Below are 144,179 nucleotides of genomic sequence, written 5' to 3' on the forward strand. Positions count from 1 at the left end.
GCTCACTGCCCCCTGACAATTTTTTTTTGCTGGGGAGGAAGGAAGTCGGGTCGGGGGCACGGCCACAGCAGCTTCCAACTAACAGTAGGCAGAGGCTGCCTCGGAGGGAAGGGGGGGAGGCGAGCATGTGCAGTGTTTCTGATTTTACCACCATTAACACTTCAAATCACTGAAGTGGTCATGGTGGTTAGAGTGTTCCTTTAATATCTCTCAGAATAAGTAAACCTCTGTATACTGATTCCATTTAATTTGATCATCCTCTAGTTGTGTTAAGTTAGTGCGGGGGGCGCGGCGGCGCGGGAAGGGCGCTGCAGCATTTTATTACTTATATACCTTAACTATAGTATATATTTTATATGCGGCCTGAGAAAATTTGTCTACACTCAATGTGGCCCAGAGAAGCCAAAAGGTTGGACACCCATGATGTAAAACCTTTATACCAAAAGGAAAAGAAAAACTGTTTACACGAGTGCCCTCATTGGAATCGGCTTCCCATAGTGGCACTGGACAGAAGGGAGACTCCGGGAGTGTCAGCGGGGGACCCGAAAAGAGAAGTTTCGTAGCCGCTCTTGTTCATGATTTATTTATAAATTTTTTTTATTTACCATTACAATCACTTTAAGACAGGAAGGTTGCTACTGGCCAGATCAGCAGATGAAGAGGATAAAAAGGCCTAAAAAGAAAAATAATTCAGCCACCACTTTTAAGAATTTGTAAGCTCAATATGTATTTATTTATTTTTTTGTTTTGGGTTTAATGCCACTTTGCTATGACAACACTGAGGAAGTCTTGTCTTTTCTTGCTCATAAGATTGGTCTCCTTGGGCTGATCATAGGAGTATAGCAGACACACCTTCCCATCTAGAACCAAAGAAGTATGAGATGACTGGAATGCATGTTTTAGTTTCAACATATCAGCACAACATAAGATATGTAGCACTATCCTCTTGAGGGTTGCTTGTAAGTGTATGTTCTTCTGTGCTGCTTTGACCCTGTGAACCGTCCAGCCCTCCTGGCACTCTAGGTTCAGACATGTGGCATATACCTTTAAGTACTGGCACAATATAAATGAGTTTTAACTTTACTCAAAAGAAGAACTTCCAAAGATAAATCAGTCAACTAGACCCTGGATAAACAGCCAGGGTTCAGTTGAACTGACATCAAAAAGACAGTGAGAAACAGGTTTTGATAACACAAATAATACCAATAAACACAGTCTCTTGAAATATGTATATGGATCTCTCAGGAAACTATATATTATTACTGTAAAGCACTCTAGCTAAAGGGGAACCCTGGGCCGGCCTATACCACCTGTATCCTGATGAGAGATGAGATAATCTAGATACCAGGAACGTGCCCCCTTTAAGAAGCAATAATATGATGTGTTCTGCTTGCAAGGCATTGCTAAAATCTTCACCGGCAGTTGGAGCTCATGAAATGAACGGTTCCCAGTGTGACTCAGTGTATAGCAAGCAACGCAGAGTAGTTGATTATAATCCTAAAAGATCTGGTAGCTGATTCAATTGCAAAGTGTCTGTGTTCAGTGTAACAAGAACTTTAATAAATGCGGTATGAACTCTGAGCAGGTGCCCTCTCACCAAATGCCGATTTCTATCAATGAGGGTCCCGGAAGAACAGGGGATGGCAATCCTCCACGCTATGTGATCTTAAGATGGCTGTGCTCTGCTGTCTCTGTGAGCCCTGCCGACTCCACCCAATCAGCGATCCTGCAAGAATGTCTGCGATGCAGCAATGAACATCCGTCCCGCCAGGGAAGAGTCTGCAGGCATATGGGTGGTGTGCAGTAGGCCGCAGTCTGCTATCTCTCTCTCTCAGATAATGGTAGTCCGGGCTACCTACAGACACAATGTTAAAACCATCGCAATGTATTTAACTAAACTGAAGAGTTTTTCCCTCAACCCAATCTGAGTTTTTCATTAAAGTGGTAGTAAACTCAGATTATTGTACCATAAATTATACATGTAGCACCCTCCTAGGTAGGTGCTAGGAAAAAGCAACTATTGCTCTTTCTGCTTATCAGGGGAGCCTGATCTGTTAGGTTGCCTGTTGCATGTCTCCAGGTGTGATTCACTGGGTCTGAGGGAGTGTCCCCACTGTATCCAATGAGGGAGCTTGTTGGACAGTGGAGGAAACCCAGCCAGTGACACATTGGCTTTTGTGGGAGTCTCAGTAGGAGGGCATTCTATTGTGATGTTGTTGCTATGGGTAACCCAGAGGAATCCGTAACCAGCAGCTCCCAAGGGAGTAGTGCCACATACAGTACATAAGAAATTAGATGTTGTTGTTTTTGTGAACCCATGTACCGCATACAGAAGGCAATGAGAACGTTCTTTTGTGATAAAATCAACTTTTTCGGAAAGCTCCTGCTTGTTTGCAGCCACTGCCATTGTAACTCCTGTCTTCCAAGTCTAAATAGTGCTTCCGCTCTCACTCGCTAAACAGGGCCATAGTCCTGTGCATGTAGCGTAGTTGCCAAGCCAAGCCTCGTTTTCATTCCTGTTTTACCATGGCAAACTAGTTCAGCAAATAGGAGCCAATGCTCCGTTCGCCATCTCCACAACCCCTGTGACATAGCAAAACACATGGGGTTAAGGCTCAGCTTCAGAATGGGGAAGTATCGCGGGATCATGGGGCTGATGCCGACTAAGGAAATGTTGTAGCCCTGGCATGTAAACTATATTTTTCTGGCACAAAGAGCTTGCTAGAAAAATGTGACCAATAGCACATGTGCAGGTGATGTCATTGCACACAAAACCAAGGATTACCATGAGAGCAAGAAGGTAGGAAGCCATGCATACAGAGCACACAGTTCAGTAGCTTTTAATGATTTATATGACAGAAATGTAATAGAAGTGGTTTACTACCACTTTAAAGTGATATTAAAGCTTCCAGTTTTTTTAAATTAAAATAACAAACATGTTTTACTTACCTGCTCTGTGTAATTGTTTTGCAGCCCTGATCCCCCACTTCTTGGGTCCCCTGCCAGCACTCTTGGCTTCTCTCCTTGCCGAGTGCCCCCATAGAAAATGCTTTCTATGGGGGCATTTGTGTGGGCTCACTTCCAAGCCGCCCTATCTGCATCTATTGACCCAGACATCAGGAATAGACCCCGCCCCCTGCTCCCTTATCACTAGCTTTAACTAACAGAAGTAGGTGTCAATGGCTCCTAACAATCTGCCCATTGAGAAGTGACAGAGCCAGGAGAGCTGCTGCTCTTGTGCACAACCTGGATGGAGATCAAGCTCAGGTAAGTGGGGTGGGGGGATGCTCTGCAACAGTAGTTTTTTTTTACCTCAATGCATAGAATGCAATAAAATAGAAAACCCTACGGCTTTAGAACCACTTTAAAGTGGACCTATCCTCCAATGTAATTGTTCATGTTAAATGCATGCATGCATGCTAATTAATATGTGTGTTGCATCCTCCTCTAGTTAGGCTGCTAGGTAAAAATCCAATATTTTTGTCTGGTCACAGTTTTCCTAGCTGGGTGTTTGATTTATTTCACCTGCTTCTGGGAGCAGCTTCCAGAATATTGGGCAGGGAGAGTCCAAAACCCAATACAAATATTTATCTTGCCCCAGCCAATCCCTGAAAGCTGATGTCCAGAAGCTGGCTGGGGAGGTGAAAAATGTTTGGGAAGCCTTTCCAGAGTGTTCTTTCCTTTGCTTGGAAGGTTCCAGTTCTCCTGGGCAGCTATACTGTGTAAAGGATGGCAGTCTGAGCCTCAGCAGGAGCTGGGCTGAGGGCCTGGGGAATACTGCCGATCAATTATTTCAGGAAGCCGTTGTTTTGAAATCCTGGTTTGGAGAAGGATCTTTTTATCCCACTGAGGATCTGCTTGTGGAGGCTTGATGGCAGACAGCTCTTGGGACATTGTGAGTAGGACTTTAATGTATGCCTGCTCCTGTAAGGATTTTCTACTGAGAGGGTTGTACTCTTATTGATTGCTATTATATTTTTGGAGTATCCTGAAACCCCTGAACCCCTCTCCTCTTTTAAGTTACTCAACTATAAATGATAAAAAGTCATCCCCTAGACTGACCTTGTTTTGTCGGTGTGCATGGAACTGTGCTTGTGACTGGCAGCCTGTGTACTACTTTGGGAGAACCTGTTTATTCTCAGCAGCCCCTCTGGGGGGAGAGCATTACATGTGTAAGTGTAAATCTTACAGATATGATAAAGTGACCTACGTATTCACTGTGTATAATTCTCTGTGTATATGTTCTTATATACAGTATAGAAGTTTTATCCTTCTTAGTCTGCAGTGTGTGTAGAATCTATAATGACTCTGAAAAACTTTCTCATACCCTGGCACAATCATTAAATGAAAAAGCCAAGCAGGCCAGCTATTACCATTGGCATGTGGGATTATTGTTTGTATTAATTACCTCGAGTTATTTATTATTGACCCATGCCCTCCGACTGACGTTGGTAATACATACCACAGCGGGAAACAAGAGAGTGATTTATTTTTTTCTGATTTTTGCAGCTATTGTTAAATTCTGCCTCTCCACGCCATCAACGCAGGGCACCATTTAACAGCATGCGCTTAAATAGAGCCACTTTATTATATTTCAACCTGCAAAGAACATATCTTTCAGAATGCCATTGTTTTGTTTCTCAGGACAGTTAACAGGTAGGCTGCTTCATTTGGAAATGGCATTCGGGGGAACACAGAACATTTTTGGCAGCGTATAATCACCGTGGGTGGCTCTGAGAGTTTACCCCTGCCACTGATCACTTGCGCGATTGTGTTGATTTAATAACTACATATTAGCGGGTATTATTGTGGCTCTCCATTAAATGGGCTGCTAATTTTGTCCTTAGGGTGCACTATTGTGTACAAGAAATTTAATGACAGATTTTACAGCACATATTTTGATCTGCAAAGGGTGGTTGTCATAAGGGAACTTTTGTAATAGCCTGTTAGAATTTAATTTTCTTTTCTTTTTTTCTCTCTGTGTATCTGTTCTACCTATTCTGATATCCATTCTGTCATGCAGACTTCTAAATTTAAAGACATATGCCATTTTTTTAAAAATACATTTTTAAATAAATCATATTAATAATATTACTTCCTTATTAAAATTAATAAATTTATAAAATAAAAAATACATATTTAAAAAAAGATAAAATGTACATTTAATATGTTTTTGCACTTAGGGCTGCAAAGCTTTGCAGCTACAATCAGTGGATTGCAGGTGCAATGCACAGGCTTTTGCAGGCTATTTCTCCATCCCCAGGTTTGTACCTCACTACACACCTCCATTTATGGAGCTGGAAGAAGTATCTATTAACGGATTACAAATTTAGTGATTGTCAATGAGGTAGACAATAATACATACATCAGCTAGATGTGTAGAATGCATTTATTCATAGGTAATTAAATAAGTAATCCTGGAGGGGTTACCTGTAATGACGAGGTCACCTTTAGGTCCTTACATTACTTGCATTAAAAAATAAATATATTGACTAATTATTGATTATATAGCTGTAGCAATTTGATTCTTTTATTTGCCTAGAATTCAGCTCTAAATTGAATTCCAAATATTATACAAAAAACACAGTTCCCTCACCCAATTCCCCCCACATTGCAGGGCCAGGGGTTAAATGGTTAATAAGTGCAGAGGTAGAGGAATAGGCTGTAATACCCTGTTCCTCACTCTTGCAGGCTTGGGGCACTTTCCTCTTATCTCTGAGCCCTAGTCAATGCTCACATACAATGTGGGGCTACTGGTCCAACACTGTACAGGATGATGTTAGAGTGATGGGAATAATGAGCATTTTATTCTTTCAGTGTGTGTGTAACTGCAAGGGTGGTTTTAGTGTAATTTCCTGGAGTTTAGCAAATGATATTGGCTATGGTTTTGGTCTACTTTAAGCCTTCCATTGAATCTCCACTCAAACTGGGTTCGACTAGTGCCTGCAGTTGGGACCCAGTCTTGTTCCTGAGATCTTGAATTCTGTCTTGGTAACTGGTATGGCTCTCTTATCTATTTGCATGTGTGACTTTGTCCCTGGAAACCCACTGACTCAGCTCTGCTTTTGGATTTGGTTGTTTATAGGCTTTGCCTCTACTTGCCGGTGAGTTTAGCATTTGTGTGTTTGGTTATAGGTTCATCTCAACTTATTTTTTTATAAGGCCTCAATCATGCTGGTGGTGGATTTTTTTAGTTTGCATTGCAAAACTGTTCTGCAACCATGTGCCAAATGGTTGGCACAAGGTTATGAAGACCAGTCCTGCATTTGGCAAGAAGTGCCACCTGCTAAATGTGACATACCACGTTAAATTTGCCACAATGCAAAGCATTGTGGCCACAGCAAAGTGTGCAGACCTGAGTGGTCACCATGTTATTTTGTAGGTAAGCAGTCTGGAAGGCAGTTGCAAAAACACAGATCCACCACCTGGTTTACGGTTCCTTTGCTGCCCTGTGAAAGCAGCCTGAAAGTCATGCTTGGCACTGTTCTTCCCATTGAGTCTCCCTATTGACAAGCCAATTCTCCAGTGGCAATAAAGGGCCAATTGGTCCTCAAGGGATGAGAAGGGACTGTCCCAGCTTGATTTTGATAAGTAAAATCTAGGATTAAATATAATTTAAGTTCTAGTTATCATTTTCTAAAATGGGGATTTTGGCTGAAGACAATCTCTGTTTTTCATCATATGGTCAGTTTGTATATCCCAGCTTTGTTTGCTTTAAAGTGGTTGTAAACCCTTCCATATACCCAGTAAAGTGACTGGCCTCAGGTGATACACAGAGATAAAGCAAATCCTCCTACATAAGTTGTAGCTGCTTATCTGCAGCCATCTGTCTTCCATAGCCATTCAAAATGCAGAATTTAGACATGATCTCTCAGCTCTGAAAATCAGGGGGTGGGCATCTGAAGTTACACACTGCAGAGTTCAGTGAGAGCTAATTGGAGGGAAGGAACAACCCCCCTCCCCCCATTCACACAGCACACAGAAACAGAGCTGAGGCTGACAATCAGCCAGAGCTCCCTCCCCTGTTACCTTTTTTCTCTTGGTGTCAGGAAAATGTGTGAGAACTAACTCCTGCTGATAGCAGAGGAATGAGGGAGCAGAGAGAAATCACACTTGGTGCTCTGAATTGAGACAAGTACACACTATAGAGTGATATGCTTTGTTCATATTTCATGCGTCAGGTTAACAACCCCTTTAAATCTGTTCTCCAGGAAGCTATCAAAGACAAAAACTAATAAAGATCTGCACTTATTTATTCATCATTGCATGTATTTATTTCAAATGCAAGCAGTGCAAGTATATACATTTGAACTGGTATCTGAACACAGTTCAAGAGAGAGAAGCTGCACAAAAAATAGTAAATTGTGCTGCAGTGCTTATGTTCTAACAAAGGGACATGCTGATAGAATGGGAGTGCAGAGGGACAGAAGGATGAGCTCATCAGTCTGCTGCTTCTCATCTGACTGCCAGTCGCGTTCCAGGATGGAGGGGGACAAGTGTTGCTAATGTTAAATAGAAAAATAGATTTTCCTGCTCTGCCATACATGGCTGTGCTGTATGGCAGAGCTGTATAAATCTCAGAATTGGATGACCAAAAATCCATATCTTTTGGCATCTAAAACATCTGTCATATAAATATTCTACTTGTGTATTTAGCTGTTTGCCTGGAGTTAGGCTTTACAGGCCTGCACTATTCCTGGTCCATGCAATACATAGACCAAGAAGGGACTCTGAGACTTCCTATACCAGCTTCCATCTTTTGGATAAATTTTGATCCAGAACGAAGCCCCGATTCTCTGTGACATTTCCCAGCTAAGTGTGAAACCACCTGGCTGATGTGGCGTATATCACAGCATGTGCCATGTGAAATGCAATGACAGCTCGGGGACTCCAAGTCACATTTTGTTTAATCAGCCGAAGCACTGAGGCATGCTGATTGCACTTTTATAATTATAATACATGTTAATTAGGTTACATATATAATATAATCTGAAGATCTGTGCCGCCATCATGATTAAGGCTCAAAGCCACACGTAGAAAGTATAAATGGAAAGATAAAAAGGAGACACGTGTCTTATTTTCTTAGAGACACTTTGTTACTCCCAATCTTACAGTCAACTGAGCAGAAATATTGTAAACTGATGAGCTGATACATTTCAATGCGGTGGCTGCTTTTGCTTACAGAAGGATGTGTTACTGTCACAATAATGATATGTGTTCACTACCAGCAGATGAGAGATGAGATCAGCTGCGCAGTAATGCGCTTCATGTATATGAACCTAAAGGAAAACACATTTTGTTTGTCTTCGTAATCGAATGCCTATATACTGTACATTACATTTCCCCTTCCCCTGCTCCCTTCCCTGCCCCTTCCTTCCCTCTTTCTATCTAGTTCTTCCTTCTCTCTTTTATTTTCTCAATATTAATAAGAGAATATATCTCAAAGTCTTTTAGTACATTTGTCTTATGCAATATTTACGTCGATTTTTGAATTTACATTTGCATTAGGTGCCGTTTTTAAGAATTTCTGTAATAAACATGTGTTTTTTTTAGCAGCATTCCACTCCTTTATTTTTGGATTTTTCATTGGAGAGTGGTAATAGTGAGTGTATAAAGGGAGATTTTTTTTTTTTTTTTTTTATAACGCACGTTTATTAAAATAGTTGTAAACCTCTGAAAAAGGAGGAGCAAGCATATCCTTCTATAGCAGGCATCACTAAATGGCGGACCGCGGTCTGGATCCGGACCCAGTTAAGGTCTCATCCGGACCCCTGCGGTCCCACCCTTTAGAGTCGTTCTGCCCACAGCCATCACCACTGTCAGTCTCACAGAGCCAACAGCTGAAGGCAGAACAGCTATAGACAGAGGGCAGGGGGCTACCCAAGTTAACAAGCAGGTGATTGGTTGCGAGGATACAGGGCGGTCATTCGCACAAATATGCGATTCGGACCTCTGCTGGAAGACTATTTTTCTGACTGGATCTTTGTAAATTTTAATTCAATACCCCTGTTCTATAGTGTTTACTTGCCTTAAAGCGTTTGTTAACCTACAAAAAAAAATGTATCCTGCGCCTTTAAAGCATATTATATAGCACAGTGCTTGTGCTGTGTAATTTGCCCCCCCCCCCCGTATCCCCTGAAATACCTGGCTGATCCTGCCTAGCTATACCCTCCCGCCTGTAAACTGACAACAGTATATAATGGCTGCTGAGCCCTGACACTGTGGTCAGGTTACATGCCTTTGTCATCTGCAGCTCTCCTCTCTGTCTCCTGTGTCCTCCTCCCCCTCCCCCTCCCCTCCCTGCCTGTTAGCTCTTACCAATCCTGCCCTCCCTCCTTCCTGCTGCTGGAATACCCTTATAAATGAATCCCCTCTGTTATAAAGCATCCTATGCTGCAGTGTATGTTCTTTGTAAAAAAGATGCCTATTTCTACCTGAATTCACGGCGCCGATCGGCGGTCGTGTGACTCCTCGAGGCTCCCCTCCTCCCCGGCTGACATCTCAGCTCTCTCCTCCTCTCCTTCCCTCCTCCCGACTGACATCAGCGGGGGGAATCTAGGCCGCTCCTGCTCCAGCTGTCGGATCGGGAGAAGGAGCCAATCGGTCAGTGAATATAGGTAGAAATAGGCATCTTTTTACAAAGAACATACACTGCAGCATAGGAGGCTTTATAACAGAGGGGGTTGTATGTAGTTTATAAAGTGGCTTAGCAACCACTTTAATCCAAAGCACCTAGTGTGGTTTCTGTCTGCTCTCTCATTCCTAGTTCTCGTCCCCCTCAAATACACAGCAGGCAATTGAAAGCCTCAACTGTGCATGTTTCTCTATGACACTTTGTAGAGGGTGTGTGTGTCTATTTCCTCCACTCTGGTCTCAGATTACACTCAGCTCTTTGCTAGGTGCTGTGCAGTGTGTGACATCAGATCCATGCTCCTTTCCTTTGGAAACTGAGAAATAATGTCTAAAGTCCTAACTTTGAACAGATTTAGAGGAGAGAGGGCTGCAGATAAGCAGGCACACCTTATGTAAGAGGATATGTTTCCCCTCTGTAAATCATCAGAGGCTAGTCACTTCAGTGGGTACACTGTATGTAAGGGTTTACAACCACTTTAATGATATTGTGTGAAGTGTAACTGTATATATACTGAATAAAATTATAAATGCAACACTTGTTTTTGCCCCCATTTTTCATGAGCTGTACTCAAAGATCTAAGAAAACCAGGATTCATCTGTGAAGATAACACCTCTCCAAAGTGCCAGATGCCCTCGAATGTGAGCATTTGCCCACTCAAGTCAGTTACGATGATGAACTGCAGTCAAGTCGAGATCCCGATGAGGACGATGAGCATGCAGATGAGCTTCCCTGAGACGGTTTCTGACAGTTTGTGCAGAAATTCATTGGTTTTGCAAACCGATTGTTGCAGCAGCTGTCCGGGTGGCTGGTCTCAGACGATCTTGGGGGTGAAGATGCTGGATGTGGAGGTCCTGGACTGGTGTGGTTACACGCGGTCTGAGGTTGTGAGGCCGGTTGGATGTACTGCCAAATCATCTGAAACGCCTTTGGAGACGGCTTATGGTAGAGAAATTAACATTTAATTCACAGGCAACAGCTCTGGTGGACATTCCTGCAGTCAGCATGCCAATTGCACGCTCCCTCAAAACTTGTGACATCTGTGGCATTGTGCTGTGTGATAAAACTGCACATTTTAGAGTGGCCTTTTATTGTGGCCAACCTAAGACATACCTGTGCAATAATCATGCTTTCTAATCAGCATCTTGATATGCCACACCTTTGAGGTGGATGGATTATCTCGGCCAAGGAGAAGTGCTCACTAACACAGATTTAGACAGATTTGTGAACAATATTTGAGAGAAATAGGCCTTTTGTGTATATAGAAAGTCTTAGATCTTTGAGTCCAGCTCATGAAAAATGGGGGCAAAAACAAAAGTGTTGTGTTTATAATTATGTTCAGTGTATGTATCCCTGTAAAGCTGAGCGCCAGGTATGATCTTTGTTGCACACTTACATTGGTCCAGTTTGACAGAATGTAAGTATGCATATATCATACCTGATGGACTTCTGGGGTAGCTGACAGTCACTGTAGTAGTTGGTGTTACTACAGTCAGAGCCGCAACCTTCCAGGTCCTGTGTCTAGTGGCTTCCCCTCTGCACACTGACCCCAGGGAGTCAAATGCTTGGCATTGCCACCATTTATACAATTTTATTTTTCAATGAATACAAGTCTTTCTCTGTTTAGAGGAGGTGGAGATTGTGACATCTCCACTCCTCCTTTACACTTTGTCCAATCAGAGAATGCCTTGTATTCATGGAAAAACATGAAAATTCAAGGCTTTCTGTGAATGGCGGCCATGTCAATCAGTCGCCCCACTATGCAGTATGCAATGGGGCAGCAGCTCGGCACAGGACCTGGAAGATTGTGGCTATCACTGTAGTAATGCAGACTATGACAGTGATTGTCAGCTTCCCCAGTGGCCCTTCAGATATAATATATATGTACATACTTTCATTGTGCCAAACTAGACCAGTGTAAGTATGCAATTAAGATCATATCTAAATTTCAGCTGTAAACATTGTTATGGGTTTTCAGCTGTAAACATTGTTTTCTATGAGTATATATATACATATACAGTATATATATATATATACTAGTTCTATAGGTATATATTTACCTTGTCCCTCAAACCCCTCTTCATCATTACGATAAAGTCCAGTGTTGCAGATGGGAGATGGGATCAACTTTCCAGTAATGCTCTTTGTGTATTTGCACTTAAAGGCATTGTATGCCTTTTAAATGTTTTTGTTGTTTTACCTAGGTATTAGTGTAGTTATATTCCCTGTGTTGTTTGTCTTACCTTGTAATGATGGGCTCACATGTTGTGGCTGCAGTTTGTAATGTCATAACTGATCACTTCTACTATATTTAGGTATTCATTCACCTAGTTTTTGGTTAATTGTCAAAGGGACAAGACAACCACTTGTCCTGGGTCACACGATGTCCAGTGCATTTGTTTCCATCTGCTATGTGTTGCATCACAAATGTGGGAGTGCTAATGTATTTTAAAAAAAAACTTCCTGCTGCATGGTGAGCTCTCTGTGTGTCTGTGAACTCTGCCTGTTTGTGTCTGTGTCAGATCTAATTACTGTTTAGCTTTTACCTGCACCAGTGCTAGACTGAAAAACCCAGGGATTGTGGGAAATGTAGTTTCTTCTCAGGAAGTGTCAGTCCTCAGACTACAAACAGAGGTTATGCATTTTCCTGTGTAGTGCCATGCCGCATGCCTCATGTTTCTCCCTAAATAGAAATTTCTGACACTGGAACGTGAAGATTTATCTACTATAGGCTGTATGTACAAAACAACAAATGGCACCTTGAACCTTTATGATTAATGCACATCTTATGCAGGTGAAAAGCACAAGGTGTGGGTAGGAAGGTTTAGATTGCCTTTACAATGCCTATTCAGTGTGAAATAATTTTAATATGAGATTCTGGAAAATTGCATACATTCAGATGTTTTCTTGTAGATCTTTATTTTGTAATTGACAGCTCATATCATTTTTAGCATTGGGAAGTTGATTTAAATAGGCGCTAAAGGTTTTCACTTCTGACAATTGTTACAGTACTGTTAACAATATTATATCACTGATATTGTTTTTATCACTATAGTTACATAAGCTGAAAAAAAGACACATGTCCTTCAAATTCAACTAAAGGGCAAACATAAATAAATTGAAAAGCTGGATTCTAGGAACCTGAAAACTGCAGGTATTCCAGAGGAATGTGAAAAAACCTTTAGAAACAAGGAGGTCCAATTTGTTTTAACAAGGAAAAACATTTCATCCTTAAGACAACTGGATATTCTCTAGATTAGCTATTCTCAGCCAAGAATCTGTAGAGTCCTGGGATTCCTCCAAAGGTTGCTAGGGGTTCTTTGAGCAATAAGAAACTTTTGCCTTTCAGATATGTAACCAATAACCAATGATCTTTTTTGTTTAGCTATCTTTAGGGAGGATTTCTTCCCTGTGACCACAAATATCAGGAGCATTCTTCCCAGTGACCTTCACACTAATGTACTTTGAGCTGTAGATATAGAATTAATAGCAGGGGTTCCCTGAGCCTGGAAAGTTGTTTCAAGAGTTTCTCCATGTTAAAAAGAAAGACTGCTCTAGATCTACAAGCTACAGTGTTGTTGGTTATAAAAAAAATCAAGCTGGTTATATTTTATGTATTTAGAAACATTTCCAGTATTTTTTTTAACCAATTTACAGAGTTGGCCAGAACTAGATCCTGTGGAAGTTTAATCCAAAATTTTAAAGCTCTTACTGAATAAATAGTCTTTCTGTATGTGGAAGTTAATGCTCTTTTCTGCCAGGCACAATGTGCTCCATGTGTCATTTGTAATGGTCCTAAAGCAGAATCCAAGCCAAAAATATCAACATAACAATGAATAGCCCATTGAAATCTAAAATAACAAAACCAGCTTTAGCTACAGTATTCAGCTTCAAGCTAACAATTTCCCTCGCAGTACATTTTTCTGTTCAGTTTGATGGCCGGCATTACCTAACCCACTTCCTCTGAGCTCAGGTTGTCCTTGACCCACCCCAGCCTGTGACTGGACAGTGAAAGGAGAAGCAGCACGGAGATGGTCTCATCTCTCTGTCACTCTCTACTTATCAAAATGATTCTTGTTAGCTCATGAATTGATTGGCTCCTTGTACTGCATCTTCCTCTCACACTCCAGCCCTGCTGTATAGGGACAGCAAGATGCTGATCTCAGGTTAGATTTAGGTATTAAAAAGTACAGCTCTGCATTCATTTTATATTCAGTCAGCTTTCAAGGATAAGTTCACCTTTTGTAACATGTTAGACCCATATTCTGGGTATACTATGTAACATGTTACAGAGGCACCATCCCTTGTTCTGACAGCTAGCTGTCACACTATGCAAAAAACGCGGCCGTGCGGGGCTCCACCTGCCTGGCTGTGGTATGCGTTCACAGTGTTCTGTAAATGGGGAAACTAATAGGTCCAAGCTGTCGGCTGATTGTTCTCAACAAACTACTATGGCGTTGTTGAGCACTGTGGTAGTTCAATAGGTCTTCCTGTCACAGTGTACCTGCCTGGCTGTATCAGAGGTATGGCCAGACATATGTACAGACAGTCTGCAGGACCGTGGCATTACACCCATGATCTGCTGACCGTGGGTGCAATGCTTTACAGGTCCATTACAAAAAAAAATAATAAATGTGCATTTATTATTATTTTTTTTGTAAAGGGGAACTTATCCTTTAAAGTAAACATCTTTGTACCAAATTAAAGTGTAACGAAACTCCTATTAAACAGGTAATTAAACATGTTATACTAACCTGCTCTGTGCAATGTTATTGCACAGAGTGGCCCTGATCCTCCTCTTCTCGGGTCCCCTGCCAGCGATCTTGGCTCCTCTTCTTCTTCATGTGTCTCCATCGCTAGTTTTTTTGCTAGGGGGGCACATGGTGTCTGCCCGCTCCCAAGCTATGTGTCCTTGAAGCCGTGCTCCATAGTTACACATAGCGATACTTGGTCCCAACCCCACTTCCTCCTCACTGCATTTCATTGACTGCAGTCGGAGTCCCTGTGTTAAGAGGAAGAGAGGGGAGAGGAGATGCAGCCGTGCACAGCGCTGGGTCTCTTCTCCCCCCTCTTCCCCTTCACACAGGAAAGGGGGAGGACAGAGAAATATAAAAAGTTTTTTACCTAAATACAAGGAATGCATTAAGGTAAAAAATTTTTTTAGCTTTAGCATTACTTTAACTATATGGACCATTTAAAAATGTATGCAGGGTGATTATATTGTTTCTTAAAGTCCATCAACGCTGCAAGGGATATTTGTTTTTTTTTTTTGGAGTTGGGCTTTAATCTCTTTTTTTTCAAGGGAGAAAAAATTCAGTTCAGTTCCTTACAGAAAAGTCCTGTGCCCCATATTAATTTTCATTCTTTCCCTCTGCATGGTATAAAAATAGTAACATTTATAATGCGGGTTAAATGTATTTCACTTGCAGTTTAGACTGCAATCACACCTGAGCGACATGGAAACATTGGCAGAAATGCACATTTCTGCCCGCGTTTCCAGAAACGTTCAAAAAATCGCTAAAATGGGTCAAATTTTGAATGAATTTTCTTTCAAAAACCTTATCTAAGAATTTTAGTTTGAATTTCGCACCACTAGTGGGCCGCAGCAATGGCTGATTTTCGTACCGTTATTGAATTCGAGTGAGCGGACATGTTGGAAATATTTTGAAAAACAGAACGATTTTCTAATCAATGATGGGAGAATTGCGTAAGAAATAAAATGAAAAAGGAAATGCGCATTAGTGCAAGAAAAGAAAACTCCCAGAAAGAAAGGAAGATTCCTAGGCACAAAAATTATTTTCTGTAGCAATATGAGGAGAAATTGAAGGCTTGGTTGGTCTAATTTCAAAATCATTGGTGACACCATCGAGTCACAAAACACACAAAATTTCTGATTTTTGAAAGAAAATTCTTTCGAAATTCGAACCGTGTATGGCCAGCCTTAGGTCCACTCAGTCTTTTAGTCTTACTTGTGAAACCAAGACAGTCAGCTGTCTTGGCCATGATAAAAATTCTGCCAAAGAAAAACAAGTGTTGCAAATACTTTTCCAGGTACTTCACAGATGAAAGAACCTCAGTTATACCACTGACATAACTATAATTATAAAAAAAAGTCGTTATACTCACTATTTAATATTTTTACTACACATTTTATTATTAATTTAGAGTAACATAGTTTCGTTTTTGAGCATTTATAAGGAAGAACTATAGATTTAAGCTTGAAAGACTGAAGGTTTGTGTTGAATGTAACTTCAGCACCAAAGAGAGCACCATCTTACTTAGGGGTTGATTTACTAAAACTGGAGGGTGCAAAATCTGGTGCAGCTGTGCATAGTAGCCAATCAGCTTCTACCTTCAGCTTGTTCAATTAAGCTTTGCCAAAATAACCTGGTTTCTATGTAGAGCTGCACCAGATTTTGCACTCTCCAGTTTTAGTAAAACAACCCCCTAGTCTCACTATCACATTGGGGGGATTTACAAAAACTGGTGCAGGCAAAGTTTGGTGCAGCTCTGCATAGTAACCAATAAGCTTGTAACTTCAGTTTGTTAAATTAAGATTAGACAATAAAGCCTAGAAGCTGATTGGTTACTATGCACAGCTGTACCAGATTCTGTGTGAACCAGTTTAAGTAAATTTCCCCCATTGGGTCTATTCTTTATAGTGATAACTGCCTTGCTTTTGTTGTAGTAGTAACAATCCAAACATAAGTTCAAGTTTCAGACTGGCGGACACAATCAGCCTATTTGAATTTCCAGCATTAAATAAACATAGGCAGAATTTCAAGCATCAAACTGCATTTCCACAAGAGAAAAAATATAAAATAGATCCAAGCCTGTCTGGCATTTTCTAATAAGTGCAACTCCCTCTTAACCAAGGGATGGACCTTGTGTCTAGCACCACAAAACAATAGACTTGATTTATAGATGATGCCATCACTCATTCTCCCTCCACAGACAAATATATAAGGTGGCCTCACTTATGTATAATCAGCTAGCTCCAACTAGGCTGGACGACCACACCTTTATTATAGTTAGGCCTAATTAGGCCAGTTTTGAATTAAATGCATTGTTTTACCATTCAACTTTTTTATTTTGAGTTTGAACACACCTATGAGAAACACTTAATACGTATCAGTGCTTCTCTGACAAAAATAAATTAAATTATTTTAATAACATTCTTTTTTATTGGCCTTATGATAATTTTCCCATGCAAGTGTTTAATTTACAAATATAAATACTGCATAGGTCTGGAATCCCCAATCCAACCTAAAGCCCCGTACACACGTAGCGATTGTCGGCCGAACGATCAGCCGTCTTTTGTCCAGTGCTGTCCTGTCGGTTGAAAAGTGCTAAAGACTGCACACGAATTTTGTCGGCCAACAACAGCCGACTGCAGAAGTGATGTCATGTAATGGTTAACTTTCCGTGTGTTTTTTCTTCTCTGAGCATGCCCAGTCTTGCTCGTCTGCTGTTTGTCGGCCAAATTCTGTATTCTCTTCTGGGTTCTGGCAGCTGATCCCCTGATGACATGCATGCACCACACCGTGTCATCATGGGACCAGCTGCAAGTCAACTCCCTGATGAAGCAACATGGCACATGCATAGTAGCATACCCCGGGATGTGTGCTGGGGCATGGGCAAGTGACACATCTTTTCTTGCCTAGGCAAGAACCAAGGAAATGTAGGGAGAAGTCTTGAAAAAGATAATTAAAAATAAAGTTAAAACGATTTGTGATTTTGAGAGAGGAGGGGACTAGAGATGAAATGGCTGGAGAGGGTGAAGGTCCACTTTAACGTTAAAAAAAAAAAACTTATTAAAAGCCTCAGTAATTTCAGAAAACGCAATATTTTATATTCACCTCAAATGGCTCCTTCTGCTCTCCTCGGGAGACATCTCATAAAACCTCATAATTATCTATAGACCGAAACCAGGGATTTTTATTGGATATTTTAACTCAAGAACAAAAATGTAATATACTGCGGCTTATAAGCCCTTAGTCATTTTCAGGTTTTATTTTTACAAATTTTTACTTGCTGGTAAAACTTTCTTGCTCAGAACAACATAAAGTGGTACTGGGAACTTGCATGTGTAGTCAGATAAAGAAAACTTCAAATAAGCTCAATAGCTCTGGTGACGTGGCTCCCACACAGGAAGGTTTCCTCGATGGGCATCCAACAGTAGCTAGAATCAGTGGAGCCCATTGCTGCTCAGCAACTGATGTCAAGTTGTTATTGCATGTATAGAGTTCAGTAAAGGGTGTATTATTATTTCCTATGATCACTGTATTAGTGTCACTGGTGATGTCAGTGTCAGTCAGAGAATTCCCACAAAGTGTCAGATTGCGTACTGCACTATCACAGTCCCATTAAAAGTCCCTGATAAATGCCCTTACTAGTATAAAAAAAAAAAAAAATTCCAGTACATATACCATCGTTTGTAGACGCTATAACTTTTTCACAAACCAATTATTATACAATTATTAGGATTTTGTTTTACCAAAGACATGTAGCAGAATACATTTTGGCTTACATTTATAAAAAAATTAGATTTTTTAAAATTTTTTATTGGATATTTTTTAGCAGAAAGTAAAAAATATATATTTTTTTTAACATTTCAGCCTTTTTCCTTTATATAATAAAAAACAAAAAAACCCAGTGGTGATCAAATACCACCAAATGAAAGCTCTATTTGTGTGAAAAAATATATACCGGTAAATTTTAATTTGGGTACAGCATTACATGACCGCGCAATTACCGGATAAAGTAGTTCAGTGCTTAATAGCAAAAAATGCCCTGGTCATGAATGGGGTAAAACCTTCCAGAGCTTAAGTGGTTAAAATGATCTTGAACTCTTTCTTGTGGTTTTTTCTGGCACTTCTGTCTGTATTTCTATAGTCTAAGGGCTGAATTTCTGGCAGGATCAATCAGTATCAATAGGTTTTTGCACTCATCCAACAGTTTTTCAATAATATATTCAACAGACCAAAAAAGAGCAAATACTAGAAGTCGATAGTTAGGGTTTTCATCAGTGGTGGCTGGAATATATAGGGCGCAGGGGCACCGCCCCCCATCCATGTGTCCAGCCCCCTAATCTACATGTGGTGCATGGAGTTCAATGGGGCTTTTTTGTTTTTTTTTAACCATGTGACTAGAGCAAGAGGCTCTCACAGGCAAAACAAAAGGGGAGCCCACCCAGTTGTGCGACAATAGCGAATGAAAATTCGCTATTTTTACACGGATCCTCCTCCTAGCCAATCAGGAAGCAGGTTTTGAGACCTGTTTCCCGATTGCCCAAAAGGAGAAGCCATGCTATTGGGCATGGAGGAGGAGGGAGGAGACGGAGAAGACGGGGAAGAAGCCGAAGCCACTGCCGCCTGCTGCATCCAGGCAGGGTGATTGAGGGGGGGGGGGTCCTGTCTATTGAATCCAAACTGAAAAAAGACCGCTCCAGGTGAGGTAATATCAGGTGCTGGTCGGAGCCGTAATCCAGAGACTGCTAGTTCAAAAGGAAAATGACCGCACTCCGAAATAAATCAAACAGGAGTGTATTTATTCCACATCAAAAATAGGCATCAAACTACAAACTGTGAGTCCCAGGACAAAAGGTAGACGCGTTTCACGACTAGAAATGTCGCTTACTCATTACTTACTCATTATTTGGTAATTTACTGTTTGATTTATTTCGGAGTGTGGTCATATTCCTTTTGAACGAGGGGTCCTGTCTCCCCTGTCCTTTCTCCTGTCTCCCCTGTCCTTTCTCCTGTCTCCCCTGTCCTTTCTCCTGTCTCCCCTGTCCTTTCTCCTGTCTCCCCTGTCCTGTCTCCTGTCCCCTCTCTCTCCTGTCTCGCTGTGGTCCGGGGGCGGGGGGTATGGTGTGTGGCCTGGTGTGGTCCGGGGGGGGGGGGTATGGTGCGGTCCGTCTGCCGCCCCCCTGTCCCATGGAGCACCAGCTGCCACTGGTTTCCATACACTTTAAGAAATGGTAACCAGTCTGATAATCTTTGTGAATTATTTTTTGCACACATAAGTATGGCAACAGGTGTTATACCCGACTTCCTGAAATAGCACAAGAAGTGCTGCATAGGATATTTGCAGTATTATTGTAAAGTAATTCCTCCTATGAAACAGGCAAAGTGATATCTCTGTACAGTTGATGAAGTACATTATGCAGTAAAGCACAATAGGTACATTGTGTTCATAATTAAATACTATGTCTGTGTTTTCCACTTCAAAGTAGAAGCACTGCTTTGTAAATCTGCAACATTAAAATAAAAGATTACTTTGCAATGCAGAGGTCTGAAATACATGTGATGTCTGCTGTCCTTGGGGACTAGTCTGCTAAACACTTCATATAATATTACCTTTGTTTATCAATGCTTTTAGATTATTATTATTCTTGTTGTTGATGTTGTCTTAACTATTACATTTACCATAGTTTACCTGAAAGCTGAACTCTAGGGGGCGCTACCATTTTTCTACACCCAGATCAGTTACGCTCCTCATGCTCAAGTAAAACCATGGTGAAATACTTAAAATTGAGCCCATAGCTGCACACATAATTGCTCATCTGAAAAGTGATCCATGGTGGATTGCTTTTCAGAAGCATTTGATAGACAGTGTGTAGGCTGTTTTAACTTTTAAAATGTTTCACCACCATGCTGCAACCATATGCCCTATACACAGTTGCAGGGTGTTTGCAAGGCAGCTCCATTCACTTGAATTTTATTTTTTTTGGGCATTAGATAGGGTTGTTGTTCAGTCGTTTAGTTGTGTCCAACTCTTCGTGACCTCATGGACCATAGCGCACCAGGCTTTTCTGTCCTCCATTGCCTCCCAGAGCTTGCTTAACTTCATGTACATTTTTTCAATGATGCTATCTATCCATCTTGTTTTCTGTTGTCCTCTTCTCCTTTTTCCTTCCATGTTTCCCAGCATCAGGGTCTTTTCCAATGAGTCCTCACTTCGCATTAGGTGGCCAAAGTATTTGAGTTTCAGCTTCAGAATCTGTCCTTCCACTGAACATTCAGGGTTGATTTCCTTTCAAGATTGACTGGTTTGATCTTCTTGTCATCCAAGGGACTTTCAGGAATTTTCTCCAACACCATATTTCAAAAGCATCAATTCCTCTGCGTTCAGCCTTCCTTATGGTCCAGCTTTCACAGCCATAGGTTACTACTGGGAATACCATAGCTTTGACTATACGTCACGTTTGTCGGTTGGGGTATGTCTCTGCTTTTTATAATGTTGCCTAGGTTTGCCATTGCTTTCCTCCCAAGAAGCAAGCGTTTCTTAATCACATGGCTACAGTCACCATCTGCCGTGATCTTGAAGCCTAGGAAGATAAAATCTGTCACTGTTTCCATTTCTTCTCCTTCTATTTTCCAAGGAGTGATGGGACCGATTGCCAGGGCCGTTTGAAGGAATTTGGGGGCCCCAAGCAAAATGGACATGGAGGCCCCCCCCCCGCACACACGCAAAGCCTCCAGCTTTATTTCTCACAGAGGAGAGAAAGAAACATGTGTTCCTTCTTCTCCTTTGTGCAATGCCAACCCAACCTGTTGGAATGGGAGAGCCCAGGAAAACAGGTGCAAGTGGCAGCTGAACCCAACCATGGGGATCATTTTTGCTACACAAAAAGCATCATGGCCACATCATATAGTATCCATCCTCTGCTGTTTTGCAGTATGGGGGTGAATGTTTGGGGGTGGTAAAAAAAAAAAAAAAAAAAAATTCCACACCCTAAACACAAGTGTAAGGGGCTCATTCACATGAAGCAAGTGTAGGTTGTCTCTCCTGTGCAGAGCTGTATTTTACCAGCATGGGGATGCACAAAGTATTGTGGGCGTCCACGTGCCAGCTTCCCATTCATTTCTATTTGGACCTGCACCCACACCTACCTGCATGTTAGAATAGGATCCAGTGGTTGTACCCATGCAACTGCGTTTCCCAGTAGAAATGAATAGGACACTGGCAGGCGAGGCGGATGCGCACACAACACTTTGTGCATCCCCATGCTGGTAAAAGATGGCCCTGCACAGGAGACACATATCTGCAACGCCAAGTGTCCAGGTGTCCCTAAAAGGGCCCTAAATGAGGCCTAAGAATGCTTTTCACTGTCCGTCCTGTGATCATCATCATTATCATCATGATAATAATCACACAATACAGATGCTGTGGTTCAATGCAACTGCACTGTGATTAACATGATGATAATGATCACATTTAGCTGCTGTATCATCAATCATGTGCAACAGAGGCATGGCATAGGTGAAGAAAGAAGCTGTTTTTTTTAGTGACAATGGCAATACCTTATTTAAGCAACATTCACTGCAGACTTGCTGGTCCAGGTCCCCACTTTCCTCATACTGTCTGTCCCTCTGTGCTTTGATGGCTTTTGGTTGCTGCTGATTTCCCCTCAGCCTGCCCTCTCCTCAGCTTAGCACTTCCTTGTTGAAGGAGACACGAGAGACAGTCAGTGAAGAAGCTACTGTCTGCTGACAGCCTCTGCTCCCTGTGTGACACAGATATCACTCCACCAGGACTGGAACTTGGGGCCCAGGATATATGGTCATTGGTCAGTCAGCAGGGAACTCGGTAAACAGGCAGAACTTCAGAAGCAAAAAAAAGTGCCTGCACGTACACTTTGGATGCTCTGTGAAACACAGCTGCCGGCCGGGCCCCCTACAGGAGGTAATGGGAACTGCGTTCCTGCTATGGAAAGAGTGCAGAAACGTCATCGTTCCCATACGTTCCCGCAGCCGGACTCGAGCCCTGGATGATAATGTCAGTCTGTGTCTGGTCTTGGGGACCCAGGCCAGCTCGGGGCCCCAAGCAATTGCTTGGTTTGCCTGCCTTGACGCGACGGCCCTGCCGATTGCCATGATCTTAGTTTTCTTAATGTTCAATTTCAGGCCAGCTTTTGCACTCTCCTCTTTCACCTTCATTAATAGACTATTTCGTTTTTCTTCACTGTCTGCCATTAGTGTGGTATCATCTGCATATCTCAGCTTGTTGATATTTCTCCCGGCGTTCCTAATTCCGGCTTGTGATTTGTCGATACTGGCATTTCCCATGATGTAATCTGCATATAAGTTATAAGTATGGTGACAATATACATCCTTTCTACACTCCTTTCTGAACCAGTCAGTTGTTCCATGACCTGTTTTACCTGACGCTTCTTGATTTGCATACAGGTTTTCCCTTCACTTCCTGTCTAGAAGACTTAACAGGAAGTCAGAGGAAATCTCCCAAAAGTAAGGGCATATTCTCATCTTAGATAGATATCAGTGAAACTTTTGTCTCCATTGGGAGATTTTTTTTCTTACCTTTGTGGCAACCCTAAAATATTAGATAGATCCTTATTCTATGTCTCAGTGACAATGGTCACCAGGTCAAACAGATAGGTAGATCTCAAAGACTGCAATAAAAAATTGTCAGAGGGGCTAACACTCTCTATTCACGACTAAAAAAACTTGCCTCACATGCACTTTGAAAGGGAACTTCACCGCCCCCCCACATATGATTTACCTTTTAACCCCACCCACCCCCCACCTTGCCTTTTGTGCAACATTGTCTTTGATTCACCTGCCCAACTGATCCAGCATTGTCCTGCTGTGATCTACTACTCAATTTGGGTCCAGGCTGCCATGTTGGTACTCCTCAGTAAACATGAGCTGACTGCCTCTTCCTGGTTCAGTTAGCCAGTTAGAGTTGCCGTCTTTTCTTCAAGTCAAACCCAAAGACTTTTGCAGCGCCTGGCAATTTTCTTTTTTTTTGTACACAAAATAAATTAAAAACAAAATGTAGTACAAATAGAGGGAACACCCGTAAACCTTTTTAAAAATTGTGTTGCACCAAAGCACATGGTATTATGTTACTATACATTCTGCCATGGGGGAATGAGCACAAAAACAAGGTGTGTGGTTGTGCCATTAAGACTTAAAGGCACCACTGCACACCTGCTCTGTGTTTTTGTGCATTGCGGGAATGCACAGAATTGTGCACACATTCCTACAACACATAAATGTTTACCTAGGGCAGGGGGTAGTGAATTCAAATTTAAGAATGTCCAGTTGATAAAATTTCCTTTGAGCCGAGGTCCGATTAGGTTTCTATTAAAACATAAAATTAGGCCAATCACATCCATATTTCAAGAAAAAAAAATAACCTTACATAATTGTGTCCACATTAGAATACTCCCCTAGACCAGTTGCCCCATCAGAGTACCCCCTTACATCTGATGTTCACATCATGGTGCCTCCTTACATCAGGTGTCCCCATCAGAGTACCCCATTAGATTAGTGGCCCTCATCAGAGTGCCTGCTTACATGTGGTGTTCACATCAGAGTACCACTTAGAACAGTTGTCCCTATCAGAGTACCCCCTTACATCTGGTGTCCACATCTGAGTTCCCCCTTACATCTGGTATCCACATCAGAGTGCTCCCTTGCATCTGGTGCCCACATCCGAGTGCCCCTTTATATCTGGTGTCCCCAGTAGTGTGCCCCCTTACATTAGGTACCCCAAGTAGAGTGTCTCCTTACATCAGGTCTCCACATCAGAGTAACCCCCTAGATCAGTTGCCCCCATCAGAGTGTCCACAAAATAGTGCTCCCTTACATTTGGCACCTCCACTTGAGTACCCCCTTAGATTAGTTGCCCCGGCAGAGTGCCCTCTTACATCAGTTGTCCACATCAGAGTCCCCCCTTACATCAGGTGTCCCTTGTAGAGTGCCCCCTTAGATTAGTTGCCCCATCAGAGCCCCTCCTACATCTGGTGTCCACATAAGAGTCCCCCCTTACATCAGGTGCCCTCAGTAGAGTTCCCCCTTACATCAGGTGCCCCCATCAGAATCCCCCTTACACCAGGTGTCCCTCCCCACATCAGAGTTTTTGCCTTCCCCCTACTCACAGATCACAAACACTGAAAAGAAGGCAGCCCATTCTTCCTCTCTCCAGCCATGTGATAAGTGACATGACAAGGGGAGAAAAGAAGGACAGTCTGTCTTCATTCCTTGGCAGTGCAGTGCTGAGACTGAGGTGAGTTCTCAGTCTCAGTGCCGGCTCTCTCTATCGCCGCTTGCAGGCTGGAGGGAGACAAACGCCTAATCCTTTCTCCAGCTATCTTAGGGAGCTGCCGTCTGGTTGAAATTATGTGTCCAGTTTTCAGGTGGACTGAAAACTGGACACATGATTCAAAACCCAGGCTGTCTGGGTAAATCCTGGGGAGTGGCAACCCTACAGCTGGCTCATGATGATGTGCACCAACTCTGCCTACTGGCTGCTATGAGTCTCTACTTCTGCAGCCTCCTGAGATGTGTGATGGGGTTATTCCAGTGGTTGCAGGAGCAGGGACAGGTCATTCTTACCTAGGCAAGAGTGATTGTCTGTACTGGATTGGCACAATATATGTATAAAAAGGAAAAGGAGTAAAAAAAAAATCAAAACAGTAATGCTCTTGAACACTTACAGTATGTATCTATTATTGTTGCATTGGATTTCATTATGTATCTATGTATCTATTACTATCTTGCTGCTGACATCTAGTGGCAATTCAGTGTAACTATAACTTGTATACTACAACTTGTTATGTTTATCAGTGGTATAATCCAACTTCCCTGTATGTTGGAGCCAGTTAGTTTACTCCTTAGATAGATCCCTTCTTTCTTCTTCATGTTCTCTGATTAGCCTAGTAGCCTATATTGGATTAAACTGCCATGTTTTATTGGGGAGTTAAGCTGTCTGTGGTGCTTATTCAGCAGGGGACCATACTGGCCAGATGGACCAAAGTGTAAATGAGGTATGTCAATGAATATGGTTGTGCTTGAAACAGAACAATTAAACATTTTAAACTGTTAAATGGTTGAGTGGGGGGATTCAAGGGAGTGAAGGCCCAATTTATGTTTCAATGATTTGTATTGAAGTTTTCAAGGCAGAAAAACATTTAAGAGATTTAACTGTATTGCATAGAGCTGCATCATTACACAATAAACATTTCGGAAACAGTATTTTTCCATCATCTAGCCAAGTGATGGCGAACCTTGGCACCCCAAATGTTTTGGAACTACATTTCTTATGATGCTCAACTACACTGCAGAGTGCATGCGCATCATGGGAAATGTAGTTCCAAAACCTCTGGGGTGCCAAGACTTGCAATCACTGCTCTAGCCTGCACTTCCATTACTGCACTTTACTCAATGAACCATGTCAAGTAAGAGGAAAATGCACCAAATACCATTCCTGTAACATATAAGTGGCCTAAGAGAGCTGTCGGTGTCTCCGAAGGCCCACTTTAAATAATACAAACAGTCCTTGTCCCTCCTCCATTCTCTGATTAGACAGTGAAAGGAAAAGTAGCAGATGGAATTAGATCACTTCTCTGTCACTCTGCTCTCTCCTCCTGTCAGCTGATGCTTATTTTTAGCACATGAGCACAGGAACACTGAAGCACACTTCACTCTTCCAGTATGATCTGTGCTGTATAGGGGGTTGCTAGAGGCCAATACCTAGTAGAATTCAGAAACAGTACTTGCACTATTTGTTTTTAAAAATAACTATAATGATGAACACAGCTGCTTGCATTTATAAATTTGTAAAGCTCATCTATCTGTCACTCTGATCTCTTCTCCTATCAGCATGTTCCTGGCACTGCAACACCAGATTGGCACTGCTTCACCCTCTCCTTTCTGAGCTCTGCAGGTACCTACACAGCTTACACAAAAAAATAATACATTTAAGTACGCGTTGATTGCAGAACTGCATTCATTTGTGTCATTCATATCTGCTTAGAGTTCAGCTTTAAATTGTTTAGTTCAACAATCTTATGCCGAAAGGAAGGTCAGTTTCAGCTGTTAAACTTTTATATGGGTTCTGCTCGGAGAGATATGACCAGTCAAAGGGTAAGAGAAGCCTGTTATCACAAACCTCCGTTCACTATCTATTGTGCCAAACACCATCTGCTATATTCTGTGTGCTTTCCCAACCTAGACATTCTGCCTCTTAGTAATTCTAATGAGCCTGTTTCCTTTTTTCCACATTCCGCTCATTATACATGGATTTGTTTTGCCATAATGCAATGACGTTGTCCGTAACGATTCCTCCAGTGTTTTGTACACATTTCCTTCTGTGCTAGGCACACTTGTATCTGTACTATGCTATGTGTCTGGAAAACATAATGAACATAAGACTCAGGAAATTCCACTACTGCTGCATTTGCATTTGATATAAGACATAATGCATTTATAGATGTACTTCCTTTCCACTCACAAGGCATGTACGCTGGGAAAGACCTCATTACATTAAGCACATTTCTATTACAGGATCTTATAATAAAAAATCCTTGAGCAATGGCTATGAAACAGAAGGAATACCTCTGTTAGTTACATGATTCATTCTCTTCTTCTCGCTTTGCAGTATTCTGCATGGAAAGGTGGGCTGCTTATTTCTTTTAATTGCTTGTAAACACAAACCCCCAATTAACACATATATGTAATTGTCATGTAATTAAAAATAAACTCCAGGTATGGAAATTTTTACTCAGTTAAATCCAGATATATGAGCATTACGTGTCAGCAAAAACCCCCCCCCTCCCCAAGAAAAAATGATTAAGCACTAATCTGCATGCCTACCCCCTAAAGACCCGTACACACGCGTCAATAATTGGCCGTGAATTTTCGGCCAACGTCCGATCGGCCGATTTTCGGCTTGTTAGTATGATGCTTCCGACAACCGACTCCGACTTTTCGGCCGAAAAAAATCTGGTGTGCAGACTATAAAATTTTTGTTGGCCGTCAACACAACGGCCGATTTTCCGTCAGTCAGTACAGATTTCGGCAGACAAAAATCTGATGAGCAAGACTGGGCATGCTCAGTGAAAAAAAAACACACGGAAAGTAAACCAGCACATGACATCACTTCTGAAGTAGATTTTTGTTGGCCGAGAAAATTCGTGTGCAGTCTAGGCACATTCCAACCAACAAAACACCACTCTGGACAAAAGTCAGATGATCGGTCGGCCGATAATCGTTGCGTGTGTACGAGGCATAAGAATAAATTCCCCCTCATCCCAGGAAGAGTCTGCCCCCCCTGCTGAAATCTCTCCTCCCAGCACAAATCTTTGGTCCCCCATCTCCCCTCCCAGCTCAAATCCTCTCCCCAAGTCTCCTCAGCAGACATCCTCCCCCCCAAACAAAATCACTCCTCATAGCACAAATCCTCTACTTCTCAAATTTCACATCCTCTCCCCACTCCAAGCACAAATTCCCCTCCTAGCACAGAACCCCTACTGGCACAAATTCCCCCCCCCAAAAAAAAATGCCCTCCTAGCAGAGCTGCACGATTCTGGATACAATGAGAATCTCAATTTTTTTGCCTAGAATAAAGATCACAGTTCTCTCATGATTCTTGGCGTAACATCATTTTTCACATTATAAAAAAATTGAGCTAACTTTACTGTTTATTTTTTTTCTAATTCATTAAGCAGCTCTGGACCGGAAGGATTTGCCCCCTTATTGTCCAGTCTATTTTTTTTGCGATTTGGCACTGCATTACTTTAACAGAAAATTTTGCGGTCATGGGACACCGTACCGAAATACTGAAATAAAATTGATGTCATTTTTTCCCCACAAATAGAGCTTTCTTTTGGTGGTATTTGATCACCTGTGCGATTTTTATTTTATGCGCTACAAACGAAAAAACTTTTCATCCTATTAGGCCAATTTGTATTCTTCTACATATATTTGGTAATAAAAAAAAATCCCAATAGGCGTATTTTGATTGGTTTGCACAAAAGTTATCACGTCTACAAACTAGGGGAAGGATTTACGTCATTTTTATTTATTATTTTTTTACTAGTAATGGCGGCGATCAGCAATTTTTAGCGGGACTGTGACATTGTGGCGGACAGATTGGACCCCTAACTGACATTTTTGTCACTTTTGGGGGGGCCAGTGACATTACTACAGTAATCAGTGCTACAAAATGCGCACTGTTACTGTAATAATGACACTGAGAAACTCAGAGAGAACAACCGTTAACTTGTAAGCAACAAGTGTCATAAAAAGGCTTAGTCTTTAAGTGGTTAAACTGACCTCATTTACAAATGGAATTTCATCCCTTTGAACTAAAAGAACCAAATGATACAATGTAAAACATGTTTATAGTTCTCTCCCAGGGCTAAGCAATGTTGATAAACATTTGACAGCTGTGAGTGAGCAGAGAACAGCTCTGCACTGTATGAATTATGGAAATACCGAAGTAAGATTCTAAGGGGGGTTGAATCGAGATTCTTCTAGCACAAACACCCCAAATCCCCCTTCCTAGCACAAATCCTCTTCCCCCATCCCCCACCCAACACAAATCCCCCAAAATCACATTTCCTATCACCCCCCCCCCCCAAATTTCCTCTCCTAGAACAATTCCTACCTACTGCCACCCCCCAAATTCCCCTACCCAACACAAATCCACTCCGCCCAATCTCCTTGTGGCGCCCCCCCTCCCCATCTCACATGAAACCACAGAGCCCAGTGCAGCCACCCCCCCCCCCCCGCCCTCCCTTTGTCGCTGGCCTGGTTACATTTTTTGCAGCTCAGACAATAGTAACTATGTATATTTTTACATGGTTACATTTTTTCAGCTTGGACCATGGAAACTATGTACAGTATCTCACTAAAATTAGTACACCCCTCACATTTTTGTAAATATTTTATTATATCTTTTCATGTGACAACGCTGAAGAAATGACACTTGCTACAATGTAAAGTAGTGAGTGTACAGCTTGTATAACAGTGTAAATTTGCTGTCCCCTCAAAATAACTAGACACACAGCCATTAATGTCTAAACTGCTGGCAACAAAAGTGAGCACACCCCTAAGTTAAAATGTCCAAATTGGGCCCAATTAGCTATTTTCCTTCCCCGGTGTCATGTGACTCGTTAGTGTCTCAGAGGTAATTGGGGAGCAGGTGTGTTAGATTTGGTGTTATCACTCTCACTTTCTCATACTAGTCACTGGAAGTTCAACATGGCACCTCATGGCAAAGAACTCTCTGAGAATCTGAAAAAAAGAATTGTTGCTCTACATAAAGATGGCCTAGGCTATAAGAAGGTTGCCAAGACCCTGAAACTGAGCTGCGGTGTGATGGCCACAAGAATGCGAGGGGTGTACTCATTTTTGTGAGATATTGTATATACTACACCCAGCCCATTCCAGTGCAAGCTGGAAATCACTGTAGTAGGCACAACTACCGGTATTCCAGGGATCTCCACTAGCGTCAGGGTTCTGTGCCAAGGAGCTCCCCTGCTGCTTACCTAACAAAGGGGGTTAGGCACCATTCAGAGAATATGATGTCTCTGCCCCACCTCTTTACCTCATCCAGTCCGAAAACCTTTGCAATCATTAAGAAAATGTAAAGTGTTCTCTAAATGGTGCCCGTACTGAGCGAGTGAGTTCCTGTGTTCACAATGTCGTTTGGCACAGAACCAAGCCCCCTAGAGCTTCAAGATGCAGAATAGGTAATGCCCACCATGGGCTTTAGAATGGGTAACTGTTTGTCACCAAAACTGTGGCAAAAAGCCTTGACCCTGAAATAAAATTGGAAATACATCGGTCATGGACCTTTCCATGAGGCAAATCACAAAACAAAACATGGTTGGTACGTATGATTGCAAGTTTTATTGTTCAATAGATTGAAATAATGAAAATCTTTCTACACATAATTACAGGGTAAATTTTTCAATATATAGATACAATAAAATTCCAACTAAAAAAAGATAATAATAAGATGATTATTAAAACTTAGAACTTGTAACTCAGTAATTTCATAGCTGATCATTTATATACATGATTATACGGCATATTAAGATCAGAAAACGCATTGCATTCCAGAACTTGATGCGTTTCGGGGATCACTGTCCACTTCCTCAAGAATAGATACAAAAAAAAAAAGTCTATAAAAATAAATATATAACAAAATGATAATATCATATAATTAGGTAGATAGCTCCCAAAAAGAAATTGGTGGGTAGCTTTAATACTTACAAATCAGCTCAAAATAAGGCCCAGAAACTTTAGGGGCAGAAGATGCTAGAGAAAGTCTAACCCGGGAACAGTGGCAGATAACCCAAAGGGACAAATCGAGGGCAGACCGAGTTTTCTTGAAATAGAGGTCCATAAAGTGCAAAGGTTCATAATGAAACCAGCAACGAATGCCAACACTTACAGTATCTGCAAAATATATTAGAATATACAGAATAGGAAATGCATCTGTATCCATGTCCATAGGATGTGATGTAATTAAAAATAAATTCCAGGTATGGTTATTTTTACATGGTTACATTTTTAAAAACTTGAACCATGGAAACTATGTATATACACCACACCCGGCCCATTCCAGTGGAAGCTGGAAAACACTGTAATAGGCACAACTACTCCAGTGATCTTCACTAGCATCTGGGTTCTGTGTGTGAGGGACTTCCCTGCTGCTTACTTAACACAGGAGGTTGCTTACTCTGTATGGTTACCTTGTGATGTCACTGCATCACCTCCATACCTTATCCAGTCAGAGAGCCTTTGCATTCGTTAAGAAAATGTAAAGTTTTCTCTATATGGTGCCTGTACTAAGCAAGTGACTTTCTTTTTATACTATGCAGCAGCACAGTCATTTGGCACAGAACCCGGCACCCTAGAGCTTCAAGATGCAGAATAGGTAATGCCCACCATGGGCTTTAGATTGGTGAACTGTTTGTCACTAAAACTGGGGAAAAACACCTTGACCCAGAAACCTTTACAGTGGGCATCACTAAATGGTTGCCCGCGGCCCACATCCGGCCCGAGCTGCTGCTCTATCAGGACCACCACGATCAGGCCATTTGGCTGCTGCTTTTCTTTCCTGCTTCTGCCGCTGTAATTAGCAGAGCAGGGCGGATGGCCGGAGGCGGGACGGTTCTGGACTGGGGGCTGTTGGGGGGATATGTGAGAGGGAAAGTGCTGTTGGGGGGATATTTGAAAGGTACAGTGCTGTTGTTGGGGGGATATGTGAGAGGGACAGTGCTGTTGGGGAGATATGTGAGAGGGACAGTGCTGTGGGGGGATATGACTGGGGCAGTGCTGCAGACGTGATATGTGAAGGGAGGCAGTGCTGTGTGTGTGTGGAGGGGAGGAAGGGTGGTGATGTGAAAGGGGCAGTGCTGTGGTGGGTGATATGTGAAGGGGACAGCTGTGTGTGTGTGTGTGGGGGGGGGGGTGGTGATGTGAAGGGGGACAGTGCTGTGTGTGAGGGGGTGGTGATGTGAAGGGGGACAGTGCTGTGTGTGGTGGGTGGTGATGTGAAGGGAATAAGCAGCTGCACAGAAAACGTGCAGGGGTACCATTGACTCTTAAACGCAATAAAAAACAAGGTGTGGTTTCCCCACATGGAAATTGCATGGTGCAAACGCACCATGCAGTTTCCATGTGACTGCATTTTTAAAAAGGTGCCAGGGCTTTTTCACAGCAGAAAATGCAGACACAGAAGCCCATTCAAATGAATCCGAGTCATCACACAAAAAATGCAATCTGGACCTGTGCTGGCAGAAAATTTCACTAATCGGATCTCCATGAATTTTAATTCAATACCCCTGCTTTAGAGGATATGTGGAGGCCATGAGTGGAAAAAACACACTTAATAATTAGAGGGAGAAAAAAAGACCTTGCCACTTGTACTCTAGGCTCCTTCCACTTGGAATGACAAATGTTCAATCTCAGCAGCATCTCTGCCTCCAGTTCACCCAAAGGAAGTTTCCTGGGACCGTAGACAGAACCAATCAGAAGAAAAAACATATATCTAATATATAAATAAGAAACATAAATAAAAGAGACCAGACTTAGAATATGGCTTGAAAATTGGCCACGGCCCTTTATTGATATAACCATTAAAATTTGTATATATATATTATACATAAATATATATATAATTTATAACATATATAACATATAATAAACCATATTTATATTAACTCAGCATTAATTGCTCAAGTTAATTAACATAAACTTACAATATCCACCAGCCAGGCTCAAACAACAAGAGCCTGGCACCCCACCAATTTAACCGTGGCCATTTCAATACCATTCTGAAGCCTCAAATTAAAAATATCCAACGCAATATTCGATAAATGAACATCGTCTGGACGATAGAAACCAGGTAAGTAACCCTCCAAGTCAATGTGTCTGTACGAAAAACCATTAATCGAACGCAAAAATTTTTCCAAAGATCTATTAATACGTTTACGGATATTTTTACAAAATTTTAGCTCAGGAATTAAATGCCAACTGAGTCTGGGGACAATTTCCGAAAAAATTAAAACCGAATGTGGAAATAAAGAATGCAGCCTCAAAAATTGCAATCTAAGGGCAGAAATGATATCCAAAGTCGTACGAGACCCAATATCATTACCGCCTAGATGCAAAATAATAACAGAAGGGGATGGCCAATGAGACATTAAAAATGGCAAAGAATCATTCAAATCCACACACAACATGCCCCACCTACCCAACCACCAAACTTGAAATTCATCCATATCAAGACCAAGGTTCGAACCATAGCATCTCAGAGCTGCCCTACGAGAGGCCCAGAATATGAAGGAATGACCGAGAATCCAAATATGTTTCCGACAACCTGCAAGTTAAATGACAAAATTAGGCCTCACATAACTCAGAAAACAGTTCAATCCCACCTCCCAATACGTTTAATAACTGGAGCAGGGAAACCTAATAATGCAGCTTCGGTGGCAGCACCGATACGAAAGGAGTGAGATGTAATGCGAAGATGTTGAAGATTCGCATGTGCCAAACAACGTTTCAAAACCAAATTAAATTGATAAATGGTAAGAGGAAGACCCGACATATGAAGCAGCAACAAAGAGCCAGCAGGGCGTACTTTTAAATACTCGGACAGAAGAGAAACAATGCAAACCAAAGAACCATGCAAAGGACGAAGCGTGATCCAGCGGCCACGTCCAATTTGATCTGTCTTGCTGCGTTTTAAATAAATCTGTATAAAATCAGGACCAATTTTTAAGTCCGTGAACATTATACCATAAATACAAGAAGAATTTTTTGGCAATACTTCAGAAATTCAAAAAGCGCCAAAAAAAACAAAGGCTAAATGCCACTTTAAATAGCAAAGCCTCAAATGGCGAAAAGCAAACAGAATCTGTAGCCTTGCAAATGGTCAACAATATGGAAGAAGATATGGGAAACCTAGAATCCGGTTTAACAAATTCTCTTCTGTATCCTTTCAACGCCTGTTGGACCGGAAAGAAGGACATACATGAAGGCATACCCGATAATTTAAAGAAAAAAGAAACACCACTAAGCATTTTCTGTATATGTGAATAAGAATATTCCTTAGACATCAAAAAATTAAGAAATTCTAGAACGAGGTCTTCCAAAGAAATCTCCGGATTATTTCCCAGAGAATTTATATAACCGTCCCACATATGTCACGCGGCTAAATAGTGTGCCCACGTGGAGGGTACCAATGAATTACGAACTGCTTGATGCACCGGAGTCAAAGCAGATCCCACAAATGCTGAGGGCATAAATTGCCGCGAACGTCTGCATATGGAACTAATTCCCGAAACCGGTCTAGCTGTAGGCGAGAGAGAGAGTCAGTGATTAAATTCGACTTACCCGGTATATATTTCGCCTTAATCAAAACATTCAGTTCTAAACACATAAAAACCAAGTGACGCAATACAGCTAATACGGGCAAAGATTTTGAAGTCAAACAATTAATGGCATAGACAACACCCATATTATCTGAATGAAACAACAAATTACGATTACGGAAATTAGAACCCCACAACTCCAAGGAAACCAATAATGGAAAAATTTCCAAGAAAACTATATTCTTAGTTAAACCGGACAACTTTCAAGGTTCAGGCCATAAGCCTACCGACCAGTGGCCTTGCCAGAAAGCCCCATACCCAATGGAACCTGAAGCATCAGTATACAAATCCAAGGCCGACAAGGCGCAAAAAGGCTGTCTCCATAAACAACACCCATTATAATTTTTTAAAATTTTTTTCCATACAAGCAAATCATCACGTAAGCTGCGGGTGAGACAAACAAAATGAAAGGGGGATGAAACACCAGCAATAGCTTTATACAAACGTCTCAAAAAAAATTCTACCAATGGGAATAACCCGAGACGCGAAGGCCAACAAACCCAAAACTGACTGCAAAGTCCTCAAAGTGACTTTCTTTTTTGACAAGACAAAATCAATTAGAGTATATAGCCTACAAATCTTATCAGGAGGCAAACGAAACTCCATTGCAGCGGTGTCAATAGTAATGCCCAGAAATTCCAAACACCTAGTAGGAAAAACCGATTTTTCGTGAGCTAAGGGAACTCCAAATTGGCGACATACAACAACAAATTCCGAAAAAAGAGATAAACAGTCCGAAGTGCCGGCCTTTCCTACAAAGAGGAAGTCGTCCAAATAATGAACATTCCAAGAATGAAGAAAACATCTCAAAATATTTGCAGGATAAAGAACAGCTCATTGGGAGGCATTTGTCGTAGAAATAAAAACCATCGAATCTAAAACCCAACGAATTGTATGCACTAGGGTGAATGGGAAGTAGCCTAAACGCTGATTTAACATCAGCTTTAGCCAATAGGACTGAGTCACCAACATTGCGAATTATGCGCAAGGCATCGTCAAAAGAAGCATAGGAAACAGCACAAATGTCATGATCCAACTCGTCATTCAACGATAAGCCTTTAGGAAATGACAAGTGGTGTATAACACGAAAAGAGCCTTGTTCTTTCTTTGGAATAATTCCCAATGGTGAAACCCGAAAATCAACAAACGGAGGCGCAACAAAAGGGCCTGCAATTCTGCCATCACGAAGCTCTTTTAAAATTTTTTCAGCAACTATAGCTTCATTTCTGGACACCGACTTCAAATTATCATGCACTACACATCCTGAACCTGCAAAGGAAGGCAGTAGAAAACCCACAGAGAAACCATCAAATAGGATGCGAGCTATCAGTCGGTTTGGCCATAATTGAAGCCACGGTTGCATTTCTGCTACCCTCACAGGTGTGACCACTTTTACGAAAAATATCAGGCTGAGGATTGGAAGACTGAGAAGCCAGCTTCTTAAAACATCTCGAGGCCGAATGAGCGCCCGCGCAGAAAGAACACTCATGTTTATATCTACATGTGCCCGGCCACTTGCATTGGCCTTCATTGAAGCTAAAGCACAAACCTTTTTTAAAAGGAGCAGGCGGGGTAACAGACATTGGCTTTGCAAAAGTACGCTGAGGTAAAAGAAGGTTCAGCCAAAGCCCAACATCTTTTGTCCCCCAACGCATAGATTTATGTATAGCAAGTTTTTGACGAAAAGATTCGTCATAAAAAAACCAGGCTAGCCCATTAAAATTTTTATAGGCTTCTAGAACTATTTCAACATGTTGAAACAAACCACTACAACATTCAGGATGTTTTTCCCCCATCACACTGGCATATATACAGAAACCTTGAAGCCAATTATTAAAAGATCTGGCTGGTGTTCTGCGCTCATCAGATTTCTCATTATCTTTTTTATCAAAACGGTTATCTTTAGAAGAAGGGGGTAAAGACAATATATCCACAAATTCTCCTTTCCAGATCTTTTCTTTTAATACTAAATTCAAATGGTAGCCTAACGGCGAAAGTTCGCACGTCATAGCCTCCTTGTAACAGGTTTCAGGTATAGAAGAAGAGGATACCGGAAGAGACACTTGTAAAGTGGAGACAGGTACAGAAGTAGATAAAGGCAAATCAGAAACAGCACCGACATGATCAATCCAAACAGGTGCAACAGTATTAGCAGGTGATTTTTGTACATTAACAACCTGATTTACCAATACATTAAATGACCTTGCCAAATCTAATAACATTTGCAAATTATCAGACTCACCACTTGTCACAGGAGCTGACACATTTTCTGGCAAATCTTGGGCATGTAGTACCTCATTTACACCAGAAGGTGGCTCCCAAGCAGCATCCTGTAAAGGATCAGAAGAAATAGGGGAGGGGGAGACATAAACCTCAGGAGGAGGACAAACAACATGCACATTTTTAATAACATGACGTCTGTCCACAGAACGCCCGCTCCTGCCCTTTTTGGAAGCGGCGGAGCTGCGAGGTGGCGATGGGGAACCGAATCTCTTAGGCCTTCTTATAGGCCTGTTGTCCCGGCCGGAGCTGTGTGCTGCGCAGTCGCCGGGTGGGGGGGGGGGCGGCAAAGGTGCAGGCAAAGGACGATCATCTTGAGAGGCAGAAGGTGGAGACCGGGAGGGGCGGGCAGAGGAAGGAAGGTGGCGACTCGCAACTCGATTCCCAGGAAGGGAAGGAAGTCCAGCACGGGGCCCAGCAGAGGAGGAGGGGGCCGCAAACATCCCAGCGTCTTCACCTGAAGGGACAGGGCAGTCCGGCATGGCGAGACAGCGGCGGATCCAGGCTTCACCTTCGGCGGAGCTCGCCCTCTCCAGGACCGATTGGAGCAGGGACTGCATCTTGTAAAGGTCGGTAACCGGGTGAAGTGCAGGCAGAGGCAGGGGGGGTCACAGGCAGTGAATCATCAGCTGCACGGAGCTCCGTTCAGGCACAGAGGATGGAACAGCAAGGCTCTATAATGCAGGGAGAAATAGACAGGACAACCTTCCTCTTCTGTCCCCGCCGTTAGATTAACTGCTGACGCAGTTATTACTTAGATAAGTTCAAACAAAATGCAATAACCGTTATTACAGTTGATTTTAAGCGGACCAATCAAATTTAAATATGCAAATGAGCATATAATACCAACTTGTTCTGTATTGATTGGTCTGTCACAATCCCATAGGTGTTGGTGGAGCAATGAATGCCCCCCCAAACCTTCATTCTATTGGTTGGATGTGGTCTGGATGTAGAGTCTATCTTTCAACCTCTACTTTCCTCTTGTTTTTCAAAATGGCCCCAGTACTGTTGCTCCAATCTTTAGCTCCACTCATGTTAGGTTCCCTCAGCAGACCATCATCCAACCCCACAGTCTAGGGTTTAGGTTCTATTCCTTTTTGACAGGACTCACTTTACTAAATGTATGAGTGCTTTCTGAGCTTTGACTGCCGAAAACGTTTTTCAGATCTGCAAGGCTGCCACCTAGGCTACTTTCCTTAGTAAACAGTTGGGTGCTGTCTGTAGTGCCCTTTTTGTTTTCAGGGTGGGATTTCGGGGTGTGCATCCCTCAAGGATGGGGTGCACCCCAGGGACTTAAAATGAAGAAATGTCATCAGCTCACCAAAGATTCCTCGAAAGGGTCCAAAGCTTTATTCCGTAGTCATATGATAAATATACAGCTGTCCCCAGGGACTTGTCCTGGGGATTTAGATGTTGGTGGGGATGGGGAAGCTATCAGGGATGGTGCCCAATTTCTTCTCTACCAGGTGGACATTCAGCCTCATCTGGGCAGGCTCTCTGAGCTGCAGGCAGTTCACAGCTTTGCTGTATTCATTGCATCATGAGCCTGTGGATGTTTATTTGCCTATCCCACATTGGGATCGCTTTCACCAGCCTTAGGTTAAGTACTCCCTCAAGACATCCAGATCGATGATAGCACACTTTCAAACAGTTGTTTAGGTAGCCAGAACAGCTATACCTAGTTCCCTATAAACTAATATGGGTCCCATCGCCTTGCGGATCCTAAAGTTAATTCATAAAGCCCACTGCTATGTAACTGGGCTGCAGCTACCAGAAGTTATTGCTGCATATTTGATCAGCAGCATCTGAACATCGTGGGCACCTTACACAGCCATGCCAACCAACACAATAGGCAGGAGAGCAAATCAGGTCTTTTCATGGTGCTTTCCTTCAGCGCTACCGATGGTCTCAGTAGTCTTCACTACTGCTGACTTTGGGAGGAAAGTGGTAGCTTACTCATTTTCTAATAAAATAGGATTTCTTCAAGTTTCCCACCCTGCTAGCTAGTTGTTGGTCTACCACATGTGTGCTGCCATGTTGGCACCCGGAAAATGGAAAATTGTATCAAATACTTACTGTAATTTTCCTTTCCTGGCGCCAATCCATGATAGCATGCTAAACAACCCAGTTTGTTCCTAGGGATGTATAAGGAATTGGCTGTTCTGTGGGTGCCAACTCTTTATAGCTATGCACTGGTCCTGTGGTTGGAAGTAGGTGGTGATACTATCACATGAACCACATGTATGCTGCCATGGCATTGGGAAGGGAAAATTATGGTAAGTTTTGATACAACTTACCATTTTGCCTTAAAGCGGTACTCCAGCCCCCACAGAAAAATTTAAAGTCAGCAGCTACACATACTGTCCTGGAATCCAGAAATGTCGGCATCCCAGCCAATGTTTCCAACACCTCTTGGGTGTTGCCGCCACCATTGCCTGTAAGGGAAAGTGGCAGCTTCACAGTCGAATCCCTACTGCGCATGTGCGAAGTGCATCACATTTTCTGAATGACCCGGCCGGAGAAGGAGGAGGTGGGTCGAACTTCTGACATACCTCGCTGCGGCGAGGTTCGGTGGAGGTGGGACAGGTAACTGTCAAAAACAGGTACCCACTCCCCCCGAAAGGTGCCAAATGTGGCACAGAAGGAGGGGGGAGGAGTCAGATAAGTGGAGCTTCCACTTGTGGGTGGAACACCACTTTAAGTTATACTGTAAGTGTATGTAAGCCCCAAATTTGTTTTTCAGTATGTTGGCAAGGCAGCAGCTTAGTGCTGTCAGCCTGCAACAGGACAGACTATTACTGGTAGAAGTTCCAGGTAAGAAACTTTGCAGAGAAAACTGTTTGCTTAAGAAAAATATAAACAGTGCGGCATCATGCCAAGCATACTAAAAAGTAGATTTAGGGTTTAAGTACAATTTAGAAGACATTTAGCTCTTTGTTACACTTAGAATTCATTTTTAATGAGATGAAATAAAGGCCTGAAACATTCTTACTTTGAGTGAAAGAGAATTCTAATTTGGCAGAAGAATCGCTCGATGTCTTGGTTGTCATAGCAATATAAAAGGAACATTTTAATTTGGTCTAAAATATTTTGCGGTGCATGCCAGGAAACATTTTTTTTTTTTCAGATGTTTTACAGAGTTCATATAAATGCTCCGCGGTTTTGCAGATTAGAAGCCATTCATGAAACTAGTTTCAGAAAAAAAAAGCTCCAGGCTGCTGATTTCCGGCTGATGCTCTTTCACTTTCTGCAAACCTGTAGCTACGCAGACAATATGTTATCAGGCTGCCATTATGTTGTTGTATAGTTTTCTATACAGCAACCATGCTGTTTAATGAGTGTCTACACACATTTTCTTAAAAACATTTTGATAAAATGAGTTTGGAAATCTCAGTTTAAGTGTTTCCTATGTGCATTTTTTAGAGAGAAAGATTTAAAGGTCAAAAAAGGCACTTTTGCATTTAAAGTCCAATCAAAGTCACAGAAATTCATATTTAGTCAGATAGATTCTGTAATATCAGACTTCATGGTAAAAGTTTCATCTCCACTTTCCTGTTATAGTGGCTGTGCTGTGCGTTTACACTGTAACTAAAGGCAAAACTTTTTTTTCCATTCTGGATAGTGTAAGGGAGGATTATACAGTAAACCCCCTCTCTGTCTGTTCAGTTTTTGCGGTCCCGGTATATTGCATCGTGGTTCAGTTTTTGCGGTCCCGGTATATTGCAGTTTTTTTTGTATTGTTATTTTACTATATAAATCATTAAAAATGAAATATTTTTGTGTTTTCCATAGCTCTTGCTATTTCTCTCAGTGTCTTATATGTGTTTAAATGAGTTTCTATTGTTTTAAAAGTGTGTTTAAAGACCTTAAAATGCTTTTACACGTACAGTGACAGTAAAAAAAACATGCCTACAATGCATTTTAATAGGGTTTTTCTATTTCGCGGATTTTCACTTTTCGCGGCTGGGTCCGGAACGTAACCCCCGCAATGGAGGGGGGTTTACTGTAATCCTTATTAGGGATGATCGAACTTTTGAAAAGTTCGGTTCGGCCAGAACATCCGAACTTCCCGAAAGTTCGGCCCGGATTTCAGAACTCCATTGAAATCAATGGGACCCGAACTTCGGTAATCAAAAAACACAATTTTTAAGCCCTAAAACCCAATAAATGCCCCTAAAAAGTGCCTAGGGTTCTGGGTCATGCCCCATTCACTATTAATCACACAAAAAAAAGTTCTTAAAAATTGTCATTTTTGATAAAAAAGCCAATTATTGAAAAAAAAAAAAAGAGATTTTTTGATCTGGGGGGGTCTAAAAAGTGTACATGTGAAGTTTCAGCTCTGTAGCATGTCCAGAACCATAAAAAAAAGATTGTTTGTATTAGAAAACTTTCAGCTCAGGGGGTTGGCTTCGCTGCTGTAACACCTTGCCGGTTTAATAGAAGGCATTTTTTTGGGTTCTTTGCAGTCAGGAAAAACATCTGAACTTGTGTATAGTGGTACTGTGCACAAGTTCTGATGTTTTGCCTGCCTCCAAAAACCCCCAAAAAATGCCAGCAAAAACACACCTGGGCATTTTTTTTTGACGCTAGCGTTTTTTTGGCATTTTTTGGGGGGTTTTGGAGTCAGGCAAAACATCTGAACTTGTGTATAGTGGAGTAAAAACACACATCCATATATTTATATACACACCTAGACATATATAGGTGTGATAGTAGCAGAAATATATGCTTGCGCTAATGAAATCATTTACAGTAATATATTTCTGCTACTATCACACCTATATATGGCTAGGTGTCTATATACATATAATTATGTGTGTATATATACCACTATACACAAGTTCAGATGTTTTGCCTGCCTCCAAAACCCCCCAAAAAATGCCAAAAAAACGCTAGCGTCAAAAAAAAAATGCCCAGGTGTGTTTTTGCTGGCATTTTTTGGGGGTTTTTGGAGGCAGGCAAAACATCAGAACTTATGCACAGTACCCCTATACACAAGTTCAGATGTTTTTCCTGACTGCAAAGAACCCAAAAAAATGCCTTCTATTAAACCGGCAAGGTGTTACAGCAGCGAAGCCAACCCCCTGAGCTGAAAGTTTTCTAATACAAACGATCTTTTTTTTATGGTTCTGGACATGCTACAGAGCTGAAACTTCACATGTACACTTTTTAGACCCCCCAGATCTGAAATCCAAAAATCTCTTTTTTTTTTTTCAATAATTGGCTTTTTTATCAAAAATTACATTTTTTTAAGAACTTTTTTTGTGTGATTTTGTGTCTGGGGGGGGGTCTAAAAGGTGTACCTGTGAAGTTTTAGCTCTGTAGCATGTCCAGAACCAGAAAAAAAAAGGATTGTATGTATTAGAAAACTTTCAGCTCAGGGGGTTAGCTTCTCTCCTCAGTTTTCACACCATGCCGGTTTCAAAGCAGGCATTTTTTTGGGTTCTTTGCAGTCAGGAAAAACATCTGAACTTGTGTATAGTGGTACTGTGCACAAGTTCAGATGTTTTGCCTGCCTCCAAAACCCCCCAAAAAATGCCAGCAAAAACACACCTGGGCATTTTTTTTTTTTGACGCTAGCGTTTTTTTGGCATTTTTTTGGGTTCTTTTGAGGCAGGCAAAACATCTGAACTTGTGTATAGTGGTATATATACACAAATAATTATATGTATATAGACACCTAGACATATATAGGTGTGACAGTAGCAGAAATATATGCTTGCGCTAATGAAATCATTTACAGTAATATATTTCTGCTACTATCACACATATATATGGCTAGGTGTCTATATACATATAATTATTTGTGTATATAAATATATGGATGTGTGTATATACACCACTATACACAAGTTCAGATGTTTTGCCTGCCTCCAAAACCCCCCAAAAAATGCCAGCAAAAACACACCTGGGCATTTCTTTTTTGACGCTAGCGTTTTTTTGGCATTTTTTTGGGTTCTTTTGAGGCAGGCAAAACATCTGAACTTGTGTATAGTGGTATATATACACACATAATTATATGTATATAGACACCTAGCCATATATAGGTGTGATAATTATTTGTATATATGTATATATGTCTAGGGGTATATATACAGACATATATGTGTATATATACCCCCTATACACATGTTCAGATGTCATGTCTGACATCAAACATGTCCTCAAAAAAGCACTGGCAGTGGCAGCCCCTGCAGCATAAAAAATGCTTGGCTGGTGAGAAGCCATATGGGTGTGCCGAAGCAATTCAGAGAAATTGTCATTTCTCTATAGCGGTCACCCTGCTATGGAAGGGTTTTGTCACCCTGCCATAGCAGTCACTGCCAGTTAACCCTACACTACACTACGGTCCCCTTACACCTAACACTTTCCCTACAGAAACTAAATTTTTGAAGCTAACTTAAGTGTAAAGGAGCACTCTAACTACACTAGATATCCCTTTCCTCACACTAATAAATAGCTAAATGACACTTTTAAAGTAAAATTAACAGAACTGCTTCCACTCTCTTCCATGTCTAGTATAACAATGCTAGGAATATGGCGGGGGCGATCTTATATACTGGGGGGCGTATTCACTAATGATTGGTCTAGGGACCCCCTAGTCACTCCAATCACATTCCTAGCATTCTCCTGCCCCCTCAATTGGCTTTTGCTAATGGTTCTGGTCCAATCACGGGCTTTTAAAGCCCATTTCCTGAAGCATTGCATTTTGGGCGGTTCTGGTTGCCGAATTCCGAACTTTTTGGGCAAAAAGTTCTAAATTCGGCCGAACTTCGAACACCCAATGTCCGGGCCGAACCGATGGTCGACCCGAACCGTTCGATCATCCCTAATCCTTATCAGTTTTTATCATTTGTATACCATTGGGGAGATTTCCCTTCAATTTCTGTCCTATATCCAAAACAGATAAGTGAGGAAATCTGGGTATATCACCATAATTAGTGTCCCCATTGGAAGATTTCTCCTCTATTAGTGTTTTGATGTCAATCGACATTTGGGCTTTTCTTTTACCTTCACTCCTGGTATTAATGGTTAACAGGACAAATAGAAATAATTGTGAAATAATTGTGAATCTTCCTAAGATGACAGGTGTTCTAATTCCTCTTCCCTCTATCCAAAACTAAAAAAAATATGTTTTTGTTTTTGGTTGCATTAAAGTATAACTAAAGGCACATTTTTTTTTTTAGTTTTGGACAGAGTGGAGAAGGATTAGGACCCTTGTCAGGTTTTTTATTGCGGTCTCTGTCCCTTTTATGGAGATTCATCCTCTCTGTTTGTCCTGTTTACCATTATCATTGAAAGTGAAAGAAAATCCCAAAATGTGGGTTGTCCTCAGAACAGGAGTAATAGGGATATCTCCAATGGGGATGCTATTTCTGATGACCCTGCTGACAACCAGGGATTCCCTCACTTTTGAAGGATAGAGGGGTTTCCTCACACTTCCTGTTTTGGCTATGGGACAGAAAGCGAAGGGAAATTTCCCCAATGGGACACAGATGGCATAAATAAACCTTATAACTCTCCCTTAAGCCTAGTACACACACAACGATTATCGGCCGACCGATCGTCCGTCTTTTGTACAGAGTGGTGTTTTTTTGGTTGGAATGTGCCTAGACTGCACACGAATTTTCTCACCCGACAAAATTCTACTTCAGAAGTGATGTCATGTGTTGGTTTGCTTTCTTTGTGTTCTTTCTTCTCTGAGCATGCCCAGACTTGCTCATTAGATTTTTCCCTGTCGAAATCTGTACTGACTGCATGAAAATCAGACGTGTTTTGACGGCGGACAAAAATTTTATAGCCTGCGCACCAGATTTTTTTCGGCCGAAAAGTCGGAGTCGGTTGTCGGAAGCATCATACTAACAAGCCGAAAATCGGCAGATTGGTCGTCGGACGAAAATTCCCTGCCGAATTTCGACGCGTGTGTACGAGGCTTTAGTCTATCAAAAAAAAAAACCTTTAGTTCTACCTTAAATGTGACTAGCTACTCCTATAGGCACCATTTCATGCAAATATACTCACAAGCATCTCAGGATAACAAAAGCTCACAGACACCACGCTGCAGTAAACCAGCGGGTGTGATGACGTTAGGGCTGCAACTAACGATTATTTTCATAATCGATTAGTTGGCCGATAATTTTTTTCGATTAATCGACTAATCGGATAAAACCCTAAAAAAAAAAAAAGTTGGTGTGTAATTTAGTTAATATTCTTTAATATCTATATGCAGTGGTAAATATAAATATCCAGCTATATAGTTGAAAATGTAATCCACTCTGAGACCAATATATGTATTATTAGAGATTTAAATGTGGTACATATCAGACTCTGAGATCAATATTTTTAAAAGACCTAAAACACTGTTTTGCAAATTTTCAGACCGGATTGGTATATAATATTCATAACAGACTCCCTTATTAATAGGCAGGTAGCTTGATACAAGCTCCCAGCGCCTGCTGTCACTTATGCTGGCCATACACAAACTAAATTTTTTTTAGAACATTTTTAAAAACATTCATCCGATTTTTCTAACCATTAGTGGGGTCTATTTGGTGTTCGTTGTCAACCACAGTGACAGGAAAATTTGAAGGAGCGGAATAGAAAACTTCTCAATAAAACAAATCTTCAAATAGTGTATGTGGTTTTGCTCAGAAGTTATATTCATTTTAAAATTGAATGTTAAAAGCAAGTGGAATTTTCCAACAACACTCGTCCATTCAACAAATATACAAATCATTTTTGTACAAATATAGATGCAAATACATGTATGGGCAGCAGAAGACATTTAGTAGCAGCAGCATGCTTTTTTTTTATCACCTGTCATGATGGGGTTTAAAAAAAATAGCCCTTTATAGTAAAAAACCAGCAGATATCGCTACTGTAATATAATTATAATTTCTACTGTGAAACAGTGAAAGTATTTATATCTTGTATCATGATGTGTATGTGTATAAGTGTATATGAAAAAATATGCCCAGAAGTCGGATATGCAGGATATTTTAACTAGGAGTCAGACATGAAGCCATATGAAGGGTGGAGGGGGCATAATAACATTTTTATATTAAAGTAGTACTAAAAGCTGAGACTTTTTTTTTTTCCATGGATATAATAATTTTAAATATAATGCACAATACTAGTAAACTTTTACTCTAAATGTAATTGTAATGCCTTATATCACCTCTAGTCTATCGGCCTCTACCTTCTCTGGGTTCAGATGCTCATCTTTCCTGCACAGAGCCCTTAAAGTGATTGTAAACGTTGGATTTTTTCTTTTAACAACAATCTTGTCTTACTTATCCTCTCTGTGTAATGATTTTTCACAGAGCAGCACTCATTCTCCTCTTCTGCCCCCCCCCCCCCACTGCCCTTCTGGCCCCTCCTGCCTTCAAAGTGCCCCTATAGGAGTACTGTATAGAGTGTCCCTATAGCAAGGCAAAAAACTCTGCCTTTTAGAATCACTTGATTCCTTCTCTTGCCCAGGACTACATTTCCCATGAGGCATTGCTCCTCACACATTCACAAGTTCTCTGCCATCTACATACATGTATGGATGGTGTACTGAGCTGTATGTGCGTTGCACTATATTTTCTGATATGTAAACAAATAATGCATTCTGTATGCAGGACAACTAATCGGCTGGCCGATTAATCAATTACGAAAATAGTTGACAACTATTTTCATAATTGATTAGTTGTCGATTAATCAATTCGTTGTTTCAGCCCTAGAGGACGTCATAGGCTGCTAGCCCCTCTTGGCCTATGATGTCATCACACCCACTGGGGTACTGCAGCGTGGTGTCTGTGAGCTTTGTTTACCCTGATATGCTTGTGGTCTCTTATAATCTGGAGATCCTGGTTATCCAGTAAGGAAAAGCATATATCTATGACTGAGGTGGTTGGGACTAAAACACGTGGAACTGTGGTATTTAATTTTCACACAAGATTCTATACTGGCCCCCTAAAGGAGCCCTGAAATATTATTTTGGGAGTGGACTTTCATTTTCACACAAGATTGTTTATATTGACCCCCTAGTGGACTTTCATTTGTATTATATCATTGCTTGACTTATATTGAATAATCTTCTCAGCCTTATACTTGATATAAAGGCTGGTTACTTACTGAGGAAATATGGAGAAGAAAAGAGGAGTTCATCTCAGGCCTAGAACAACTTGCCCCAACATACAGGGAATCTGGGATTATACCATTTACAGACATATAAATAACAAGCTGTAGATACAAAGAATTTCTGCTAGATGCCAGCATCAAAATGTATACATAATGAAATCCAGTGCAACGGTAATGAATAAGGGGTCCAAAACACCTACCACTGATTTACTAACTAGCCAGGAACCAACCACAAACAATTGTGGTTGGGACCCCTGCCCTGCTGTGTGCTCCCTCCTAAACAAGTTGGAAGTGACCATAATTTTATTTTGACAGGTTCCCCCTAAAGGCTTCCTGGCATGTCTACCATTATTGCTATACATCTACAAAATGACAAGTTCTCTTTAACATTTCACACCACTAAGGAGCCTATGTGATATCTGTAATCAGAGCATGTCTTTTCATCTACAGCAGAAAACCAACACAATACAGTGGAAAGCTGTATAAATGACCTCAATAATTCCTTCTGTTGGTGGACGGTATAAACATGTAGTCCGTTGATTACAATTTAATTTTGCGATGGCCCTGATGTCACATCCCATTACATCCCGTGTGACTATCGCTGTCACTCCTCTAACAAGAACGATGATTACTGACATATCTCTAATTGCTGGAGAAAAGCCATTTTTGGTGCATAATAAAACAATTATTGAAGAAAAATAATCAACACAGCAGACATGGAATTGCTTTGTTGGTGGTAATCTATTTGTTGCATTGATTTACAGTTTACACATGCACAGTCACTGCTAGCTCCATTGCCTGCATAATGTATGGAAGTTTGAAGATAGCCAGACTATGCCTTTCTACACAACATTTAATAATAATCCACATAGATTAAATTTAAGCTTCCTGATAAAGTGCCATGAATAGCAAAAAAACTCATACACAAAAAACCCCCAAAAAACAAAAACATAATTACATATCTTTAATAGCAGATGACTAGTTTCAAAAACAATCCAAGAAAAGCAATTAAAGAGGAAATTCAACTTTTAACTCCTTACCTGTTTTTGCTGTGTTATGCTCAATTAACAAATTCACACAGCCAGCAAGTCCAGCTTTGTCCTGCTGTGATCCGCTGCTGCACACTGGGTTAAGAGAATTGAGAGAGAGCTACATATATATTGTGTGTGTGTGTATATATATAGATATATATATATATATATATATATATATATATATATATATATATATATATATATATATATATATATATATATATATATATATATATATATATATCTCTCTCTATATATATATATATATATATATATAAACTCACTTGCTTGGTAACACAAATTGCTAATCAGCCAATCCCATGGCAGTAACTCAAACCATTCATTTAGGTATCTAGACGTAGCAAAGACGACTTTCTGTATTTCAAACCAAGCATCAGAATGGGGATGAATGGGGATTTAGGTGACTTTGAACGTGGCATGGTTGTTGGTGTCAGACGGGCTGGTCTGAGTAAAAAACTGCTCATCTACTGGTATTTTCTAGGCACAACCATCTCTAGGGTTTACAGAGAATGATCTGAAAAAGAGAAAATGCCTTGTTGATGTCAGAGGAAGATGGGCATACTTTGAGGTTTTAGATGATAGAAAGGCAAGAGTAACTGAAATAACTACTCATTACAACCAAGGTATGCAGAATACCATCTCTGAATGCACAACACATTGAACTTTGAAGTAACTGGGCTACAGCAACAGAAGACCACTCCGGGTGCCACTTCTGTCATCTAAGAACAGGAAACTGAGGCTACAGTTCGCACAGGCTCATAAAAAGTGGACAATAGAAGATTGGAAAAATATTGCCTGGTCTGATGAGCAGGGCCTCCATCAGGGTGGTACAGCCAGTACTCCTGTATGGGGCCCGGGCACATAGGGGGGCCCAGGCAGCAGGAGGATTGGTGGGGAGAGGGATCAGTGACAGAGCGATGCACTGTCTGCCTCTTCCTCCACCGGCTGAAAGCCGGTTTCTCTTCCTCGCGCCAGCTTTTAGCTGTTTGTCCCCGCCCACACTCAGAGCTGGGACACGGGGACGGCAGTCTGGAGAAGTGTTGGTGTCGTTGAGAGGTAAGACCTGGGAGGAGGTGCGCTGTGTGGTCCTCTGTGGGCTCTCCCCTCCTGTCTAAACAACACTCATCCATGCAGCATAAGAGACAGGATCGCTCTTACATTGCATCGCACTGTACACACACACAGTTTGATTACCACCCCCCACCTCCTCCATGGGCTGCTCATCTTCCGACAGCAGGACATGTGGGTAGGGGGTGGTAATCAAACTGTGTGTGTGAGTGTACAGTCCGTTGCAATGTAAGAGCGATCCTGTCTCTTATTCTGCATGGATGAGTGTTGTTCAGACAGGAGGGGAAAGCACAACACAGTGCACCCCCTCCTGGCTTAGAAGTGGTTTCTCTCTGTCGGTTTGGGGGGGCTTACATAAATAATAATGGGAAAATAATTTATGCTTGGGATGTTTGAGGGATTGGTAGCTCTCTTTGCTAGAAAGTGTAACGGGGATTTGGGGGGGGGGGGATTTGGTAGAAGGAGGAATGGGGGGGGGGGGTATGCGCTTGTAGGAGGGTTTGGGGGATTTGAGCCAGAAGGGGGGATTGGGGGGAAAGTTTGTGCTAGGAGTGGGGCTGGGGGATTTGTGCTAGGAGGGGGGAATTTGTGCTGGGGGGATGGGGTTGTGAATTTGTGGAGGGATTTGGGGGGTTGTGCTGGGAGGGGTGACTGGGAGGGATTTGTGCTAGGAAGAGAGATGGGGGGGGGGGTGATATCATTTTGATATTTTCACTGGAAGTGGGGGGGGGGGCCTGTCAGGTAGGCTGTATGGGGCCCTGGGATTTCTAGCGACAGCCCTGCTGATGAGTTTCAATTTCAGATAGTAGGGTCAGAATATATGAATATATATATATATATATATATATATACATAAATAGATATACATACAGTGGATATAAAAAGTCTAAGCAGCCCTGTTAAAATGTCAGGTTTCTGTGATGAAAAAAAATGAGACGAAGGTAAATCATTTCAGAACCTTTTCCAACTTTAATGTGACCTATAAACTGTACAACTCAGTTAAACACCAAACAAATCTTTTAGGTGGAGGGAAGTAAAAATGAAAAACTAAAGTAATCTGGTTGCATAAGTGTACACACCCTTGAACTAATATTTGTTGAAGCACCTTAGCATATGAGTCTATCAGCATGGCACATCTTGGCTTGGCAATATTTGCCCACTCTTCTTTGCAAAAACACTCCAAATCTGTCAGATTGCAAGGGCATCTCCTGTGCACAACCCTCTTCAGATCACCCCACAGGTTTTCAATCATATTGAGGTCTGGGCTCTGGCTGGGCCATTCCAAAACTTGAATCTTCTTCTGGTAAAGCCAGTCCTTTGTTAATTTGGATGTGTAGTTTGGGTCGTTGTCATGCTGAAAAATGAAGTTCCCCTTCATGTTCAGCTTTCTAGCAGAAGCCTGAAGGTTTTGTGCCAATATTGACTGGAATTTGGAACTGTTCATAATTCCCTCTACCTTGACTAAGGCCCATGTTCCAGCTGAAGAAAAACATCCCCAAAGCATGATGCTGCCACCACTTCAGTTTGGATATGGTATTCTTTTGGTGATGTGTAGGTTTGTTTTTGCGCCAAACATATCTTTTAGAATTATATGAAAAAAGTTCAACCTTGGTTTCATCAGACCAAAACACGTTTTCCCACATGCTTTTGGGAGACTTCAGATGTGTTTTTGCAAAATTTAGCCGGGCTTGGATGTTTTTCTTTGTAAGAAAAGACTTCCTTTTGTTCAACCATCACTACAAGCATGGTCAGATATATCGCACTCAGTCTCAATCAGCTTGCACCACCCCATTCCTGCTGCTAGACACCCGCTGTCACGTACCTGATCCGAGGCCGAGATGCAGAGAGGGCTCCCCTTGCGGCTGAGTGCGGCACACCCCTGGGGTTGAGACAGAGGGTGTAGCGCCCACAGAAGCACTGGTTGCCGGCAGAGTCCAGATGGTAGACAGGCGGTCTCTAGCAGAGTGCTGGGCAGGAAAACACTGGACAGTCCAAGGAGGAACCAGGAACAACCAGGCAGTAGGTGTAAGACCGGCCGGGGGTCAAACACAGGAAGCTGCAACAGGTGCAAGCCAAACGTATAGTAGGAAAGCCAGAAGCAGACAAGTCCGTGGAGAAGCCAAGATCAGGTACTGGAGGGCAGGTAGACAGGAAGCAAGTCCGTGAGCCAAGCCGAGATCAGATAACGGGAGAGCCAAACTGGAGCAGGGATGGTCAGACGGAGCCGAGGGTCAAAGCCAGGAGAGAGAGCAGACAGGTCAGGAACAAGCCGGGTCAAACTGGAATCCAGGAAGTAGCAATGCACAGGAAACAGGAAGAGCTGAAGACAATCCAGCAATCTGATGGGCTGAGCAGAAGTACTGGCAAAGTTGCCAGTTTGCAGCACAGCCATTTCACTGACAATGAGTCTATGGCCTGAGTCCATTGCGGCCATTAGAAGTACTGGCAGAGTCGCCAGTTGCAGCATGGCTGTTTCTCTGACAGTGCCCCCCCCCAAGGGGCAGCCTCCGGATGTCCAACCGGGCCACGCTTCCCGGGAATCTCCTGTGGAATTCCTGTACCAGCCTGGGGGCATGCAGGTTACTAGCGGGTTCCCAGGAATTGTCTTCAGGGGGGTAACCTTTCCATTTAATAAGATACTGAGTTTGTCTCCCTTTCTTTCGGCAATCCAGTATGGACTCAACTTCAAATTCCGTCTCCCCTTCGATCAAGACAGGAGGTGGAGGTAGCTCGTCTCTCCCAGGAAATGGACTGGGGACAACTGGTTTGAGTAAGGAGATATGGAAAACTGGGTGTACCTTAAAGGAGTCGGGAAGTGCCAGCTCAAAAGCCACAGGATTGATCACCCTCTTGACTTCAAACGGACCAATGAACCTTGGCCCGAGCTTCCTGGATGGGCAAGAGAGTTTAAGGTTCAAGGCTGACAGCCAGACTTTGTCTCCAATCTTGAGATTCGGACCCTTCTTTCTTTTACAGTCATGAAACCGTTTATAGTCCTCCTGGGCTTTACGCATGGCTTCCTGTAGGGTTTGATAGTTGGTTTGAATGAAGCTGATCCGATCTTGGACAGCAGGAACTGACGCTTCCGGAAGGGTGTTAGGCAGAAAGGAGGGATGAAATCCATAATTTGCCCAGAAAGGGGACTGGTTGGTGGATGCATGAAGAGAATTGTTGTAAGCAAATTCCGCACAGGGGAGGAGCGAGACCCAGTCGTCTTGGGAACAGGTGCAAAAGCATCGTAAGTATTGTTCTAAAGTTTGATTAGTCCTCTCTGTTTGCCCATTGCTCTGGGGATGGTATGCAGAAGAAAGAGAAACTTCAATGGACAGGGATTTACAGAGATCCCTCCAGAACCTGGAGGTAAATTGCACTCCTCTATCTGAGATAATGTTGTCTGGAAGGCCATGTAGCCTGACTATCTCCCTTATGAATATGTTGGCTGTGTCCAGGGCTGAAGGTGTGCCAACCATGGGTAGAAAATGGGCCATTTTGGAAAGGCGATCCACTACCACCAAGATGGTGGAAAATCCTTCTGAAGGGGGTAGTTCAACAATAAAGTCCATAGATATCTTTTTCCATGGTTGCTCAGGAATGGGAAGTGGTCTTAGCAAACCCCAAGTCTTGGTACTTGACCCCTTGTTACGTTGGCAGATGGTACAAGAGCCGATGTAATCCTTGCAATCCTGCCCAAGGTTGGGCCACCAAAAAGAGCGTTGGATAAGCTCCGAGGTCTTCCGCACCCCAAAATGCCCAGCAAGTTTACTGTCATGAAATATTTTAAGAACTTGAGGTCTTACTTGGGGAGGGACAAAGATTTTATCCTGATGCCACAGCAACCCTTCCTGTTTTTTCAGGGAGGGTACTTCAGGATCCAAGCGAAGGGCTGAGGCCTGTCGGATTGCCGTCATCAGGTCAGGCTGGATAAGGAGAAAATTATGGGCAGAAAGGATGGTATCAGGTTCTGCTGTTTCTGGGGTATCCGGAAACATCCGGGAGAGAGCATCTGCTTTTCCATTCTTGGAGCCAGGTCGATAAGAAATATGAAAGTTAAACCTGGAGAAAAACAGCGCCCATCGGGCTTGTCTGGGTCTCAACCGTTTGGCAGTCCTGAGGTACTCCAAGTTTTTGTGGTCCGTGAAGATCATAATAGGATGAGTGGCTCCTTCCAATAGATATCTCCACTCTTCTAGTGCAAATTTAATGGCCAACAGTTCTCGGTCGCCAACGTCATAATTCTTCTCCGGAGGTGACATTTTCCTAGAAAAGAAGGCCACAGGATGGAGAAGAGATTTGGGCCCTTGACGTTGCGACAGGATTGCTCCGGTGGCCACTTCCGAGGCATCAACCTCCAACACATAGGGCAGAGCCGGATCAGGGTGTTGTAGGACGGGTGCAGAAATAAACAGCTGTTTAAGTTTGTCAAATGCCAATTGGGCCTCCTGAGACCACAGAAATCGGGACTGATGGCGGGTTAACTGGGTGATGGGGGAGATGATGGAAGAAAAATTTTTCACAAAACGCCTGTAAAAATTAGCAAAGCCCACGAATCTCTGAACGCCTTTCTTGTCACAAGGAGCAGGCCAATCTAGGATCGCTTTCACTTTTTGTGGGTCCATAGCGATCCCATCGGTGGAAATAATGAGTCCCAAAAACTGGATGGACCCCTTTTCAAAGTCACACTTCTCCGCCTTGGCATAGAGTCCGTGTTTTCTCAAGGTAGAAAGGACTTTTTTAACGTGAACCCGATGGAGTTCCAGTGAGGCAGAAAAAATGAGGATATCGTCAAGGTATACGATGACGAAGTGGTCAAGAAACTCCCGAAAGATATCATTTACCAGGTGCTGGAATGTGGCTGGGGCATTACACAGGCCGAAGGGCATGACTAGGTATTCATAATGTCCAAAACGAGTTCTGAATGCGGTCTTCCACTCGTCTCCCTCCCGTATCCGGACAAGGTTATAAGCTCCCCGCAGGTCTAACTTGGTAAAGAGTTGGGCGGTCCGGAACCTCTGGAAGAGTTCGGGGACAAGGGGGAGCGGATACCGGTTTTTGATAGTGACCTTATTCAGCTCTCTATAGTCCACACAGGGTCTCAAGGTGCCATCTTTCTTTTCCACAAAGAATATACCAGCACCTGCAGGAGAAGAAGATGGGCGAATAAACCCCTTTTTCAAATTTTCATCGATATAGACCCGTAGGGCCTCCAGTTCCTTTTCAGAAAGGGGGAATATCCTTCCAAATGGGATCTCGGCTCCGGGAAGCATTTCTATAGGGCAATCGTAAGGCCGATGGGGAGGAAGGACCTCGGCTTTTTTCTTGTCAAAGACGTCCCTGAAGTCCTGGTAAGCAGGTGGGATATCCAGGAGTGGCTCAGGTGTTGGTTGAACAGACAAGCAACTAGCAGGCCCACTAGGTCTTTGAGGGAAGCAATGCTGCTGACAGTAGGCAGAAGAAAAGTTGAGTTCCTTCTTGGCCCAATCGATTTGGGGGTTATGGGCTTGCAGCCAAGGAAGTCCCAGTATGATGGGAAACATGGGGGAACAAAGGGCATCAAAACAGATGAACTCCTGATGACTGGAGTCTGCTGTGGTGAGGATGGGTCCAGTCTCTAGGATAACTGGTCCGGAACTGGGTAGGGACCCATCGGCGAGATGGACCTCGAGCCTTTGTGTCTTAGGGAAAAGAGGAATATGGAGTCTCTTGGCCAAAGAAATGTCCAGAAAACAGCTGCAGGCCCCGGAGTCAACGATGGCTCGAAGTTGGACCTCCCCTTCTGCCACCTGTAAGGAGACCGGGAGAATAAGGTGAGAGAGCGAAAGCTCAGAAACTCGGCAGTTAAATGGGGGCTGAGAGTAAGGCTTACTGGGTCTCACGGGGCAGTTCCGAAGAAAATGTCCAGCCCCGCCGCAGTAGAGGCATAGGTTGGCCTGCCGACGTCGTAGTCTCTCATCAGGAGTCAGGGAGGAACGGACCAGGCCCAGCTGCATAGGTTCCCCTTCAGATGCTGCCATGGGGGAAGAGACCGGAGGTGCAGGTGAAGCAGAAGAGATCTTGGGAAGCATCCAGGTAGGCCGGAATGTTTGGAGACGCTCCGAGCGTCGCTCCCGCAGACGTCTATCAAGTTGAATGGCGAGTTGTATGAGACCCTCAAGGGTAGCGGGGGTCTCCACTCGAGCCAGCTCATCTTTTAATGTCTCAGAAAGTCCTTGGCGAAACTGATACTTGAGAGCAGCCTCATTCCAATTAGTGTCAGCAGACCATTTACGGAATTCAACCGTGTAGTCCTCCACTGGGCGCTTGCCCTGCAGCAGGGAGTTTAGGGCGACCTCTGCGGTGGCCGTGCGCTGGGGGTCGTCGTAAAGCTGAGCCATAGCCTCAAAGAATGTGTCCACAGAGTCCAGAACAGGGCTCTTCTGTTCCATTAAGTTATGAGCCCAGGTTTGGGGTTCTTCAGACAGCAAAGAGATGATGAACCCCACTTTCACAGAGTCCAGAGAAAAGGTCCGGGGTTGCAAGGCCAAGTATAGCAAGCAGGCGTTCTTAAAGGCCCTGAACTTCTTTCTATATCCAGAAAATCGCTCAGGCGTGGGTACTCGTGGTTCAGGAGGCGGGACTAGCATGGAGTGGGCGGAGCTAGCGTGTACTTGTGGTAACGGGGATGAAGAGGTGCTGGCAGGCGATTGATTGGAGTCTGTAGGAGGCGAAACGGCCAGGTGTTGCAGGCGACCTTCCAACTGGAAATAACCCTCCTGGAGTCTTTGCACTGCCTGAGTGAGGGCGGTGACTTGCTGGCACAAAGCCTCAATTGGGGAAGCACCTCTGTCGGCCTCTGACATGGCTGGATTGTACTGTCACGTACCTGATCCGAGGCCGAGATGCAGAGAGGGCTCCCCTTGCGGCTGAGTGCGGCACACCCCTGGGGTTGAGACAGAGGGTGTAGCGCCCACAGAAGCACTGGTTGCCGGCAGAGTCCAGATGGTAGACAGGCGGTCTCTAGCAGAGTGCTGGGCAGGAAAACACCGGACAGTCCAAGGAGGAACCAGGAACAACCAGGCAGTAGGTGTAAGACCGGCCGGGGGTCAAACACAGGAAGCTGCAACAGGTGCAAGCCAAACGTATAGTAGGAAAGCCAGAAGCAGACAAGTCCGTGGAGAAGCCAAGATCAGGTACTGGAGGGCAGGTAGACAGGAAGCAAGTCCGTGAGCCAAGCCGAGATCAGATAACGGGAGAGCCAAACTGGAGCAGGGATGGTCAGACGGAGCCGAGGGTCAAAGCCAGGAGAGAGAGCAGACAGGTCAGGAACAAGCCGGGTCAAACTGGAATCCAGGAAGTAGCAATGCACAGGAAACAGGAAGAGCTGAAGACAATCCAGCAATCTGATGGGCTGAGCAGAGCCCTTTTATAGGCCAGTGAATTAGTCTATGGCCTGAGTCCATTGCGGCCATGGGAAGTACTGGCAAAGTTGCCAGTTTGCAGCACAGCCATTTCACTGACAATGAGTCTATGGCCTGAGTCCATTGCGGCCATTAGAAGTACTGGCAGAGTCGCCAGTTGCAGCATGGCTGTTTCTCTGACACCCGCCTTCTCAAGTATCTCCCTCTCCTTCACCCACAGCAACTACAGTCACAGCCCAGTATATCCTGGTACCAACTATATGTCAGTACCCTGTTTCCACTCGCTGCACCTACTCTGCCTTTAAAACATTGTAGATGACCTTTTCTTTTCCATTGCCTGTGGCAACTCCTCAGAAATCCTCCTTAGGAACTGCTTCCTCTTTTTCACCATCCCTCAGTTCTTTTTATCCATCAGCTGCACCCCCTGTTCACAGCCCTGCAATCACATGCAGAAATTCAGTGGCTAAAACAAAAAAGAAACTAAACTTTTTTTCCAACTCTCACAGTTCTGCCACTATCCATTCCTGCCTTCATGCAAGTTGATTTGTTCCAGTCTGTCTCCATGCCAATTGATCTGCTCTAGTCTGCCTCCATGCCAGCCGATCTGCTCCAGTCTGCCTCCACGCCAGCCTATCTGCTCCAGTCTGCCTTCATGCCAGCCCATCTGCTCCAGTCTGCCTCCACGCCAGCCCATCTGCTCCAGTCTGCCTCCATGCCAGCTGATCTGCTTCAGTTTGCCTCCACGCCAGCCAATCTGCATCCATCCCTTTGACAGCCTGTTTCAGCCAGGTGGGGCCCTTGTCTTTTTCTCCAAGCCACCCTGCATCTAGCCTTTGATTAGCGTCCCAGCTTAACTTCAATGATATGTCACCTGCTATCCAGCCCAGGGTTACTGGTTCTCTTCCCACTGTCTAGTTTGGCTCCATAGACTCATTGCTTACTGATCCCCCGACTATTGCCCAGCCTGATGGTCTGCTGCCTACTGATGGGGTCCAGTCTTCATCCATGCTGCCTATTGATGGGGTCCAGTCTTATACAATGCTGCCTGCTGATGGGGTCAAGCCTGCCTCCATGATTGCCGATAGGATTAAGCCTGCTGCTTGTGCCCTACTGTCCACTGCCAAGCTTGCTGCTGGTGCCCTGCTGTCCACTGCCGAGCTTGCGTTTGATGCTCCTGTTTCTGATGCCCAGCCTGGTGGTCCTGCTCCTTATGCCCAGCCTGGTGGTCTTGCTCCTGATGCCTAGCCTTGTGGTCCCATTCCTGATGCCCAGCAGAAGGGTCCGGTTGTTGATGCCCAGCAGGAGGGTCCCGTTTCTGATGCCCAGCTGGGGGGTTCTGCTCCTGATGACCCGCCTGCCTATGGCTATCTGGTGCCAGATGTCCAGCCTGATGGTCTCATGCTTGATGTCCAGCCTGCCTCTGATGATTCTCTGACTGATGACCAGCCTGATCCTAATTATAGTCTACCTACCCCCCAGCTATTCTGAGTCTTCATGTACCTTGTATGGGTTACCTGTTTGGCCTGAGATTTTTTTACAGTCACCTTGTTTGGGTCCCTCTTGCAGTGGTCCAGACACGCCCTTCATAACTGGCAGCTATGTTTGCTTTCACAACCTTGGTAGTGGTGAGCTCCAGGGGAGTGGAAGAGTACCATTTGTGCCTTGTCATGGCCTGGATGCCACAACTCCAGGTGCACTAGGGGAACCGGGTCAGGTAACCAGTTACAGTAAACCAGGCAAGCTACGCAGTTTAGTCATTATGACTTTGTCCAATCAAGGCTCTGACAGTGCTCTTGTGCCCTGATTGGGCAAAGCCTTGCACCTGGCCAGCACTCAGGTGCATTGCTTCAGCCAATTAGGGCCCTAGAATACACTGTGTGTAGCAAATTTGGGTGTTGGTCGAACGGGCGATGTTCGAGCCAAACTTTTGTTCAGCTCAAACTGTTTGCCCAACTCTAATTTTTAGCATATATTATACAGTATATTAACTTTATATCATTAAATAGGAATTTGTCAGTGTTACATTTACAATATTACATTTTTAACAGTTTCAACAGTTGCAATGTTTTATTGTAGAAGGTGTTCAGATTTGATTATATTTCATCTTTCCTTTCCTCTACCTGTAGACTCCGGCCTCTAAGACTTTAGAGTAGTAAAACGGGATTTATAGATTATATCAGCCATTTAATTAAATGCCTTTATTACCGTCAGTTAATTTACTTATAATCCATTCATTTTATGTTGCATTGCTACAAAACACGTAGAAAATACACAGTAATTACTGACCCATTATTCTGTCTTTTATGAAGGTTAGTTGCTTTGTTTGCTGTGACTAAAACTAATACTAACTATTCAACTAATAGCATGCTGTCCTTCTCTGTTCTTTATCAGACTTTTTTATAGTTTAAATTCAATTAGCAGTAAATGGTGGGGGTCGATAATAAAAAAAAAAAAGAAATAGAACATGTACTTCAAGAGTCAATTTCTATTAAAAATGGCAAACTGAAAATTCTGATAGACCAACTAATTATTTCTATCCTAGATACCTTTATACTGAAGAGAGAGATTACCTGGGCAGTGGTACACAGGGCCTAATTCACTTAGAATAAGGAGAAGAAATAGTCATTCTACATTTAATTACTCCCAATTAAAACTATTATGCAAGTCTAATTGTACTCAGCACATTGGCTTAGTGGTCTGCGCTCATAAGCAAAAAGCTCTTAGGTCATGAGTTCAAATCTCAACCATACAAATAACCTGTGTGTTCACAAGTGTTTGATTATTTTATTTCCACACAATAATATTTTTGCTAAATAACATACCGTTGCATGCAATTGAGCATGCAAATTATGGCAACAACCATTCTGATGTGGCAGTGGCAGTGGCAATTAGGTGTTTGCCTATTTTCAGCATACTCTGCTGTTTAAAATGTAAGCAGGTGATACATGCTTGGGATTTGAACCCATGGTCTGAGTCTTGCTAGGTAGGAGTGCTACCCACTAAGCAATTGAGATAAGCATAGTTATATTTAGAATATACAGTAGTACCATGATTAACGAATGAAAATAAATCAAGAAAATCTATAATACCCTAAAATACAAATACTTAATCGTCAAAAATTTGTAGATGTGACTTGTTTTACTTATTTTGCTGATATTTATATTATTATCTTTGATGTAAGAGTTATATCTCTATTCTATATATGTCAGACTTTTTCATGTCTAATTCGTATTTTATGAAAATGTTTTCTACTTAATTAAATCGGAGTTCCGGCCACAAAATCGACATAGTCGATTTTGGGCCATTCGCTTGCTTTTGGTCACCTGAAAAATAAATGGATAGTTACGATTTTTTTTTGTTTACTTACCTTGTTATTGAAGAAAAATATACTCAACTTTCTTCCACTTCCTCCCTCTGCGGCCGCTGTCCGCGCCGTCACTTCCTCTTTGCATTGATTCCTGGGAGCTGAACGTCATCGCTCCCAGGAATCAATGCACCTGCACTGGCCCTGCTCGTCAGTTCCAGAAGTGACTAGCGGGGCCGGTGCAGGCGCATTCTGGAAGAAGAGGACACGGAAGAGGACACAGAAGAGGACGCGCTGGCTTCAGCTGCCCACATCCGAGATGGCAACGCTGGAGAAGAAATTTTCAAGGTAAGTATTTCTTCTAAAAGGTAAGTGCGACCCGGGACAGTACAGAGGCTATCCATTGTGGAATGTACTAGCCCTGACTGTCCCGGGGGTATTTTTATTGAAAAAAAAATTTAGTGGCCGGAACTCCGCTTTAAGGTTCATTCAGTAATCATGGTACTTCTTTACATTCTAGGTATAATTGTATTTAGCACAGTGGCTTAATATTTAGCACTCTTAGCTAGCAGCACTTAGGTCACTAGTACAAATCCCACCCATGCTACCACCTCCCAAGAATTGCAAAGGCAAATGCATATGTGCTTTGGCGAAAGCATAAGGGTCATCAGCTAGCGATAGTTGTATCATGCTGATAACAAATATGCTTTTGCCTACGCACATATCCATTCACCATTGACACTTTAGGGAGTTGATAGGTAGGAGTTGAACCCATTACCTGATTCTTGCTAAATCAGAGCACCAACCATTAAGCCACTGTGATGATCAGATTAATACCTAGAATATAACAATTATTTATCATATAATAGAGACCTAAGAGCCTGGTTTGGATATAGGGGACCCCCACACTGATTTTTTTTTCTGATCAAATTTGTGTTGTTACACCCACTCGTGGCAGGCAGCACAACTCCACACCACAAAGCTACGTAGAGTTCCCTGGACACAATTAGGAGCTAGCCCTAACTTTCTAAATGTTACTCAAGTGGATTTGTGTTTTGAAAATGTTGTTGCAAAGAAAACAAGGATTAGAAGTAGTTAGCAACTAGTTCATTTGAGGTGGCTAAAGGTGGCCATACACTATACAATCTCATTGTACAAGCTCTGTACAATCTCCTTTAGATTTACCAAAACTGAAAAATGGGAGGACACACCAGCTATCTGATCACTATGTATCCAATCAGGCAGGCCCTTGCACTACATACGGTAATTGATGGTAGATCTAAAGGAGATTGAACAATAAGATTGTATAGTGTATGCTGAGCTTAACAGAACCCAGGACACACTTCTCCTGTTTTCAATACTACAGCTCTATCCATATAAACAAAAATGTCTGTATTTAGTGAGACCAGTGATCACTGATTAATTGTTTAAGAATAGCGTGCACCTAGCTGGGGGTGGTTGGGATCTGCTGGAAGGAGGGAACGCAGCCACAGGTGTGTGCTAATGAGGTCAGCTGATAAATTCCTTCCTGTGTCTTATGGTGGCCATACACTATACGAAAAATCAGCCGAAATTCGGTCATTTGGACAGTTGGTTCATTTTTTGGCCAGTTAATGGGCACAAATTGGTAGTTTGGAAACTGTTAAATGTGATTTTCTGTGAACGGTGAACTTTGGACATCTGAACATCACCAGGATGGGGCAACCAAAAACAATATGTATGGGATGGTGAAACTTGCTAGCTAAATTACATGTACATAGAGTTCATTATGACTATACAGGATTTGATTTTAGCCAACAGCTTGTGGAGGACTTGCTAAAATGCATTCACACATTCCACACTGTATTTACAGGAACATGTACAAATGCAGGAAGTTTACTGTGCATAGAATCAGGAAGGGATGTGTGCTCTAGGGATCATGTGTGTTCTGAGGATCACCAAACAGAAAATTCCAACACTACATCTCCCTAATCCCTGGGAACACCAAGGCATCTCCCACACTTACCTTGCAAATCAGCAACATCTCCTCATGATAAAAAAGTGATCTTATCATGTTAACTTGCTGACAACTCTGAGCAGCACTCATACTTGCATGTGCGTCCGCATGTCCTTCCACACATGAGGATGCATTTCCAGGCCAGGATCGGCCCGGGCAACCAGTTTTGGGGCATTGCCAAAAGATATGCATGATTGAAATAAATTCACATTGCTAACATCTTTTCACATGTGTTCAATATGCTTATATCGCTAAATAATTGTTTTAAAAAAATGGTGTTTATAGGGTGGGCAACTGATGATTACAGAAAATGAATACTTAATTTGACATGTTCAATAGTTTACCTAGGCCATAGCAAAAATCATTGGAAAATGAAAATGCATTGGAGTTGTTAAAAGCTTGCTCTTTTAGTTTTTTCTCTATTTAATGACTTGCTTGTATGCAGAATAAAATAATTTTTTAGCATAGTATATTTAATAGAGATTGGAAGGTGTGTTAACAAGACATTCCACTTTTAAAATATTTTATTAAACCTAAAAAACAAAACAAAAAAAAATGCAAAAACGCCCTGGAGGAGGGCGAAACGCGTTGAAGCAACTTCCGGCTACGGACGTAACGTCACTTCCGGTCAAGCACTTCCTGGTCACACCGTGGAACGCACGCCAAGCGCGGCTCACACGAGGCTGTGATACATGCGATAACCCAATACATGTTTGTGAGTATGTTTTTGACTTGTAAGCAACAATAAACTGTTCAAGCATACTTCACCATGTATGGCCTTTCTATATTTTAATGGTGGATACGGAGGCGGATTATACCTTACCCTATCCAAGGTTTTATGAAAAATCATCCTAAAGATCCTGGTCAAGAAGGCTTATGTGCAATATATACCCAAGGCTTAAACAATCTGGCATTGTGGTGAGTGGGGAACCAAGAGGGGTCACCTATCACCTTGGAGCACCTTTGAATATTTTCTGCACTTGAGCACTTTATTCGGATCACATTTAAGGACTTTTTAATGGATTTGCAATATTTATGAAATTATGTCACATTTTAACACAGTTGTTTTATGCTAGTGCTGCTTAATTTTTGGTTTTAATAAAAATGCAAAACCAATTTTACATTTTATTTGGACAATAGGAACACTATTTTGTTCATTCAGTTACTTTGTCCAAACAATTGACTGGCATTTAATGTTGCAACATTTTTCACAGCACTTTACAATATGGCTAGAAGGGCCCTACTCTAAAGAGCTTACAATCTAAAAGAAACACTTAAATTGAACACCTTTAATTTCATAGTGTACAGCAGGGACAAAAATAAGGTGAGCGCTAACCATGTCAAACATTTTAGGGTATAACCACCCCACCCCATCAAAAGTTTAAGTGCAGGATTAAACAAAACATACAAGATACAAAATTTGAAAAAGTAAAAGGCAGCGCAATAACTACACCCCACCAAATTCACACACATATACATTTCTGGTTAGGGTTAGTAGGAAGCTTTATTTTTATAAAAACAATTTAGGAAATGAGATCAACATTAGGAGTTGTCTAACACATGAGATTTGTAAGTAACAATCAATAGAGAAGGATCAGCTGATGCTCACAAACATGAAACACATGGTCACACTGGACAAATACACACAAATCCACTTTTGAGGGCCAAAATGCAAAACAATTACAGCAAACAGACTAAACATTTATCAAACCACAGCTGGTGTGGGCACACTATCACACCCTGCCTGTAAATAATCTGGCCTCCTCTCAGGCAAAACCACACTAGTGCAGGCCTTTATATAACATAGGTTGGATTGATAGCACACCCACACCCACCCAGTATAGGACATGCCCACCAGTTTAATTAATTTTGTCTTTTTATGTATGCCTCAAGTACTCACACCTGTTGATCAGGAACACACACTCTTGGCAAATGAAAGAATGAATTAGCTATATAAGCATATGTATCTGTGAAGTGTATAATGGAAAATATAAAATGTCTTCGTCTCTGGCCATGATCAGTGATACCAAAAACGAAACAATTCAAGTTGCAACTTGTTTGGCATGTGGAGGCTACAAAGCAGGAAATGTAGACTTTGTCAGGGCTGCTTCACACAAATTGTTGACAAGAACATTCGTCATCAGCACCCAACATTTTAATATGGATACAGGACCACACCAATCTTATAAATCCATATCTGACCAAAAAAAACAAACTGTTATAGATTTGGTGTAAAACCCACACTTGCTTTATTTACAATGTTCAATTATGTGAAACCTGTCAGAAATATAATACCTTGTGAAAAAGAAACTGTAACACCGCAACAGAGGAAGAACCTCTAACCAGATAGTGGCATGCTTGGGACTCAAACCAATGACCCCAGTTAGCTACTGTGCTGCCACATACATAGAGACTCCATCTCTGTGGTGTTAAACAGCCCTAAGTCCCTGGGGTGCAAAAAGTTAATCAATGCAGAAGTACCCTGGAAGTCCTGTGTGCCATTGACCAACCTGTTTGTGTGATATGCCATCTGGTTCCAAGGCTGGATATGGCTGATTACTGTCAGCATGCTCCTATAGGACCATTTCTTATTTTAGGACTTTTTGCCTGGTAAGAGGCTGCAAATGGCACTGGTGTGCAGTTCTCAAGGCTGCTATTTGTCCTTATCATTTGTAAATACTAAACCAGGGCTGAATTCAAAGACACCCCTAAAATCAAAGTAAAAAAATGATGCAGCAGACTAGTCCATGCTGCTGAAATTTCTGTGCAGCAACTCAAAATGGTACTCAGTAGTTTGTATGATAAATAATGCATACCAGTGCTGTGCCACTAAAAATTATACATAAATATACATAAATCTATTGCCAGAAAACATATTTTAATACACTCAACCGTGCAAACAAGTGGTATAAATATAAAATAGTGTAGTCCAAATACACAGGTGACCAAATGACTAGTCCATTTAAACAGTCCCAAGGTAATTGCAAATAAGCAAAAATGTGCAAAATATAGAAAAAAGTGCTGGTGCTCTCTTCCAATATAAAGTGCCTGTGCTCTCCTCCGCAAAAAATGAATGGCGGCTCACCTCCCGTTCTGATCCTTCTTTCACCAGTGGGTCAGAACCAGCAGTTCCCCTCTGAGGATCAATAGCACTCCTGATGTTAGTAGGTGTATGAAGATCTAAGTTACACCAATCCTCCCACTCCTTTCATGCACCCTCGATCTCTCTCAGCCTGAGTATATATGGAAAAGAGAGGACGAGATCTAGTGCTCCCTGTATAAAATGTATTTATATAAGAAGGTAAAAGGAACCACTCACATGAGGAGCACATCAAGCTGTGCGGACTGAAAAACACAAGAAATCACAGAGACAGATGGCCGCGAAGTGACATCTGGTAATAGGCCCCGCCCCTATACACGTTGCTATTTTAACCCTATAGGACTCCTGTTATATATTTCTTGCCCAAAATTCATAAGGATGTACTAAAACCCCCAGGCAAACTGATTATAAATGGTTGGGTCAATATATATATCTGTTCTAGGTTGGCCAATATATTGATAGTTTTTTTTTAAAGCGCTTAGTTATACAGACAGAAGCTTATATAAGGGATACCAAGGATGTTATACAGTATTTAAAGTCATTAGGAATGGAGTCTTGCATCTTAGCAACAGCTGATGTGAGCTCTCTAAATACGGTTATTAGCCATGATGAAGCTTTAAAATCAGTGGAGTGGGCCTTAAGGGGTGCAAATCTAACTGAGGGACAAAAAAAACATATTTTGAAATGTCTGAAATTTTGTTTAGGCCACAATTATTTTTGGTATGGGGAGATTATTATTTACAAGTGATAGGCATAGTCATGGGGGCTAGGTTTGCTCCAAGTGTGGCAAGCCTTTTTATGTCCTGTTGAGAAGTAGAGGGTATCCTGCATAAACGCCCTGAGGAACTGGTCTGTTACAAAAGATAATTTGATAATTAGCCAAAATGAACAATAGTTCAAAAAATATTAAATTAACATGGACTATCAGTAAGGACCATGTAGTGTTTCTTGATTTGGAAATATATAAAGAATTGGGCCAGTTATACACCAGGAACTTCTTTAAACCTACTGATAGAAATGCCTACCTGCCGTTAGATAGTTGTCTTCATTATTCCTGGCTTTGTAATATTCTGAAGGGACAGTTTATCAGAATAGGTAGAAAGGTAGAAACTGTTTCAAAACTATTGATTATCTCCAACAATCAGAGGTTCTGGTTAGTAGATTAAAAAAAAAAAGATTATTACTCCACCTCCATATTGGAAGATTATAGAGTATTGGAAATGGGTAGGGATATGCAATTAAAAGATAGTAAATATAGAACAGAGGGTAAGTTTGAATATAAAGTGATATTAGTTTATACCAGACAGTACAAACAGGTGGAAAATATTTTTAAAAAACACTGGAACATCCTACAGAGGGATAGAATATTGGGACCATTATTACTGTCAGTCCTGAGTTTTTTTATACAAAAAGCCCCCTCATTAAAGGATAGACTAGCCTCAGAGTAATTGATCCCCCCAATTTAACCAAATAGTTCCCTATTTGGTTTTATCATAGGTTTTCATGCTTGTGGTTGGTGTGTAGCACAGTCATAGCAAACAGAATGCAAAGAAAAGGGAGGAATTCAGATTTACGAGTACAAGGGAGACATTAGATAAAGGACCTGATCACCTGCTCCACTATAGGGGTTATATATGTTAAAGTTTGGATGTGGATGTGGGCTCCAATATGTAGGGTGCAAATCCAGAGCCCTACATATACGAGTGGGAGAACATATTAAAAACATTAAGAAGGGTAAGATTAACCATAATGTTTCCAAACATTTTAAACTTGTCCATAATCAAAATCCTAACACATTGTCTTTTTGGGGGATAGAAAAAGTAGAGTGACATTGGAGGGGGGGTAACTATATAAGGCAGCTCAGTAAAAGAGAATCCTCTTGGATATATGAGACTAAGGTTTTAGCAACGAGGGGTCTCAATATAGAGTTTGATCAGTAATAGGTGATAATAATATCTATTTTATATGTTTTTTCATTTTCAATATATATATATATATATATACTGTATATTGCAATTGGGGATCTGTTCCCTTATTTGTGTCCCTATATTTGTTTTGATTAATGTTTTTTTTTTTACTTTATTTGATCTGGGATGATTTTGATGTTTTGCTGGAGAGTTGGCAGTGAAGTGATCAGAGTCCGCTACAGGTGCTCTGGTATAATATATATTTTTATAGGGTTATTTTTGATGCATATTCTACATTTTATTGAGTTTTCATTGGTGAATATGCTTTTATTCAGAATGATTTTTATGTCCCCTTATAATTGCTGTGATGACTCCCTTCCTGTGCCACTCTGCTCCTGGGAATTTCGGATCTGAAAATTTCGTTCTGCATAGTAACCAATCAGCTTCTAGGTATTTTGCAACGTGTAAAGCAGAGCTCCAGGCTTCTTCTGAAAAATACTGTAGCTTCTGACTTTTAAAATTAGGACACTTACCTGTCCACGAATCCGGTCTTCAACCGAGCCGATTTTTCAGTTTGCTCTCGGGTGCTGTTGTCGCCATCGCTGGTACGGAAAAGCGGCAGTGAAGCCTTGAGGCTTCACATCCGGCTTTCTACTGCGCATGTGCAATGCGCGCTGCAGCCCCGGTGGCGGGGGAAGGAGGAGGGGGGCCAAACTTCTGGATGACTTTGCCACGGCCAAGTCAGCCAGAAGAGGTAAGGTGTACCTGTCACCTGTCAAAACCAGGTACCCCCTTCCCCCCGAAAGGTGCCAAATGTGGCAGCGGAGGGGGGGGGGAGGCAAACAGGCAGAGCTTCAACTTTTTTTTTTTTAACAGAAAAGTTTTTATTTATGTGCAAAAACAAAGGACATACATAACAAGGTACATCCAAACATTAACAGAACTCAAACCTGGGGATTACAGTATCAAAAAGAATTAGAAGCGAGATACTTAAGCAATCGATTGAATCATAGCAGATAATACAAACAACAATAGTGCATAGTACACATGTCACAGTGCTGAGATTGAGGTAGCTGTGAGAAAGAAAAGGGGGGGGGGGAGAGGGAAGGGAGGGGGGGGAGAAGGGAGGGGGGGGGGGGGAGGGGAAGAGGGGGGGGCCAGAGAAAGAGTGGGGTTAAGGTGCGGAGGCCGTAGCCTCGCCACCGGCAAACAGTGTGGGAGAGGGCTAGCGACCCAGCCATGGTCCCCATATTTTATCAAACTTAGCGGGGCACTTCCTGGACATATAGGTTAGTCTATAGAGGGGAAGAACCGCATCCACCACCTTCCGCCATTGGGACACGGTAGGAGGATCAGACTTCCTCCAGTTGGCAAGCAAAGTCTTCCTGGCGTAAAAGGAGGCGTAAAAAATCAGAAGTTTAGCGTTTTTCCCTGCAGGGAGGCCATCAGCCACCCCCAAGAGGAAAAGCTTGGGGTCTAGTGGGACATCTAGGGTCGTTATTGCAGACAACTCCCTCGCAATCACCCTCCAGAAGTCCTGGATCAACGGGCAAGACCAAACCACATGTATAAAGGAGCCCAGAGCGTTCTGACATTTGGGGCAACGGTCAGACCTATCGGGGTAAATCCGGGCCAACTTTTGCGGGGTATAGTAAACTCTATGAAGGAAGCGGAGTTGTGTGTAGCGGTCTCTTGCGGAGATGACCAGGGGAATATAGTTCCCCAGGCCTTCCTCCCATTCATCCTCCGTCAAGGAAGGGATGTCTCCCCGCCAGGCGTCAAATAGTCTGGTCAGGGCCACAGGGTCATGAGTCGAGATCCTAAGGTAGATGGAGGAAAGCAGTCTATCTGCATTTTTGGTAATGAGGAACCGTTCAACTGTGTGTGGAGCTACCTGGGGCGGAGTGGGAAATTGGCTAGAGTACGCGTGCCTAAGTTGAAGATAACGGAAAAACATAGATGAGGGGAGCGCAAAGGTAGATCTGAGCTCATCAAAGGAACGCAGGTCACCCCCTGGCATAATATGTTCCAGTTTCTTGATTCCGTAACCGGCCCAAAGAGCCGGATCAGGAATCGAGTAGAAATGAGAAAGACGAGGGTTCCCCCAGAGAGGGGTATGGGGGGAAACACCCCCAGCAGCCGACACCGCCTCTGAGACCTGCTTCCAGACCAGAACCGTGGTACGCATTGGGACAGTCACGTTGGGGTGTGCCTTAGGGCCTCTGTAGACCAGGTTACTGAGCGCCGCGTACGATCCCAGGATGGCCGCCTCGAGGTTAACCGACGGATTGGAACGAGATTGGGCAAACCACCATCGCACCGTCACCAAGACCGCCGCCCAGTAGTACTGCCGAAACGAGGGCAACGCCAGCCCCCCCTGTGAAAGCGGGAGTTGTAGCGTACTTCTCGCTATCCGGGGGACAGAACCGGACCAAATAAAGGTTGAGAGGACCGTATCCAATCTACGAAAGAAAGACAGGGGAATGGGGACCGGGGTATTCCGGAAAATATACAGAAATTTAGGGAGAAAGGTCATCTTAATAAGGTTAATTCTACCCACAGGGGAGAGCGGGAGCGTCTTCCAGGCCTGACACCGAAGTACAAGTTGTTGGAGCACAGGGTATAGGTTGTCCGACAAGAAAGAGGAGAGGTCTCTCTGCACCTCAATCCCCAGGTAACGAAACCTCGGGACCCAGGACAGCGGCAGGGAGGGCGGAGAGGGCGGCGGCGTTGGCGACAGCGAGAAAAGCAGGGATTTGTTCCAATTAACCCGGACTCCCGAGAATCTACCAAACCTATCTATAATCTCAAGGGCCGCAGCAAGAGAGTCCCCCGCATCAGGGAGGTAGAGCAAAGTGTCGTCCGCGTAGAGGGAGATCTTTTCCACCAAGGGGCCCACCGGGATCCCCGCAACGGCGGGGAGGGACCTTATCAGAACAGCCAGGGGCTCCAACGCCAAAGCAAACAGGGAGGGGGAGAGTGGGCACCCTTGTCGGGTTCCCCTACTCAACTCAAAGGGGGGCGAAAGAATACCATTCGTCCGCACTTGGGCCATAGGCTTGTTGTATAAGAGCTGAATCCAAGAAATAAACCTGGTACCCACCCCGAAACGCCGGAGCACCTGCCAGAGAAAGCCCCATTCCACGGAATCAAAGGCCTTCTCCGCATCCAAGGAAGCTACCAGACCCGGGGACTCAGAGTCGCCTATATATGCCAAGTTGGTGAAGAGTCGGCGGAGATTGATGTCAGTGCCCTTACCCGGCATGAAGCCCGTTTGATCGCCGTGGACCAGGGACAAAATCACAGAGTTCAGGCGATTAGCAAGGAGTTTAGCAAAGATCTTGGCATCAACGTTAAGCAAAGAGATTGGTCTATAAGACCCACACAATTCAGGATCTTTGCCGGGCTTGGGCACCACCACAATCACCGCCTGGGCCATGGACTGAGGGAGGGCGCCCAATTTAGCCACCTCATTCACCAGTTCATGGAAGTGGGTTAGGAGGACATCTTCATTAGCCTTAAAGAATTCAGATGGGAGCCCGTCGGGGCCGGGAGTCTTACACGTCTGCAGGGAGCCTATCACAGTCTTGACCTCTTTCAAAGTAAAGGGGACCTCCAAGCGTTTTGCCGCCTCCGTAGACAACTCAGGGAAGTCAACTAGGGAAAGAAAGGAGTCTAAATCAGCATCGGTATAGTCCACTCTGGAGGCGTAAAGTCGGGCATAAAAACTAGCAAAGTGGTCGTTGATTCTAGCAGGGTCTGAGCAGACAGAGCCGTCATTTCCTCTAATACGAGCTATATGGGCAGTGGTCGAACGCTCCCTGGAGAGCCACGCCAGCAACCTGCCCGTTCGCTCCCCTTGTTCAAAAATACGCTGCGTCTGGGAGAGCACCAATTTTTTGCAGGAAACAGTCCGGAGGAGGGTTATTTCCCTATAGGTCATCGTCAGTGCACCATAAACCTCTTTATCACCGGTGGCCACATACTCCGCTTCCTGCCTCTTGGCCCTGGACTCCAGGTCCTCCAGCTCCAGAGAGGATTCTTTACGGGCCGTCCCTATAAGCAGTTGGTACTGGCCCCTAGCATAGGCCTTAAATGCATCCCAGGTCGTGGCCGAGTCTGCGGTGCCCTTGTTGTGAACCCAGAAATCCAGGAGTTCAGACGTCACCCTTGGAGCCACCCTCTCATCCGTGACCCAAAACCGGGACAACCGCCAAAGGCAAAGCCCAGGAGACGCGTCCGTGCCGAGCCTCAGGAGCACAGGAGCATGGTCCGAAATGCCCCTAGGGAGGATGGAGGCCTCAAGGGTGAGTGCTAGGAGGGGATTACTGGCCAGCATGAGATCAATACGGGAGAGTGTAGCATAAGTGGCAGAGTGGCAGGTAAACTGCCGCTCATGGGGGTGCTTCCACCGCCAGACGTCCCAGAGGCCAAAAACCTCCGCCCACCGGGAGAGCGGGGAGTCCTCGGCTGGGTCGCCTCTCATCCTGTCCACCGAGGGGATCGGGGGCATATTAAAGTCACCGGCCAACAGAACCAGGGCAGAAGGGTATTGAGCCAGGATCGGGGTCGGCGTGTGGAGGAGAGACATAGCTGCCGGGGGGGATTGTAGATCCCCGCAATAACCATTTCAAGTCTATCACACATAGCATGCAGTACAACATATCTACCCCCTGGGTCAAGGTGGAGATCCAGTAATACAAAATGAAGGGACTTGTGGATAAGAATGCTCACACCTCTCGAGTAAGCGGAGTACGTAGAGTGGTAATGGGAGCCCACCCATGGTTTCTTAAGCGCAAGGAGTCTGCTGCCCACCAGGTGGGTTTCCTGGAGGATACAGATATGCGGACGGTACTTCTTTAGGTAATCAAACATCAGTGAACGTTTAAATTTAGAGTTAAGGCCCCGGACATTCCAGGACACTATGACTAGGGGGGCCATAGCAACAGGGAAGGACAGCACAAGGGGGTCTGGATCTCCACCCATACCCCAGGATCAGTCAAGAAGGAGGAAAGGGGAAGGGACACAGCACCATAGGACAAAAGCATTAGTATAGGGCAACCCCAAAACAGGAGGAGCCGCCCGGAAGACCATCGTTGCATAAAAGGAACCCACAAAAAAAAGGGGGACGAAACAGTAAACCCCAACAGAAAATACAGGCAAAACAAACCCCCCCCCACCCCCCACCCCACGCAACCCCCCGAACATGGGTGCGTTTTAAAGCCCCAAACCAGGATGGCAACTGCCATACAGGGGAGTGAACAGTGGCACCCCGAAGGGTGATGTAAGGCCAAGTTCCAGAGTCCAGGCCCCAACGTGGATCGCCTTGAAGAATGGAGAAATCACGGACTCACGGTCCCTGCAAGATGGCGAATCTCCCGGAAGAGTCCAGGGGGAACAAAACTTGATTGCAGACAACTTCAGAGGGAGTAACAACCATGTAAAGTAAATCCAGTAACACAAGTTCCAAGGCCCCATAGCAGTATATCAAAAGACAGGCGTGGAAGGCATCAGCAAGTGGGCCAACAGGGCAGATAGTCATAGTCCGGGAGAAAAGATAAAGGGGTGGAGAAAAATTAAGCTCCAGGGCTCAACCAGACTATCGTAGGTCATCCAAAGAAGTAGAAGGCAGGCAGGCCAGGACAGACGGCTCAGGTCCGCGGGAGGGTTTCAATCCAGCGTGAGGCCTCATCTGGCGAAGTAAAGAACCGGACCGATTCCCCATCCTGCACCCGCAGCCGAGCAGGAAAAAGCATACTGTATTTTATCTTCCTGTTACGAAGGTCCAGCTTGACATGGTCAAAGGAGCGGCGGAGCCTTTGCGTGTCCACAGAGTAGTCAGGGAAGATCATTAACTTAGCTGCCTCAAAGTGAAGGGACTCCAACTTCCGAGCCTCCCGCAGGACCAGATCCCTGTTGCGAAAGTTGAGAAGGCGGAAGATAAATGTGCGTGGCGGGGACCCCGGGGGCCCCCGGGATGCAGGCATTCTATGCGCCCTCTCCACCACAAAAAACGGGGAGAACTGTGCCTGGGGAAGGAGGGAGCGTAGCAGGCGTTCAGTGAAGGACGCAGGGTCGGGACCCTCAGCCCCCTCAGGCAGGCCGACCACCCGGAGATTATTTCTCCTATTCCGATTCTCCGCATCTTCTGCCCTGGATTCTAAAGATTTCACCTTGACTTTCAGAGTGTGGAGAACACCTGTGTGGTCATGGAGAATGTCCTCCGCCTCCCCCACCCGGCGCTCAACCTCCGACACGCGGGTGCGGAACTTATCCATGTCCCTCCGCAGGAGACCGATGTCGGACTGGATCGAGTCTATCTTACCCGTTAGGGTGGCTTGGCAAGTAGTTATAGCCAGCATCAGGGCCGTGAACTGCTCCGAGTCGCGCCGGGTCGGGTCCGCATCATCCGTCTGGGACGCCATGTTGGATTGTCTGGCGGGAAGGGTCCTCGGGACAGCAGCAGCGGAGGATTTACCGGACTTCGGGTGGTGAGAGGAGCGGGAGCTGCGGCGCATCACATCCACCGCCACAGCACGGGTCGGGAGATCAGCTTAGGAAGGTCGGTGAGTGCAGGGACCAGGCAAGCAGCGGCGATCCACACGGAGCTCTCCTACTTAGCGTCCGCTCCGGTGGCCATCTTGGACACGCCCCCAGAGCTTCAACTTTAGTAGCTGATTGGCTACCATGCACAGCTGCACCACATTTTGCACTCTCCAGCTTTAGTAAGTCAACCCTACTGATCCCAAATTTGGCCCCCATTCATAATGGTGTGGCTCACTGCCAATTTCATTGCGGCTTGTGACTTCATAGGACTGGGGTCTATGCAATTCATAATGAAATCAGCAAAGAGTAGCGCGGGAACCTTTTTCAAAGTGGCTGCGACATGAGTTGCAGCTCTTTGAACGATTCCATTGCCGACAAAAGGGTGCGACTTGGCATGCAATTTGGAACTATAAATTACATGACAAATCACACACTTGTGAACAGGGGCTTAAAGCCCAATTGAGTAGAGGTCTTTAATATTTTTATCCAGTCAAAATGAATAACAAGGTAAGGATATGTAATTTGTAAAAAAAAATATTATTAGAATTATTTGAAGCTACATTCTGATGGCAGCATGCTTGGGATCAGGACTGCAGTTCCCCTTCCAGGTGTCTGACATGCCCCCACTCTGTCCTCCAATCTACAACTATCCTTCAGGATCTCCAGTGCAATACCAAATAATAATAATAATAATAATCTGATATACTGTATTTGTTACTTGTTACAAGTTGGATTATATATCAATAATAGAAACCCAGACTTTAATTTGGCTTTCACGTAATAACAAATATGGAAGAAAAAGCATGTTGTGAAATGTGAAAAAAAAAGTGAGAAAGTAAAAAACAAAAAGCAGTGTTTGCAGCAAAACTCACCTCCAGTTCGGACCAATTCTTCTTTTCCATTAGATACACCAGTCTGTCAGTTGAATGAAACCCAGCATCACTAAACTCACTTCTCTGAGCCCACACTGTCATGGATCCACCACCCTGGAGCTACATCATCCTGGGCTCAGAGTATTACTGCACTGAATGGTGATCACACAGCAGTAAAGACCAGCTACCACTGGCGCTACAGGAGAGGGACCCATGATTACAAGATGAACCAAAGGATTCTGGAAGAAATAATGTATAGAGGGGAACGGAATATAGGGGTGTTTAACCCCTTTTGTGCTGACGCCTCCCGTTCCTTTAAGGGTTTCAGATGCCCGGAGGTGGGGTGGGTTTCTGATCATGTGACCACTGTGATTGGCTGTCACAGTGTTCACATGATTGGAAAGCTCCCGATCGCAAGTAGAGATTGGGAGCTTTCCTTTAGCCATCAATACCTGTGCCAGGAGCGTGCACAGCGCGCTCTCGCCACAGCTCTGTTTATCTTTAAGTACACATATATGTTGCCTCTTGCCAGTGGGAAGGAGTTTAAAGTAGGGATCGACCAATTATTGGCAAAGCCGATATATCGAGGGCCGATATGCACTTTTCCCAATATATCGGAATCGGCCCCTGAAGTTACCGATATTGCTGATATTCCAGGTGCATGTACCGGAGTGATGCCTGCAGCTAGAAGCATCACCCCAGTACCAGCGTCCATATCCAACAGTCGATTGTCTTGTTATGACAACCGATGCAGCTGAGAAGCCGCTTGGCTGTCATTACAAGGAGCGGGAGGGACGCCCCCCCCTTCCGCCGCCTTCCGCGGCTCGCCCGGAAGGAGGCGACATCACTTCCGGGTACTCGGCGCCAAATTCAAAAAAATGACAGCATTCAAAACAGCCAAACTTTTTACAGGTACTCTTGTGGAGATCCCTCCACAAGAGTACCTGTAAAAAAAAAAAAAAAAAAATAATAAAAAAATAATATTTTTAAATGTCCGAAAATATCGGCAGATAACAGGCGATACTGATATGCGATGACCAAAATATTGGTATCGGCAATAAAAAAAGAATATCGGTTGATCACTAGTTAAAAGAGTTGAGTTCAGCTTTAAATACGTGCTCATTGAAATACCCTAGATCAGGAGTTCCCAAACTGTGGGTCGCGAGCTGCGTTTGAGTGGGTCATGCTGAGCTGTAAATCACTGAGAGCGGGCCTGCTTAAATTGTGCTGTGTGAGCCTGCGCAAATTACAGAGAGCCAGAGCAGTCAAATCGGGATGGATTTAGGACCCCGCCCACCCAGTTTACGGAGCCTGGTCTGCATTTCCCGCAAGGAGGATGCATCAGTGAGTCCGTATGTGGGCTGTTATGTAGGATATGTTCATGAGGTGTAGAGCCAGCTCCTTGGTGCTGCTTGCGGCAGCGGTTATGGCTAGACTGGCGGCGGGATTCTCTCAGCTATAGCGGGCAGAAACGGCAGCCTCTGTGTCATACGAGGACCAGGTGGCCTGGCGGTGTCAGGAGTTCATGGCAGCTTCTGTGACCCCAGTAGAGGATCTGAAGGAGAAGAGCCAGGACACCAAGACCAGCATAGAGCTCCTCATCATGGAGACTCTGGGTGAGGTGTGCTTGGCCCTGGAGAGGGCAAACAGGGGCTTCACCTTCACTGTGGACCACTGGGAGAGGAAGGAGGGTGAGTGCCATATAGCCTGCTGATCACTGTCCTGGGGTGGTTGATTTCTGTCCTCTGCCTGCCTTATACTGTCTATGAGGGTGCGGATTACTTACAACTCCGCTTATATGTCACACTTGCCACAGGTTTCTGACCCCTCACTTAGAACATCTGGCAAGTGTATTCAATAATACATTGAAAAGTAGTAAATTTATATTTTTAATTTAACATCCCCCTCCCTTTAAAATATGCATTATTATTATTTGCATTTATAAAGCGCCAACAAATTCTGTAGCACTTTACAATATTCAATTACAAGCAAGTGGGTCCCGAAAAATAACTATACAGGAGTGGGTCTCTGCCCAAAAAAGTTTGGGAAGCCCTGCCCTAGATTATCCTTTTAACAAGACAGGTTTACTTTATAAATCACACCCTGGCAGAGCTACCCTTTAATATGCTCTTTATCTGTGGCCACCATGACATTTTTGCAGAAAGAAAACTTCCATCCTCAGACCTGTGCAGTGTTTAGCATTTCATATAATGAAAATCAGCAACCTTTAACGTCACAATGTCTGAGCTGTAACTAGCTCTGACTGCCTATATTAATTCTTTCCCTTCACCAAGGTGCACAATTCACCAAACAGAAAGTTGTAAATGATTTTTTTAAACTAATATTGATCAAATGTTTGTGGTAAGTGAGAAATGACATTAATTCAGAATATCACACGGAAGCTCAGCTGCTGCGACTCATGTTGCTGTTGGTGGTCACTTTGCGCCTCATAATAAAGAAAACCTGCAATGAATGTTTTTTTTTTTTTACCCCTCTTTTAAAAATTTTAGTAATAATAAATACATTATTTTTTTACATGCATCGCCCTTCCATGTGCTCCTTGCTACAAAGGCTAGTTATAGGCTGGGGTGGTTGCCATTTGTTTGTGCATTGACTCCTGTCTAAATAGGCCTTAGTATTTGTGTGTATGCATGTAGGATAGGGACCTTAGGTACAGTATGTACCTGGAGGACAGGAATAAATGTGAATGTATATAAATACCTGTTATAAATAAATAATAAACCTGTTCTGGGTCAGATACTCAAAATATTTTTTAAACTTTTTAAGCAGGTTTCCACTTATGACAGGTTTTAGGGTAGGTGTCCTGGGGGGTTCCTGAAAAATTACCATTTCCTTTGCCCATACAGCAAAATAAAACACTCACCTTTTATCAGTGTGAAAATACTTTTTGTGCTATCTCTGTGTATAATCCACCTATTATTCAACTCTATATACTATAGTAAGCAGCTAACACCACCTGTACAAAATGAAATAAAAATATTCAATCACAAAAAAGTGCAGCACTCTCATTCAATAAAGTGCATTCAAATTATAATGCATAAATAAATGTCTGAAAACAGTGTAAAATCATCTATATTAAATAAATGTAAATTAGTCCATCTTTTCTTTTAAAAAAAAAAAAAAAAATATATATATATATATATATATATATATATATATATATATATATATATATATAGAGTCCATCAATAAATGATTCAATGTCCGTGAAAAAAAGTGCAGTCCCATACACCAGAAACTCTTCAGTAATTGCCTCTGATCACCACAGTGCCCTTCACCCCACCTATGGGTGTCTTCTCACCCCCACCTATGGGTGTCTTCTCACCTGCTTGAATGGACCTAACTAATTAAAGGAGGTCTATATGCGCTTTGCAGTGTTATAGGTGGCACCGCTCCCACTGGCTGTACACTCCAAATTTGTAGCTCTCAGCAGCTCTCAGAGTGGTGTCAATCATATAGGAGGCAAGAGGAAAGAACTATAGTGCAAACTGTTAATAAAAAGTATTTATTTCCATATTAAAATCCACTCACATTTGCTCAGTGGGGGGCCATCCATCCAATGCACCTGATATCGTCAGATAGCAGTGCTGGTCTTAGCTCTGCAACAGAATGATGATTGGGGTGACACCTTCTGACAGGTATGTATTCCCCCTATTCATGTACAGGGTGGTCCTAGTTTCAGCTACCGGCAGGCCCACTTTAAGTGATATTTTAAAGAGTATTCCCACTTTTGCAGCCAAATTGGGATAACACCTACTTTATATTTGTGATCACGTGTGGACTTGGAGTGCCGCTGACAGCTTGATGATAACAGGTGTCCCTACCGGCATTCAGAAAGTCAGAGCAAGCACTAATTCACAAGCGTGGACATGTGGGGGGCAGGAAAGCCACTGAAAACCGGCTGTCGGCTGTCCTTCCTCTCTCCTAAAGCCGATCATGTGACCGGACCGGAGCTCCCTGAGAATAGATAGGTAAAGGCATCTTCGCTCCTCAGGGTAGTTAGAATAGGAGTTAGAAGGAGGGAGCAGTTTTAATTATAGTTAGTCATAGACTGGAGTTCCACTTTAAAGAATATCTTAAAAAAAAAATAATAAAAGTTAGCAGCTACAAATACTGTAGCTGTTGACTTTTTTTTAATTTTTGCTATTTTTTTTTTTAGTTTTGTCATATAAAAGTTACAAACAAAACAACATTTTACATTCAGCACTACAATGCATCAGCACTAGTAGACAATACAGATCCCATATAACATTGTGACAAAATCATTTAAAGAAATTGACAACATGGTAGAGAATTCACACTTACATCCTCACATATCAACTCCCCCAATATACCGAAGTAGCTGCTGACTTTTAACCACTTCAGCCCCGGAAGGTTTTACACCCTTCAGGACCAGGCCATTTTTTGCTATGCGGCACTGTGTGTGTATGTATATCAGTGGCGGCTGGTGCTCCATGGGCCGGGGGAGTGCAGCAGACAGACCCCCCCCCCCGGACCACACCAGGCCGCACACCATACTCACAACCCCCCAGGGACATGTGGAGGGGGGGAGGGCAGGCAGCAGCAGCAAATTACATTGGCGGCGGCTTCGGCTTCTTCCCCCTCAGTCTTCTGCGTCTCCTCCCTCCTCCTCCTCCATGGCAAATGGCATGGCTTCTCCTTTCGCCCAATCGGGAAACGGGTCTCAGGACTCGTTCCCTGATTGGCCTGGAGGAGGATCCGTGTGACAAGAGGAGGAGGATCCGTGTGACAAGACCCCCCCCCGGACCACACCAGGCCGCACACCATACTCCCCCCCCCAGGGACATGTGGAGGGAGGGAGGGAGGGCAGGCAGCAGCAGCAAATGACATTTGCGGCAGCTTCGGCTTCTTCCCCCTCAGTCTTCTGCGTCTCCTCCCTCCTCCTCCTCCATGGCAAATGGCATGGCTTCTCCTTTCGCCCAATCGGGAAACGGGTCTCAGGACCCGTTTCCTGATTGGCCAGGAGGAGGATCCATGTGACAAGAGCGAATATTCATTCGCTTTTGTCACACAAATGGATGGGCTCTGCCCAGAGCCCACCCTTTTTTTTAGCTTAAAAAAAAAAAAAGCCCCATTGAACTCCATGCGTCCGGCGCCCTGCATGTAGATTAGGGAGAGGGACGCATGGATAGGGGGGCGGTGCCCCTGCACCCCCAATGCACCAGCCACCACTGATGTATATGTGTGTCCCAGTGTGTGTCTGTATACATGTCTGTGTACATGTGTGTGTGTGTGTCTGTGTGTGTGTGTGTCATATGTACAGGTGTAAGGGGGGGCTGAGTGCATACAGCTGCTGGGTAAGGCTCTTTTTGGGCAAAATATAATTCTTTATTGTTAAATCTTGAAAGCAATGATGACTTGGAATGCACTTCTCATTTTCATATATTATGTTGTAAGAGTGTTAAAGAGGAAGTAAACCCTCTGAAAAAAATGTGAACAAAAAAAAAACCTGTAAAAACAAAGGCATAATGAGCTAGTATGCATCTAAAAACTAAGCCCCCGCAGTGCTGCCTGCTCAGCGACAGGACAGCCATGTTTGGCCATTCAGCTTCCTGGATATCAACCTCCGGCCATCTGATTGGCCGGAGGCGCGATTACATGCGCGCGGGAGCCGCCGTTCACGGCACAGGGCTCTAAAGGAACCGCACGGGTGGCCATACCTTCAGAGCGCATGAGCCGACGACGTCATTGGCAGCATGCACTGTAAATATCTCCTAAACGGTGCATGTTTAGGAGATATTTGTAGCACCTATAGGTAAAAGTCTTTAAAGTGGGTTTACAACCACTTTAAAACAAAAGTGTGCACTGAAGGGCTCCCTAATATTTGATATTGATATTGGTTCCACGCCAGGGTATGTACAACAAGGCTGCAGCCAGCCTCATGTGGGATATGTGATTAGGTAAATATATGAAAAAGGTGTATGTGGCGCTGCCTAAAACATGTGTGTAATCCTCATAAGAGAAAAAAAATGAGCCAATAAAATTATAAAGGGTGCTGTCCCTTTAAGCAATTCGTACATTAAAGCATAAGTGATATATTACAAACATAATCCAGTAGTGGTCAAATATAAAAAACTCCAACACACTATATCATATAAGTCTAATAATATAAAAAGTGCTCTCAGTGCAAAAACATGCAAAAAAAAAAATGCAATACACAAAATGTCATATGAATATATAATAAATGTCATAATCCAAAAATGCACTACTCCTTGTAAGGATAGTAAAGTGATGAGTGCAAAAAAGTGCAATGACAGTCACTGGTGGTGAAATACAAAGGTGAATTCACTCGTGCTCCCCCTCTCAGGTCCGCACTCAATAATGTAGGAATAAACCCCTACAGGGGTCAAAGACACCAATAGATAGCTGGACAATTGTATATCTCCTTCTCCACCTCAGTATGTCAGGTCACTGGGAACTCTCATCACAGGGTCTGTTTGTGTGATATGCCATCTGGTTCCAAGGCTGGGTATGGCTGATTACTGTCAGCATGCTCCTAAAGGACCATCTCTAATTTTGGGGCTTTTTGCTTGGTAAGAGGCTGCAATTGGTGCTGGTGTGGAATTCACAAGGCTGTTTCTTGCCCTTCCCTTACACAGCAGGTAGCAGATAGAGGATGCAGCAAGTCTGAGCAGAGGTGAGTGAAGAATGAGGAATGTTTCTTAAGGATAGGAAGAGGGAACATGTCCGAGCATTGTGCTTATAAAGTGACAATGCTTAAATGAATAGTCCTTCCGTGCTTGCAAAGTGCCAGTGCTTGATACATATAATGGTGAATCACTCTATGCTCCCCTCTTGAGTCCCTACTCACCCATAATATGGTCAGAATCAGCATATAGTGCTGTATAAGCACTGTAAATAGTGGCAAAAATCCTCCTTCTCCTTTTCCATTCCTAAGCTCAACTGGTGGTGAAGGAACTTATACCATTCCACATAATATATGGTTAGGATAATATTCCTCTTTTCTCCATTGTTAGGCTCACAATAATGCACATGGTGGAAATGAGAGAATAATTCTCATAGTGTAAAACTGTAACATTTATTTAAAATGTAAAAAGAAATCCACTTACAAAGTTTTAATAACCAGCGGTGGTTACTCGGTCCCCTGTCTGGCACAATTCGCCCCTCGTAGTGGGCGTCTTCTGAACCACGGAAGAACTATTCATTTAAGCATTGTCACTTTATAAGCACAAAGGACATTTCACATTTTTGCACTTTAATTGTTTGATTGATTCATGATATATTGATTGTGCATTTTATTTGTATTGCACTTTAGGATATATTGGTTTAGCACTGGCATTTTGAGAGTATTTCTAGTATTAGCAGCGCTGATACCTATATTATATTAACTATTGGGTAATGCTGCCCCCTACAGAAGTAGGACACTAGGCAGGAAAATGCTTTACCACGCCTATGGGGCAGTCCTGAACTGGGTGGCACCATGGGGGTGCTTTTTAGTGACAGTGTAGCAGCCATTATTGTGTGGGCGAGCGTACTCTGCCTGCGTGTTCACCCTCCCTTCAAGGGCGCCATATCCTATTATGCCCTCTATGGAGGGCGACCCCCTTGCTTTTTTGTGGGGTCTCATAGGTGGTCCTTTTGTGGACTTTTGGGCCGCATCTCCTTGCAGGATTGCGGTCTGCGGCCTCCCCTGCTTGTTATGTTTTCAGGGTGAGCTTAGTATATAGTGACCCTACTGGGTCTGCGCCAACGTACTTTGAGTGCTCTGATAGTAAGGATGATTCCTCTTCTAATGCAGCTGTACATGAAAAGGTGCTGGTGGATGCACTGATTGTATAGATGTGGGAAATTTAAAAATGGAGGATGCAGCTGCTGCGTCAGAGGCACTGGTCCCCTTTGGTGCCATCAGTTCCTCAAAAGCAGCACAGGTATTTCCTTTTCTGTGACAAAATTGTCAGTCGAGGTGTCCTAAATGCTTTTCTCTGTTGATTAGGTGGGCAGTCCCACCTATGGTGGACTCTCAGGTCTCCAGGCTGAATAAATCCACCCCGATTCTGGTCAAGGAGCTCGTTTGTTGTCTAACCATCGCCCGGACTTCCTGTACCAAGTGACGTCATTTTCAGTGCGGCCGTAGAACGCACACCGACCGCTGCCACTCTACAAGGTTACTAGATGGGAACCATTGCTGTTAAGAATATATTGCACAGACTTTTTCTACTTTGCTGCACGGATTATTTACACATTTGTATTATTGACTGCATATCCACCTTGGAGCACAGTTATTATTTATTCGTATTATTCATATACTTATATATCTGTATTCCATTTTCATATTGGCTATATATCAAGGTAATAACACCAAAAACACTGTTTATCACCTGATATTTTTATGGTACACTTACCTGTATTTATTATGTTTTGAACACTGAATTATCACCAGCACCTTCACCTTATTCACTCATTTATTTATTTTATTTGTTGGATCATTTTTATAACACTAGTGCTAGCGCTTACTTTAGTTATTTTTTTGTTGTCTTTCTTCAACCTTAACTACTATGCAATTATGTAATCTGTTGTGTCTCCAGTGGGGAACTCCAGAGGTGGTTCTGTTGGCCTCTCATCTCAACAGGAAGGTGCTTAGGTTTGTGGCACGGTCTCGGGATCCTCTGGCTGACACCACAGACGCACTGGTGGCTCCTTTGGGGCCAGTATCATCTGATATATGTCTTTCCTCTTCTACTGTAGAACTTCTGCCAAGACTCCTGTGTAGGTTTGAGGCAGAAGGAATTACGGCCATCCTAATGGCTCCAGACAGGTACGCAAATCGATTGGTAGTCGATGATCCTTGGAGTCTTCCTTCTAGAGGAGATATGTTGGCTCAAGGCCAATCTTCCATCTTGTCTTATAGTCCTTGGCTTTAAAGGTTTGACTGTTGGGAGCAAGGTGCTGAAGGACAGACGGTTGTCTGAATCAGTGTGTCCCACGCTGCTGCAAGCTAGTAAATCTACTTCTAGGAAGATTTACCAGCGCATTTAAAGAGCGTATTTTGTGGGTGTAACTCTCTTGGGGTTCACCCCCGCTCCTTTTGACTCAGAGTTTGGCTTTCCTCCAATGAAGTGTTGAGCAGCGCCTGGCCTTGGGTACCATCAAGGGCCAGATTCGGCCTTGGTGGTTTTCTTTCAATGTCCTTGGCTACGCATTCTTTGGTTCACACTTTTGTTCAGGGGGTTCGCTACTTGGCTCCCCCAGTGCGGTCTCCGTTGCCCTTGTGGGATCTCAACTTGGTGCTGTCGGTTCTTCAGTAACCGCCATTCAAAAATATTAATTCTGGTGGCTATTACTGCACGTAGGGTGTCAGAGTTGGCAGCTTTGTCTTGTCGCCCTTGTCAGTCGTTCTTTCATAAGGTGGTTTCTGGTTCCCAAGGAGATTGCCTTGCATTCTCTGGATGTGGGTCAGGCTTTCAGGGTGTACCTGGTGGCAACTGAGTCGTTTAAGAAATCAGATTTGCTATTTGTCCTTATGGATGCACCTCGCAAGGTTTTGGCCTCGTCTGCCGCGACCATTTCCAGATGGATCAGACAGACGTTGGTGCAGGCCTAATAAATCAAGGGTCAGGTTCTCCTTTCCCTGCTAAGGCGCATTCTACATGGGCACTTAGTGCCTACTGGGCCTTACGCCATCTGGCGTCAGTGATGCAAGTTTGCAAGGCGGCCACTTGGTTGTCTGTGCACGCTTTCACAATATTTTTTACAAAGTGGATGTGCTGGCATCTGTGGATGCTGCTTTGGCCGCAAGGTTTTGCTGGCTGCTATTTGAGAGAACTAGTCCTCTTTGAGGTGAAGCTCCAGTTGTTCCTGGTTGAGCTCCTTGTTACCTGGTTGGCTAGGTTTAGCCTTTGGGAAATTTTTTTGCTGTGTTTTTCCCACCCCTCATGTTTGACACTGCTTTGGGATGCCTCAATGGTCAAGAAGATTCTGGAGCTGTGTCCGTCAATGAATGAAAGAGAAAATTGGATTTTTGTCTTACTGTAAAATCCTTTTCTCTTATGTTTATTGATGGACACGGTACCCACCCCTTTATTGAGTTGGGTTATATTTCTTCTGACACTGCTTGCAACAAAACTGAGTATCTATAGCAGGAAGTCGGAGTATATGCCCTGGGACTGCCCCATAGGCGTGGTAAGGATTTTTCCTGCCTAGTGTCCTACTCCTGTAGGGGGCAGCATAACCCAATAGTCAAGAAGATTCTGAAGCTGTGTCCATCAATGAACATCAGAGAAAAGGATTTTACGGTAAGACAAAAATCCAATTTTTTTACTTTCTGCTATAAAACTTCCCATAAAAAAAAAATCAAATCTCCTAATAAATTTTGGCCAAAATGTATTCTGCTACATGTCTTTGGTAAAAAAAATCCCAATAAGTGTATATTGATTGATTTGGTGAAAGTTATAGCGTCTACAAACTATGGGATATATACTGGAAGTTTTATTTATTATTTTTTAGTAATCTAGTAATGATGGTGATCAGCCACTTATAATGGGACTTTAATAGTGCAGCGGCGATTTTGACACTAACTGATGTTGGGGGGAACTAACTATCTGCCACTGACATCACCAGTGCTGTTATTACTGTGATCAGTGCTAATTATATGCACACTGCTCTAATGACACTGGACAGAAAGGGGTTAGCATCTGGGGCGATCAAGGAGTTAAACATGTGCCTGACAAGTGTTTATGTGTGTACTGTGTGCTGCTTTTACTGGGAATCTAGTTGTTTTAATTTCCTGCTTTGTAGGGAATGGAAAAGCAATGAGATCTCTGTCGCTGTACACAGCTCTGTGCTGTTTACACTCAGAGAGCTGTGTTTCAGAAATGTCAGAGCCAATCATCGGGTGCCGGCAGTCAATCATTGGCCGATATCCAGTGATCCGCATGTGCTATGACGCATGCGCGCCCCCCTACCTGGAAAGTAGAATCAAATATATATGTGATTCTGCGCGGCCGGCCCGCACTGTAGCAGTAAAGGGAAGGTGCTAAAGCTTTCAGGGTGAAGTTCTGCTTTAATCAGTATAGGGTAAATTGATATAGGGATCCATATTAGAAAGTATCAGCATTGACATGGAAGTATATAACTGCTTCTATTTCGCTACTACTACAGTTTTTTTTTTTTTTTTTTTTTTTATGGATTCATATTCAATATCTGTTTAAGCTATACTGATTTACCCCACCACACTTATTCTGGCTTTGTTGACCCAGAATATACTTTGAATGAAGAGGGATGCTTTAAACCCCTGAAAAGCATTGGATTTCTGTTTAGTGTGACCTTTAATAAACCTCTTCTGGATTGTACACAATCCCATGCTTTCCCTCTTGTACCTTCAGTTGATCCACTGGAGATATGCCTAAAAGGAGATTCCCTTGTACTTAGCTTTGTATACTACTGACATACCTACCGAAGGCTGCGATACAGTGTCCCACTCTCTTCTCTAAAGGAAACCCTTATGGTTAAAATTCATGGGCTTCCATTACCAACCTTCTTCTGAAAATGCTGGCTCTCTGAATTCAATGTAATCAATGACTCACAAGTATGCAGGCCAAAAGGTTCTGCCTTAACTTTAAATCTGAAGAACCAGGCAGCAAGGCAAAATATATGCAGATTAAACTTTTGCTTTAAAATGACATACTGAATGCTTTTTTCATGTAAGCGATTTAGAAAGTACTAAAGCAAGAGGCAGCCAGGCAAAAAAGAGTTTTCTTAGGAGACCAGCAAAGGCAATCTCTAAGTTTCTATCGAGCCTAAAATGCTACAAATAATCCTTAAGTGACCTTTAGTTACATAAGCCAACCCAACCAAAGAGAGTCCTTGATTGATCACACCTTGTTACAATCAGTTGCTTAATACGACACATAGCTATCCTCTGTCATGATGGTTAGATTAGTAGATGTTGCCTGAGTCGCCCTGCAATCATTTGAGATTGATCATGCAGGTGTGATGCTATGCGATCAATCAAGCATAATCTCTTGATGGCCTCACAATTTTGTCTCTTTCCTGTCGTTTTTCACTCATATTGAAGAAAGCCATCTTCCCCAGAAAAAATAATTCAAGAGTCATCTGAAAAATCCCATATCAATCACGTAGGTAAAGTATACCTAAAACCAAAACTTTATTTTCAGTTGTGGGTAGAAAAGGAAAGGGAAGGAACTTCGGTTAGGTTTGTATTGCTGTCTGTGGTTCTTGCTGAAGAAATTCTCCACCTTTACTATCCTGTTGTCCATTGCAACCTGAACAGAAAGTTATGAGTTTTAGGTCTTCTTCAGATGGGCGTCTGGCGGTTGCATGCTGTTGCATTTTTAACTTGGGTGCAGACTAGTGTTTGACAAGTGGCAACGCTTGTCAAGCTTGCCCATTGAGTTCAATGCAACGCAATTGCAGTGCAGTAGCGCCGCAATATACGGTTAAATCTGGCCTTGAGGAGGCAATATAACACATCCTCACTGCCTCTCAAATGTTCTCTGCAAAGTAATCCAAATTTCGTTTGCTCTTAAGAAGGCACTGAACTCCACCGGGAGTATGAAAGTACAGTTGTCATTATAACAGGAGATACGGGGAAATCTTCCAATATATGTTATTTTCCCCACTCAGCTACCCACCAGTAGTTTCCCTAATGTAGTGCTGGCTAGCACCAATAAGTATATCACATGTACCGAATAATACAATTTTAAATGAAAACAGTGCAGCACTCCTCTTAGTGATTTTAAACCAATGTATCCTAAGCCTGTTTCACACAGGCTTTAGCTTGTATAAGAGCAGTGTGAACAGCAAGCTTTGACAAAGCATTTGCAGAGCTTTCAGCAAGCTTTGTTGAAGCGTCTAAAGAACCATTTAGCTCCAGTTTGTAAATATTGGAACACATTCCAATGGGAGTGTTGAGTGCCACTTCAAGCAAGCCTGCTAGAAGGCTTCAGCGGGTTTTCAACAAGAGAAGTGCTGGCATATGTTCCAACAGTTATAAAATGGAATTGAATGGTACTTTAACCACTTCCCACCATTGTAAAATGATGGCCAGGTGGGACTTTTGCCGTTCCAGGTGGACATCATGTGACAGCTGAAAAATTGGCCTGGGTAGGAAGGCGGCTAAAGTGTCCGGTAATAAAGTGGTTAAACGCTTCAACAAAGCTTGCTGATCACACTGCTCTTATACAAGCTGAAGCCTGTGTGAAACACTTTATGCAAACAATAATGTAGTACTTAGCAGAGGAGAGTTCTTCCTAGAGGGAAGGATTTGGTTGCCGATATCACTGGTCTACAAGGAGAAAGCTTCGGAAATGAAAGTAGCTAAATTTTAACAGAATTGGGTCACTAATATAGGAAAATGAAGTCCTGAATATTAATTGGCTCCAGTTTACGAGATACAGCTTCAGGTAAAAATTGCATCAAAATAATTCACAATTATGAGGGGGATGCTCTATAACTTTTCTGCAAAATGTGATATAACAATGGGAATGGCGCCACACCAATCATTATAAATGTATCTTTTGATTGATACAAATAACACAACTTTCCTTTAATTTATTGGTTTTTCATGTAACATTTTCATGCTCCCTCCACACCAGGGTTTCTCAACCAGGGTTCCATGGAACCCTAGGGTTCCTCCTGAGGTTGCTAGGGGTTCCTTGAGCAATGAGCAATTTCGGCTTCTCAGATAAGTTCCCATTGTTTCTTTTAGCTATCTGTAAGGGGGTAATTCTTCCCAATGATGACAAGAGTAAGTAGCATTCTTCCCACTGACTATCACACTAATGTGTCATCAGTTGTAGATTTTAAATCTTTTAGCAGGGGTTCCCTGAGACCAGAATTTTATTTTAAGGGTTCCTCTGTGTTGAAAAGTTTGAGAAAGGCTGCTCCACACCATTGGGACTGTAAAAAGCATGGACTTTTTCTTCTTGTTTAGCTAATGATGCAAATAAGTTGCACATGTAATGCATCCAAATTATAGGTGGTATGCCTTTTTTTACCACTGTCGTCATACTGCACTTTTGAGACGCAAATGTAACCTCGCCTCAAATGTAGCTGAAGTTATCTGCATTGTTACACAGTTTCAAGGCATCTTGACTTCTGAGGGAAAATATTATGCAACTGTTCCTTGGAAATGTTAGGTAATGACACTTTCGCAAGCCAGCAGATGTAATTGTATTATGCGTAGATCTGACCAAGACAAAGGTACCTTGCAATAAAAGAACAATAAAATTACAGTTAGGTAATCATTAGTCTCAAAGTGAAGATTCATTTTTTACCATGTGATACCCCTTTCATTGTTCTACCATACAGTGCCTTGCGAAAGTATTCGGCCCCCTTGAACTTTTTGACCTTTTGCCACATTTCAGGCTTCAAACATAAAGATATAAAACTGTAATTTTTTGTGAAGAATCAAAAACAAGTGGGACACAATCATGAAGTGGAACAAAATTTATTGGATATTTCAAACTTTTTTAACAAATAAAAAACTGAAAAATTGGGCATGCAAAATTATTCAGCCCCCTTAAGTTAATACTTTGTAGTGCCACCTTTTGCTGTGATTACAGCTGTAAGTCGCTTGGGGTATGTCTTTATCAGTTTTGCACATGGAGAGACTGAAATTTTTGCCCATTCCTCCTTGCAAAACAGCTCGAGCTCAGTGAGGTTGGAGGGAGAGGGTTTGTGAACAGCAGTTTTCAGTTCTTTCCACAGATTCTCGATTGGATTCAGGTCTGGACTTTGACTTGGCCATTCTAACACCTGGATATGTTTATTTGTGAACCATTCCATTGTAGACTTTGCTTTATGTTTTGCATCATTGTCTTGTTGGAAGACAAAGCTCCGTTCCAGTCTCAGGTCTTTTGCAGACTCCATCAGGTTTTCTTCCAGAATGGTCCTGTATTTGGCTCCATCCATCTTCCCATCAATTTTAACCATCTTCCCTGTCCCTGCTGAAGAAAAGCAGGCCAAAACCATGATGCTGCCACCACCATGTTTGACAGTGGGGATGGTGTGTTCAGGGTGATGAGCTGTGTTGCTTTTACGCCAAACATAACGTTTTGCATTGTTGCCAAAAAGTTTGATTTTGGTTTCATCTGACCAGAGCACCTTCTTCCACATGATTGGTGTGTCTCCCAGGTGGCTTGTGGCAAACTTTAAACGACACTTTTTATGGATATCTTTTAAGAAATGGCTTTCTTTTTGCCACTCTTCCATAAAGGCCAGATTTGTGCAGTATACGACTGATTGTTGTCCTATGGACAGAGTCTCCCACCTCAGCTGTAGATCTCTGCAGTTCATCCAGAGTGATCATGGGCTTCTTGGCTGCATCTCTGATCAGTCTTCTCCTTGTATGAGCTGAAAGTTTAGAGGGACGGCCAGGTCTTCGTAGATTTGCAGTGGTCTGTTACTCCTTCCATTTCAATATTATCGCTTGCACAGTGCTCCATGGGATGTTTAAAGCTTGGGAAATCTTTTTGTATCCAAATCTTTAAACTTCTCCACAACAGTATCTCGGACCTGCCTGGTGTGTTCCTTGTTCTTCATGATGCTCTCTGCACTTTAAACGGACCTCTGAGACTATCACAGTGCAGGTGCATTTATACGGAGACTTGATTACACACTATTTATCATCATTAGTCATTTAGGTCAACATTGGATCATTCAGAGATCCTCACTGAACTTCTGGAGAGAGTTTGCTGCACTGAAAGTAAAGGGGCTGAAAAATTTTGCACGCCCAATTTTTCAGTTTTTTATTTTTCAACAAAGTTTGAAATATCCAATAAATTTCGTTCCACTTCATGATTGTGTCCCACTTGTTGTTGATTCTTCACAAAAAATTACAGTTTTATATCTTTATGTTTGAAGCCTGAAATGTGGCAAAAGGTCGCAAAGTTCAAGGGGGCCGAATACTTTCGCAAGGCACTGTACATTATCGAGAAGTTACGGGGCATCATGATCACCTCCCTCCCTTGTAGTCAAATATACTTGCCTCTATATAAATCTTTATTGTGAAATATCTGGAAATCTTTAGCCAACCTGCCCCCTTATCACCTGTTTTCTAATTCATCTAATTAAAATATGTTATAATTAGCACATTTTATCTCAGAGGTCGATAATTTAATAAAAAATGGTACACCAGTGTATCCTAGAAAGGAGGTGAGACTGCAAGACTATCTACAGCATTGGTATTCCAACAAGCGATATTGACCTTCTGTAGTTATAGGGCTAAATACTCGAAGGTTAGCGCATATTTATTACACATGTGGTCACATCGCAGATGTTTTTGGCACACATGGTGAAATAATCATAAAATCTATTAGATTATTGCTAATTATTGTGGACTTGTGATTTATTTTCAGTTGAGAATTGCATACATTTATTGGATCACATAAACTTTTTGTGTACATTGAGTCACTTGGACTGATCACTTTGTTGAAATGATATTCAGGAGGACTAGTTCATCATTTTGTCACAAAAGTGATTATATACAAGAGGATTTCCTAAATATATTTTTATATTATTTGCATTAGGTGTCAGAGTATATGGGTTAAAAATCACCACTAAGAGGATTGGAGCACTGCACTGTTTTGAGTTGAATTCCAATAGGGACACTTGACAACTAGGGGTGGGCTGAACGACCACCTGTTCGGTTTGCACCATAACTTTCGAACATTGCGAAAGTTCGGAACCAAATAATAAACCCCATTGAAGTCTATAGGACCCAAACTGTAAAAATCAAGAGTGCCCATTTGGAAGGCTTATATGAAAGCAAATGGGCATACAATGGTTATGGGGTGTGAGGACTGCCCTGGGGGACATGTTTCAATGAAAAAAAAACTTGTAAAAAATGTGATTTTTAAATGAGCAGTGATTTACTGATGCTTAAAGTGAAAGCATCGAAATGAGAAATAACAATAAAAATAAAAATAAATATTTCAATTCAGTGCTTGGGGGGTCCCCTTAGTCTACCTGTAAAGTGGCACATCTGTACTGTGTATAGAAGCTGCTGCAGAAATAATTGCATTTATAAAGCCAAAAAAATGTCTGTATGATAAGGGCCACAATGTAGTGCAATGCTATGGCAAGAATAGCTGTGGACAAGGAGGCAGATTTATCCACTCTTCCAGCTGCAGTGGACTGCTCTCTAGTCTCTGCTTGGGTGAGGCTGGTTTAGTAAGCCAGTCCACCACCTCATTTGCATTCTGTGGTTGGATAGCACTAGCAATATCACTAAACAGAGGAAATGATGCCCTGCCTGACAACTGACCACGTCCACCTTTGCCTGTGGACACATATGCTGCTGGCCCCTTCACAGTGCCATGGGAATGTGTGCCTTTTCTTGTTGGCCTCCCAGACATGATGGGAAGGTGCTTATTAACAAAATGTTATAGAAATGTGGAAATGTGTACGTGGATGCACTTTAATCAATGGAAAGTGGTGTTTGGTGCGCTTTAACCTGGGTACTCATTACACAGACACATTCCACCAACACATTACAATATACTGCAGTAAAACTGCACTAGTGCACAGAAATATACTGCGTTAAACGTGCAGTAACGCATAGAAATAAACTGTGTTTAAACGTGCACTAACACACTGAAATGTACTGCATTAAACGTGCACTAATACACTGAAATATACTGCGTTAAACGTGCAGTAACGCACTGAAATATACTACGTTAAAGGTGCAGTTAAGCACTGAAATATACTGTGCTCAACGTGCACTAACGCACTGAAATATAAGCGGGAAATGGAATATACTGTGTTAAACGTGCAATAACAGAAATGTTCTGCATTAAACGTGTACTAATGCAAAGAAATATACTGCGTTAAACGTGCACTAACGCACTAAAATATACTGCGTTAAACATGCACTAACGCACTGAACTATAATGCAGTAAACCTGCCCTGACAAAACAAACTGACACTAAAGTAAAAATGAATGGTCACTCACTACACTCAATGAACTATCACTAGATTCACACTAAAGTAAAAATGAATGTTTACTACACTCACACTGACTGAACTATCTCTAGATTCACACTAAAGTGACACTAAAGTAAAATGAATGGTCACACTACACTCACACTGACTGGACTATCACTAGATTCAAACTAAACTGATATTCTACACTGACAATAGAATCAAAATAGCACACTAACTGTCTAGTAGCACTAAACAGAGCCCTGTTCTATCTCTCTCCATGCCAAAATCACATTACAAATGGCCGCTATTGAAAGAATACTTTTGTAGTGTTGGGTGAGATTAAGAGCAATGGGCCATGATTTGATTGAGTCATCATTACTTTCTCCAATCATGGCTCTGACAATGCCCTGTGCCCTGATTAGGCAAAGCTTTCATTGCTTCGGCCAATCAGGGCTTTCAATGCACTGTGCGGCGGAGCAGTGCATTGTGGTCATTCGGCGGGCTAAACAAACTGTCGAACATCCCGCCCATTTGGTGTTCATCAAATTGGTGAACAGCCAAACCGTTCACCCATCCCTATTGACAACTTTGGAGAAATCAACTGTTATTTCCTGTTGTGACTTCTAGAAGAGAAGTGAAGGGACCCCCCCCCCCCAATGGCTGAAGGAAATTCTAACCCTTTCCTACTCCACCTAAAATGTAAAGTTTTGGCTTTAGATGCGCTTGAATAAACCTTAAGACAAGTTTTTGCACCTCCAGGCCAGTGTAATAAAACTGCAATTTCATTTAATCACTTCAGTGCAAGGCACATTCTCCCCCTTCCTGCCCAGGCCAATTTTCAGCTTTCAGTGCTGTTGCACTTTGAATGACAATTGAGCGGTCATTTTTTTGAGAGATATAGAGCTTTATTTTGGTGCTATTTAATCACCACTGGATTGTTTATTTTTTTGCAAAACAAACATAAAAACACCCTAAAATTCAGAAAAAAAATGGTTTTCTTAGTTTGTTATAACGTTTTTCAAATAAGTATTTTTTCTTCTTTACTGATGTGCCCTGATGGAGCTGCACTGATGGGCACTGGTGAGGCTTTACTGATGGGCAATGATGAGGCTACAATGATGAAGAGGCACTGATGAGGCAGCACTGATAAGCTACACTGATGGGCACTGATTAGGGGGGCACTGACAAGGCTGCACTAATGGGGCTGCATATGATTAGCAATGGCACAAGAGAAGCTCACCCTTATAAAGGGAAATCACAGTGGGACTTGTTGAGGCATCTGTCATTCCATATAAGTTCATGATAAAATGTGTGTCAACATACCAGAAAAATTGCATATACGAAAGAGTATAAGAAGCGTTCCCAGAAAGTCGGTATTGAGTGACCCCAGGCAGTATGCTTGCAAAAAAGTATCAAACTTTACTGGACTCATGGGGCTGCATTGATTATTAGTGCACTGATGATCAGTGCCCTGATTATCAGTTTAAATGTATCCTGCCAGACTTGCCGGTTACAGGCCCTCCTTTCTACATGTTGTAATTGGACACAGCTGATCACATGGTAAAGGGCTGCTGTGATTGGCCCTTTACCTTGATAGCAAACACAGGGGGCGTGGAGGAGGCGTGTTCTTGGAGGCCGTCCATAGATGCCCTCCTAGAAAAACAGAGCCACGCTTTAGCTGTCTTTTGTATAAGTATATGGATATAAATCACCGTTGTGTCTATCAAATGCCTTTGCACACACAGATTTTACCTTGTAAAAGTAGCAGTGATATCATTAATGGACTGCACATAGCCAGTACAAAGAGCAGAACTGTGGGACGGACACAGCAGGCCTCGCCCACTACAGGTTGCATGGTGAAACTACAGGAGGGGGAGGATACAAGACCAGTCACCCTGCACATGGATATAGAGCAGCAGTGAGTGGTCTTTAATACAGGAAGATCCTACACTTTACTTCTGTTTTATGCTGAATTACTGTAAACGTCTAAAAGAAATACACTGTTATGTATTACTACTATATTAAATATACTATAAATATATATTGAATATACTACTGCTGGGTATACCATGACCTCACATAAAGGAAAACCTCCACATACTTGTTTCCTTTCCTTGAGTATTATCACTGCATGGGCAAGTCGGCAAAGAGGAGGCAGTGTTTTTTATTGTTTTATTTTTATTTTAAGACTATATATATCTATATATATATATATATATATATATATATATATATATATATATATATATATATATATATATATATATATATATATATATATATATAGATATATATATATTTATATAGATATATATAGATACCAATATATACAGTATATATATATATATATATATATATATATATATATATAGAGAGAGAGAGAGATCTATCTATCTATCTATCTATCTATCTATCTATCTATCTATCTATCTATCTATCTATCTATCTATCTATCTATCTAATTTATCTAATCTAATCTATATATATATATATATATATATATATATATATATATATATATATATAATATGACAGCTTAAATGCCCAACGAAAACCAAATAAAGGTATAAGCTATCCCAAGCGCTTCAAATGAGGACCACTCACCAATAAATAAATTGGCTATGCAGCTACTTAACTAAAACATATGGAGAAAGATATATAATAGATAGATACTCAGCAATATCCCTATATATATATAGTAGCGCAAACTTGTCAAGAAGCAAGTGCCAAAAAAATATATTGTGCCCACTGCACAAAAGTCCGAAATGCAATAGATGTCACATAGGCAGCAGGAAAAAGTTCAGAAATGACTCAAACAGTCCATAATCCTTCACTCTATCTCCTGGGATGATAATGTACAAAGACGTGTTTCTCAAAAGGATCACCACCACCACCGTGCTCCAAGGGGGGAGGAGAATTGCCCACTCACCAGATGCTGTGGCCCAACCCACTTTCGTGTTTGAGCATTCAGGCTTATAATGATGGTCACTGGTCCAGAGTATCCACAACAGGAATCGCACCAGCGCAGTCAAAAAAAGCTCAGCAGCATATGGGGAGGAGAGAACATAATCCCAATAGCGTGATACCGTTTGAAAGGGTTTTATTAAATAAAATAAAACATAAGGTAACACACTCACATGTCTTGTATGTCATCCAACGCAAAAAAACAGTCACGAATAGGGGAGGGATGCCCTTCGGGAGATGATGTCCAGGCTCCACGAGGAGTTCGGATTACCCAGAAGGCGCGGCGTCCACGGCGTGGAGCCTGGACATCATCTCCCGAAGGGCATCCCTCCCCTATTCGTGACTGTTTTTTTGCGTTGGATGACATACAAGACATGTGAGTGTGTTACCTTATGTTTTATTTTATTTAATAAAACCCTTTCAAACGGTATCACGCTATTGGGATTATGTTCTCTCCTCCCCATATGCTGCTGAGCTTTTTTTGACTGCGCTGGTGCGATTCCTGTTGTGGATACTCTGGACCAGTGACCATCATTATAAGCCTGAATGCTCAAACACGAAAGTGGGTTGGGCCACAGCATCTGGTGAGTGGGCAATTCTCCTCCCCCCTTGGAGCACGGTGGTGGTGGTGATCCTTTTGAGAAACACGTCTTTGTACATTATCATCCCAGGAGATAGAGTGAAGGATTATGGACTGTTTGAGTCATTTCTGAACTTTTTCCTGCTGCCTATGTGACATCTATTGCATTTCGGACTTTTGTGCAGTGGGCACAATATATTTTTTTGGCACTTGCTTCTTGACAAGTTTGCGCTACTATATATATATAGGGATATTGCTGAGTATCTATCTATTATATATATATATATATATATATATATATATATATATATATATATATATATATATGTTAGATACTGTGAAAGCTGTTGCTGAACAGTAGTACCTAGAATAGCTTGCCTCCATCAAGGTGAGGTGGATGTATATGCAGTCTTGTGGATCTTTGTCATGTGGCTGGCTATAGAAAAACCTATACGGTAGGCAGAAAATACATTTGGTCTTTATTTCTTTGATATTTACAGTCTCTGACCTCCAGCTGGGAGTCACTTTCTGTATCCCTTATTTAAAAAGAATTCAACAAAAAATGAAATCTTGAAGGTATTTTATGTTGTTACATGAATACACTCATTTGCTGCATTTTAGAAGATGCCAGAATAGTAGGACAAATGCAGGAGATCCTTCTGAGACCACAAAAAATCCCACCGGAGATGTGAAAATAGAAACTCTGTAGGACAAGAAGGAGCTGAATGAGTTTGGAGGCTATCAAACAGCAGTTTTACTCACGGAGGATTTGTGAAGCATTTTTTGCCTGTTCAGTGATGCTCTCAAGTAGAAATGCTGAAGTCCATGAGACACCTGGGTGAGTATTTCTGAATCCCATGTGTTCAATTTGAGAATCATAGCTGTCTTAGGATGCTATCACAGTTTTCCTGCTGCCTGACTGAGCTTAGCAAATAAACACGGCTACCTGCAGGAAGGAAGCAAAATCCGCCAAACAAAGCAACGATCCCATTTTTTCTTTCTACATCTACCTAAAACAACGGCACACATTTAAAGGAACCATGGCAAGCAGAACACCTCGGTGAGATAGAAGATGGAAGCAGTAAATTCCCGACTCATTAACTTTAGTTTTGATAAAGTGACACACTGGATATACGCCGGTGTATACAGAGCAACCAGGAAGTTCGGAACATCTGTGTATCAATAAACTGAGGATATGGCAAGGTTTTGCCATGAAATGCATCTTTGGTGAAATAATGTAATTTGATGTTCATCAGAATTTGACTCAAATCCATCTCTAAGCACACCATAATACACATTCCAACAGGTGCCCCTGCTGTTTGAATCGTAGATAGCAATTTTCTTTCTCTGTTTCTATCTACAGTATCAGCTGGACAGGTTTAGTTTCGATGTTCTGGAATCAACATCTGGCAAAAAAAATGGCACATGAATAGGTGAATAGCTACTTCCTTGAGGGACTTTTCGCATCAGTGATTTTTTTCGTGACAGAGTCCCTTTACTAGGAATGTACCTTTAACCACTTAAGCCCCGGAAGATTTTACCCCCTTCCTGACCAGGGGGTATTTTGCGATTCGGCACTGCGTGACTTTAACGGACGATTGCGCGGTCGTGCGACGCTGTACCTAAACTAATTTGACGTCCTTTTTTTCCCACAAACAGAGCTTTCTTTTGGTGGTATTTGATCACCTGTGCGATTTTTTGATCATGCGCTATAAACAAAAAAAGAGCGTACATTTTGCAAAAATAACAATATTTTCCAAATTTTTTTATATGAAATTCCCCCCCCAAAAAAATTTAAAAATCAAAATTTTTTAACATTTTCGGCCAATTTGTTTTATGCTACCTATGTTTGGTAAAAAGGGTATTTTGATTGGTTTGCGCAAAAGTTATCGCGTTTACTAACAAAGGGAAAGATTTTTGTCATTTTTGTTGTTTTTTTTTTTAACGCGTAATGGCGGCGATCTGCGATTTTTTTTGCGGTACTGCGACATTGCGGTGGACAGATCGGACCCTTGACTGACATTTTTGACACTTTTGGGGTTACCAGTGACATTACTGCAGTAATCAGTGCTATACATATGCACTGTTACTGCAAAATTACACTGGTAGTGAAGGGGTTAACTTTATTTGAGAGGGAGGGGCTGTGTGTGTCCCTAGGGGCGTGATTCTAACTGTGATTGGCTGTCTGTTGAGCTGTAGAAACAGTGATCAACGGTTCTACATAGTAGAACCGTGTGATCACAGTTTCTACACAGGGGGGAATGACAGGCGGCGATCGCAGAGTGACCGGCGGACATCGGGTCCGCCGGTCACACGCGCGGGGGGGGTCCGTGACCACGCGGGAGCGGGAGCGGGCCTCCGGCGGCGCACGCTCCCTCCCTAGACCCTCACAGGCTAGCGACGTAGGTCTACGTCACTTTGCCTGTGAGGGGCTGACTGCCGACGTAGATAGTCGTTAGGCAGTTCGCAAGTGGTTAAGAACGAATTCTTATTTACCTGTCTTGGGATATTCACGTATTTCGCCAGCCCTTGAGTGTTTCATAGGTACATAGTTAGGCTGCAAAAAGACACAAGTCTATTTAGTTCAAGCAACAGAAAAAACAGACAAGAAAAATTAAAAAAAAAAAACATTTACAGAATCCAATACTCACAGCTAATCCAAAGGAAGATAAAAAAAACCCATAAAAGCGTGGTCTAATTTGCTCCAGCAGGGGAGATATAAATTGCTTTCCCAGAAGACTGGAATATGGATATTCCATATTCCCTGTCTAAATGATCCTGGTGTTATTACCCATATGCTAATATCTCTACATTTTGTGCAATTAGGAATTCATTCAGCTTTTTTAAAAAAACAATTGACAGAGTTTAAGGTTTGGAGGTTTAATTACTTTTTCCTCCAAGTTTTTTTTATATGTTTATGTACCCTATACTTATTCATGTGGGGGAGGGGAATCTGAAGGTCCCCTTGTTAAAGTGGTCTTCCAGATTCCAATAAGTCCCCCGCCCACAGACCCCCACAACCAAGGGCCAGGTTTGTGGGGAAGCGGCCCTTGTCCCCATTAACATGGGGACAAGGGGGTTAGGGGGGACAGAGCTCCCCCTGCCAAAAAGCCCCCCTCCCCCCCTTGGGGACATGTGGTTTGGTATGGTTCAGGCTCCCTTTCCTGACCTGCCTGCCTGCATTCTTGGATAGGGGTCTAGAATAGATTTTAGGGGGGATCCTACACCATTTTCTAAAAATGGCGTGGGGGTTCCCCTCAAAATCCATACCAGACCCAACATTTTTTTTTCTTTTTTAATCATTGTTGGCAATTCTTTTTTTTTTACATTCAGCTGTCAGCGGGAAACCCCAATGACAGCTGATGACTCATCAGTTGTTAAGGACATGGTGGCCGCCATGTTGCTTTTAAAATGCTGAACAATAACTTAATGCATACTCGGATACTGCAAGATTTTATCCCATATCTTTCAAATTCATTGTCCTTGATGAAAGTACAATTTTTATTTAATAAACCAGCTACTACACATTAATGCTCTGTGAGCATCTTCCATTATCTTTAATAACCACATGATGATATTAATGAGATTAAGGAGCACCATAAGCCTGGATACATTCCCTGGAGCTGGCTGATCACTTGTCTTCATAGGCGTTTTCATTCACACGCATACAATCTCTTGGTGGGATCATTTGATTTGGTAAGCGGCCAATTTTCATATATAGAGCCCAGCAGTGACACACTTTCCATTGTGGATTATTTCAGCTGCACTACAAATACTTTGTAGTATTTGCATATGGAAAGTGGGAGCATCAGCTCTCCACTAAACACATTGAATTGTGGAGCACTGGACTATTTTTTAACTTTTTGCACCATTTTTTTGCAGTTTTTTGTGAACAGATTGGGGCTACTTATTCACAACAAAATTCTTTGTGATGTGAATTACTTAATACACCATTCCAGGCAACAAGAATTTCACTTATTAAGTGGCACTTTGCTATTTGAACATTCACTATTGTTTGATTTTGCTTATTGCACATTGTTTATTGCATCTGTTACCTAATCATTTTTAGGATTATATCTCAGTCAAAAACAGCACATCTTATTTTTTTTACAATATAAAAAAATATGCTCACTTCACAAAATATATTATACAAAGATAAATAAATGTAAAAAATGTATGCTCAGTTCACAGATACATAATACACAGATTATTAAATAATAAAATGTATGCTCAGATCTCGGATTCATACATGAATGAATGAATTATTAGATCTAAAAAATGTATGCTAAGTTCACAGATACTGTACATAATACACAGTTTATTAAATATGCAGTATAAAATGTATCCTCAGTTTGCAGACACATAGTACACAGTATAATAAAAATGTAAAATGTTTGCTAAGTTTTCAGACACATAATACACAATTTAATAAATATATAACATGTACTGTATACTCAGTTCACAGATACATAATACACATATTATTAAATATAAAAAATGCATGCTCAACTCTCAGATATATAATACAAAGATTATTATAACCACTTAAGTCCCGGAAGATTTTACCCCCTTCCTGACCAGGGCCTATTTTGCGATTCGGCACTGCGTGACTTTAACGGACAATTGCGTGGTCGTGCGATTCTGTACCCAAAACGAATTTGAAGTCCTTTTTTTCCCACAAACAGAGCTTTCTTTTGGTGGTATTTGATCACCTGTGCGATTTTTTGATCATGCGCTATAAACAAAAAAAGAGCGACAATTTTGCAAAAATAACAATATTTTTCACATTTTTTTATATGAAATTCCCCCCAAAAAATGTAAAAATCTAAATTTTTTAACATTTTAGGCCAATTTGTTTTCTGCTACATATGTTTGGTAAAAAAAATTGCAAAAAGCGTATTTTGATTGGTTTGCGCAAAAGTTATTGCATTTACTAACAAAGGGAAATTTTTTTGTCATTTTTATTGTTTTTTTTTTTTAACGAGTAATGGCGGCGATCTGCGATTTTTATTGCGGGACTGTGACATTGCGGCAGACAGATCGGACACTTGACTGACATTTTTGACACTTTTGGGGGTACCAGTGACATTACTACAGTAATCAGTGCTATACATATGCACTGTTACTGTAAAAATGACACTGGCAGGGAAGGGGTTAACGTTATTTGAGAAGGAGGGGTTAAGTGCGTCCCTAGGGGCGTGATTCTTACTGTGATTGGATGTGGCTTGTGATGCAACAGCACAGATCTACGGTCCTACATAGCAGGACCGTATGATCTGTGCTGCTACACAGGGGAGAATGACAGGCGGCTTTGTTTACATTAGCCGCCTGCCTTTCTCCCGGTGTAACCGACGATCGCGAGTGACCGGCGGACATCGGGTCCGCCGGTCACTCGCGGGGGGGGGGGGGGGGGGGGGGGGTAGGGGGTCCGGGAGCGCGCCTCCAGCGGCGCTCTCGCTTCCTAGAGCCTCACAGGCTAGCGACGTAGTACTACATCACTTTACCTGTGAGGGGCTGACTGCCAACGTAAATCGTCGTTAGGCAGTCAGCAAGCGGTTAAATATATAAAATATTTTCTCAGTTCTCAGATCTATAATACACAGATTTGTAAAAAATATAAAGTGCATGTTTGTTTTATAGGATACCTAATACATAGTTCATTTAATGCATAAAAATGTATATTTGGTTCATGGATGTATAATACACTGCGTTAGAGTGCACACATCACCAGGTATTTAAATGGAGACTGAACTGAGTCAATCTGATTGGAGAACCATCATGGTCTAATGGGGGCTTAGGGAATGATTTCAATTCAAATTAACATCAAGTTGTAATGCGGTTATTTGGCAGACGGAGCCTTACACAAGCTCTACGTTCACTGGAAACTTGTCATATGTATAACATACCAACGAGCTGATAGACGTATTGGATGTGCTGGGATATATCGGATCCGGAGCCTGTGGAGCCGTTATCAGTGAACGCAGGCCTTGTGTATGACTTTGCCTGGAACATTTCTCTACTATCTTATTTACAGTTTGATATTTACTTGGACTGAAATCAGGCATTTAGCTAAAAGAAAAACGGAGGTTTTGAAATGAAATCGGCTTATTTTGGTTTGCCATATAACTTATGACGTATTATGGACTCTATTTTTTATTAATTTGAGTATACGTATTTACTGATATTTAGTAATCCTGTTTACATAAATATAACGCATTAATGTTAACGGCAGATTTACAAATTTTCTGTTAACATGTCGCAAGTTTTTGTATCTAAAAGTTCTGCGCTAATCTTGTATATCTTAACAATGTATCAGCTGCTGTGCTAATAAGATCACAATAATAAACTTCAAACAGTATGAACACAGCACTGACAATACCGAAAAAATAATAGTCATCAGCTTGCAATACACAGTAATTCATATAATCACAAACCTAAAAAGAAACGTTCTCAGTGCCACGTTTAAAGGAAAATGCTATTTAGGTACGATGGGTATTCTATGGGGAAAATGCTGTTTACTGTGAATGACACAATAAGAAAATAATGACCTTTTTTTTTTTAGAGAGAACAAAGTATTCTCAAACAATAATCTATACACAAGGCTCAGTGTGAACGCATTTGATGTTTAGAGAACACCTAGATACTGTATATCTATAAGTGAAGTGCCAGGTTTTTTTTTATACCCAAACAATATATCAGCTGCTGTGCTCATAAGATCACGGCAACAACCTAAAACAGCACTAAAAGCACCTAAAACGCAGTGCTAATCAACTACAATGAAACAGAAAAAATATAGCATAAAAACAAGTGAAAAGAATTGTTCATGTAATGATGCATCCATTCAATGATATGTATTGTCTACATCAGGGCTTCCCAAAACAGACCTACTTGCTTGTAATTGAATATTGTAAAGCGCTACAGAATTTGTTGGCACTATATACATGCAAATAATAGTAATAATAATGCATATTTTAAAGGGAGGGGGATGTTAAATTAAAAATATCAATTTACTACTTTTCAATTTATTGTGATCAAAAACCACCTAAAGAAAGCTCTATTTGTGGGAAAATAAGGACATCATTTTAATTTAGGTACAGCATCACAAGTCCGTGCAATTGTCAGTTAAAGTAACACATCTATGTTTTTTGGCGGCTAAGAGGACCATCTTAAAATCATGGATCCAGCCTAGTCCTCCTACTCTATCTGCTCTCAAAAGGGAACTTCGGTCACTATTGTATAAGGAACGTATGGATACAGTCCTACAACATTATGTCCCTATAAAAAGGTTTTTTGACAAATGGCAACCGTTTACAGAGCAAGAACTCTCGGACGCAGACATTCAATATTTTATGAAACCTTTCAGATACACGGACTGGTACTTAAAGGCAGAAATAACACGAACTTTGGCAAAATTAAAGATAAGTGTTTTGTAGGTCTGATTACTACAATCACTCTCCTTCCCAAATTGACTTAATGATTTATTCCCTGCTTATATTATATTATATTATATTAAGGCTTTATATATATGTATGAGTGGCGACGGACCAACATTCTAGGATATATATGAGAATACCCATCTCTAATAGTGATAGCAAAAACTAAAAATTAACCAAATGGACCGGCCTATGTTAAGACGTTGAGAAATTATATTCTTCTTATCCTTCCTTTTTTTTTTTCTCCCCCCCCTTTTTTCTTATTTTCTTTTTCTTTTCTTTTTCCTACCATAGACTATAGAGTATAGATTTTGATACTGTGATTGTTATTTTTCTTTTTATGTTTGTATGATTTGTTGGTTATAAAAAATTAATAAAAAGAGATTAAAAAAAAAAAAGAAAAAAGTAACGCAGTTCAAAAAATTGCCTGGTCATTAAGGGGGCAAATCACTACTCCACATATACAGGGGATATCTGTACAGGTGTGACATCACTACTCTAAATATACAGGAGATATCTGTACATGGGTGACATCACTACTCCCCATATACAGGAGATATCTGTACAGGTGTGACATCACTACTCCTCATATACAGGAGATATCTGTACAGGTGTGACATCACTACTCCTCATATACAGGAGATATCTGTACAGGTGTGACATTACTACCCTTCCTATAGGGGAGATATCTGTATAGGTGTGACATCACTACTCTTCCTGTAGGGGAGATATCTGTACAGGTGTAACATCACTACTCTTCCTATAGGGGAGATAGCTGTACAGGTGTGACATCACTACACCCCATATACAGGAGATATCTGTACAGGTGCGACATCACTACTCTTCCTATAGGGGAGATATCTGTACAAGTGTGACATCACTACTCCCCATATACAGGAGATATCTGTACAGGTGTTACATCACTACTCTTCCTATAGGGGAGATGTCTGTACAGGTGTGACATCACTACTGCCCACATACAGAAGATATCTGTACAGGTGTGACATCACCACTCTCCATATCCAGGAGATATCTGTATAGGTGTGACATCACCACTCTCTATATATGACATTGTCTCTCTCCTAATATCAGGAAATATATGAAATCATATTTATAAATAAAACAGACTCACCACAATACACTCCTGACACCCTGATAATAATCAGGATGAGGGGGGTCATCTTCTTCCTCCTCTTAGAGACCTCAAAACACAGAACCGTCCCCCGCACACAGCTCAGGGAGAGCCACACGGTGAGTCAGGAATCTGTGTACAGGAGGGCAGAGCTGTGTGCTGATTGGATGATCTTGGCTCTCTGTCCAATCATAAAATGAATACAGGGATGATCATCAGTTGCCTGGTAGAGGGAGGGAGTACAGGATGGAAGAGTGCATTACAGTATAAAGAAGGAGAAAGTAAAATACGGCCCAGCGGGACCCACTCAAACGCAGCTCGCGACCCACAGTTTGGGACCTCCTGGTCTACATTGAAGTAGGTAGACCTGTCATTAAAGATGCTGAGGAACAGTCCACTGCCAGAGCATAGGGAAGCGCCATTTGCCAGGGGAGTGGACTTCCCTAGACCTAGACAAGCAGATGTATTGTAACAAACATTGAAAATGAAGTGCTAAGAGTTCCAGATACAACTTTCAACAAAGTAGGATAAAAGTCAGAGGTACAATCCTAAAAAGGTATCCAACACATTTTGTGGATTTCATAGGCCTTTCAGCAGCTTGTTAGGCTGCCAATCAAGGTGCCAAAAGGCCTATGCCTATAATTCACACTTGCAAAAAATACTACTGTAGATTCAGTTCACTTTTGGTTTGTTAACATTTTTGTCAATCAAACCCTAAATAAATGGGTTGCTCTTGAAAAACCAAAACACGTTGGGTACCTTTTTTGGATGTACCTCTGACTTTTATCAAAATAAAATTGTATCTGGACCTGTTAGCAATGGCGTGGCACTTCTATTTCAATTTTTGCTACATTACACTGAAAGTCAAAGAGATCCCCAGGGATGTAGAAACTACCTACCTGGGACCCAGATTTTATAACAACATCAATACTTTAAGATAACAATAAGATAACCTTACAGGTCCAGCACTATTATTCCACTTTCCTCAACTAAACAAGCATATGATCCTTGCAGTGTGGGCACAGCACCATTGCAAGGGGAATTCTCAGATTTCTCAAAGTTGTGCTTTAAATTACCAGTTGGTTGTTTATAAATTTCTGAAATATGGGGGAAAATCAGCACATAGTTGTGCAATGCATTGGAGTCAATGGGGAAGATGAAATTAAGGTGTGCTGAGATTCGAACCATGTATGGGCAGGCTGTATGTCGATCGACTAAGTTGGAAACAACCAGCCTGCCAGATTTACATGCGATTATCACTAGTGGATGGTATAGCCACTAGCAATAGTGGTGGTCTTCCCCCCTGCCCCCTCCCACTGGGAGAATACAATGAAGGTAAGGTTGCAGGAAAGAAATGAATTCCATCTGTGGCCTGCATAACCCTAAGTTTGTTTATCATATGATCACATCATAAGGCCGCAACCCTATGTTGATTAACAAAGACATTAATCACCCTATCAACACAGACAACGTGATGTAATTTTTTTTAAGCAAATTTTGCCTAAGCAGTCCACATACTAACCCTACTAGTAAGTTATCGGCTGGGAAGAAGCATGTTAAAGGGTGTTTACTTACTGAATGCTTGTTCCAGGTCTTTGGCTAGCTAAGTCATGAAGCCAGGGTAAAAGCCTTATTAAATAGACATATGGTCATATGGTTGAAAACTTGCCAAAGGTATATACAGTATGTAATCAATGTGACTTAAGCAGATTGATCAGATGTACTAGGTGGATTTCCTATTCCTCATATTAATAAAATCAAAAATCCATTGTCTAGGTTCCTACTAAATGAAGCACAGGAGTTGATTTACTAAAGGCAAATAAAATTATCCACTTTGCAAGGGGTGTTGCACTTTGCTTTCCCCAGGGCTTAGATTTTGTGGTAAAGCTCTACTGACTTCCATCATCCAAAGTGAATGACCTTTTTGCCTTAAAGCGGAGTTCCGGGGAAAAAAAAAACATTTTTACCTAAAAATACCCCTAGGACAGTCAGGGCTAGTGCATTTAACCAACGATAGCCTCTGAACTGTCCCCTATTTCTCTTACCTTTTAGAAGAAATACTTACCTTGAAAATGTCTTGTCCAGTGCTGCCATCTCAGGTGTGGGCAGCTGAAGTCGAAGCGTCCCTCTTCGTGTCCTCTTCCGTGACGTCGGAGTCCCAGAATGCCCTGCTCGTCACTTCTGGGGCAGGCGCGTCATCCCTGCACAGCTTCTGGGCATGCCCAGAAGCTGTTCCGCAGGGAATTATGCGCCTGCCCAGGAAGTGACGAGTGACTCCGGTGCAGGTGCATTGACTCCTGGGATCGATGATGCTGATCTCCCAGGAGTCAATGCAAGGAGGAAGTGATGGCGGGGGTGGGGGCCGCGGCCGTAGAGGGAGGAAGAGGAAGGAAGGTAAGTATATTTTCATTAAAAACAAGGTAAGTGAAACAAAAAAAAAATTTTAATCATCCAATTCTTTTTCAGATTTGTGTAAGCTAGCGGACGGTGAAAAGTTTTTTTTTTAGGGTGGAACTCCGCTTTAAGTAATTCAGTCCCATAAAGTCTTCTGGCTGCCCACAATCTCCCTTAAAGCTGAACTCCAGGCAAACAATTAAATACACAGTTAACATACATAGAAACATAGAATGTGTCAGCAGATAAGAACCATTTGGCCCATCTAGTCTGCCCAATATATCTGAATCATATGAATAGTCCCTGGCCCTATCTTATATGAAGGATAGCCTTATGCCTATCCCATGCATGCTTAAACTCCTTCACTGTATTTGCAGCTACCACTTCTACAGGAAGGTTATTCCATGCATCCACTACTCTCTCAGTAAAGTAATACTTCCTCATATTACTTTTAAACCTTTGCCCCTCTAGTTTAAAACTGTATCCTCTTGTGGTAGTTTTTCTTCTTTTAAATATGCTCTCCTCCTTTACCGAGTTGATTCCCTTTATGTATTTAAAAGTTTCTATCATATCCCCTCTGTCTCTTCTTTCTTCCAAGCTATACATGTTAAGGTCCTTTAACCTTTCCTGGTAAGTTTTTTCCTGCAATCCATGTACTAGTTTAGTAGCTCTTCTCTGAACTCCCTCTAGAGTATCTATATCCTTCTGGAGATATGGCCTCCAGTACTGCGCACAATACTCCAAGTGAGGTCTCACCAGTGTTCTGTACAGCGGCATAAGCACTTCTCTCTTTCTACTGCTTATACCTCTCCCTATACATCCAAGCATTCTGCTGCTCTATTACATTGTCTTCCCACCTTTAAGTCTTCTGAAATAATTACTCCTAAATCCCTTTCCTCAGATACTGAGGTCAGGACTGTGTCAAATATTCTATATTCTGCCCTTGGGTTTTTACGCCCCAGGTGCATTATCTTGCACTTATCCACATTAAATTTCAGTTGCCAGAGTTCTGACCATTCTTCTAGTTTTCCTAAATCCTTTTCCATTTGGCGTTTCCCTCCAGGAACATCAACCCTGTTACATATCTTTGTGTCATCAGCAAAAAGACTTACCATCGAGGCCTTTCGCAATATCACTTATGAAGATATTAAACAAAATTGGTCCCAGTACAGATCCCTGAGGTACCCCACTGGTAACATGACCTTGTTCTGAATTTTCTCCATTGACTACAACCCTCTGTTGTCTGTCACTCAGCCACTGCCTAATCCACTCAACAATATGGGAGTCCATGCTCAATGACTGCAGTTTATTGATAAGTCTTTTGTGGATACTGGTACATTTGTGGATACTGGTTTACCTGACAAAGGATTTGTAACTGTGCCGCCACCTGTCATAATTCAGCCACCCCTGCCAGGAAGAACAGCCAAGCCTGGATTTAGAACTATGGCAGGAGCTTATTTGTTTGCTCAGCATTGTATACAAAATGGCAAGTAACCCAGCTGATTATACACACAGACATTAGTTTGCACCTGCTTAGGCACATTGTTTAATAAAAATGATATATTCAGCTTTCATCAATCTACTGTATTAGAATTGAACCATAATTCTACTCATATAAGAGTATAAACTTGACATGTTTTATCCTCTACTCAGAAAATGTTCTTAGCATTTAATGAATACATGTTTTTAGGACAATAGTCTGTTCTGTTCTGAACTGTTAACATGGCAAATAACAAGTTAGATAAATAGGTTGTATATAGCCAGCCTTGGTGAGGAAGTATGACTGCCAATGCCAGTTCTATGAAGAAGAGGGGTGGATTGGTGATGGATCTCACAGTGGAATTCTCACAGATTAACGTGGGGTATTATGTATTGTAATATCCAGAAGGCTTCACAAGAACACTACATGATGTAACCAAAATGATAAGGATGGAGTACTAACATCCAAGAATATGATTCCAAAGACTCGTATTTATTTTATTAAAATAGTCCAATACCAGGAGTACAGTTCAGGGGTATTAGCTATCGTAGTAGTGCTTCAGTACCATATGTAAAGCCTTTTTTAAACTAATAGAAAGTCTTTATTTCTCTAAGGCAAATGAAACAACTCTTCCAGCAGCAGAAGAAAAAAGGATTCATTTCAGCAAAACAGCCAACTAGCGGTCCACTTATCTTCATCAGAAAAATACCATTATCAGCGTTTTAGCCACACAAGGTTTTTACCAACAGGAAGTCCAATTCAAGCACTTTTTTCAGCATCCATTGGATATTCAGCACTTTAGAGACTTTTCTGCTCTCCAAACTCTTTATTACTCCATATCTGCTCTAGGAGCTTCCTGTCTTCAAGGGCTTCTTCCTGGAGATAGGGTTAAAGTGGTTGTAAACCTCAGACATGAAATGTGAACAAAGCATATCCCTCTATATTGTGTACTTGTCTCAATTTAGAGCACTAAGTGTCATTTCTGGCTGCTGCTTCATCCCTCTGCTATCTGCATAAATCTCTTCTGACAAGTTTTCCTCACACCAAGAGAAAAAAGGCAAGAGAGTAGGGATCTCCAGCACACAGTCTGTGATTGACAGCCTCAACTCTGTTTCTGTGTGGTGTGTGAAGAGGGATGTGTTGCTTCCTTCCAATCAGCTCTTAGAACTCTCCCCACTGAGCTCTGCAGTGTGTAATTCTAGCTCTCCGCCCCTTTTTTTTGGCAGCTCAGATAAGCTTTATCAGTTCTGGACTTTGAATGGATGTAGAGAAGAGAAGACTGCTGATTTGTTTAATTTCTTTGTATCACCTATGGCTATTCACTTCACTGGGTATATCTAAGGGTTAACAACCACTTAAAAGTGATTATAAAATCATTTTTTGCATGGAGAATTTTTTTTTACCTTAACCCCTTGCCGACCGCCGCAAGTAGATATACTGCGGCGGTCAGCCCCTCACAGGCAAAGTGACGTAAATAAACGTCACTAGCCTGTGAGGCTCTGGGGAGCGAGCGCGCGCCGCCGGAGGCGCGCTCCCGCGCGGTCACGGACCCCCCCACACATGTGACCGGCGGACCCGATGTCCGCCGGTCACTCTGCGATCGTCGGGGGAGAGGGAGAAAGGCAGGCAGCTAGTGTAAACAAGCTGCCTGTCATTCTCCCCTGTGTAGAAACACTGATCATACGGTTCTACTATGTAGGACCGTTGATCAGTGTTCCTACAGCTCAAGCCACAGCCAATCACAGTTAGAATCACGCCCCTAGGGACATACACAGCCCCTCCCTCTCAAATAAAGTTAACCCCTTCACTGCCAGTGTAATTTTACAGTAACAGTGCATATATATAGCACTGATTACTGTAGAAATGTCACTGGTAACCCCAAAAGTGTAAAAAATGTCAGTCAAGGGTCCGATCTGTCCGCCCCAATGTTGCAGTACCGCAAAAAAAATCGCAGATCGCCGCCATTACGCGTTAAAAAAACAAACAACAAAAATGACAAAAATCTTTCCCTTTGTTAGTAAACGCGATAACTTTTGCGCAAACCAATCAAAATACGCTTTTTGCGATTTTTTTTACCAAACATATGTAGCATAAAACAAATTGGCCGAAAATGTTAAAAAATTTTGATTTTTACTTTTTTTTGGGGGGGAATTTCATATAAAAAAATGTGAAAAATATTGTTATTTTTGCAAAATTGACGCTCTTTTTTTGTTTATAGCGCGTGATCAAAAAATCGCACAGGTGATCAAATACCACCAAAAGAAAGCTCTGTTTGTGGGAAAAAAAGGACATCAAATTCGTTTAGGTACAGCGTCGCATGACCGCGCAATTGTCCGTTAAATTCACGCAGTGCCGAATCGCAAAATACCCCCTGGTCTTTTAGCAGCCAAATCCTCCGGGGCTTAAGTGGTTAATACAGCTTTAGGGTAAAACATTTTCTGCCTTTAGAACCTCTTTAACTCTTTTGGGACCAAAATCCCCAATCAGGGGTGGAGGTTCTTTCCCACCCAAATATCTCAGTGAATCTCCAAATTTTAGTTTCTAAATGAGGAATTATCAATCCAGAGAGAACTATAAGTTAGTCTTCTCCCCTCTCATTGGACTACCTGGAACCCCTCACCCTGCATTGGTGAGAACCGCTGAGTACATCAACAATACACCAAAATCATTCCCCTTAAAGAGATCACAATTCAGATATTGGTGAAATATAACGTCTGCCAAGGACCCATGTTTGGAGTAATGTACACAGGATAAATGCCAGCATAGTAAATGTAATTCGTAATACCTATGCTGCCATTTATACGGGCATTCCCACATCAAAGATATCTAAGATTATTCTTTTAATATTGTCTTATATAAAGACTTCTTATTCTTAGATCCCTTAGATTTTAATATAATTTCTTGTTTATATGTATTATAGATTTCTTTCACTATACTTGTATTCAAATATTCTTTGAAGGCAAGAGTTAGGAGATATTATGAGATACTTTCTCATCAATTATCACTGCTATATACTGTATTACTGTTTTATTATAGGTTTTATATGGATAAAAAAAAAAAAAGAAATTTAGTATATAAAATTATTAATACATATGGTGCCATTTTTACCAGTATTCTCACATCCATCTTAGATTCTTCTTTTAATATCATCTCTTTTAAAAGCTTCCTATTCTTAGATCCATTACACTTCATTATCATTTTTATTTCTTGTTTATATATATATATATATATATATATATATTATAGATTTCTTTCACCGAAATTATGAATTATCTTCAAATGTTCTTTGAAGGCTAGAGTTAAGAGATATTTGCTCATCAATTACCACTGCAATATATTACAACTTTATTATAGGAATTACTAAAACAGCACTATCAGTTTACACAGCACTTTACATATATATTATACATTCACATCAGTCCCTGCCTTCAAAGAGCTTACAATAAAAAGTCCCTAACTCACATTTATATATACACATACTAGGAACAATTTAAACAGGAACCAATTAACCTACCAGCATGTTTCTGGAGTGTAGGAGGAAACCGGAGTTCCCCAGAGGAAACCCACACAGGCACATGGAGAACATGCAAACTCTGTGCAGGTAGTACTGTGGTTGGGATTTGAACCAAAGACCCTACTGCTGCCAGGTGAAAGTACTAACCACTTAGCCACTTTGCTGCATTTAAATATATATACACTGCTCAAAAAAATTAACACTTTTTAATCAGAGTGTAGCATCAAGTCAATTAAACTTTTGGGATATTGATCTGGCCAGTTAAGTAGCAGAGAGGGATGTTAATAAATGTTTGCTGCTTTGGTGCTGCTGGATATTTTCTCACTGTTTTTCACTAGTTTTGCATTTGGCTAGGGTCAGTGTCACTACTGGTAGAATGAGGCGATACCTGGACCCTTTAGAGGTCGCACAGGCAGTCCAACTCCTCCACGATGGCACATCAATACATGCCATTGCCAGAAGGCTTGCTGTGTCTCCCAGCGCAGTCTCAAGAGCATAGAGGAGATTCCAGGAGACAGGCAGTTACTCTAGGAGGGCTGGAAAGGGCCGTAGAAGGTCCTTAACCCATCCATCAGCAGGATCAATTTCTGCTCCTTTGTGCAAGGAGGAACAGAATGAGCACTGCCAAAGCCCTACAAAATGACCTCCAGCAGGCTATTGGTGTGAACGTCTCTGATAAAACAATCAGAAACAGACTTCATTAGGGTGGTCTGAGGGTCCAACATCCTCTAATGGGCCCTATGCTCACTGCATTCTACAGATAGATGTCCTCTACATTGTGCATAGTTCTAAGTTGGAGTATCTCACTCATCCCTTCTCCCATCCAAGTTCCAATAAAAATACAAAAAAAAAAAACAAATCCCCTGGACTGTTCATTGTCTGCGTGAAGTGTTAAAGTGCCACGTTTCTACAGACTGTTGCTACAGGTAACCCAGGGGAATCCAATCTCAGCAGCCCTCTACGTGGTAGTGCTACAAAAACAAGACTTTAATATCACTTTAAAGTTGCAAAGGCAGTGAACTGGGGTATTCACAGGCATGGTTGCGATGCTTTGCTTCATGCCCTTGACAAACATGTTCGGGGGGCAGTACTGCCATTAAACGCGACTCATTCTAGCATACTGGGATGAGCTGCAACTGCGGCATTGATGGGGTTAAAACAAGCACTGAGGAGGCATCATATAGCCTACTTACTTCTTACCAAACGCTTCTGATGCTGCACGTCTAAACCTAGCCCTACATTGCACTGCATATTGCAGCTATCAAAAATTCTGCGTTATCAGTGTTGGAATAAGTATTTACTAATTGTTGGGGACACGCAGTAATACAGCAGTAAACCATTGCTCGTTTTCTAGTGTTTTCTTAGAAGCTTCCATTTCTCCACTACCTGCTTTTAATTTCCGCTGACAGATTGTAGCACTGCCAGCAATAAAGAGCTGCCAATCATTGACTTTATACGGTCTCCCAGGGTGCATGCTGATTTCCCTTTCTTACAGGCAATTAACATATTGCCCTATAAATGTTTATTGTCTAGAAATCACACATCACTCTTACAGAGAATTGCCTTTACCTCCACATGATCTCTCTAAAGCGCTGTGCACTATTCCATTTATATGACAAAGTGTGTTTTACTAAGTTATTTTGGATAGTTTATTAAAATTGTTTATGCTTTTTAAAATGGACCTATGAGTAAATTTATTAGTCTTAATGAATAAATTACAAAAATGTTATAGCATACAGAAACAGGACTAATAAAAAATAAAATGATTTTATCAATAGAAAAATGCTTGGGCCTAGGTCTGCCTTAGAGGAATGTTTCATGAGAATGATGTCATCTTATGGCCATCTTATTGACCATCTTATGGTCAATGATGTCATCTTATGGCCCATGTACACAGGTTTAATAAAATACTGAAATCCGTGCAGGATCTTGCTGATAGAAAGCCAACAAAAGGTTCCTGAGTAAAAATGTTTACATCCCTAAAGTGCTTCCATTTACATGCTTTTAGATAAGTAAACATTTGTAAAGCGTTCACATCTGTAAAATTATTTATCAAGTCCTGTAGCTCAGTTTTCAATCCCAGCATGTACCTGCATTTACTGCTTCATGCATATGGCTGAAAATGTACAGCGTACAATATGGACACAAGTCAACCTGTACACATCAATGGCAGAAGCACAAAAAAGAAAAATGTGTCCTTAAAACCCACCTGTTAGGAAGATCAAGTACATAACCGCGCCCAAAGATCTGCGCACGCACACAGTACAGCTCATAGCTCAGTTCCCAGTGTTAAGCTTGTTAATTAGCGTGTGTGTTTGATGATGGATTTGGTGCCAATCGCCCTATTTAATTCACAGCAAACTGAGGAGAAGTTGCTGAGTGGTCATCAGCTCCTGTGACCCATGACCTGACTTAAATTTCTACTATTCTGTGATTGACCCCACTTGCCTCCTGGCTTCATGGTAATCTTATCCATTTGCTAGTTACCTTGGCTCATGTCCTGAGCTGCTTTTGTACCTCTGTTGCTTATCTGGTATTGACCTAGACCTGGACTTTGACTTCACTACTACCTCTACTGCTTGTGTAGCACCCTCCTGCTGTCAGGAAATGTTAGATTTTCTTTGAGCTCATTTGTAATCAGTAGAGCTGTTGCTCAATTGCTTTGGACTGATCAGGGTCCCACATGCTGCATGTTTGATTGCTTCTCCCTTCTCCCTTCTCAAGACCATATGAGTGGAGCAGGTTAATGAGCAGCTTGGATTTGTAGGTGGTTCTTCCCTGGGGGGGGGGGGGGAGTCTACCCAGTATGTGGTTGCAGAGAACATAGTCTGGAGCAGTCTGTCTCTTGTCCAATCCAAGGAGAAGCATCCAACCTGGGGGACAGCAAGGTCCCAGCTGAGCTAATGCTAGGGGCCCTAATTTCTGGGGGACTTCAAGGTAAAGAAAGGGGAACTGTCCGCCTGACTCTGAGGGTGGCATCCAAGTACCCAAGGACTTCTGCTTACAGACCTGAGGGCAGGATCTGGGTGAGTGCTGCTGTTGTTAAGCCTCCTGTTGCACAATGACTGAGGCTTGCCCGGCCTGGACCATTGCTTATGGTGTCCCGGTGCTGTTCATTCCCAGAGCTATTGCTAAGGGACTTTTCTAAGGAGTAGCTGCAGAAGAAAGGGCATCCTCTTATAACTGTTCAACATGCTGGAGTATTCCACAACTTACTGTGCCCTATCCAAGTTATCCAGCAATAACTTGTATAACTTGTTGAGAAAAAGAACCTGGGAAAAGATAGTGGGACCAGCCAAAGGATCTGAGCTACACTTGACTGTTACTGACCTCTTCTCATCTTCACTACGTCTCTTCTTCCTGCATCTTTGGAATCCAGAGCCTGATCTGCTTTCTAGCTTTCTGCACTAGGTCCGGTCTGACCATCTTCTACATCTCAGCAGACCCCAGACTAACTGTTGTGTCTGGGTACAATGCAGGCACCCATTACACTCTTTGTCCTACTACACCCTGTTGCCCCTTCCATGGGGCATTGGACTGGAGAAGTAAGGGAAGCCCTCTTGTCAACTCCACAATGCACGTTAAAATAAATTTATGAAGAAGACCATTGAAAAGAGAAAAGTATATACTAGTTCAGAGACTACCACGGACCAAGCGAATATTACAAAAAAACTCAAAACCCCACTGTATTGTGTAATAATGTACTTGTGTGTGCAGTAACAGCTACAGTTCTGTAAATGACAATTATCACCAGTAATATTGCCTGTATTTACTTATGTTTTTTTCATTTAAATATATGAGACATAGATTGGGCTAGGACAGTGTTCCATAAACCTTGGTTCTCCTAATGCATGTGGTCAGTGTATTGGAATTTTTGATATGTTAAAGGAGTAAAACAATTAGATCCTATTTTTTCATAAGTGGGTGTCAGATAATACTATTGTCTGACATACCTCTTATCTATGGATGGGGTACAGTTGTGGGGTATGATTTATGGGGGGTTGCTGCTCTATATCCAGATCATTTTTAATTGTTTGTAATAAAGTGACTTTAAGAGGGACATAGTCCTACTATTTTTATAGCCTACAGATAGTTTTTTTCAAGTTTTGTTATATTTTGTTGGCTCATGGTAGTCTCTAACACCGTATATATTTATCTCTTAATAGCAGGCTGCAGCTGTATGCATATATGTAAAAATACACACAAATCTGTATGGCTATATGTGCAGGGCCCTATGTGGTTCCTTGAACTCAGACAGTCCTCCTCCATTTATCAAAGCTGTACTATACCTTCCATTATTGAAAAGCGCTCTATAAATGGAGGACAGATGGATGAATAAAAGGTCTGTCTCCTCCATTCAAAGAACAGTTTTAAATTTTTTATTGATGGAAGCTATAGTACAGCTTCTATGAATGGAGAAGGGGCCGGAAAAGGTGGGCATAGTTGTCCTTCTTGAAGAGTGCTGGTGACAGGTTAACCCCAGAACCTAAGGAGTTTAACCACTTTACCACCGGAGGATTTTGCTGTCTTACGTCCAGGCCACTTTTTGCGATTCGGCACTGTGCGACTTTAACTGACAATTGTGCGGTCGTGCGACGCCTTACCCAAACGAAATTTACGTCCTTTTTTTCCCACCAACAGAGCTTTCTTTTGGTGGTATTTGATCACCTGTGCGATTTTTACTTTTTGTGCTATAAACAAAAAAAGAGCGTAAATTTTGAAAAAATAACAATATTTTTCACGTTTTTTAATATGAAATCCCCCCCCCCCAAACAAATGTAAAAATTTTAATTTTTTGTAAATTTTTGGCCAATTTGTTTTCTGCTACATATTTTTGGTAAAAAAAATCACAATAAGTGTATTTTGATTGGTATGCGCAAAAGGTATTGCGTTTACTAACTAAGGGAAAGATTTCTGTCATTTTTGGTGTTTTTTTTAATGAGTAATGGCGGCGATCTGCGATTTTTTTTGCGGGACTGCCACATTGCGGCGGACAGATCGGACCCTTGACTGACATTTTTGGGGGTACCAGTGACATTACTACAGTAATCAGTGCTATAAATATGCACTGTTACTGTAAAAATGACACTGGGAGGGAAGGGGTTAATTTTATTGGAGAGGGAGGGGTTAATGTATGCCTGGTGCTTACTGACATGTGTGGGGGGAGGTGACTGAGTGACACAGGGACAGATCGCATGTTCAGCTATGCTGAACCCTGCAATCTGTCCCTGCCTGTCACTTAGGAGATCCGCCCGCTTTGTTTACACAAGCGGGCGGATCTCCACACTAGATTCCCCGACGATCGCCGCTGCTCCTCCCCTGGCCCGACTCCCGCTGTGACTTAACACAGCGGGAGCGGGCCTCCTGCGGCACGCACGCCGCCCACAAGGGGAGGAGTCCAGCGACGTAGGTCTACGTCGCTGGACGATAGCGAGCCACATTGCTGCAGTAGCAGCAATGTGAGCAGACGGCAAGTGGTTAATCCTCTGCATTTTGTAAAAAGGTGGTTTGATCTTGTCTTCTCTGATCCTCCACTACTTTTACTGTCCCCAATTCATCTACTGATAAAACAGAGCCTTGTGGGCATTCTGCACATGCTCGGTTATGTGTGTATTGCTAAAGAGTTTTTGGGAGGGTGCATGTGATCAGCACAGAGCCAATCAATACTGTCCAGACACAGAGGGTCAGGGGTCATGCAGCCCTAAAGGACAGTCAAAAGAGAATGAAAACTCCTCCTATAAGCTTTAACCAGTGCTTGGCCAGACACTGATAGAAGTCACAAGACTGCTATATACTGCTGATGAGAAAGGGTATTTAGCAGTTTATATTTACTAAAATAATTGCATTTCTATGATCTTTTTACTGTGAGAGACCAGATATAGTGATTGCAGGGTCCTGGGTTTAATAACACTTTAAGTCTGTCTGAAAAAAACCATCACATATTTATTTTGAATCTATCTAGATCTGTATCAATCAGTCTCAAATTTCTGAGCCATTCAACCACCTCTCAATTATCCATCTATATATTGCAGGATACTCTTTCACCTTTGCAATAAAACAAATCTAACATTTCATTCCCAGGTCTTTGGAAGGACTTACAGCACAGACCCGTCCAGTAATACTTTGCCTCAGGGTGCTAATAAAAATGACCATTTATGTTTTGCTTCATTTAATGTGGCAATTGCTTTGGTTAGGAGAGACTTGGGAGACATTTAATTTAGGGGTGAATCATTACTGCACAATACAATAAAACAAAATATTTAATTTGTTGCTGTATGCCATAAAAATATTCTATTACCCATTCTCCGATATATAACCATCAGCGTGTGCATTCCTTTTGGAGGTCATTGTGAGATGGGCTATGGGTCAGGGGATGCAGGCTCCAGAGAGGCTATGTCATTTATATCAATAGACTGTCTGATGCAGGTAAATTGTCAATGCTTTTTTATGTGTTATTGTAATATATTTCAGAATTCATGTTATGTATTGCTGGGATAAGGTTCTATGTAAGCATCTGATTTGTTGAGTAAAAATAGCTCAAGTTGGATAGTATGGTGACAATTTTGCTAAAGCTTGTTAACATTGGCAGGGCTACTGCGGGCTTATTTGGCACAGCAGATCCTACTACTATGAGCTTGGATGGCTGTCTTTAATATACCAAGTACTTCCATGCCTTAGGTACGCTTTGGGGGTGACCTTGCTATGATTGCTTGTAATTAAGTTTTTATATCCTAGTCTGAGTGTCCAGAGCATGGTGAGCTTAATGAATTGTGCTAAATTAAACTGAAACTCTACTATCAGTGTGGAAAAAAGAAAAGTCCTCCCTAGGACAATTATGTAAATTACAAGGATATTAGCAAACATTCTTACCTGCTTGTCTCCTGTGGATAGTGAGTTAGGTCACTTTTGTAAACAACTTAAAGAATACCTAAACTAAGAACAAAAATTAAATTTATTGTAGCTTGGTAGTCCTTAGATGTGGTGGCTGCATTTGCTTTTTTTTTTTTTTCAGGCTAAGAACCTTACTAGCAAGTATAAAAAATACTTGTTGATCTTGCCAGAAATGCAGTCTTTTTCTCTTGCTGGGATATGAACTTGAAACAAAATCAATGTTATCTTTCTTGCGTAAACTAATAATCTCCCCAAGTAAGGCAGATGAGCCAAGGCAGACATGATTGAAGTTCAGCATTGGAAAGCACACTTCCAGCCCTGGTTCCAGGAACTGCTAATACTAATGGCACTTTTCCACTGCAAGTACCGGCTCGGCTCTACTCGGCCCTGCTTGGCCCGGTTTGCTTTTCCACTGCTGGTACCGCATGGTACGGTGTTGGAACGGTTCGGTACGGTACAGTTTGCTTTTCCACTAAAGTAGTACTAAAGTTAAGTGGGTGGGATAACAACGATTCTCTGACCAATCAGTGGCTAGTAGTGACTGCATGCAAAGGATTGTGGGATATGGTACCGGGTATGGTACCTCTTGGAACCACAATCGAGGTGGTACTGTTTTTGAGAGCCGTACCGTTCCGTTCCATGCAGTGGAAAAGCGCCGCCGTACCGTACCGTACCGAACCGTTCCTACACAGTACCATCCAGTACCAGCAGTGGAAAAGCACAAAAGCGAGCCGAACCGTTCGGTTCCATGCAGTGGAAAAGCGCCATAAGTCATGTCAATACCCACCCACTGTAAGCTCTGCACTGGTTTTCACAGTGGGATAAATGAAAATGCAGTTCAGGTGACCAAAGGCAATCATATGTTCATGTGACCAAAAACAATTCGCTTCAAGAGACTCTGTCACAATTTTGAAGCAGGGCTCAGTGTCAGTGTCACCGGAGGGCATCCTCTAAGCCCCATATTCTTTCCTTACCTGCACTCCTTTGCAGCTCCTTGCTCCTCCAGTGGAGCAAGCATAAAAAATAATATGAAAAAAAAAACACTTGCGCCAAAGAGAAAGTAATAAGAAAAACAAATAATATGTATATAACAATGGGTGGACTGCTGCTACAAACCACAGTGGTGTGAAATGAGAATTACAAGTATAGAAAATACCTGTTGACCTTGCCAGAAATGCAGGGTCTTTTTCTCTTCCTGGGAGTTGAGCTTAAAGCAAAATCAATGTTATCTTTCTTGTATAATCTAATAATCCCATCCCTCCAGCATAAAGGGAGATGAGCAAAGGCAGACATGTTTGAAGTCCAGTAAAAAACAATGGAATATGGTGCTCTCTCAGCAGGACCAAGCTGGGGAGCCATACAGTTAATAACAATACAATAAATGGGTCTTAAGGTTGAATAAAGTCTCTGGGGGATGGGGGGGGGGTAACTGTCCTTAGTGGCTGCCAGCTGGAACACAGAGAAGCTCCAAAACAGAAGCGGAGAGAAAAAAGCAGGACCAAATAAGTGTAGCATTATCAGGTTTATTTGGGAATTAAAAAGTGATAACTACTAGGGATGATCGAACTTTTCAAAAGTTCGGTTCGGCCAGAACATCCGAACTTCCCGAAAGTTCGGCCCGGATTTCAGAACCCCATTGAAATCAATGGGACCCGAATTTCGGTAATCAAAAAACACCATTTTGAAGCCCTAAAACCCAATAAATGCCCTAAAAAGTGCCTAGGGTTCTGGGTCATACCCCAGGGACTATTAATCACACAAAAAAGTTCTTAAAAATTGTCATTTTTGATAGAGAGACAATTATTGAAAAAATTAAAAAAAAAAAAAATCTTTGGATTTAGTATCTGGGGGGTCTAAAAAGTGTACCTGTGAAGTTTCAGCTCTGTAGCATGTCCAGAACCATAAAAAAAAAGATCGTTTGTATTAGGTCACTTATAGAACAGGTTAGTGGCTTCTCTCTTACACTTTTGGGTTCTTTGGAGGCAGGCAAAACATCTGAACTTGTGTATACGGGTATATATACACACATACTTATATGTATATATACACCTAGACATATATAGGTGTGATAGTAGCAGAAATATATGCTTGCGCTAATGAAATCATTTACACTAATATGGCTCCGCTCCTATAATACCTATATATGTCTAAGTGTAAAATACATATAAGTATGTGTGTATATATACCACTATACACAAGTTCAGATGTTTTGCCTGCCTCCAAAAACCCCCAAAAAATGCCTGCAACAACACACCTGGGCGTTTTTTTTTTTTTTGACGCCAGCGTTTTTTTGGGCATTTTCTTGGGTTCTTTGGAGGCATGCAAAACATCTGAACTTGTGTATAGTGGTATATATACTGGTATATATACACACATACTCATATGTATTTTACACATACACATATATAGGTGTGATAGGAGCGTAACTATATTGGTGTTAATTATTTCATTAGCGCAAGTAGTGTTTTCTGCTCCTTTCACACCTATATATGTGCAGGTGTATATATACATACATGGGTGTGTATATATACCCCCTATACACATGTTCAGATGTCATGCCTGACTCCAAACATGTGCTCAAAAAATCCCTATAGACGCCTGCAGCCAAAAAGCAAGCTGACAGGGGCAAAGCCATATTACTGCAGCGAAAGTGACTTGAGAGAAACTATCTTTTCTCTATAGCGGTCACCCTGATATGGAAGGGTTTGGTCACCCTGCCATAGCAGTCAGTGTCAGTTCACCCTACACTACATTACGGTCACCCTGATATGGAAGGGTTTGGTCACCCTGCCATAGCAGTCAGTTCACCCTACACTACATTACGGTCACCCTGACACTTCACACTTTCCCTACAGAAACTAAATTTTTGCATCTAACTAAAGTGTTAAAGAGCACCCTAACTACACTAGATATCCCTTTCCTCACACTAATAAATGCTAAATGACATTTTTAAAGTAAAATTAACAGAACTGCTTCCACTGTCTTCCATGTCCCTGTATAACAATGCTAGGAATTTGGCGGGGGCTATCTTATATACTGGGGGGCGTATTCACTAATGATTGGACTATGGACCCCCTAGTCACTCCAATCACATTCCTAGCATTCTCCTGCCCCCTCAATTGGCTTTTGCTAATGGTTCTGGTCCAATCACAGGCTTTTAAAGCCCATTTCCTGGCCCATTGCATTTTGGTCGGTTCTGGTTGCCGAATTCCGATTTTTTTCAGCAAAAAGTTCTAAATTCGGCCGAACCTCGAACAGTCATCCCTAATAACTACAAGAGTAGGTAAGTACAGGTATGATAGGTGAAGGATCCTCTGCTGTGTCCCCAGGGGATACTGTAACATCTGTGGTGAAGGCTGCCATAGGTCAAAGGCACTGGTGGCTTCCGGCATAATACCCAGCTCGGTGATGCTCGACGTTATTAGCCTGATGAGGGTGCACGCATGCTCCAAATGCTCACTTCTCCTGCTTACCCGAGACCCTGAAGTATCGTCACGCACTCTCAAGTCCTCTCATGTAACGCCGAGCTGGACATTATGCTGGAAGCCAGTTATTACTTTTTAATTCCCAAATAAACCTGCTAATGCTACACTTAGTTGGTGCTGCTTTTTCCTCTCTGCTTATGTTTGAAGTCTAGCACTGGTAACAACCATGGCTCCCTCCATAGATTCCACAGAAGAATGCGCTAGTACCCAGAGCCAAGAAATTTGTTATTTGCAGGATTACCAGGTAAAAATAAAGGGAAAAAGATGTAAAAGTATACTCAAATCAATTGTCCCTTGGAACAGATAAAATGGTATAAGTAGCGCAGGTAAAATAGAGGGGAAATGACGTGAGTCACACAACATGAAACAAGTCAAATCCTACTTAAGTCCTTAAACGTCCATCAATTCAAATCTAATGAAGATTCCAAACAAGGGGTTAAATCCTCCAGTAATAGTCCAATACACCAAGTAGGGATCACCACCAAGTGTTAGGGTCACCACAGCTCTACACCTCCACCGATGTGACAATGAGGGGGATGGTAACTCACCAGAAGCTATGGCCTACCTATTTGCATAGGACAGGCAAACAGGCTACTGTGTAATGAATCCCACTCAGGAGCGACTGCTGCTGCTGTTACTGGACCTCAATCTCTGATGGTCTCGTGTCTCCCTTCTCCTCCCGGCAATTGCTCAAATGGCATACATAGAGGGAAAGAAGGAACCGCACTAGCGTGATATTGTTTCACCTATCAGATTTTAATGTTAAAAAACAACCCCAATACAATCGCACTCACAAAACGCAAGGTAACAATATGCCTTCAATATCTTAGTAGGTCACAGTGCTACGGGTGCCGTGGTAGGCAATGTCGATCCTGCTCACCCTCTCCACGCTGGTGTCACGGATCTCCAAAGCCGCCGCTCGTGTCCCCCGTGCACTTCTGGTCGCCGTAAGGTTCATGCCTTGACGCATTTCGTCATTTCCGACTTTTTCAAAGGGCGTGAAACTTACGGCGCGGCGTCCGGCTATATAGGAGTGTTTGCTGACGAATTTGACATGAATACAATGGCCGCCTTCGTATGCAGATTAGGCCGCTCCAAAACCCCCGAGCACTTCCGCCCAAACCAGACCGCTGAAAGGTCCTACATACTGCTGATCTTGCCCATACTTAGGTCCTACTACCGTAAAGATAAACTGCATTATTTTACGGTTTTCCATTGATAATACAATATACAGTAGGCGGTCATATACTATATAATATACAGTGGCCGTTATCATGAATTACATTAATCTACGGTATCCCATTAATTATATAATGTGCATTGGGTGGTCATGTAAATACAGGACCTACCCTCATTCTGTCAGCATACACCTCCCATATTCAAATAACAGTAAAATACATACAATAAAATACAAGCTCATATTTCTTATAAAACACAAATAAATGTGCACATAAATAAGTAAAAATCAATGAGCTCCACGTTATCAATCTGAACGGGAATCTACTAAAAAACACTGTACATAGTAGATAGTATAAATATAAAATATTAAAATTATATAGGTTAAGAACAATATGCATATATAGCTCTCAGTGTCCAATACCACATGCGTGGTCACGAACGATTTTTCAAAAGATAACAATAATAGCAACACATTAGAAGTCAATATGGATAATCCTGGGATCCCGAAAGGAATCCACATAAAGGAAATAAAATACATATAAAATGCGAAAACACTTATTAAAGTGTCTCAACATATATCCAAAATTAAAATTAATCTTAAATCCATACACGAAATGATCTTAAAATGATCTTTAAAAAGGTTAAAAAAGATTAAAAAAGATTAAAAGATTATAAAACAACAAAGGTCCATCTTCCTAATATATACTGTCCATCACAGGTCACTGATGAAACAGTTAAGGTCCAAATCTATATTTAGCCCTTTAGGGATCAAAGCCTGGGTGAGAAAGATCCATCTGGTCTCACATTTAGATAGCTCTCGCACCCAGTTAGATCCCCTCCAGGACGGGGTCACCCTCTCTACACCCCAGAACTGTAGATCAGTAGGGTCCTGGTTATGATGCCTCCTGAAATGCTCCGACACACTATGGTACTTAAAACCATTTATAATGTTTGTGATGTGTTCACCCACACATTTCTTAACGGTCCTTTTTGTTCTGCCAATGTAAATCAAATTGCACGGACACATTAAGGCATATACTACATGTGTGGTGTCACAAGTTATTAAACTTTGAATTTTAAACTGTTTTCCTATAGCTGGGACCTCAAACACATCCCTTTTCTTCAGGTTGTTTTTAGTGAATGAGCATGCCCGGCAACGCCCACATTTGTGGAAGCCTTTCCTGTCAGGGAAGAAGGTAACATTTGGGGGGTCCAAAACCTTCTTAACCACTCTATCCCCAAAGTTGGGGGCTTTGCGGTAAATGAAGGAAGGGTTGGTTGGAAGGACTGGACCAAGTACACAATCTTTTAGAAGCATAGGCAAATGCTTCTTAAATATTGCCTCGACATTCCTGTAATCACTTGAAAAGTCAGAGAGGAAAATCCATTCTTTCACATTATCTACAGGCTTGGTTTTATTCTTTAAAACCTCTGATCTAGGCAACTCGAGAATCTTTTTAATCTCTAAATCCAGCTTATCTTCTTCATACCCTTTTTGAAGGAACCTCTCTTTAATAACTGCTGATTGTGTCATAAAGTCATCATCAAACGTGCAGTTACGCTTAACCCTCATAAGTTGGCCCCTAGGAATGTTCTTCAACCATGTGGGGTGGTAGCCACTCATGATTGAAAGGTAACTGTTACGATCCGTTTGTTTAAAATAGACCTTTGTTGCAAACCCTTTAAAATGTCTAAAAATAGTCACATCTAAAAATTGTATACTTGTCCTGTCCCAGTGGAATTCCAACTTGATGTTGTTGGAATTCGAATTCAAATGGGACATAAATAATAACAGAGATAAATAAGATATATGGGAAGGCTCTGAAGAATCTCTGTTATTATTTATGTCCCATTTGAATTCGAATTCCAACAACATCAAGTTGGAATTCCACTGGGACAGGACAAGTATACAATTTTTAGATGCTTTTAGATTTTTTAGCTGCTGCCATAACCCCAGTATTTAACCTCAAAACATGACATCCATTTCAGTTAGGTGGTCGACAAGTGGTTAAGTCCTGGTGTGGGGAAACATGTTGGGCACCTGGCTTTGGGTGAAAATAAGTGATATGTTTTATTGTAATGGTAATAAAAGAAGCCAAAGATGATTTAAAGAGTCATTGTAATCATTTTATAAAGATTTTTCTTTTGTTTGTTCACTTTGCCGCATTCGAATTGAAAAAAATCAAAACATTTTCATTCAACCGATTTGAAATGTATTGATCCTAATGTTTTGAATCCAAAAAAATCTGTAAATTCAAAGAGAAATCGAAAAAGACATAAAATGAATTCCAAATATGAATTTCCGAATACGAATCCTGAATATGAATTGAACAATCAGATTAATAAATCTAAACAAAACAAAACAAAACAATTTTTTTCATTATGCACATTTCTACCGCACACAAACTGGCCACAGGTAATCTGCCAATTTTTATGCAGCCATAGCATTTTGCCTACTCTTAAATTGCAGCAAAAAATTCATGGCCATAAGTGAGAATGTGCTTATATAGCCTTACACTAGTGGGTCACTGGTAGATTTTAGCGGTGACCTGGGGTTGCTCTTTAAACAAATTCATATAAGATCATATAAATACAAATAACATATAAAGCCGCAATAAATAACTAAACTTCCAAACTTTTCTGGCCTGCAGCATTTATTTACTTGGTAATAATGTGAGAGGAAGGAGGTAATGTAGCATCATTACTCTGGTCAGCATTAAAATGTGCGTTATAAATAAAGGACTTCAGAGGTGCGCACACTGTGCAGTTGTTCAGCAATTTGCATATAAAATGCCAAATTCTTTCTGACTTAATTTACTGTGACCATTTAAATGAAGGGATAAGTTCATTATCTGTGATGAACAGAATTAAATTCCTAACCAATGAACCCCGTAACCCAGGTTCCTCTGTTCAGCTGAATCTGCTCTTATCACAGGCAAATATTTTCATTTGGATTTATAGCTGTATAATATGTCTGGAACACCTAATCAGCTCTTCTTGTTTGCAGACATCACAGCTAAGGACACGTCATAGGCAAGTGGCCAAGTGTGATGATCACACACAATTTTTATATTTTTTATTTGTAGGAGCCACCAGTAACAATGTGGAGTGTTACCCATATCAAACAATCGGATGCTGTTTTTCATATTTGCAGAGGGGAAAAATATGAAACCTGACTGCAGTGGCGGTTGGTGCTCCATGGGCCGGGGGGGGGGGCAGCAGACGACCGCACCATACCCCCCCAAGGACCACACCAGGCTGCACACCATACCCCCCCCCCCAGACCACAGGGAGACAGGAGAGGAAAGGAGAGGACAGAGAGGACAGATAGGGCCCCCCCAGCTCACTCACCCTGCCTGGATGCAGCAGAAGGTGGCGGTGGCAGCTTCGTCTTCTTTCCCATCTTCTGCGTCTCCTCCCTCCTCCTCCATGCCCAATGGCATGGCTTCTCCTTTGGGCCAATCGGGAAACGGGTCTCAAAACCTGCTTCCTGATTGGCCAGGAGGAGGATCCGTGTGACAATAGCAAATTTTCATTCGCTATTGTCACACAACTGGGTGGGCTCGGGGCGCACTGCTCTGCCCCCGAACCCACCTTTTTTTAGCCATGTGAGAGCCTCTGGCTCTAATCAGATGGCTAAAAAAAAAAAACGCCCATTGAACTTCATGCGTCCGGCCCCCCGCATGTAGTTTAAGTTGGCCGGACGCATGGATAGTAGGGGCGGCGTCCCTGCGCCCCATGTGACCAGCCGCCACTGCCTGATTGGTTGCTGTTGGCAATTTTCGAATGTGTAAGGCGTCGGGGGGGGGGGTGGGGGGGGTCTGAACGTCCCCTCCTGCTCCCCGTGATAATGGCCAAATGGCTGCTGAGCCAAATTGGTTGTTATCACATCATAGAAAGCCAACCTCCAGCTCTAAAAAAACTGTACCGGGGTGATGCCTCTAGCTGTAGGCATCACCCCGGTACAACCACTTCTTCAAGCCGACATACGGGTATGTCGGTTTGTGGGAAGTGGCTAGAAACAATAGTGCACATTTTGCTTTTTTTTATCCTGTCTAAAACACACTGGCACAAACTAACACTGATACTAATTTAAAAAATGTTTTTTTAAAAATAAAACCTACCCAAAATATATCTACCCTGACTTGAAAAGAGGGGTGAAAAGGTGAGATTATTGCGGTTTCAAAGGAGTACACAAGGACATTTTCTTTAATTAAAAATCTAAAACATTTTATTGGTGTTTGATTAAAACATATCATATAAAAGAGCAACGCTACAAAACAAAATTTGCCGTGACAGTTTGTCAACAGATGAAAGGGAGTCAGCATACAAACTTAAGGGTGGACACATAGGCACTTATATCATTATATCACACATATCATTTTCACAAAAACGGTGCTTTGAATCATCCCAACATGTTTCGCTTCTTCAGGAGTTGGCTTCTTCAGGAGCCTCTATCTACCCTGACATTTGACCCTTATCTTGACCCTAACACTATCCCTGGTACTGACCTAGATCAAACTTTGATCTAGCTATGTTTTTCTTTATTTTTCTTTTTTTCCTTTTTTTTTCTTACACACGTGTTTATTTTTCATTTTCATCTCCTGCAAGGAGAGAAATATTAAGCATATCTTTCTCTCCATTCAGAAGAGAAAGTAAACACATGGGTGGGCTGCACACTGGCTGATCACTGTGATAGCCAATCAGAGGCTATCGCAGCGATCAGGTGACTTGGAACTGGGAGTCCTTTTCCTGATTGTGAGTATCCGATGTGCAGCTCGCTTCCAGCACAAATCCAGGTTCTCGGATATGCGGCCTCATGGATAAAGACCCACTTCAGTGAGGTTGCATATGTGCCTACAATAGGTGGGAAGGAGTTACATTTTTACTAATTCCAGGACCCTGCATTCATTATATCTGGTCTCCCACAGTACACAGAACATGGAAATGCAATAGTTTTAGTAAATATGAACCGCTAAATACCTTTTCTCATCAGCAGTACCCCTTCCCATCCCCCCTCTCTCTCTCTCTCATCCACCCCTCTGTCTCTCACCCCTCCTTTTTCTCTCACCCCCCCGTCTCTCACCCTCTCTCTCTCACTGCTCTCTGTCTCTCACCTCCCTCTCTGCCCCCCCTTCTCTCCCCACTCTTAGGACTCAAATTATGATCTCACACACACAGGCCCACTGCTTTCATAAAACACCTCTGTTTGCATCATAAATATGGCTGCCACATGGCAGCCACCTCTAAACCTGGAAACGCCCAGCGGATTCTATGGAAAGAAGCTGGGACCTTCCATGCAGGCTATGCTGTGGTAGATATTTAAATGTCCCCTCTATGCATATGTAGGTGGGGCTTTGTGTGGGTGTGGCTTGAGTGTGGACACAGAGGGCCCGATGATCTCCTATTGCCCAGGGGCCCCATGAGTTGTCAGTCCGCCCTCGATAGCATCCATATCTAATTCAGCTGAAGTCAGCCACATTTCACTGAGAAGCCAAACGGCGAATTAATCCATACCGCTACAAAGCACTTTAGCTGGGAATTTAAATGAGAATGTTAAAAGGTACATCTTCAATGCATTGCAAGTCCCATTAACAATAATTGTCTACATTCACACAAATGAATGCTTTCTCCCTTATGTCCCCATCAGCTGCAGTCTCTGCGCGGAAGTCACAACAAACAAGGCTACAAAATAACATGATGGTAGGGAAAAGCTTGCTGTCTCTGTGCTAATTAGCAAATGAAACCTTGTTCAACATTAAAATGATAATGGTGCTATGCAATAGCACAGAGGACTCCATCACTAAATTATTCTATTCAGATTACTTAAGTCTTATTTTGAAGAAACGGGTGCACTGGGATAGAAATTGTTTTCAAAAATGATTTGGAATTCATGGCCATACAGGCAGGCTGGCGAGAAAAGGGAGCTTCAGGAGACTGCAAAAAAGCTTGATAACTATGTTAGACTGTCAATGCCCTACAGTAACGCCGTGCATTTCATAGAAGGCTAATTATGTGTATAATTGCAGACATGACGAGTTTAACATTAATTTGAAAGAATTTCTGAATTACTCAGCGCCTGAAGGAAACATCACTCATACACAGCTATTATTGTCAGCCACCATTAGTGAATTTATATGTGCTTCAGGGTCCCGTTGTTAAGTTTCTAAGAACTAAGAATTTAGGCCCAATCTAAATAAGCTTTGCATTGGAAGCTCCTAAGGATCTGCATTTGCTCAGATCTGACTCAATGATGAGCAAGTTGCTCAGGGGTTCATAAACATAGGGATGCACCGATACCATTTTTTTTACAACCAGTACCAATACTTTTTTTTGTTTAGTACTCTCTGATACCAATTACCAATACCTACAACTGTTTTATTTACACTTCAGCTGTCAGCAATGGTACAAAGCTTTGAAAAGTTATTTACAAATTACATTTCTTTTTTTTTTTTTTTTACATTTTGTGCTTTTTTTCTATGTGAAACATATAAGTATATGTTAAAGGTGTAAAAATATGAACAAACAAAGTTTTTTAATAATAAAAGTGAACAAAAATAAATCAGCAGAAAAAAATAAATAAATAGAGGAGAATAAGGAGTTAATTAAGGCTGATTAGAGTAAATTAAGGGTTAATAAGGGGTTAGACAGAGGAACATTTATTAAAAGACACAAACATTTTTATTTTCTTTTTACTTGGCAGGTTGCTTTAAACTGAATTCATCTGCAGATGGAAGTTCATCCTTTTAATCTGTAGATGAAGAAACAGAAAGATAAAAAAAGAAACAATGTTTCCTTTTAACTTAGGCTACGTTCACATGTGGGCGAAGCCGATCATGGGCAGAATTACCGTGATTCTGCCCGCGATCCGGAAATCATTGCAAATCGCGGGACGTCTGTGCGATGCCCGTGCTTTGCAACGGCACCCTAAACGCTGTGCGATGTTGCTGCGATTTCCGCCTGCCGAATCACGGTAGCATCACGCAAACAGAATCGCGGGACGCATGACACACAAAAGAAGCTCTTGTACCTTTTTTGGGTGTCCTGCGTCCCGTGATCCTGTTTGCGCGATGTTACCGCGATTTGGCAGGCAGAAATCGTGGCAACATTGCACAGCGTTTGGTGTGCCATTGCAAATCACAGGCATCGCACAGGCGTCCCGCGATTTGCAATGATTTCCGGATCACGAGCAGAATCGTGGTGATTCTGCCCGTGATCCGCTGCGCCCACATGTGAACATAGCCTTAGTGTTTCAGCGGCTGAGCAATGCTGTTATTAATCATTGCCCTGCTGCTTTTTTATTTTTTTAAAGCTGTCATTGCCAGAGTTCGTTTACACTTCAGCTGTCAACAGAAGGACCCCACCAACAGCTGAATGAGTCACCAGTTGTTACGGACATGACAGCCCTGCTGAAATTTACCGGCTTTTTTTTTTCTTCCTACATTTCAGCTGTGAGTGGGGGAATCCCGCTGACAGCTAAAAGAACCGAGCCTGAAAGTATTGGTTTCAGGTATCGGTGCATTTGCACGAGTACTGATACTTGTGCAAATGCTTAGTATTAGCACCCATACCGACACCGGTATCGGTGCAACCCTACATTTTACCATTACAGACTTTCAATGACCAAATATGACCCATGTCATGGCCAAATATGCCCAAACTATGACCCCATGCTCCCTATGGCAGATTGTCGAAATCATCATCACCAGTCCTATTAGATTCAATATTAAAAAGGAGTGTTTCTGCGCTAATAAGTGATGAATAAATGTGTGAAAAAATAAGTGCAAATGAAAAAAAGCAGCTGACAGAAGATCTACAGATGGTGATCAAAAATACAATAATTATAACAAAAGTGCAACGCTAATAATAAACATCATAAATAATACAATAACAAAACATCATCCAGCGGGATGGAAAAAATGCCAAAGGAAAATATAAAGTGAATAAAGTCCCCAGGAACAATCAAGGTAATAGTGAAAATCCGAAAAAACAAATCCAAAGAAAGATAATGTGATAACAGTCCTTCCTTCCTGTGACACCCAGGGAATGTGTGGAATGGGAACACCACAGTGCACAAGTAAAGAGAGCAGCTTACCAGAGCGCCATGGCTACTCAAATGAATGAGAAAGCCTCGCCAAGTAAAAGTGCGCAGACAACGTCTTTTGATGACGAAACGCGTAGGCAACACCAGACGCAACATCCACACGCCCCCTTACTGAGCCAGCCTACTGCTTCATATGCTGACTGGTTACACGTGGAACGCCGCGGTTGGATCCTCAGCTGCCATTTTTTATGTGCCTGCTTGTATCGTACCATTGTGAGTAGTTCTTTTAATATTTTCCTTTGGCATTTTTTCCATCACGCTGGATGATGTTTTGTTATTGTATTATTTATGATGTTTATTATTAGTGCTGCACTTTTGTTATAATTAAAGATATGGTGGCTTTACAGTACATATGGATAGCTAGGAGCAGAAGAGCTAAAAGAAAATCATAAGGAAAACCACAAGTAACAAATACACAACCTAGCTACCACTAATGAGATTTTTGCAGTTTTTGTTCAATCAAAGCACAAAGTCGAGGTAGTTACTACCAATATTAGTCACATGTCATCTGACACATTTGTGGTTGTTCCACTAAGGGCAAATAGGTTTCTTAACCACTTGCCGACTGCCTAATGCCGATCTACGTCGGCAGTCAGCCCCTCACAGGCAAAGCGACATAGGTCTACGTCGCTAGCCTGTGAGGGTCTAGGGAGCGAGCGCGCGCCGCCGGAGGCGCGCTCCCGCTCCCGCGCAGTTACGCACCCCCCCGCGCGTGTGACCGGCGGACCCGATGTCCGCCGGTCACTCTGCGATCGTCGGGGGAGAGGGAGAAAGTCAGGCGGCTTGTGTAAACAAGCTGCCTGTCATTCTCCCCTGTGTATGAAGGATGATCATACGGTTCTACTATGTAGAACCATTGATCACTGTTCATACATCTGAAGCCACAGCCAATCACAGTAGAAAGCACGCCCCTAGGGACACACATAGCCCCTCCCTTTCAAAAAAAGTTAACCCCTTCACTGCCAGTGTATTTTTACAGTAACAGTGCATATGTATAGCGCTGATTACTGTAGAAATGTCACTGGTAACCCCAAAAGTGTCAAAAATGTCAGTCAAGGGTCCGATCTGTCTGCTGCAATGTCGCAGTACCCCAAAAAAATCGCAGATTGCCGCCATTACGCGTTAAAAAAAAACAACAAAAATGACAAAAATCTTTCCCTTTGTTAGTAAACGCGATAACTTTTGCGCAAACCAATCAAAATACGCTTTTTGCGATTTTTTTTACCAAACATAGGTAGCATAAAACAAATTGGCCGGAAATGTTAAAAATTTTGATTTTTACATTTTTTTGGGGGGGAATTTCATATAAAAAAATGTGAAAAATATTGCTATTTTTGCAAAATTTACGCTCTTGTTGTGTTTATAGCGCATGATCAAAAAATTGCACAGGTGATCAAATACCACCAAAAGAAAGCTCTGTTTGTGGGAAAAAAGGACGCCAAATTTGTTTAGATACAGCGTCGCACGACCGCGCAATTGTCCGTTAAAGTCACGCAGTGCCGAATCGCAAAATACCCCCTGGTCAGGAAAGGGGTAAAATCTTCCGGGGCTTAAGTGGTTAAGGAAATGTTCACTTTGCAAGGGTATATTCCCTCAGCTTAGTAAATGCGGTGAAAATTCAGAGTAAAATTCAAAACCATTATTTTTGCTGTTATATGATGGAATTCACCAGAGCTTCCTCTCATTCACTAAGCTAAGGGAAAATTCCTTGCAAAGTGAACAGCCTATTTTCCAGTTAACCTTATCTTGCTGATTCCTCCACTTTGATTTCAGGTTTAATGTTTACATAATTGCAGTCTCTAAAAAAAAAACATAATACTATTTTTTATGATTTTTTTTTTCTTTTCTGTGGCCACAAGCATGGTCCTTAAAAAAGAATTCCAGGAATGACATGTATTAAATAGCTACATTAGTACAGCTTGGACCAATGTAACTATACATTCACTATATACTGTACCATATACCATATGCATAGTGGGATCCTTCTGGAAGCTGGAAATTACTGTAGTAGACACTGCTATTCTGGTGATCTCCACTAGTTTTTGGGATCCATGGTGAGTGGTTGCTCTGCTACATTGTACACAGGAGGTAGGCTGCTCGTCATGGGTGACATTCAGACATCACTTTGCATTTTCTCAATGAGTGTGAAAAATTCTCTTATTGTATGAGGGGGAGAGCATGACATCACTGCCCTGGCTCTCCACCTCGTCCAATAAGAGAGTACTTTGCATTCATTGAGAAAATACAAAACATTTTTTAAATGGCACCTGTGCCAAGTGGCTGGCCGACTGTGTTCACTATGCCTCAGGACCAATGGGCACTGGACCCAGAAGCTAGTGGGGATCACTAGAGTAGCAATACCTGCTTTGCCCACACTTTGCTAGAATGAATAGCAGGAGTGCACAACTACATTTAGTAGGAAAAGTAGTGCAGTCACATTCGTTAGGGAAAGTAAGTAAACTGGTTGGGTCAACAGGTATTTCACACTTTAAATATTTTAGGAAAAATGTTTACAAATGAAGTTTCATTAATATGATATCAAGCCAAGGATTCATTTTGGGAACTTACAAGAAATGTTTGTAATTATAATTCTTTAATTTTTTTTTTTTAAAGATCCAGTCCCATATCCACATCATTTTGTTTCCACGTTTACAAAGGGTATGGACACCCTTGGTCAAGATTTTTGGCTTTAGAGAGAATGTGTCATGATAGAAATACAGGGGGTGCCATTGCTAGCATCCTTTCCTGAGTTTCCCACTTTAGTGAGTTGACCCAAGACAAGACTGAGGGTAAGGAGTAGCCTGGGCACTGAATATAGACACTTGTTCCAGTTTGGCTTTTTAGCAAGTACTGAAGGAATGACAAGGACATGGAGCTACAGTGGTACCTAAAAAGACAAGTAAGCAGTGAAAACTCCCATATCATCAGAGGTGTAGCTCAAATCTCTTGAGCATGGTGGAAGATATGAACATGGACCCCACAGTATTTAATTGCTAATGTTCCTCACTGTATAAAATTTGTAAAAATTATAACAATAAAAACATAATTATAATGGTTCTTGTGACACAATATGGAGAAAAAGACATTTATATTTTTTATTAATTTCTAAGTCTTCCTCTCCTGCAATAAAATTAAATTGTGGCAGACTTTACTTTACACTTCAACGCTGTCCCCAATTTCATACTTAGTCAAGTGCCTTAGGTCCTCTTGAGTGCATTTCCTATAAGCACAGCCCATCTAAATGTCATTACACAGGTTGGGCCCTCAACCCTCCAGGACTGAGCTGCACTCATTCTTGGAGGTTTGTCAGCACCCTGTCACCAATGGAAGAAGAAGATCATTCATCTGTAACATCACCAGAACAGCTTTAATAATACACAAAAAAGGTATGGAATTTATTTTTTTTAATAAAAAAATATTAGGGGGGAGGGGGTGTTGGGGTTAAGGGGGACCCGGATTTCCACTTAAAAAAAAAAAAAAAACTTGAAAAAATAGCTAACTCTTCTAAGTAGTATGCCAGTGGATCAACAGATATTTGTAGTGCCATCCATTCATTTACTACAGTGATAAGAAACTGATTCTCAGTAAAGGACAACCAGAGAAATGTAAGATTTTGATTTGTCCGAATATGCACATGAACATTTGTTCACATTCCGAGAATCATACAGTTTCCAAAACGGTATCAGGACAATATCCCCCCGGACAATATCCCCCCCGGACATTATCCCCCGGGACAATAGCCCCCCGGAAAACATCCCCCTGGACATAATCCCCTCTGGACAACATCCCCCCGGGACAACATCTCCCAGGCAATATCCCCCAGGACAATTTCCCCCCGGAAAACATCCCCCTGGACATAGGGTTAGGGTTAGAGGCGGGATATTGTCCGGGGGGATATTGTCCAGGGAGGATATTGTCCGGGGTGATGTTGTCCAGGGTGGATATTGTCCGGGGGGATAATGTCCGGGGGGATATTGTCGGGGGGGATATTGTCCAGGGAGGATATTGTCCGGGGGGATAATGTCCGGGGGGATAATGTCCGGGGGGATAATGTCCGGGGGGATAATGTCCGGGGGGATATTGTCCGGGGGGGATAATATCCAGGGGATATTGTCCGGGGGGATATTGTCCTAGAATCTTCCGAAATACTGTATATTTACGATTGTCTGGATCTTTGAAATGTGTGATTTTTCACAGATGTATTATCTTGTTGATATTCAGGTAAATCAAAACTCTGCACAGATTTCCCGGGTTTGGTCATCACCACCCAAAATCAAAATTCTTTCAGATCAAGCAGCAACAATGATGTGCAGTGTGCAATAACTTGCGGTAACCTATTTGCTGTACAGTATTCACATCAATCAAAGGTAAAACCCAACTGCCTGCTGAGCATTAGCCTACTTCACACATTACTATTTGCCTTAGTGAATAAACCTGTTTAGATCATGCTGGTGTTTACAAGTTGGTTGCTCTGACATTTAAAAACTGAGTAATGATTAAATTGGAGGAGGACCTGCCTTCGTTACAGAAATATGAATTCAACTGGCAGGAACTCACAAGCAAATTATGCATTTTCCTAATTAAAAAGCTATACAAGAGGATTAGAGTTGCTGCAATCATGGGCCATTGCTCTTTCAAATTTTCAGAAGGCAAGAAAACAACAAAAGGAGCTGGAAAATGGCAACAGAGCAGAGACAAGACATGCAATGGAGAGGTTTGAAATTTAAACTGGATTAATTTACGAGGAAATAGAAATAGCTTGACTAACTGAATATGGTTCAATGGAAAACATGTCAGATAAATGTGCATATGGCACTGTTATGGCATAGTTTTATGCCTTGTACACAATAATGTCTTCAGAATGTGGTCTACTTGAAAGTATTGTTCCAAGGACAGAAGCATACATAAGCCTGTAATTGCTTCCCTCTACTCTACAAGCCCAAAGGCTGCATAGAAGATCTAGTCTTCAAGTCTCTTATTCATCAGATAATATCATGTACCTGGTTGGAGGCCTAAGTGACAACTGGGCTTTCCTTGAAGCTGTGGTCTGAACACCCCTGGTGGCAACAGGGAGTGCAAAGCACAAAGGTGCATGATGGACAATAGATCAGTTGGTGGCTGCTCCAGAAGGTGATCAGCAGGGTTGTTTTTAGGCAGGAAGAGGTGGGTTTTGGCAAGAACACGAAGGAACACTTTGTAAGAGCAGGTCAGGCCCAGCAGCTGGCAGGATGACAACACCTGCAGTAAGCAAAGGTGATGCAGGGTCAGAGATGTATAGTAACTAAGTAGAACTACTTCACTACTGTACTTAAGTACCGAAAAGCGGTATCTGTACTTTCCTAGAGTAGAATTTTTTTCTCCTACTTCCACTTTTACTTCACTACATTTTTTCAATGATTTCAATACTTCTACTCCAATATCTTTTTTTTTTGTGCTGCATAGTTACTCGTTACAATTATAAAAATTACCACTGCCAGAACAGTAGATGGCAGGTTTCATGAAGCTCAAAACATGTGTATTATCAGCACATATGAAAATAAATGCTACTGTATGTATAAATAAAAGCTGCATTTGAAATAATAAAAAACAATATGATGTTCAAACTTTTGACTTCTTTCTTTAATAACTACATAACACAGTACTTGTACTTTTACTTTCAGTACTTGAGTAGCAATTTTTTTTTTCAAAACTACTGGTACTTTTACTTTCAGTACTTGAGTAGCAACATTTTTAAAAAAACTACTTGCAATACTTAAGTACAAAAAATGTTGAATACTTTAGTACTTCTACTCAAGTCACTTTTTGATCGAGCACTTCCACTTCTACTCAAGTCACTTTTTGATCGAGCAATTCCACTTCTACTCAAGTATGGGTTTCGAGTACTTTATACAACTCTGTGCAGGGTGTGGCTAGCAGGAAAGAACTTGAGTAGCATTGCTGAGGTCAGGAGCCAAGCTGAGGACATACACTGTGGATCAGTAGGGTTAAAGACAGCAGAGAAGTCAGGAGCCAAGGCCAGGACCATACACGGTTGATCAGTAGAAGCAAAGTCCATAAATGAGTCAGAGTCACAACTAGGATTCAGCAAGAGGGGAATCCAAAGAAAATCTGAGCGTGTAACAGAAAAACTGGATATATACTGTACAAGGATCAGAATACACAGAGGCATGGGTCACGGACAAGCTGAAGATCATCCACAACCATTTGTCGCTGCTTTTTCCTTTAAATAGGATGTTTGGCACCAGCTTCGTTACTGGATGTACACACATGTGTGTCTGCATGCCAGATATCTGTTACAGGACATGTGCACATTTTTATGCAAACAAGCGTGCCCAGGCAGGATAATGCCAGAGGTTCCTAGCCTGCATATTGAAGCACACGCACCTCTACCTTGAATAGTATCCTAATAGGTGGATCCAAAAGATCCCTTCTTTTCTGTCTGTGTCCTTTTTGTAGAAAAATGGTCTGTTTGGATAAATTGTAGGGTTATTGAAACTAACAATTTTTATATACGTATGCGCAATTATTGTACACATTTGATGTATGTATGGTGTTTGTTTCTTTTTTTCACATGTCTTAGTTGACATTGAAACATGTCAGGTATACAGTATATGAGGGTGTTAAATGTCTTGATGGTGTCACATCAAAGTCTTTTACAAAGGCTGTATGGAAGCACTGTTCCAAGGACGGAGGCATACCCCTAAAGGGAAAATATTGTTAGGGTTGGCACTTGGGTTCCCCACTACCATTGTTTTGAGTCGAATCCTGTAGGTTTAAAATTGGCAGATTTGCTTTGGAGGATATTTTTTAACACCAAAACACACTGTATAGGCTTAAGCTGGCCATACACTAATCAAAATATGGCCGGTCCAGCAGAGACCAGCTGAATTTTGATCAGTATGTGGGTTCTTTTACTTGACAGAATTCGATTGTTTAACATAATGACAACGAATTTCCAGAGCACTATGGGCTAACGTATATACAAACCCAATCATTAACCACTTCAGCCCCAAAAGGTTTTACCCCTTAATGACCAGGCCATTTTTTTGTGATTTCGGCACTGCATTGCTTTAACTGAAAATTGCGCGGCCGTGCGACACCATACCCAAATACAATTGATGTCCTTTTTTCCCCACAAATAGAGCTATGTTTTGGTGGTGTTTGATCACGGTTTTTCGATTTTGCGCTATAAACAAAAAAAGAGTGTCAATTTTGAAAAAAACACCAATATTTCTGCTATAAAACATTCCCAATAAAAAAATTTAAAAAATCTATTTTTTTTTTTATCAGTTTAGGCCAATTTGTATTCCTCTACATATTTTTGGTAAACAAAATACCAAAAAGCGTGTAATAATTGGTTTGTGCAAAAGTTATAGCGTTTACAAACTACGGGATAGATTTATGGACTTTTTATTTTTTTTATTAGTAGAGGCGGCGATCAGCGATTTTTATCGGGACTGCGACATTGCTGTGGACAAATCTGATACTAAGTGAGAGTGACTAAATAATATGCACTGTTACTGTATAAATGACACTGGCAGGGGAGGTATTAACACTGGGGGTGATCAAGGGTTTAAATGTGTTCCCTATTTGTACTTACTAACTGTGAAGGGGGGGGTGGATATAACAGAGGCAGAGAGAGATCATGATTCAGCTTAGCTGAATCACACAATCTTTCCCTGATTCTCTAAATGAAGAGCTGTCCTGTCAGTCTAGCCCAAGATCGTGGGAGGCCGGTAGCAATCGAACCTGTTCCTCCCGAGATCTGCCTCCCGCTGTGTCTAAACACAGCGGGAGTGCAGCTGCTGAAACTGCGGGCACATAATCATGCATGATCTACGTGATTATGTGCAGCCGAGCCGCCCTGCCGCAGTAAATCTGTGTGGGGTGGTCAGCGAGTGATTAAAGTGTAACTCCACCCGAGCTCTAACATCCCTGCATCTACAGACATCCAGGATCTAACACTAACCTATCTAGCCCTGTAAAGAAGAAATCCGTATACATACTTTTTGTGATATATGTGTATATATAAGTGTATGCCGACTCCCCTCCTATCTCCGTGGAAGCCCAATAGGGAGGAAACGCTCCGTCAATCATTCCAGCCGCGGCTTGCACTGCAGGCAGCCGCCGCTCTTCTAACTGAACTTGAACCGTCACATTCCTGTAAGTGCAACACTTATTCTTTTAATAAATGTAAAGGGGATAATGCACTATTAGTCTTTTTCCTTATTCATGGTGAATCTTACATGAGGTTAAGTCTGGACTAAGAATCAGGAATCGTCAGGAGTCCCTCATTTCAAATGATCCAGAGAGAGTCCATACCCATATCAGGCTTGGAATAAGTGGGATCTGGTAAGCAGCTGCCTCTCCCTCTTTTTTTATGTGTGGGTGGATTCCAGCTCAGCACTCCCTCTGGTCACTATAGAGGTCCCTTTTGGATTCATATTCAGATTTTTTTATACATACTTTTTGTGAAGCCGATCCGAACCGGTCTGGCCTGCAGTGGCAGAAGCTCTGCAGAGGACACAGACAACAACGGCTGTGGAATGAATGGGAAGTGATGTCACCCATAGACTTACCATAGAGCTTCTGTTGTCGGTTGCCTCCTCTGCACCCGCCTCCACAGCGAAGCCGCAGCTGACAGCTCGGCGTGGGATTGGGTCGGATCGGCTTCAATAAAAGGTACATATACTGTTTTCTTCTTTACAGGGCTAGATAGGTTAGTGTCAGATCGTTGATGTCTGTAGATGCAGGGATTTTAGTGTTAGGGTGGACTTTAACCTCTCATGTAAGCTTTAACATGGCAATGTAACTTCAAAAGTAATTTTCAATCTTTTTAAATTGGCAGTTTTTAATGAATAATACTTTGTGATCCTGCCATGAAGGTCTTGTTCAGACACTTCCTGTTATAGGGTGACAACACTCTCTGCAGGGTTTAGGAGTGTGTCTCATAATTACCCCCCTGTAACACTGGCTTCCAAACTAGGCAGACAGTGGATGTTTCAAGACATTACACAGACATTATTCATTGTTGACACTATCAGGATACTTGCCCTTAGAAAAGCCATGCAGCTATTGCTGAAATGCATATAGGCAGAAATTGGCTTCAACTTGACTAAAGAGGAAAACAATATTTTATCAAGTTGCCTAAGGTGTGCTAAAATTGCATATTGGCGGACACCTTAGGATGCCCTAAATGCTATTGCAACTTGAGGAATCTGTGTCAAATATAAAGCAGACCCATGTTCTCTTCTAATACAGTGCTAATTCTGGCATGCAAAGGTGATCGTCTACATCTACTTCATGAAGCAGAATAAGGTTCAGCATTGTTGCTGTGCATAAATGATAAATGTGCAGTTTCGTTCCTGCTTATCCTAATGATAACAATGTATTATTGCAGGCCAGTCAAGTTCCTCCACCCCAAACTCACTCATCTATGTCTTTATAGTTCAACATGACTGCACACCAATGCACAAAGCAAGGTCCATAAAGACATATCTCAACCAGATAGAACACCTTTTGGATTAATTCGAGTGAAGACTGCAAGCCAGATTGTCGCGTCCACATCAGTGCCTGACCTCACAAATGCGCTTCTGGAAGAATGGTCAAACATTCCCATAGACACACTTCTAAACCTTGTGGACAGTCTTCCCAGAAGAGTTGAAGCTTTTATAGCTGCAAAGTGTGGGCCAACTCAATATTGAACCCTACAGACTTAAGGCCCGTACACATGCACCGATTGTTGGCCGTAAATTTTCGGCCAACGTCCGATCGGCCGATTATCCGCTTGTTAGTATGATGCTTCCGACAACCGACTGCGACTTTTCGGCCGAACAAAATCTGGTGTGCATGCTATAAAATTTTTGTTGGCCAACAACAGAACGGCCGATTGTTCGTCAGTCAGTACAGATTTCGGCTGACAAAAATGTGATGATCAAGACTGGGCATGCTCAGTGAAGAAAAAACACACGAAAAGTAAACCAGAATATGACATCACTTCTGCAGTTGGTTGTTGTTGGCCGACAAAATTTGTGTGCAGTCTAGAGCACATTTCAACCAACACAACAACACTGGACAAAAGACGGCCGATTGGTCGGCCGACAATCGGTGCGTGTGTACGAGGCTTAAGACTGGGATGTCATTAAAGTTCATGCGTGTGTAAAGGCAGGTGTCCCAATACTTTTGGTAATATCATGTATGTCAGTGCATAGCAGCATTTAAAACAGAACATGTTGTCTACACAGGGATCGATGTGAAGCATCTCTTATGGAGAAACTGACAAAAGAATAACATATTTTTTAGCAGGGTGAGGAAGAAATAGACCTTGCAGCCCGGCAGCTTACATTTTAAGAAGGGAGTCAGCAATAGCAAACTGAAAAAAGTATGCTTATGATACTACATAGAAACTAATGAAAATTTTGTTTGGGATTGATGCGCCCCATTAATTAACCAAAAACACAGTAGCTTAGCAGTGGTGTAAATTTTCTTATGGCTCAAAGCACTGTTACGATACAATCTCTCCGCCTTTGCTTTTCTAGATGAATACAAACGATCTACCTCCTGGAAAGGCAGAGGCATTGGCACAATACTTCTGTCTCTGCATTACTGAACAGAACAACATCTGTGTGATCCAGGCAGAGGCGCAACCAAGAGCTGTAAACAATTATATTGTCATAGAGAAATACCGATATTTCATCATCACAACCAGAAGCATCCATTCAGTTTAAAGTGCTCATTTCAAGGACTGACATTCTGTATTAACTGCAAATATCTGAGTGCCGGCTGGGAAAATATTTACTGCTGAAGGCTTGAAAGAGACAAGGTTGTTGTACAATTATTGCTTTGTGAGACCTCCATTTCGGCAGCCTTATGTAATAGGCCATGTTACTGAGCGTTTCAGCTGAGCTGAAATGGTATCACAGCCCATAAAACCTGAAGGGGGATCATTTATGAAAGCAGGAACAAAAAGCAAGCAAACTCAACGGGAAGGAGGTTTAAATGCCTGTGTGCAAAGGCACTTTGAAAGCAGGCTGAGACTGTAACATGCTTAGAACGGTCATATGTAGCTGGGTGCTCTGCTGGCTGTGAGTGCTCCTCTGACAGTTTTTTCATCTCCAGCAGCTGTGTGTGTTTCTCTGCCCATTTCTTCCCCCTCCTTCCTGGCTCTGCAGAGGGTGATCCTGCGAGGGTTAAAGCGATTTTAAAACTTTTTTAAGCAACAAACATGTTATACTTACCTGCGCTATGGTTTCGAACAGAGCAGCCCCAATGCTCCTCTCCTGGGTGCCCCTGCCAGCGATTCTGGCTCCATCTGCAAACTGCAGATGGCTCGCTCCCAAACACTGCTGCCTACGTCCATAAACACAGACAGTGGGGCTTTGCCCCACCCCCTGCTCCTTCACCATATGATTTGATTGACATCAGAAGCAGCCAATGGCTCCCACTGCTATCAATCTGGCCGGCGAGGGGGGAGAGAAGAGAGCCACTGCTCTTGTGGACAGCACTGGATATAAAGCAGGCTCAGCTAAGTATAAGGGGGAGCCGGGGGATGGGGATCCTGGACACTGAAGGTTTTTTACCTTAATGTCAAGAATGAATACGTGAAGGTAAAAAACCTTGAGGCTTTAAAACCACTTTAACCACTTCAATACTGGGCACTTTCACCCCGTTCCTGCCCTGGCCAACTTTCAGCTTCCAGCGCCATCGCACTTTGAATGACAGTTGTGCGGTCATGCAACGATGTACCCAAATTAAATTTTTATCATTTTTTGAGACAGATAGAGCTTTATTTTGGTGGTATTTATTCACCCCTGGCTTTTTATTTTTTGCTACAAAACAAAAAAAAAACCTGAAAAAAAAAGGTTTTCTTAGTTTCTGTTAGAAATGTTTTAAATAAGTAATTTTTCTCCTTCACTGATGTGCACTGAAGGGCACTGATGAGGAGGCACTGATATGCCACACTAATGGGCACTGATAGGTGACACTGATGGGCACTGATAGATGGCACTTGTGGGCACTGCTAGGTGGCACTGGTGGGCACTGATAGGTGGCACAGATAGGCAGCACTGATGGACACTGATTGGCGGCACTTATGGGCATTGATGGGCAGCACTGATGAGCAGGCACTGATGGACACTGAAAGACAGCACTGACTGGCAACACTGATGGGTTCTGATTGGCATCACTGATGGGCACTGATTGGCATCACTGCTGGGCACTGACTGGCATCACTGGTGGGCACTGTTGGGGCTTCACTGATAATCAGGGCACTGATTATCCGTGCAGGTCTCCTCTGTAATGACATGGCGATGATCGGCTCTTCTCTTCCATCCCTAATTGGGTCTTTACCAAGATTGGGGATGTGCAGTGTCCCAGGGACACAGCGCGCTGCTAATCTCTCCGAAGCGCCCGTCGTTTTACTATATGGCGGGTGGGAGGTGGTTAAGGAGACATTTTTAATTCTTTCCCTCCCTCCTGGATGAGGCAACTGCATGAGGCACTGGGAAATGTAGTTTAGAAGGAGAGCTGCACTCTCATTGTGCATTTGCCAATGAGACCAGCTCATTAAGGTGTTACATTTGTTGCTGGGGGAGGAGCTGTGAAGGAGTGAGTGTGTATATATATATATAGACATACTCATTAGCTGGCCTAATTCATTAGCTGCAAGTACTCCATTGCAAGTATAACATTTTAAGTACAGTGAAGAGATATTGCAGGAGACTGAAGAGATTGAAGAGATACTGAAAGAGATTGGCTTGGAGTTTGCAACCAACTCATCTGTGTTTCTTTTTGCTGACCATTGCTTGAGAAGAGGAAAGGAATTTGGTCAGGTGTCTGCTATTGTGCATTTGCTAATGAGACCAGCTCATTAAGGTGTTACATTTGTTTCTGGGGGAGGAGCTGTGAAGGAGTGAGTGTATATATATAGACATACTCATTAGCTGGCCTAATTCATTAGCTGCAAGTACTCCATTGCAAGTACAACATTTTAAGTACAGTGAAGAGATATTGCAGGAGATAGTCAGGAGGTAGGCTGGAAGGTGGAAAAAAGAAAAAAAAAATGTAAGATTTGTTTGACTTAAATTTACAAATTTTC

The sequence above is a fragment of the Pelophylax lessonae genome, assembly GCF_965119305.1.
Source record: "Pelophylax lessonae genome assembly, chromosome: 9".
Lineage (NCBI taxonomy): Eukaryota > Metazoa > Chordata > Amphibia > Anura > Ranidae > Pelophylax > Pelophylax lessonae.